Source organism: Parus major, chromosome 2 (genome assembly GCF_001522545.3).
Source record: "Parus major isolate Abel chromosome 2, Parus_major1.1, whole genome shotgun sequence".
NCBI classification, from domain to species: Eukaryota; Metazoa; Chordata; class Aves; order Passeriformes; family Paridae; genus Parus; species Parus major.
The window spans coordinates 28,729,165-28,856,962 of record NC_031769.1 but is presented as its reverse complement, the minus strand read 5'-3'; the positions used below and the strand labels follow the sequence as shown (position 1 = coordinate 28,856,962).

The 127,798-nt window shown below is 36.6% G+C and overlaps 1 protein-coding gene across 3 annotated transcripts; it reads left to right on the top strand.

Moving 5' to 3' along the window:
• Positions 1-9,773: 9,773 nt before the first annotated feature.
• On the top strand, positions 9,774-116,524 carry CRPPA (CDP-L-ribitol pyrophosphorylase A). 3 transcript variants are annotated; one of them, XM_015617278.3, is made up of 10 exons: positions 9,774-10,214; positions 17,048-17,327; positions 34,797-34,946; positions 48,769-48,873; positions 53,944-53,989; positions 62,962-63,059; positions 67,022-67,111; positions 67,856-67,948; positions 71,957-72,085; positions 92,984-95,629. In XM_015617278.3, exons 1-10 carry the CDS (start codon positions 10,054-10,056, stop codon positions 93,035-93,037), a joined length of 1,206 nt encoding a protein of 401 aa, XP_015472764.1. In that variant the 5' UTR covers positions 9,774-10,053; the 3' UTR covers positions 93,038-95,629. The 3 variants fall into 3 exon arrangements, with proteins under 3 accessions (XP_015472764.1, XP_015472762.1, XP_015472760.1); XM_015617276.3 differs by lacking the exon at positions 92,984-95,629 and adding an exon at positions 114,039-116,524 and having other exon boundaries at positions 9,782-10,214; XM_015617274.3 differs by lacking the exon at positions 92,984-95,629 and adding an exon at positions 95,636-96,993 and having other exon boundaries at positions 9,911-10,214.
• The last annotated feature ends 11,274 nt before the right edge of the window (positions 116,525-127,798 follow it).

Sequence of the window (127,798 nt, the reverse complement as noted above, 5' to 3'; positions counted from 1 at the left end):
AGGCCTAAATTGAAATCCCCTGAAATAATATAGATAATATATTATCATTATAGTTTACTAAACTGCAGTGGTAACTCCTGTCAAAAAGTGATTTTTACTGCCATCTGCTTAAGTTAAAAATAGTAAATCACCAAAAAATGTTTTGAACACTGTCTATTCCTTGTCCCCTGCTCTATTTTAGTAGTTGTACAACAGTGTATAATTGTTTTGTTGTTTAAATTCTTAGCTGTTCTCAACTATATTACTACATCACACTTGCTTTTTGATATATAAATATTTAAAATCTCTTTTTAGAATGTCTGGATGCATTACTTTTTAATTTTGACACTAAGAAGAAGAGTAATGCTCTGACTTGGCTTAGGAGTTCCACATTTGATTTGTTTTGTTAGTCCCAGTGAGAAGTGACTTAGTGAAGAAGCTGTAAAGCGACTTAGTAAAAGCATAAACCATTCTGTGAAGTCTGATGTTTGGCTGGCTAAAGGAGAGCTATCCAGGCACAGTCATTAAAGCTCTTTTATATAAAACAGTGGAGAGTTTTAGAAAGAGAGGGCCTAAGGAGAAAAGAACTTGCCTAGCCCTACCACAAGAACATCCACTGAGAAATGCAGTGTCTATTCAAAGCTTTAAAACACTGCAGCACAAACACTTTGTTTTAATTGCAACTGAAGCAAGTTTAAACATCTGTTGCTTGTTAGATTATTATTTTATTTATTTGCTTATTTATTTATTCATTTACTTTGGGATGGGTTGGAGAAAGCCCTTTTAGTTTCCCTATGGCCATTAAGTTGGGATGGAGAACAGAGGTCTGAGTATTTCTAAAATGTAAAGCTGCAAAAACTTTGGTTTTAGCAAGGAACACTTGCTTTTGGTGGCTTTTCTTTTTCTTCATTGAAAAAGCCTGCTGAAACTTTTGCTTTTGTGCATCTTTATTGTAATTTTTAGGACAGTAGCCAGAACAGCTTATAGCACCTGGGAACTGGTTGTATCACGGCACTGCAACTTTTGTTTTCAGATATTGAAATGCCTGAACCTGAGTACGTCTAGAAAAGAAGATGGATCAAAATAAGGGAACAAAATGGCATGTGGAGGACAGCTTGTGCTGTGTGTTCATTTTCTTCTGATCCTCACAACTTTTCATGAGACTTCAAAAGACTTGCTCTGTCTGCAGAGCAGACTTGCTCTGTCCAAGCCCAACAGCCCATGAACATTGCTACCCCTGGGATAGAGCAGACAGTAAGGTCTAAATACAGATGGTAGAAAACCATTTCTGACTGCCTCTGTGCCTTCACTTCCCATGCAAAGGGAAGAATGCACAGCACAGTGTGTCTGTTCCACACTTGAATCAGGTAAGTCAGTGACACTTTAGAACCTGCCATTTTCACAGAAATGCACACTTCACTGCAGGGTTCATATCTTCTGGTGAGTGACCACAGCCTCCTGTTTCTGAGGAGGAGGATGAATACTGCCTAAGCTGACAAGATCAATGTACAGGTTTCTCTAGAAAGCTATCAGTCTGCCACACACCTGGACTTCCTTGTTGAAGAATTTCTCAAAATCCTGCTTACCACCTACATAAAATATATCAAATATCATATATATGTATAAAATTACAGCAATCTGATTTTGTGAACACGACTATCAAGAATACACTACTAAGTTATACATAAAACCTCTTCTAGGTGTTACGCAACTCCTGTCCCCATATTTTCTTTCGATCTTTTTTGTAATCAGTTATGAATCTTGACATCTCTCCCAGAAGAAAATGTTTGCAACATCTTTTGCCAAGAATAAAGTAAATATTAAGTATTTCCATTTTTATTTGCTTAATTTAATACTCCTAGGCATACGTCCTCCATAAAAGCCTGCATTATACAGACCATTCAAGCCACTGTCTGAATCTTAATAACATAGTACTTTGTGGTACTCTTTATCTACTCAGATTCTGTGGTCCCTTGCAAATCTGTTTGTTTCTGCCCTTCCCTTTGAAACTTATAGCTCTAGCAAAATCAAATCCTCTTTCCTATGGTGTTTCAATGACCAGGATCATTTCTTTCCAGTATTTACATTACTTGTCCCACAATTCTTTTCTGTACACCAACCTCCCAGCCCGCCACACACACAGAAGGATACACTTAAGGATTACTTAATCCATTTTCTGAAGCATTCAGTACTGAAGAAAACAACATATGAAAAAAACCAAACAATAGTACTGGAACAGGTAAGTTCCAGGAAGAATTTTTAAAGTAAAATGAGCTGGATTGCAGAAAAATAGTAGCAGGATACAGAGCATTTTTCATCAGGTAGTTGGTTTGCATCCAGCTACATTACTATGTTTAACCTTTGATGCTCATGAGTGTATGCTAAACAAGCCGAGTGTCTGTGTAATTGTTGCATGACAGGTAGCCACATTGCTGCAGTTGGGAAAAATTTTGATCTTTCTAAAAATTGAACAGGATCAAAGGATTGACCCTTTCCAATCTGACATTTTCATGCTAGAACTGTGTAAGTCTAAAGGATGTGTAAGCAAAGGATGAGGCAAAGCATTAGGACAAGACAACCGTTTTTAGGGGCTACCATCCTGCGTGCTTTGCTCACTATAAAGCAACTGTTTGGAAAGAGAAAAAATGTTCACAAACCCTACCACAAGGCAGACTGCATTTTAAGGCACTTCCCATTACCACCTACTAAAAGGGTTAGAAAATAACACTAAAAAATCAAAAGAAGAAGACTAAAATAACTACTTGCACACAATTATTTTGTCTAATGTATACCATATAAATACACAATGAAGACTAAGTCCAGTTTTTGTGTTGGATAGTACCTTGTCTTGCCCACTAGCATTTCAGTCCCCAATGGAATAGTTAGGACCAGTCTTCATTTAATGAGTAAAAACTGATGGAATACTTCCTGTATGAACTCTGGCAAATTGACTTCATCTATATTCCTTAGACATCGGGCCAATGAATAACATTCCTGGTATTCTTAAAGTAAGGACCATTATTAACATGACAAACGATGCAGAAACAAAGCTTTCAGTGCAGCAATAAATAGTATAACCTATATACCTGTACATATCAAATCCGCCAATTTTCATTTGTTATTTGATTTTCTCTATAACTTGAAGTTTGGTGAAATGTTTCATATTCCTTCACAAACATTCCATGAAAATAACACAGAAGATGGTAAAGAATAAGCATGATAATATGCACACACTAAAATGAAAAGAAATTTTCAGAGCCATGAAAATCCTAACTTTATTCCAAATCTAACTTCAACTCTTATATATTTTCTAATGTTTCATGACATCATCCTTTATCACTGGCATCTTGACATCTGTGGCTCAACACCACTTACTTAACCAGTTCATAGACTATTTCTGCTTTGAATCATCTTGGGAAAAGGAAACTACCATTAGTCTTTTCTCAGAGGTAACTTTTTCTTCAGTCATAACTGGACATCTGTCAAAATCAAACATTTCTCTTTTTACTAACATGATAGGGCACTATCCTAATGGCTAATGCTGGCTCTTATGTCACAGTGACAGTGGAAAACAGCCATAGGAATTTCCATCCTTCAACTTGCACGTCTTCATTAGTGTCACCATCCAGTGCACTCCAACAGCCAAAGACCCTAAACCACAGTTCCTATACACAGCACTAACCATAGTGATGTTAAAGCTGAGCAGATAGGCCTACCCAAACCTGGCATTACTGAACATCTGAACAACACACCTAGAATCTACAAAGACCCTTCCAGAGCCAAGTGTTTAAGACTAGTCAAACATTTCTAATGAAAAATTATGAGGTCTCCATCTCATTGCCTACTTGCCAAAGCACTCCCCAAAGCATTAGCAGTCTTTTTATAAGTCTTTAACATTTCTGGATTTCACAAATTCTCCTGGAGTCAGGGATTTTCACTCTCATGAATTATTGGATTACATACTATAGGGTAATTATCTTATCTTTAAATTCTTTTACTTTGTGTACACAAAATACTAATTAGTTCCTGAAATAACCTTCGATATCCCAGAAGCCTAGAGGATTATCAGGTAGAGAGTGGATAAAGCTTCAGGGGAAATATAACATTTTAGGGTGAAGCTTTAAAGTGTGTGCCAAACACCAAAATCAATGTTTGTCGATTTTTTCTAGCACTTGCATACTCACTTGTGAGCATACATAGCTCACAAGCAAGATGCTTCCTCTATGTATCAAGTATTCATAGAAGAAATTTGTCTACAAAAGCCATGTAAAACAATGTCAAAGGGGTTTGCACATGTAAAGCACACAGGATACAACAGGTGAAATACAATGCATATTTTTCAACCTATCTACAGTAACATGCAAGCATGAAAACACTCCTGTGTGTTCAAAGACCACATTCCCTTTACATTTCTAGCATTAATAGTCTCCATTTACACTTCAACTATTAAAAAAATTATATAATTTGCAGAATTGCCTGTGAAGGAAACAGCATTTAGAATTCCCCTTAGGGATCTGATCTATAGGTGGATCTATGCACACTGTATATAAGGCACGTAAGCAGTCTTTGATATTTGATAGTCAACATTCATATCATTTAGGTTATGCATGTGTATAACTCCCTTGCTGTACATGCTGTTTTGATCTCAGTTCCACATACCAATAGGAGCAAATCAATAGCACAACACTTTATCTAAGTATTCCACACATCTATAGCATCTTTCATCAAAGAATCTCAGACCAAGAAATAAACCTTTGCAGTCATATTTGTAGAAATACAAATATAAATAAATACTAATGTGAAATAAGATTTATCTGAAGGTGCTAAATATGCTTTGGAGGGAAAATATTTTTGCTTTTTTCAACACTGCCCCATCTATTATACTGCCTCAAGCTCTGTGTTTCCTATGACAATATATTGACTTGGAAACCACTGTCACCACAGAGCAAATACTTCAAGGCAGCTAGTGTGCAACAAAAATTGAAATAGTGAAGATATAAGTCAGTCTAAAGGGACCATGTGGATGGCTGATCAGCCCTCAGACTCAGGCAACAGCTAGAAAATTGTGAAGAGCATAAAATAAAGTTGGCACATGATTATTTTTTCTAATGATCATTCAGAACTGAAATAAAATATCTGGAAAAAAATAAGCATGCTTTCCATGAAGCCTAAGGCTTCGAGATCTTGTGCAAAGTGCTACAAATAGCAACAGACATATCAGATAAAAAGTGAAATTCTATCTTTTGGGGGACTTCCTAATCTCTTTAGATAGGCAAGGAACTTGTGTCTATTTCTGTAAACCGTGACTCCTATGATTTGAGACAGTTATTGGCGACTTCAGGAGAGGGAGAGCCAAGATTGCTATCCTACTTGAACACAAAAAACTGTCTGAAGAGAACTGAAATTCCACTTCCTTCCTTACAGCTCTGGATGTTCATTTTATGGCTTGCCACCACTGGAGTAAAAATTTATATATCTGGATAAAATTAGTGAAATACAATCCTGCAAACACAAGGTTCTGGTTAAAAGCCCGCACAACTGCTCAGAATGCTACAGATACCATGTTAGCTTCAAGAAGGGCTCTCAGATTTGTAATACTTTTATCTTTATGTTGGCTTTCAGACATCTTGCATCTCCACAGTATATTGTGGGGTTTTTGTAATTTTGCTTTTACAATTTACTTTAACTTGCAAAAAAGTCCCCATTACATCTCTTTAAAACATGCATTAGTGAACCTTGCTGCTGGTCAGGAAAAGTCAAATTCATCACATTTTGCCTGCATTAAAACTAAAATGCTTCAAGAGTTTTGAAAAAAGGACAACTTCTCAGCTATACCACATCTACAGAAGACTCAACTGCAATTTTAAATTAAGAAATTTTATTATTTTCTAATTTTTGCACAAAAACCTTTCAGAATGTTATCTACCACTCCCATAACTTAATGTTCTCTGAAAACCCTATTGTGAGTTTCAGTCATAGAAACAGATGATTTTTAACCCCAGCAGTCAAATTGTCAGGTGAATTTCACTACTGTAATTTGATTCCAATTTGAACATATCTTCTTTCTTCAATTAAAAAAAAGGAAAAAAACTCCCACTTTTCAAACATATGATTGGCATATTTACTGCATAATTGCAAACTGCAACTGTGGTTTCAGATGTTATACCCATGCACAGAAATGAGAGATTTGCCTGCTCTTTACTTGCTTTGAGTAAATGCTGCCTGTCCCTTTTTATCTAGCCAAAAACTGTGCAAAATTGTTCTTCCAATATGTGTGAATTTACATTTTACCCACTTCTAATATATGAGCATGCATATATATGCACAGCAACTAAAATATTAGATTGATTCAATACAAAATGTATAATGGAAAGGGACTGAAGACAAATTATGTATTCACAAAGCATCACTGCATTCACAAAGTGCTTCACTGCATGTTACTAACAAATGAGTATTAAAAAAATGTAAACCCCCAAATCCCAGTTTTCTTAACTCATGGTAAAACATAATATAAATAGATTAAAATGTTAAATATGCTCTTCCTTCCATATAATTGTCTAAGAAAACAAGGAAAAAAAAAAAAAGAGAAATAGCAGTAACAAGTTCAAAAAACCCAAAAATCTGATGGGCTTCTGGAAAAATTACCAGGTGCTATCAACACAAGACAAGAATCTTTTGACTCCATAGGGACTGTGGAAAGCACAAAAACTGCTGAAACATTTGATGTTCAAGTGTAGCTAAAAGCAGCTTCAAAGTGTTTTTTGGCTGGATTGTAAAATCTCACCATAATATACAACAGATTTGATGACGCTGAAGTCTGCATCCACCAAAGTCCATCCATCAAACATCATTTATTCTGGATTGATCAAGTGTAATATCCCTAGCATAGTAAGAAAAATGAACTTTGGAGCAAGAACAGAACCAAATTGGCACATGTTCCTTCACAGAAGTTAATCCTGATGAATGAAATGAAGTGAGATAACACTGGACAAGAAAGAAGGTACTGGGCACAACATGTTGTGGGTGTAGGTGAAGACATGTAAAACTACAACGCCAAGAAGGAAGAGGAAAATAGTTCTGAAGGCTGTTTTGGTGTTGGGAATGTCTTACTTACCTACTCCTCAGAACTCATGTACAGTGTGAGAAGCCATGGAACTAAAAGGAACTTATTTTGTTCCTTAAAGAAAGGCAAACAAGAGGTGTGTTTTTTATGAATGAATGGATGAAGACCTGAGACAGGAATTCAGAATATGTTACACTGAAAAAAACCGAAAAATGGGAATGCTGCAGAGTAAGTTGCCATGAACTCATTTGTATAGAATTGCAGGAGAAAAATCAGAATCCAAGATGATTGTGGATACTGGAGGTGCCTAGCATAAGAAGAAAAACTACTTTTGGGCATCTAATAATAATGAAGTGATGCTGAGTCACAGTACAAAGTTGGAAGTCCCTAAAAAAGACAACAGAGAAATATATTACATCAGTCAGGAATTAGGTAGTGAAATACTTTTCAAGAAAAGAAAATACAAGATCTGCTAAAAAAAGAACATAAACAGTTTAATATAGTTGCTGAGGCAATGGATTTTTTAAAAAAATCCCACATGCTAAACTGTCCTGAAGACAATAAGACCTGTTGGGAGGAAGGCAGTTCAATTTCTAGATAATTCCTTATTGGTGAAAAATCTCCATTTCAAAAGTTTGACACCTCTACGTGTAAAGTACTTGTGCTGTGCATGACTTTCCTGCTACTGCAGGTATCAAGAATACCTGTGAAGTCTTGCCTTTGCTAGGAGGGATCACTTCCCTCTTATTGTATGACTCCTACTTATGATACTTCTGCAAGCCTATGTGATCATTTTACTCCAGCCCACAGCTGGCACCGGCAAAGCAGCCCAGCTGGCTCATAAACTTTCATGCTTATTCCTCAGAAAGGTCTCTGTATGTGCTTTTCTTAGCTTCTTCTTAACAGAACTGAGAGAAACCTGAATATCTGTAAATAAGCTATCTTCATAGAGATATAAAGAAATTTTGCAGATTCTAAACACTTTGATCATTTTATGTGGTAACTGACAATGGTCAAATAAGAGATTTTTAAGCTTCAAGCATTAGCTTGAGCCTGTGTGAAACTAAGTCGCACAACTTTCTCACTCTGGCCTGAGAAATCATGAGGAATCCAAACAGTCCTCAGAAAAGAAAAACAACCTTCACAGGGTGTTGTTTGTCACCTTGTTGTTTACTTGCAAGAAATGGTCAAGAGGTAGTATTCCTAACTGTCCAATGACGGTGATGTGTTAGTGTCATAACCAATGAGAGTTTTACCTTTTTGGACCTTCTTGGAACTGTCTATAAAAGAAAATCTGAAAAAATAAAACTTGCTCTCTTTTGAAACCAAAGCTAGAAAGTCTGTGTTGTCACTTCACAGTTCCTAATACAGTGTGACAATTTTAGGATAGCCTGCATATGATACTGAATTTTTCCTAAAAATAATGTCAAAGAGGCAAGGGCCAGGGCCCTGAGTACACCCACCTTCAAGCTTGGATGACTGAGTTAAGGAGTCTAACTTGTCAAGTACAAATACAGCTCTTCCACTGGTAAGAGTTGTTATGAAAAAGCTAGAATCTCTTCTAGGGCTCTTCTCAGCCCTCCTTTCCTTGTTTTGCTTTGGGAGCTAATTTTAAGCATTCTTTACTGTTGGCCTCCTATGTCTGTACCTGGTCTGATTCCTCCCTGATCTTGACCCGCACCCACTGGCTCAACTTCCTGGCTTGCCCTGGCACCTGCCACCTCACTAAGGTCTTGACAGGTGATCACCAGACTGTGCCTCCAGACCCTCACAGTGAGTCGACTACCATTGAGTTTTACCTGTGGGTGCTGGTTCATAGTGAACATGAGCCAGGTGCCCAAGAAGGCAAATGGCATGTTGGCTCATACCAGAAATAGGGTAGCCAGCAGGACCAGAAGAGTGGTAGTCTTGCTACACTTGGCACTGGTGAGGCCACATCTAGAATGCTGTGCCTTGTTTTGGACCCCTAACTTCAAAAAAGACATTGAGGTGCTGGAGAGAGAAGCAACAGACTGAGGAAGGGTTTGAAGTCCTGTGAGGAGCGGCTGAGGGAGCTGAGGCTGCTTAGCCTGGAGAAAAGGAGGCTCAGGGGAGACATCACTCTACACTGCCCAAAGGAGGCTGGAGTCAGGTGGGAGTCGGCCTCTTCTCCCAGGCGACAAGGAACAGAAAAGAAAACAGCCTCAAGTTGCACTAGGGGAGGTTTATGTCGGATATTAGGAAAAATTTCTTCACTGAAAGGGCTGACATTAAAGAGGATGCCCAGGTAAGTAGTAGAGTCGTGATCCCTGGAAGTGTTCCAAAGGTGTATGGATGTAGCATTTAGGAAATGTAGTTTAACAGTGAATACGGCCTTGCTGGGTTAACGATTGGACTCAATTACTTAAGAAGTCTTCCAAACTTAACAATTCCAGTACGATCCTATTCCAATCTCCCCCTCCAAGGATGAAGAGAAACAATCACCACATTTCAGCAGGTGTCCCCAGCCAGACTCTTGGGCTCTCACGAAGACGCAGGGCCCACGGTTCGAGCTGCTCTTCCCCCGGCGCCACTCAAGCTGTGCTTATTTTCTCACGGGGACAGAACCCCCGGTCCCGTTCCGCGGCTCCCCCGCTCCCGGCGGGGCAGGGCAGGACGCGCCTCGCCCGCCCTTCAGCGCGGCCCCGCCCCGAGCCACCCGCGTGCCGGGCATTTAAAGGGCCCATGGCCGCCGTGCCCGGGTGGTGCTGCTGCGTGCCCGCTTCCGCCATGCTACGCTGCCCCGGGCGCTCCCTGCCGCGGTCCGGGCATTCCCGCAGGGCCGCCGGGGTCCGGGGAAGCTTCTGCGGGGGCTCGCGTAGCGCGGGGTGGGGAGAGCGGTAGGGCCCGGTGCGCGCCGGGGGCAGGCGAGCGGGCGGGCGCTGGATTCTTTGGATCGCGGACGTCGTGGGCGAATAAAACAGGCGGGCGGGCGGTTGCGCTGTTCCTGCCGCGGGGGGCGCGGAGCGGAGCCGCCGCCGGGCCTGGCGCAGATGGAGCCCCGCAGCAGCGGCGTCGCGCCCGGCGGAGTGTCGGTGTCGGCCGTGCTGCCGGCGGGCGGGAGCGGGGAGCGCCTGGGCGGTGCCACCCCCAAGCAGTTCTGCGCCGTGCAGGGGAGGCCTCTCGTCAGCTACGCGGTGCGGGCCATGGAGAGGTAACGAGCCCGGCGCCGTTCGGCTCCCGACCGCGCCCCACGGGCTCCTGCCGGGCCCTGGAGAGCCGCAGGCAGCCCCCTTTGCCCTCGCCTCAGGCCCTGGGCACTAGGGCGGGTCTAGTTTGCATTGCAGTGTCTCTCCGTCCCTCCCCGCCCGGTCAAACCGGGAAGGGAATGAGGTGTGTCTCATGGGTCCCCTCACCTGGGAAGAAGTTCCGGGCGGGAGTTGGGCACTTCCCCCAGCCCTGCCTGGCTCTAGCACCGCCATCTCGGCTGGCTCTCCGCCCTCCTTCTCTAGCCCCGTCCATGCTTCGAGGCTGTGCCGTATTCTTTGGGTACTGGAGAGCATCTGTTCGGGGCCCCTCAGCCTCGAAGCTCGAGGGTTTGTGTAGCTACAGTGGCCGCTTTGGTGAGCTATGAGCCCACCGCAGCTACTGGAGACAGTCACAGGACTACCCATCAGCCCTGAAAAGAGATGTTCTGCCATTGCCATTGGAGATGGTCTTTATAATGTTCAAAGGCTTTGAAAAGTGATCCACTCCTCGTAATAGGATGAGTGAACTCACTGATGTACAGCATTGCATTATGCTCCACTCTTGCTCATGGTAAAACACCTTGCATCAGCAGGAAATTTGAAGGAAAAATGTTTAAGTTATAGTTGCTGGACTAGAAGCTGATGGCTTATGTAGTGTAAAGGTGCACATGTCACTTTCCCACGTTTATGTTGTAGTGATACCACAACGAGGAATGGGTACAAATTGAAAATTGTGACATTTAGGTTAGGTATTAGGAAGAAATTCTTTACTGGTGGTGAGGAACTGGAACAGATTTCCCAGGGAGGTTGTGGATGCCCCAGCCCAAGGGCCCAGGTAGCATTCAAGGCCAGGTTGGATAAGGCCTTGAACAATCTGGTCTTGTGGGAAGTGTCCCTGCCCATGGCAGGAGGTTGGGGCTAAATGATCTTTAGGGTGCCTTCTAACCCTTAACATTCTATGATTCTATGTTGGAGCAAAGGATTAAAGTAATGGGATTTCTTAGCAGCCAGGCTTTTCTTTCCCATAAGGCTGGTGAGTTCTAGGCATGTGACTGAGAGTTAATATATTACTGACAAATGTTAACATAATGTAAGTCTTGCTTCTAGTGTCACTTGAAGCACCCCAGGAAGGAACAGAGTGTCAAGGGAATTCTGGATGTGTTTCAGTAACCTTTAGATTTTTAGAGAGAATAAATGGGGAGGAGTGGAGATTGGTGAAAGAAATAAAATTGCCAGAATCTCCTGAAGTTCTTAACACATGGAAATCTGTACAACTTCAAAATTGTGACTCTTTTTCAATTCCCACCCAGAGAGGCTTCCCTCAGGTCACTTGTTACTTTATGAAAGAAATACGGCTTGTTTTCTTTATTTAATTTTCATTAATTCAGCCATTTCATTAAAGCAGCCAGTTGCAAAGCTAAGCACATCAGTAAGCAAAGCATCCAATCCAAAGCTTGCCACAGCTGTAATTTCTGCCAAAATGTCATGGGAATCTACAGAGAATAATTATATCCTCACTCAGACCTGGAAAATATTGGAGACCTGGAAAAGAGAACAGTGAGGTTTGGGAAGGAAATGTTATGCATCTAAAAAAAAAAATAAAATTAATCTTTATTTTTACTGCCAGTAAGCATTGAAAAAATATCCATACTTTAAGCAACAGTATTATATTTGTCCTAAAGCTGCAGAAAATTAGGTTGATTTCAAGTTGTACAGTTCAACCAAGTTGATTGTGAGAGTAACAACTTGGTGCATTCGCTTTGGAGTGCAATAACCCCTGCCAGTGCTCTGTCAAGCAGAACTTCCTGCCACCTCTGCTGAATTGAAGTGTTGATTGGTATAGATGTGTATGAGGAGCTGGGAACAGACTCCAAAGCTTGGGATGGCTTTCATTTTCATCTCAACACGTTTACATCTGGCTCTGAAACTGCGAAGTATGTACCTTGTTCTTACTTTGTGCGTATGCAGGCACAAGCATGTAATATTGAGGAACTGCAGTTTATCATGCTATCTACCCATAAATGGCCGATTTTGTGTGTAGCTTGATACTATCCGCTCACATTGTTTAGCTGATGTAATTGAATGGGTCATTGAATCATTAGCCTGTAATAACTTCTGTTGAACTGGACATCTTGACTGGCATGGCTGTTTTGGAACTTTTCTAACTCTAGAAAAGAGGTAGCAGTTTACAGACAGATACATGAGCAATTCAAGGATGTGCAGCTGCTCTGCATGTGCTTTTCAAAGATCAGTAGCAAAAGATTTTTATGCTGTTCAGCTGAAAGTAGTGAGACTCTTAAATATCAATGTGGAAATACCAGCAGATGAGACAAGAACAGACTTGAATGAATAAGCATTGCATCCTGTTGTATAGGATAATAGCATGTAGAACACTGGCCTGCCAGCAATAATCAGATGATACCCCGAGGAAGAAGAGATGAACAAAACTAGGGTAAGGAGAAATCGTTGGTTTTAATTGCCAATGCAGTGGCACTGATAGGAAGGTCAGGCCCTACCTTCAGGCTAAAATTAAAGTGTGTTAGAAAACTTAAATGTCTCTTTTTCCCATTGGATTTGTTCCTGCTTTTGTTGAACTATGTAAGGCTTTTGCAACAAGTTCAACTGACTTAGAATGACATTCCTTGTTTTTGCTTCTGTAACAACTAGCAGAGTTTTCCTGTCATTTTTTTTTTTTTTTCTGTGCATGCATGTTTGTTAGAATAGAACCTTTTCAATTCTTTTTCTGAGATAGGGAAGAATCTTAGTTCTGTATGCACATGTGCATGCATATTTTACTAAATCTGTAGAGAGGAGAACAAACTAAGGTAAAGATTGATTTTAAAATCGTTGTGGAACAAATATGCTGCTGGTATTCTTGCTGTGCTCATATTTCACCAGTTGTTGCAAGTACCATGAGTAGTTATTAAAGAGGAAAGCAGAGTTTATATCTTCACTGGCAGGATTAAAATTTTCCATAATGGCTTCAGACAGCTTTGTTTTCTTTATTGTAGTATCTCTAAACAGGGGGAGGTCTCTTAAAATTCCCTGGGGAAGCTCCCAAAGGAGCACCTCTTTGGAAGTGTCTTGCACAGTTATTTGCCAAATATTTTTCTCCATTGACTGATGCATATTCACTGGCTTTATAAGTCACAAAGTTACAGTTTTGTTAAATGGATCAACTCTGATACTTCTTTTTGTCCAGTGGTCATTAGCTTTTTTAATTTTTTTTTAATTTTCTTTAATAGTTTATGAGCAAAAAAATAGTTACAGCAAATTTTATGGAGGTATCTTTTTTATCATGTCTGACTCATAAGGAGCATTTTATTTCTGGAAAACATTGAATGGTTTCTGTAAATGAGATCCTCCAAACTTTCTTAATATACCATAAAAGCTTCCTTTTTCCATTTTTGTACTGTATGAGATAATTTGTATTAATATATTTTTACGTATATCAGTAAATTGATAACAATGCTTTTATGGAGCAAAAAGTTATGCTTGCATTCTGCAACTGGATTTTGTCCTTGTTGCCTCTTTTTCTCATTTGGTTTTTCATAATGTTAGCAAAAGTAATATAATGATTTATCTTACACCTCTGAAGGTTTCTGTGACAGTGAAAGATCCTGTCTAAAACTGCTAAAGCCATCTCAGCAGTGACTGCCTGGTTCTGGCCTTGTTTTGCTGGTCTCAGTAGGTTATATTGAATAGGGTTTACTGGCAGAGTGAGAGTTGCAAGAGATTGATTAAGCCTTATATCATATTTCAGCCCTGGTTTCTATGTGAGTGAACTGGTAGAGGGTTAAATCTGGGTCACATTTGTACCTCAGCATGCCATTTAGGTGATACAGTTTCAAAGTGGGTTTGTTTCATTTCCTCTGCAGCCTGTGTTTTGAAGAAATAGCTTAATCTGTTGCTGAGTTAATGAGCTCCCCTACTTTCAGTTCTTGCTCAGCTAGCCAAAGTGTTTGTACTTCTGAAATTTACTGGAACAATACTATTTTTACTAGGCAGTAAGTCTATATGTAGGTGATGACGAGAAGTATAGTTACAGGAAACAAACATATAGTCCTTTTCTGCCTCATTGTTTGCTTTCTGCTAGTATTGGGCTCCTCCCAAGGCAGTTGTAAAGTGATTGTAACTGGGCTTGTCTTTTTATTTCATTGAGTCAGACTTGATTTTCCACTTTAGAACCTCAGCCTGTGTTGTATGGAAGCACTAGTTTTGTGCTGTTAAAGCACATTGGGGTTCAGCACTGTGATCTTTTTCATGCATCGTGCTGATTCTTTCTGAAGGTTGATCCAATATTACAGTTACAAAATTGAAATGGTGTTTGAAATGGTGTTTTAAAACTGGATTTGAGCATGTCCTGAGTAGATTATTTTATTATTTTATTTCATTATTTTAGTATGACATCTTACTGAAGGAAAGGATGTGGCAAATCCTTTCTGAAGGAAAGGAAGTTGAAGGAGGGGAAAAAAGATTAATTTACTACCAGATTGGGTGTATACTGCTATCCTTCTACTTCTTTAAAACACTTTGCAACATTTCCATAATCAGATCTTCAGAAGAGCTAGCGAATTTTCGTGGTGCACAGCTTTCATTCATTAAAATTTGTAGCACACTTTACTGGATTAGTACTTTTCATGAGTTTTAGTGGGACAAAACCTAAGCTGTTCTGTATGTAATCTAGACAATACCTTTATGCTCTTACATGGATATGTTACATCCCTAAATCCCAGCTCTAATTATAGAATGTGGGTCCAGAATGAGTTTAAGGAGGACACACTCAAGTTCACAAATGTGTTTATGCAGACACAGGGTGGAGCTGTGACCGCATCCTGTCACTTTTTGGTGTATTGTACCACTGGAGGCCTTGAGCCATTCCACCCCCTCTGTGCAGAGATTTATCACAGGCTGGCCAGTACTTGTGTTCTCTTCCCTGCTTCTCAGAAGATGCTGTGTACTACCCAGTTGCCTCATAATCTGTTTCATTTGACTCCAGAAATGGCAATGTCAGTGCTCGTCTTACACAGTCACAGTGACTGTGCAGACTGTCCAGTTTCTGGGTACTGTGTAAGGCTACAGTCTTTCTGCAAATTGAAATGCAGAGCTCTTGTTATCATTTAGTGTGAAATAGCTCTTCCTGAATTTTGCTTTCTTAAATGACTGGTTCTCAGTATTTAGTGAGTGACAAGTTGAAATGAAACTTGAAACCACATGACTTCAGATTTTACATTTGAGCAACTTCAATATTAAAAGAATGCTGAGGATATGTTGGTTTGGCTGTGTTTTCCTCCTTTGCTAATAGTAAAATGAGCATAAGGACAAGTATTTTTCTTTTGAAGAATGCTAATAGCACTTCGTTTTATTTTAAATAGTTGTTTTCCAATTCTTTGAAATAGTTTTCCATAGATTATTATTAATTACAACCCCCACCATGACCCCCATACATAAAGTGGAAGATGCTCTGTTATTTCACTTAGTTCTAGTTTGTAACACAGATTAATTTGCTTTTGAAGTAAGAATAGTTTCCAGGGAATACCTTCTAATGTGTCATTGCAGAAAATCAGTATCTTGAGCCTGTGTATTTCTGAACTGTGAATTTTGTACTTTTATTTTCAAACTGGATATATTTAGTTCTTAGTACCTTTGCTCTTATTCTGTCTGAGATATTAGTTTCAGCAGCTTTACTAGTTTTAGTTGAGACAGTGTATCATACTTGTCTCTCTTTCTCCCTAGTTGGATGTATAAGCTACACATGGGTAATTTTAACATAATAGTTTTTTTTTTTTTAATCATTGCTCATCTGATGAGTTCCTTGTCTGGCATGCTAAAACGCTCTTCTGACATCTGTGGAGACACAGAAAGGGAACACAATTATTTTTTTAATGTTCTCTACATAGGCATGTAGAAAATAGCACACTACAATGGATTTGAATTATGGTGTTTCTGTTGTTTTGAAGTACAGTATGCCACATATGACTAGAATTCGTATTCTTAGATACTTTGACAGAAGTATGATTTCAACCTAGCTTCAGTTGTGACTGGTTTTAGTTCTTGTGGTCTGTGGGTCATTCACTTTCCCCCCCACAGCCCATCAGTTCTAGAGCTAGACTGATACCAACAGTAAAATCTTGGAGATCTCTAAAAGTGTATTTTTGATATGGTATTCTTTACTAGCACAGCTATGTTTTTACATTTTTTAGCTTCCTACAGCAGAAACCTTTGTGTTTGTAAATATGTATATATTTTTTTAATTACAGGTATAATGTTTCCTGTCAATATTAAAGTGTTACAGTTTTCATTCATTACCATTCTGTCAATTACTGCTCATGCCTGTCTTGATAGTGATCTTTGTTTCAGACTTTTTCTTGATTGTCTTATTCCCTTGTACACTGTGTGCTTCACTGGAACATGGAGTATTCCAGGCCACAGGATTTACCAATTTATTAGAAACTGATTAGCAAACTGTCACTGTTTGATTTAGAAGTTCTGTTTGAAGTTAGGAATAATGTTGGAGTAAGAATGTTTTCAAGGCTTTTGAAGAGTTATCAGAATGTGGCCCTCTGCAAAGTGGTTGTTGGAAGCAAGTCCCTTCCAAGAACTCCAGTGTTACTGGTCTAAATATTCTGTTATAGCTCTCCCTTAAGGAGCAGAGTACAAAAACACAGACTTGGGTTTATTGAAAGGTGCTTTAGTTAGCCATCTTGAATTTTTGTTATGGATTTCTCTTTTTCATGTATCTCCACTTCTATTTAGTCATTCATGTCTACTTTCTTTGGTTTTCTACTGATTTTTCTAGGATAAATTGGATATCTGACATTATTGTGGTGGTCTCTCCTGAAAATATCGAAACAATGAAGACTATCATTGAAAAATATGGCCATAAAAGAGTTACAGTAGTAAAAGGTGGAATAACTCGTCACCGGTCAATATTCAATGGACTCAAAGCATTTGCAGAGGATGAATTTTCCTGCCATTTGCTCCAGAAGCCAGAAGTAGTGATTATCCATGATGCTGTGAGGCCTTTTGTTGAAGAAGATATTGTTTCAAAAGTGGTTATGGCTGCTAAAGAACATGGGGTATGTACTATACAGCAATGTAACTCTTTATACTGTACAGCTTAAAATAGTGATTGATAAACTGGAATTTTCTAGCAATTTTATTAATGTGTGATGAGGTTTTTTTTAAGTAGAACAGATCCAGATTCCCTATTATGCAGAGACATCAGGTGGGGGAGGTTGACATTTTTTAAATGCTGCAGGTATTATTTTCTAAGAGAATAATTGTTTCCATAGAGACTGTCAGTAAGAGATTGAAGCAATCAGCAATTTGTTAGTTGAAAGGTAGGTTATGTAATGATAGTTTACCTTTTATTTCCATGCAGAATTATCACTTAATGCTAGAGCAGTTCTGTTAGTGATTACTAATAATAGCCAAAGAGTGTGTACTGCATTGGTTGACTTGCAGACTTTGTGCTTTCATCTCAAACTTATATGCAAATCCTGAATAAGCAGCAAAGGAGCTGTATCTGTATTAATACTAAATTGTTCTAGAAACTGCAAGCATTGCAAACTGCTGGGAAACAGGGTAGGGGGAAAGCCTCCAGCTGTAGGTTGGATAGTCTCCTGTTTTAACACTGCATCTGATGACTGATCACAGAAACCAAAAGGATTTCTGAGAAAGTAAGTGGTATATGAAGGGGAAGAGTTGGTGGAAGTTGTGTTATGCAAGTAGAAGGATAGAAGAGGCATGCACTGTCAATAAGAGGAACTGATAGATGAACTGCATAAGTCAGAGATATATGAAATCATGACTTAGCCACAGTCTTGTTTGCAAAATGTGTTATCTTTAATTTGTTCTTGAATTCTCCATGAATAATATTCATAATGCTTCCCTGCTTCAAGAACATGGTTTGTTTCCTATCATTAGTGATAGAAGATTGTTTGGGTACTAGAAAACTAGGAAAATGTACCACTATTTTTCTTTTCCAAAAAAAGTGGTAGAAGATAATTGACAGGTGGTTCACAACTTTGACAGTGGAACAATGAGTCTGAAGAATGAACCGTGGTGTTTCCCTAGTGCTCCTACATCTTCATAGTGTAGAAGGGGAATAAATAACCTGTTAAAATATTTATTATGAAAATCAAATTATGTCAAGTTTCTCAGAACATTATGTTGCAAATCTTAATATTTTGTACCTCTTCTTAGTAGGCCTGTAGTTTTGTAGATAGGCATAGTAAGAAATGGCAATAAAATAGAAACTCTGCACAATAGTTTTCAGTGATCTAGAACATAGGTTTCCAGGTATTGAAACTTAAGTTCTGTAAGGTCAAAAACTTGTTAAAATTATTTCTCATATAACACAAAATAACACTTCAGAATTGATTCTCTGCCAAAGACTTTAAAATAAATCCTCTTTGTAAATCAGTTTCAAATGTGCTTCTTTGAGAGTGGTAGGAAAATAGAGTTAATTGTACTGGTTTTGGGTTGAAATGGGAATAACTTTTCTGAATGTGCTTGTGTTGTCTTTGCACATTAAGGTATATCATATCTCGTTTGAATTTAACTTATTCATTTTTTCTTGTAAGTTTTGTGATTTTAGTATAATATTTTCTCCTGAATTTCTTTTTAATTGGGTGTAAGGTACTTAAAGTAAAAAATTAGGGGGAACCAAGGCAATCTCCATGGACCTTCTCAAGTCAGTGTATTTTAGTTCACCTGAACTTCTGACTGGTAAATATTTCCTAACCTGGATCACTGAAGTGTCATTTGATCTCAAAAAGTTGATTGTATACATGTATAATAGTCTATTCCATTGCATAACATTTGTCTGAAATCTGTGTAGTGATCATTTACTCTGTGGTGGCTTTCTTCATTGGCTGAGATGCACTGACTTCATCAAGTCTGGGCCATCAGAGAGATGTGTGCTCTAAGTCTTTAAGAGCTTGGTGTTATTGATATTACCTGACAAAGTAATTGAATTAAGGAACATGAGAATAATTTTGTTTTATGTAATAAATTGGAAAACTACCAAGAGACAGGTGGCTGTTTCCAGAGAACTACAGAATTCTGAAGAACTAAATGGAAATCTATGAGTTTCTCAAAACTGGTATGCATGGTTTTGAATATCAGAAAAAAATTGATTGAGAGCAGCTATGATGTTTAGTTCTTCCTATGGTCAAATTATTTGCATATCTAAAAGGATGTCAGTTCTTCAGTCTTTCAGTACAAAAGGTATTTACTTCCTCTTGCATTATGTAGGAAGGTACAAAACCTAGCAGAAGCATTATATTAAATGACTTGTGATAGTAGGGGTAATGCTGTATTGTTATATGTCTGCATACCATATAGGTAACATAATTATGAGATGCTTTAATGTTCTTTAAAATGGCAATTGATCAAATAAGTTATTTCACTTCTAGCTGCCAATTGTCAGACAAATAAACTGCTTTATTACACTTACTAATCAGTTTGTTATTTGCCTGTGGGAATAAAAATGTGTACCTTTACCAGAACTAATAAATTATGCCTTAAACCCCCAAACAACTCCTTGATTATGTCAAAATATTACTTTGTAACCAATTAAATTCCATTTATGTTTTTGGGGTAATTTTGCAATTAAAATTATATTTTTCTAGAAACAAATTCTTTACAGCTAGTAAAAACTGGGAAATGTGGAAGCTTCAAGAGGCATCAGTCCAAAGCCTCTAGCAATATATCATTGCCAACATTGCATTTTAAACAACATAACTAAAATGAAAAATGCTTACATGAAAAAGAAATCAGGAAGGTGGGAGGGAACATGTCAGTTCTGCTATTGAAAGTTTACAAAAAAAGACACATCCAAAGACTTTTTTTTTCTCTAGTTAACATAAACTAGATTTGAAAGTACAGTATGTTATGTTGAAAGGACTAAGTCAAAATGGCATTCTTAAAAGTTGGTTTCTGAAAACTGTCTAACATCATTACTTTATTCTAAGCTTTAGCAAGGACCTGAACAAAGCTTACATGCCAATACAGCTGTACAGTGCTACACAGTCTCTTGGACTCCTAGTCACAGAGGCAGTCGGTCAAAATAATAACCCCAGATGGAAAACACTATGTGTTGTGCTCAGTCTGTTCCTCTCATGCTGCCATTATTGCTTGTACTGTAGTGGTAGGCTGGTGCAGAAGGCATGGACCCCTGTGGATCCTGTTCTTTCACCCACTTATTTTGCTATCTATGCTTGCTGAGTTACATTAGCAAAACTTGGTGGGTGGCAAACCACAAACCACCTCTTTTTCTTCACTGACAGTAAAGGCAGACTTGAGTGGATAAATAAGATGATCTGGTGTGGTGTACTTGAGTGAGGACAGAATGCTGGAGTGGTTCTGCCCCCTCTGACCTTTCTTTGCATTTTCTCTCTTGGAACAATTATCTTTTTGTTTTCTTATCTCCTATGGTTTTGCCATATATAGAATATTTTACACATGGTCTTTGTCCTCTTTGTTATATTCAAAGACTGATTTTAGCCATCTGCAAAGGCTGCATCAGTGACAAGACTGTTTTTGATTCATATTTATACACTGGGTCATCTGAAGTTATCCTCTGCCTGTATTCTCAGAAGTTTTGCTTTCATTGTATGCTTGGTGCTTTGTAGGGCTCTCACTGTCCTGTCAGACCCCTGTGCAGAAACAGAATTGAGAACTGATTGCATATTACTATTACCATCTTAACATGAATGGAATAAGTTTTGTACTTTAGGAGAGTAATTAATGTAAACGTAAAAATTATTAATGAATTGTAAGGGTGTTATTCATCAATTTGAGAACAAAATAACATTTTATGACCTACATGCTCTTAGCCTATTAAGTCACATAGAGGATAGGGAGGGGATTAGAGAGCACTATTATGGCTTTACCGAGGGCAAGTCCTGCTCAACCAACCTAGTGACCTTCTATGATGGAGTCACTTCATCAGTGGCACAAGGAAGAGCTATTAATGTTGCCTTTGTGGTCTTCTCTAAGGCCTTTGACACAGTCATCCACAATCTCCTTCTCTCTAAACTGGAGAAAGATGGATGTGGTGGGTGGACTTGTCAGTGGGGTAGGAATTGGTTGGGATGGCTGCATTGAGAGGGTAATGGTTAAAACTTTAATACCCAGCTGGAGATTGGTGACAAGTGGTGTCCCTCAGGAGTTCATACTGGGACCAATACTCTTTAATTCCTCACTGATGCAGACACATAGGGATCAGGTGCACCCTGAGCAAATATATAGATGGCACCAAGGTGAGTGGTGTGGTTGATATGCCCGAGGGGTGGGTGCCATGCACAGGGACCTGGATGAGCTCAAGCTGTGGTCTTGTGTGAACACAGGTTCAACATGGCCAAGTGCAAGCTCCTGTATCAATTAAGGCTAGGGGATGAAAGGATTGAGAGGATACTTCAGAAAAGGACTTGGGGTACTTGTGTATGAAAAGCTGGTAATGAGCTGACCGTATGCACTTACTGCCAGAAAACCAGCTGTGTTCTGGGCCAGGAGAGCTGTGGCCAGCAGTCCAGAGAGATGTTTATGCCCCTCTACTCCGCTTTTGTGAGAACCCATCTGGAGTACTGCATCTGGCACTGGGGCCCTCAGCCCAGAGAGGATGAAAGAAAGATGTGGACCTATTGGAGCAGGTCCAGCGGAGGGCCACAGAAATGATCAGTTGTATTGAACATCTGTGATGAAAGGCTGAGAGAGTTAGGGTTGATTAGCCTGGACAAGAGAGCTCCAGAGGGACCTTGTTGTGACCTCTCAGTAATTGAAGGGGTCTTACATGAAAGATAGGGATAAACTTTCTAGCAGGGTCTGTTGAAATAGGACAAGTGGCAATGATTTTAAACTAAAAAAGAGTAGATTCAGACTAGATAGAGATAAATATTTTTTTTACAGTGGGGGTGGTGAAGCACAGGAAGAGTTTTCCCATAGAGATGATGGATGCCCCATCCCCTCAAACAGTCAAGGTCCGATTGAGCAAGGCTGAGCAACCTGATTTTACTCAGAATTTAAGATATCCGTGTTCATTGCAGCAGGGTTGGACTACATGACCCTTAAAGGTTCCATGCAACCCAAACTATTTCATGATTCTACGTTATTGTAAAGATCAGGGGTGCCTCAGAAACCCTGAATGTGAGAAGAAGTAAAGTGTGGTTTTGCTGTTGTACAAAAAACAGTTATACAATGCATTTTTCCTTTTTAATGGATAACTATCGAAAGCATAGTAATGTTTCCATAGCTTATGGCATTTTTGGTCCCATAGAAATTAAAATCTTCTTAGCCAAGTTGTTAATTGTTTTCTGTGTTGAATGGAGAACTAATGCATTGTTAGTAAATACTTGTAGTCCAAGTCCTAACAAGATGTAATGTTTGATGGTGGGAGGGCATGGTAAGTGGAAAAACAGCTCTGTCATTTCCCAGTCTCAGTTTAAGTACTTTAGATGATTCACCACATTTATTATGAAGGATGCTACTCACCCAACTGAAATACATAAATCATAGACAGAAACATAATCTCCCTGTTTTCTTGGCAGCATTTGTGTGTTGTACTAACAGACCCAGCCTAGTACTAATACAACTAGTATTTTTAAAAGGTGGCTTAATCTACCACTTTTTAGTTTCTGGAAGTCTACACACATTATTTTTTACCTTCCTTTTATTTTTTAATCAATAGGGTTAATTTATGCTGAAAATAAATTCTGAACAAAATTTCCTGTACTTAAGTAGTTGTTGGGGTCATTTTTATGTAATGTCTATAAAATGTTCTCCTTTAAATTTAGAGAAACTACATATATGGTTCTGCTGTTTGCTTGAGGCTGGTTAAAATCTCTATGCCTTATCTGAGAAAACAATATTACATTTGGGAAATGAAGCAGCCTTTAGCAAAGACAAGTCTATTTAGCACTCAGATTTCTTCTTCCTGTAGCAGATAAAAGGTTTAAAGTGTAGTTCCTTAAAATAAGGGAAATCTTGTCCAGGATGTGTGAGAAGCTGAATAAAGGCCTTGGATCATTCTAGCAACTTCTACATGGCAAGATCTGGAAGAGGTTCTTGGCCATACCTCTCTGACCAAGCATTAGGCATGTAAGTTTTACTCCTTTTCACCAAATGTTGCATTGAAAAGGAAGATAGAGTTTTCAAGCAGAAATGTTCCCAGCTGTATTTTGACTGAGTTTGTAATCTGTGTGGTTGTGGCACAGATAACACCAGCCCTGCAGGTTAGGTGAAGCTTCTGAAAGCCAATTTGGCCTGCTTCATATGCTGTAATTGTTTGCTGGACTGGTTCTGTGCTTATCCTCCTATTTCCAAGAAGTAAGTGGCCTATAGTACAGAAAGAACTAAAACAGCTTTGAGGAGCCCTGGAGTATGTAGGAGAGAATTTGTGAGGTATCAAATCCACACATACATGTATTAATGTCACTATTTGAGCCAAACTGACATGGTAAGGTGAAACGATCCATTTTACAAGGCCCTTGATAACAGAAAGTGTTAGATGAAGCCTGTATCAAGAGGTGACTTGAAATTTTGAATTCAATGGACTGTAAGGGAAAGAAACTTGAGACCAAGTAAGGAGAGGCATAGGCAGTTCTGAGAGGAGCAGCTGAGTAAGTTCATGAGGCAAAGACATTTGATAAGCAAGTGCAGAGTTGCTTAGGGCACTGTGTGACCACAAACTGTAGTGCCTGTGGGGTTTGGTTGCTCAGGACTGTATGCGTGGGAAAGGAGTTATTAATTAAACATTTCAGTTTTGCATTTGGTTGATTAAATTGTGCAAGAGTCTCCCTACAAAACATTGTGATTTTTTTTCTTCTTCATAAAATGATGCAAATCATGTGTTAAATGGTATGCAGTGGATCAGTAGCCTTCATATCATGATATTGATTTTGTAATAATCTGTTGCTGTATGCTGTCTAGAGGCAAAATATTCTTCTTGAAGTATAAACCCCTAAAAACAATTTTAACTCCTATGGTAGTTGCATCAAGATTTCTGCTCCACTGAATTCAAGTGCTAACTCATCCTTATATTGGTTTACTATAATATGCAAAATCTGTTATGGCAGAGTGCATGCTCACTGATAGCTTTTTGCAATGGAAAATTTTTGGGGGTATGAAAGATGTCTTGCTGACTGTAAATTTGGCTTCATTACTTGTTAATTCAATGTAATACTATGCAGTCAAAGTAAAATAAACAGTCTTGTTAATTTTAGTGGCAGAATTTATTTTGTTTTTGTGTTTCATTAATTTCTTAGGGCAGATGTTTTGTTTAAATTTTGCCACCTAGGTTTGCAGTATAGCACGAGTTAGAGCAAGAAACTGCTGGTAGCTCATCTTATTGTCAGTTTTTTTGAATGAATTCCAGAATGTAAAGCTGTAAGTATGAGTTAAAATGCTTCAAAAAATATTGAAAACTGATGGTAGGTTACTGGCCATATGATTTACTTTGAAATATTTGAATTGCTTAGACCAAATTCTACATGTTATAGAATCCACTGTAATTGTGTATAATGTGCAGTTATTGCTGACAACTGAAAAGAATAAGAAGGTAGTAAAAAAGTCTTGAAACTCTGCACCAGCAAGCGCTGCTCTTTAGGTGAGGGATGCCAAGTGTGGTATGTATCATATACTTAATATAGATCTTTAGTAGCATTATACAGACTCTATGCCAAACTTTAAAATATTTTTTTAAAATGTATCTAGAAGGAAAAGAAACCAAAAAACCTTGGTAGATGAGAGCATGTTGTTAAACATTTCCAGTTATTGCATTGTGACAAAAAAAAATGTTTAATATGTTGACTAAGGTGGTAAGAACTTTTTTGGCTAATAATATGATTAATATAATATATTTTATATAAATATATATGAATAATATATTTTATGTAATGTACTGTGCTATGGTGTCTATGGAAAACACTAACTTTCTTGACCATTTTTGAGTTCTCACAAGGAATGCACAGATAAAGAATGCACTAGAAGAAATTGTATATAATTTGTATGACACATTAAAATGTATATATTGGTTTAATCCTTTGAACTTTTGCAATTTTATGCTTTATTGTTTTAAAAATTTAAGTCAGTAATTCATGATACAAGAACAACATAAATGGCATCCTCATGACTTACTTTGCTTTTTTTAAAAAATAGAATTTTAATATGAAATCAAATGTTCACATAAATGTTGTGTCATTGTTTTCACTCTTCTGTTTCCCTTAGTGCATTTGTATTTGGTTTTGCTTCTTGTGGTGCATTTTGAGCTTGTTCTCAGTGCTGTGTGTTGAAAAATTGCAACCTGTGATACATCTCATTCAGCTTCTTTCCTCTACTTTAAAAGCAAACATCTATATATCTATATATATATATGTATATTTCATTTATGTATTCCTATTGTTCTGTCTTTTTGAGGGGAATATTTTCTATTTTCTCTGAGAAATCTTATTTGTTCCACAGAATAACATTTAGAATTTAGCATGTGGTTGATAAGACTGAAACAGTATTTACAGATACTAGAAGTAAATGCTTGAAATACAAAAGAACAGAAATTATGTAAACTAAAAAAGAACATGTGCCATCTTAATTTTTGAGCAACAGTTGCTGTTATCTTTCTTAGTTTGTTCTTGCTAATTGGGGCTCTGACATGTCTTGATGTACATGTGCTATCCCCAGTTACTCAGATAGTATATTCTGATAAAGGTGACCTCATTAGAAGAAATGTTTTCTTTTTCTTAAACAGTGTCATAAATATACATTGCATTTGTTTAAGGCATCCTATGTCTTTGAAGTCATTTCAATGTACAACACAGTGTCAGCTCATTAACATTGGATCAAAGAGTATATTAAATTTCTGATTAAACATCCCCTCTCTTTCAGCTAGGAATAAACACAATTATAACTTCTTCCTTCCTGGTGTTGGTTTAAGATTAACATGTGCCCAATTTTAGTGAGTTTGACTGTTGCTTCCAGCCAGCTGGGTAAACAGACTTTTAAGGAAATTAGGTGAAGTTTAGCATACAAGCCTTTTTTCCTGGTGTTCAAAACTCCTTACATGTGTTCTAATTAACCTTCTTTTTGTCTAGCTGTTGATTAGGTTTAATATCTGTGTAAGAATAGGCCTGTTTAACATTTTAACCAGTTCTGTCCTTGGGCAATTAAAAGCTGCCAGTGAAATGTGTCAAGATAGCTGAAATTGCATTGTCTGGTGATACTGCCTATGTAAAAGAAATTGAAGTGCTCATTAATGAGAATCAAACATGCCGTAGCCATAAGGATTATGAATTTTGGGGTTTTTTTCCCCCAAAAAAATTCAGAATAAGGGAATTTAGGGTTTATTCTTTTTGTTAAAGAATATTCGGGCAGAAGATGCCCTTGCAGAAAGAAGGTAATCCTTTTTCTTCAGACTTAGTTTCTAATGGATGCACAGCCCAGGTTGTAGATTGTGCTTGTTTGTCAGTAGAAGGAATGGGTAGAAGGAATCCTGGCCCCACCACAGCACAGTCATGTAAGTTATGTCTGTGCTACATGGGAGAGTCTGGGTGTGAGTGTGGGTGAAAGTATGTGATGCCCTGCACTCAAATTTATGTTTCTGCATGCTAATGAGAGTATCTCTACCTTTATTGTGGTGTGCTGCTCTTCACTGAGTCATCTTGCTTGTCCTGTAGTCCTGACTGACTCCATGCTGTATCTGGTCCTTCAAGAGAAGTGTGCAGCTGGTCTGGGGAGTCTTTTGGACACAGCATTTACAGAATGAGTTACGGGGGCAGAGGGTGACAGGTCTGAGTTGAAACCATGTAACCAAGCTGCTACCTTGCCATGCTACCCAGAAAGCAGGTGGTTTCTGGGTGAAGAATGAGGTTATGAACTCTGAGGACTATGTGCAGGCTTGTATTAGTTCAGTTTGGAAGCTTGGCTAGTTTGGGCTTGAACAAGTGTTCACACCTAAGTTTAGAAAACTTTGCTTGCATAGCTGAATAGTTGTTTTCAACTGCACTTCTGTATAGGCATGATGGTTTATGGTTTGTGTCATGACTTTGTTTCTGCCTCCATCTTGTCCATTGAAATAGAGTTGTTTTGCTAGGATTTCTGTAGATTGAAGAAGGAAATACCCTAAATCTTCCACCTCTGCACTGGAATCATAAAACTTCTCATAGATTAAGACTTTTGGTTATAGTAGTCCTAGATAAAGAGTTGGATACAAAATACAGAACATTAAAAGCAAAAAAAAAAAAAAGAAACATAAGAAGATAAAGTTAAGATATGGTATTTTAACACTATACCTTAAATGTGCATTAGAAGTAATTCTCTAATTGCGTTATTTTTCAAAAATGGTTATATGCCTTTCTTTTATTAGATATAGAAGAAATCTGAAAAGAACATCCTCTTAAATATATGAAATATTTTAATCCTCTAATTAAGTTTTTGAATTTTGCTTTGAAGGTTCTGTTTGATAAATTTGAAATAAGAGATCTTTCAGTAGAGACAGTTCTTCTAACTTAATGGTAATTATTGAGTGTGGCTGAAGTATGTTGATTACTGTAGATACAATTAGTTTGAATGCAAATGTCTGAACAGAAATATAGGTTTTTACCTGTTTCATGCATCAGAGATACTGTGTTTATTTCTGTTTGTTTTTTTTTTTTTGTACTATAGATGTAGATGTGAATGCCCTTCCTGGAAAGTAGTTTGATCCGTATAAAAGAGTTCTTTCCCTGTAGTAACATGTGGAAACAGTTTGATGGAATAAAATGAGAAGAAATTAATCATAGTTATTCTGAGCTTCTTCTGCTGGTTCATAGCCAGACCTAATTTAGACTGAAATCCTTATGAGATGGTAGTGTTTGGAAACATATAAATAGTCTTTCACCCAAGAAAAAACATTCCAGGACATATTTGTAAACTGTTAGATACCTAGCTTGTCTAAATTAACATTCATTGTTATTGTTATGTAGTTCACCAGTGTCCTAATGCAATCCTTGCCTTCATGGAAAAGCAAGATAAAATTGCTTGTAGGTTTTCCAAGTTCACAATTATAAAACTGACTTTAATGGTGTTCCAGGATGGATATAGTTGTCCTACTAAGTGTGACAAGCTCCACCATCTCCAGCATACAGTTTCAAAGAAGTTACCTACTTTGAAATTATGAAAATGTATTTCTAATGTACTTCTGTTTACAGTGTATATATGCAAGCCAAATATATTTTTTCTAAGGCAAGGTGGCTAAATTATTTGTGAGTCTTGCTTTAGTTATATTTTACCTGTCAGAGTTGAAAAGAAGTCTGAATAAAGAATTAAAATTTATAAATACGAATATTGAGAAAACAGGTAAAAGCTTAAGAATAGAAACGTTCTTTTAAACTTAGCATTCAAAGGCTTGCTTTGCTATGTCAGGCTTATTCCTAAGTAATATTCAAACATTGAATTGTTAGTTGGGATGATCAAAATATTAAATAAATAAAATACAAAATATACACTTAATGTTATTAGACAGCTGAGAAGATGGCATAGGGAAAATGAATTTCAGGGGAGACAGAGGCTATGAATGGAGAAGAAAAGTATTGTTGGTGTAATTGAAATGTGAAAAGAGGTCATGTTAGAGAGATGGAAGGCTTTGCTCATTTATGACTAGATTCTGTAAAGTTTTAGGCTGTCATTCCCACTGACTTGATTTTGAGGGTTCCAGGCTGGCTGTGTGAGTGGACTTTGTGGGTCTGCATTAGTACTTGGGGCTTACTGGGGACAAGGTAAGTATGGCAAAGATATAGCATACTTTTATTTTAGTATGCCAGCCTGGAGGATCTGTGGTGGTCTGAGCTTGTTACCACACTGTTCTAAAACAAAAGGTATTGTAGCTCTGACATTTTTTGTAAGGATTTTGTGGCACTACAACTTCTTTTTCTTCCTAGTCCATGTCATTCAACTTGTTGAGACTTGCAGCTATTTAGCATTGTTCTGTTTCAATATTGGCTACCTAAAATGACCAAATCAGTGATGTGTGCTGGTTTTTCATGCTCTTTTGGAGGTTTTGGCTCTTGGATAAGTTGTTCTTTGTGTGTTGTGCTGTAGGTGGGGAGTGTTGGTCTTGGCTGAATGCTGCACTGTGTTTTGGATATCTCTAAGCTGGATAATTTGTTGCTTGTGATAAAAGCTTCATCTCCCTCCCTAATCCTTATAAAAAAATTAATGGTTCTGTTTGGATTTTACTACCTAATATTACCTTGTTATAAATAATAGTTTTAATTAGTTATGAATATTCAGAAAAAGTAAGTTATGTTATGTTAGCCAAGTTGTTATGTTGTGTGTTAGCTTCTGTGATCTAAAAATTCATATTTCATTTTGTAATAAAAGATGTCATTAACACTGCTTGAATTCAGCAGTCCTTGAACTGATTGTGTTGTCTGATAGTAAAGCTCACCCTGGTTAAGGATTCACTGAATACACATTTAAACTTCTTGTTAGAGTGGAAGTATGATAAACTGAGAAGAATATGTTACTATTTAGTGAAAAGGTGGGTTAGTATACCTTAGATCCACTGAAAACACTTGTGATGCCTTGTCATACTGACCTTCCTCATGCACTTAATTCTCTACCTTTTTTTCAGTCACCATTGAATCTTTAATTCTTGAATTCATGTTGTGGTCTAGTCACTTATGCAAAAAAATGAACACAAGACTTAGAATACTTTGTAAATATTTTTGATTTGTGCAGTTTAAAATGGGTCATAAAAGACACCTGTTGTTTCTAAAAGCATCTGGAAGTGGATTCAGTTTCACCATATCAATAGATGAGCTTGCTTCTGAGTGACAGGAGTCTCTCACTTGCCCTAAAGTTGATAGAATTCTGCATTCTAAGGACATTTTTGGCATTGTTTTAAGGAAGTCATAGATTAGAAGGTTGTTTTTTCTTCCAGTATTTTGTCTGCCAAAGAAAACTAACCAGTTAGTGGTATTTGTTTCAATGTCTGTTATGCTATGAAGCAGTATTTTAAGAGCTTGATCACTCATATTTGGATGCTTAAACTGATTTATTTAACAAAATATGCAAAAATGGGGGAAAGAAATGCATGTTCTGGACATGCCAAGGTTAGTGCTTGACTGTATTTGAAGGAGAGCAGCTTGAAGGCTGTAAAGTGGACATTTAAAGAAATTAAATTTAATTATCTGTTGAGTATCCACTTCACATTCAGGAAGGGTGTATGGTACATTTTCTGTATGACTTTGAAGGCAAACCTACTTGAGGTCTGGCTCAAAATTATTAGAAATTGGAAGACAAATGCTCTTGAGTAGGGAAATGTCAGTATAAGACCCATGGACTTGCTGTAGACTCACAGGATTTGTATTTTGTTCATGGTAATTCAAAGTGCAAAAAAGATTTTCAGAACTACAGTGACATTAGCAGGTACTTGTAATTTTAAATGAGGATAGGTTTTCTTTGTTTTATTAATTTTTAAGTTCATGTCTGAACCTCGCCTGAGAGCTGGGCCAGATACTTGTGCATTCCTGACATAAAGAGCAAGTCAATGCTTCTCAAATTAGAACAAATAAAATTCAAATACCTGAAACTCAGTAGATACTCTCTTTTCCTAATATGGAAATATTTTTTTTGTTACTTATTTTTAATCACAAAAACCAACATGGAAATCCCTTGCAAAGATTAAAATGCATGCTGTTGTAACTGAATAGATGTGGTCTAGCTAAATGATTGTGTTCTTCACCTACACCCCAGAATTACCAGGGAAAAAAGTCCCTTTAGCTATAATACCTCCTTATTGTATTATTGTCCCAACTGTGCCCTAATATTTAAGTTTCTGAATAAAAAAATATAGTCTATAGTCCTGTCTTAAATTCCTAAATTCCCCATTCAGTTAATTGCAAGGCTGCTAGGTGGAATTCAGAAAGCCTTTGTTTGCTCTTCAGAATGGAGGTTTGTGCTAACCAGAAAGAAGTACTGCAGAATGAGCCATACATCTTAAAACTGTGCCCCTCTTTGGTCTGTATATAAGTCAAAACTCACAGTGCAATTATTTTGATTTTACATGCCAGATGTTATGCCTAGACCATGAATGAAGATACAATGAGCCAGTTTTGGAAGCAGAATCACTTGTGGTGGGGTCTGTGTAAGCCAGCATGGGTTTGGCAGCTCTCTTGGCTTATACCAGCTCAGGGATGTTGCCAGCAGTACTGCAGATGCAAAGTTTCCTGTGTTTGGGATTGAGCTCTCTTTTGCCATATGAAAACAGTGCAGGGCCACAGGCCAGTGTTTTCCCTTGCTTGGTCCCAATTTCACACAGTCTGAAAGTGACCTTAGGAATTAATGTAGTTGATGCGTCACTGAGGTGGTAAACGCAGCCCTGTGTTGGATCACATCATCTGGTTGAGAGAGCCCATGTGTGTTTGTGAGATAGAGAAAGGTCCTGTTGAAAGTGAGCCGAACAGACAATCAGTTTCTCTATCTTGTCTCAGGATTTTAAGGTATTTACTCAGTGCTGCACCTTAGCAAGCATGCTCAAGTTCAGCTTTTGAGGCTTTTGGACTGCAACTCTTTATCATATGAAGGTCTTCTGAGCAGTTGAAACTTCTTGGCTTTGCTAAGTACCAGAGCTCTCCATTCTGCTTTCAGTCACAGACTGAGTTGTCCATTTCTGGAGTAAAAGCTGGGGCTTTCTTTTGAAACGAAATGACTTATTATCCTGTTTCTGCACACACAGAATTTGTCTCCCTTGCATGATTGGAAGTCAGCCATGACTCTTATTCTTTGTATTAAGTTTCATATTTTCAGTCAGTGTCAGGTATCGTTTGAGTGGACCTGCTGCAGAAAAAAATCTTATTGTGCCCAACTTGTGATTTCTTATTGAAGTGGCAGGAAGAGAGAGGGAAATCTCAGCCTGCCATGTGGGACTGTTATGGGGTATTGTAAAAGAAAACTGAATTTGTTTCAAAAATGCACTTGTTAAATGTTAAGTGCTGTGAAGCTTTCAATTACATGAGAAGTTAATTGCAGAGTTAAAAAAAAAATGTTGCATTTGGGTTTAGTAGAAATTAGGTCTTTCTGAATTGTTTGGAAGAGCTAGGCCTCGTCAGAGCAGGAGCTGTGGTTCAGTATTGTCACAAAGATACCAATACAGATATTCATAATTTTTTATTGTGCAATAAACCAGATGGCAAGAAAACAATGTGTTTCAGAGTTCTTTTAAGAACATTATTCTGAGTATTCAATTTTATTTAGAATTGCAGTTTGGTTTTTTGTTCCTCAGAGTGCATGTTTCACTTGTGAGATTTGGTTACGCAAGTCACATTGTATTCTTCCAGCCTGTTTTATGCTGAAAATGTAACATGACAGGACCGTTAAAAACTGTAATAAAATAATGGATCAGCCTAAGGAATCCTCTTTTGCTAAATGGCTTTCTGGAATGGTAACTGTTCCAGAAAAAAAAATTCAAATATATAGTTAATTAGAGAAAAACTGTGGGTAGCATGCTGCTCTCTCTCTTTTCCCATGACCTTCTAATTTTACAATTTTGTGTGTGAGTGTGTGTGTGTGACCAATTAAGTCACACTTAAAGACCCAATTAAAATACGATGGCAGAGCAAAGTAACATAGTCCAAATGCCCAGCAGCTGGGATATAGATGTAATAATCCATGTCCTTGAATCACAGGAAATAGAGAGGGGACAAATTGCAGATAATTTAGTCTCTACTTCTGCTATGCACAGCTTTTACTCTAAGTACATCTGTTAAATTTACACCTCATTTAATACACTGACATATTACTAAAATTATAGTGGTGTTTAGTTTTCTCAGTTTATCTTCTATTACAGAAGTAAAATTGATTCTGCCTAGGACAGAAAGGTGGCCTAGATGACTTCTTGAGATTCTTTACAGATAATTCTTATGTGATTACATAAATTTTACTCATCTTTCTGTACCACATTTTGCCTTTGAATGGTAGTGTTTTGCTCCATGTAGTTTTTATATAAGTACCTCTTTCCGTGTATTAGTAAGAAAAAGTGCTTTCCAGATTTTTAGAAGGTAGTTCAGATATTTCTTTTCTCACATGTATCTTTTCAATCTTTTCCTTCACCCTGCCCTAGTTGGTCACGCATATCAGAACTCTTTGGGTGTGAGAAATTGGTTCACATCTCTGTATTCATTCTTTAAAAAAATGAACTGAGAAACCGTAGTTTAGAGCTCATAAAGTGCTCAACACCCTGACAAAGGCATTCACCTTTGTTTTATTGTTTAGTAGTGTAAAAGGGGGAGGGAAGAGAACTTGTTCTTTCTCTAATGAGAGGGAAAAAGTTTTTTCATCTTCTTCTGCCATTTTATGATTATCTGAGGTCAGAAATCTAAGAATGGACAGGACTCGTGTATTAGGGCAGGATTTGCCAACAGAGATAAGTAAAATCGCTCATATGTGGTAAGGGACCTATTTTTTTTGTGTGTCAAAATTCACTAAACCTAAGAAAATCTGTAGCTGCAGTAAAAAGTGTCAGAATTCACCACTGGAAATGATTTTCTAGGAACACTGTTTTAAGATATTGGATAATTCCACATATTTTCAAACAGCATCAATTATTATTTTTTTATTATTCTTAAAAATTCATAATAAGCAGTATAGCGTGAAGATGCTGTTCTCAGTGGTTAGTATTGATGGGGAGCATGCTTTTTTTCTGTGACTTGGTAAGTGTTCTGCCACTATTCTTTTCTTCATTCTTGTATGGACCACTCTTGTCCCAGTTCTCTTAAGCTACATCCAAAGCACATGAGTGTTCGATAAGTTACTGATGAAGTGTGGTATCAAAATGCCTAAAGCCACATGGGAGAGTTCTGTTTCAGAGATGCCACAGATCCTTAATACTATATATTGATTAAAAATCAAAAGTATATGATTAATTGGTTTCAAGTCTAAGCAAAACTAAAACTGAAATATAAGCTTTTAAATATCTGTTCTGCAGCACAGTGCTGCTGGATATTAAGTACTTTTAGATATATGTGCTGTGGTCCCTCTGATTTCATTGGTGTAATTGCGTGGTAGTTTATTGAGTGAATTCAACACAGAGGAACAGGCTCAATTTTATGAAACTTTTCTGGTAGCTTAGTTCTAATGAGTTTAGATCTGTTTAGATCAAGTTGAGATCTGTGAAAGCAATAGGAGATGTGGATTGTCAAGACTTCTCAGGTGTGTCTGCTGCTGTTTGTTCTCTGAATAGGCCTAGAACTGTCCTTATAGAAACTGCTGACTATGTATAGAGAAGAAAGTCTGAAGAATGAACATCTCAGATCTGTGTATGTATTTGCATTAGATGTCTATGAAGGGCTTAAGATTTTTTTTTTTTCCTAATAAATTGTCCCTCCAGGTATTATACAATCTTCCATTGCTACATTGATCTTCAAAACCTCATGCAGACTAAGTAGTATAACTTATGGATTATGAGAAATAGAAAAGAAGGAAAAAAAATAAATTTAAAGCTTTTTCAACTAAAGCTTTGTGATATAAATTAATGTTGCTAACATTTAGGTCTCTCGTGTTTTGTTCCACAGGCAGCAGGAGCAATCCGTCCTTTAGTTTCTACGGTTATTGCCTCTGCTGCTGATGGCTGCTTGGACCACTCACTGGAACGTGCCAGGTACAGAGCGAGTGAAATGCCTCAGGCTTTCTTGTTTGATATAATCTATGAAGCATACCAACAGGTGAGACATTAAGACCTTCTTTCTATTTGCTTCAGTTAAAAAAAGGTAACTTTATTTCTCTTCTTTCAAGAAGAGAGCTTCAACACCTATTTCAGATCACATCAAACTGTATGCATACTACTTCTGAGTCTTTAAAAAAATCTTATCATTCTAATTTTTTCAGATTTTTGATTAGTTAACTTTCAAATACAAGAGGAGGTGATGGGTATAAATGGCTGGAAAGAAAATTTTGCTTTAATTTTTATTGTGCAGTAAATAAATTACTTAAATGAGTGGGTTTATATGTTTGACATTAGGTATCTATATAAACTGTGTATGTTGTTGACTGAGAATATCAAAGGGTTTTGGATGCACAGTGTAATAATGACATTTTGTAGTAATTTCGTGGGATACAGGCTGTTCTAAAATACTGAGATAATTTAACTTGCTGCATCTAGGTAAATGTTTCTTTTGTTTCTTGTTGCATGTGTATTATACATACTTTGACTAGTGACTGAAAATAATATTTACTTGTCTCTATTGTAATTTTTCATTTTTTCCTAATATAGTGCTTTGAAATAAACTTTATTCAAGAAAATTAAAACTGGGGGTAATGTATTAAACCCTGACTCTTTTGCTTTAATTTGCCCTGAAGACTGCTTTCATTTGCCCCACCCTGCATTCACAGTTTGCTGGAAACATTCCAGCCTTTCCTCTTAACACTACTTCCTTTTCATTCATCACCTTGTGGAAATTGCCTGTCCTCCAGGTATCTTCCAGACTGACTGGAAGCAGAGCATTTCTTCATTTGTCACTTGGAAGGAATTATTTTTCATGTTAATGCTGACAGTCATGCTTCCCCATCAGTGTTTCAATTCTAAACAAGCCCAAGTTTTCTGATACTCACTTTCAGAGAGTACAAAGCTTAGAAGTCACTAACAACAGAAAAATGTGAGGACAGGCAATAAAGAAGCTGTTATTTAATTGTTCAGTAATTGTTTTCCTTAGAAATGTTGGCACAAATTCCATGTCATATCCTTTATGCTTGATACTTGAAGATATTAGATGCTGCTGATGAAGAACTATCCAAAATTAAGAGCTACTCAAGTGATTTGACTGGCTTCAACCTTTTTGTTTCTGATAGGAAGCAGGGGATTGTTCTTAGTATATGACACACAGCTGATACTTCTGAGATTCTACCTTGAATGTAGTGGGTATACTCATAAGAAATGCAGCCTCTATGTGCATAAGAACACATCTCAAGAGACAACTGCTACTGTTGGTTATACAATCCTTTTTGATGTGTATCTTGAATCTTTTGGCAAATTGCATGTTTATGTGCTGTTTCTTGCAACCACCATCATCCCCCATCCCCTGAAGAACCCAGTACTTTTCCTACTGTGTTTGCTTATAATTTACAAATACGGTAGAGCTGTCAAATGCATAAAAAGCTTTTGCTTTAAATGCCTCCCTCAAAAGACAACTATATTTACAATTCCTACTCTACTCTGAATAGAGTTTTTTCTCACATATGTGTTCCATCAGTGTTCCTTTTTGTATTCCTGCTCTTTCAAGAACAAGCCACCAAAGTTGTTAGAAGCAACCAAGGCTATGGTTTCTTGTCCCCAGTTTCCTTTGCTTTGGCTAAATTCTGGTCATTTTAATACTCTGTGCCTGGACCCTTGGGAAGTATAACACTTTGCTAAAATCTCTCAACTCATATTGTTTCTTAATTATTTATGTTTCAATGGTGTCTAGCTGTCCAAGTCAAGGATTAAGAGCCTATTGTTCTGGGAACTGTACAAACAAATAAAAAAAGACAGATAATCGTTGTCCTGAAAAACCTAGTCAAGCTACTGTAGGACAGATTTTTGTAGGAATGGATGCAGCTTATGGTACATCCTAAATATTAACATATTCATAATCAATTCCCACAGCCTGGTGAAGGTAAGTATCCTTGTACAAATGAACAAGGAAGAGAAAATAATTTTGTTACTCATGTTGCAAGCCATTCATGAAGCTGGAAATGGAATTCATTTTGGCTGACTCTGCCTGGGATCATGATCCCATGCCTGGGTATTTTATACAGTTGTGACCTTTATGCAACAGTAGTGTGGGGAAAAACAACAGTCAAACATGCATTCCTTGGAAAGAAACTCTCCATTTGAATTAGTGCTTCGAGTAACACAGGCTTTTCAGCTACACTGTGGGTAATGTGGAATAGTGCTTTTAAACTCCATCTCTATTTAAATGCACTGTCTGATGTGAGTAAATAGGTTTAGAGTATTTACTTCCAGATGTGTTTGCGAATGTAAGATCTCTAAATATATTGACCACAAAGTTGCAAAATTCAGTTACCCATACAGGCTGGCTATCTGCAGTCTTTTTTCTCTTCTTGTCTGGTTGCAGTCTGGGCAGAGCTGACTAGAGGTCCTTCTCCTTTTATTGCTACTTTAAATTTATCTAGAATTAGAATGGTGTAAGGTATTAACACTATTAAAATATGAAAAAATATATTAGTATGATCTTTACCAAGTTAAGTAATTTTCCATTTCTTGCTCAAATGAAAAAAGGATATTAATGATTTGGGGAAAAATACATGCCCTGTTGAATGTCCTCTAATTAATTTTATGTACAGATACCAAAGATTGATTTACAATAATATTGTAAAATGTATGTGTACTACAGGGAATCCCCTTTACAAAAATCCAGGACAGATTTTGAGGAATTCAGCCAGATTGTTCACCTGCATTTAATTGTGATGCATTTAATTTAGTTTTCAGTCTTACATCTTCCCTGTTGCCTAAAACATGTATTCCAAACAGATCTTTGCTCAGATATATGTTACTTTCTGATTTAACTGTTATGGTGTCAAGACTTTTGACTTCATAACTATTAACTTTCAAATTTGTACAATTTATATGATTTATAAAATCTTTAAGAGTTACAACTTTTGTTTGTATGGTGTGTATCTGGCTCAGGGTGGATAAGTGACCAGTGCAAACAAGTGCAAGGTGAGATAGAACTGTTCTTGTAGTGTGTGTGTGTGTATCTTGCAGGTGGGAGGCTTTATGTTAGCCAGGGGTTTTCCTTGGGATTTTAGGTAAAAGGATGTATAGATTTGGTAAGGGGATAAATGTGATGTTGCATCACTGCTCTTAGATCTGTTACGTCATAATTTTTTGACTTCTCAGTTCCTGCACAATGTAATGAACAACAGTAAATGGACAAATTAAAAAAAATTAAAATCAAAAATACAACTACCAAAACCTCTGGAAAAGTTGTAAAAAAATAGCAGAATCCATGACTTACTTCAATTTTGAACTACCTGGGACAAAATCAGCCAATGTAATTTTAAAAAAATTATTATTTATGTTGTTATGTAATAACAAATTTCTTATCTTTAAAAATTTATGTTGCTTTTCTGTTTTTATCAATCCCAAGGAAAATCATGACAGTTTAAGTGTTAATTGAAAATCCACCCTTTCCAAAGATAGCAAATAATGGACAGATTCCTTAGACCAGGCTTGTTCATTTTTGCTTAAGGTAGTTTCATGTTTCTGTTCCACTTCTTAATTTAAATAGGAACAAATGTGAAGTATGATCCTGCAAGCCTGGGAGGAGGTGGGTGGGGGAGACTTCACTTACCAGAAGTCAAGTGTTCCCTGGAGCAGTACCTTTTAAAAGAATTAGAGTATCAGGAAGTCAGGTAGACTACAATTTTCCTTTAATCAGAATAGGCTGAGACTGATTTCTGTAATACTTGTTTTTGATATATTGTAAAATGCACAAAGATCTCTAAGATTTTTTTTTTTGTCTTTAACACAAAGCATCTTGTTGTGTCACGTCGTGTTCTGTACAAAGTAACACAACCACAGTATATAAAGGCTGAAATACTCAAAACATTGGACACTTGAAATATATCTGCTAAAGCAAGAAAGGTAGCAGGAACATTTAAAAAGCTTTACCTTTTCATGATCAGGAAGAGAAACAACCAGAAATGGAAGCAGAAGAGGAGTGGTAGGTAGAGGATACTGACCAGCTTCTATGTCAAATATGCAAACAGACAGCCCTGGTAAGATGATGCAGTGGTTAAGGAGTTGTCAGCCTGAATGTGGGGAATACCAGAGAGTTGCTCACAAGTGCCACCAGGCCAGGGAAGCTGAGAACCTTGAGAGAGGGAATAGCTATAAACACCTGAAAAAAGAGCAGGACATGTTAGGATGCTATTCTGCAGGAATTATTCATACTTGGGAAGTATGGCAAAGTCTGGTCACTAATTCAAAATTAAGGGATAGTTTTTTAAGAATCTTATTAAAAAAATACACTTTTTTTCTGATGATCATTTATACATTATCTTACAATTATCTTCAAGATTTGTACCTGTGGAAATTTGCTGCAAGAACTGCACACTTTTTGGGGAGGGTAGGGTGTTTGTATTACTTATATAGTTACTTCAATCATCTGTTGATAGTAGACCTTTTGCAGAGTATAGAAGTTTATATTTAGCTAACGAGAACAATGAAGCTGAAGTAAAAAAAAAATAGGAACAGGAAGCAGGAATACTCATTGAAGGAGAATGAGCTTCAACATGTTTAGAGACATTTCTCTGATTCATGTCTATAACCTCCTTACAGATAGCCACACAGATCAGACTGATCTTAGGGATTCTGTCTAATCTGTGTAGAAAATATGTAGAAATTAGTACATTTTAGGACTACACTATATTAGTGTATCTGTTCATAGCCAACATTAACCACTCCTTGAGTATAACATTTATTTATGGGCCATTACAGCATCTGCCTGCATAGGAGGGAATGGCTATATATAAACTTAGTAATGACAAGATACAAAACAATAGTGTGTCAAAGAGAATCATGCAAATACTTTGATGCTGAATTCTGGGAGGCAGATGTTCTTCCACTCCCCAAAAAAATCATTGCAAGATGTCCACAGATTGGGTGGAGATGGGGAGAAGAGATAGTCTGTGAACTGTCCAACCTGGTCATTAGTAGAAGAAAAGGAAATCCCAAAATGGTTCTCCTCTAATAAACCTCTGGAAATGTCCAGGGAAGATTTTTCCAGAGTGAGAAAGGAAGTTGGCTATTGTTAGGGCCATTGTAAAAGTATTTGCTCAAAGTATTGTCTTTTCTGTATGTAAATAATAGGGACTGTATTCCATGTGGATTTTGTAAACTTCTAAAGTACTTTTTGAAAGGGCACAACATTACTGGGATTCTTTTTCAAACATGTGTGAAGCATTTTAATATCCTCTGTAGCAGAGAAGTGGAGTCAGCTGTAGGAATTTAGCAATATGTTGGCATAGGTCAGGCAGAGTCCTTCGAGGCAAAATGTCTAGACTGATTTGGGGATTTTCCTGTGGCTTCATTCTTTGTTAAAAACATCAATGTCTGTCAAATGATTATTACCAGGAGCAACAAGTGATTAGATGAACGGTAGTAGACAAATTGTTGACTAAAACCTTGGCAACTTTGGGAGAAAGGGTCAGATTCTGAAAAAGGACTGAAGGATCAAGATATAAGTGATTTAATTCTAGTGCTGGAATCCTGAAAAAAACATTGCTCATGCCCTTGCCAAGACTTAAGGTATCTGAATCTTCAAGGCACCTCAACCTTTATTTTTAACATTCATCAGACATGAAACTTTGTGTATTTCAAGGCATGTAAGTTGTCACTAAGGCTGACCAACTTAATATTTTATCTCCTGTAAGCATTCACTTGGGGGTAATTTTTTTTTTCTGATTCTATTCTGTCATGAGTTAGTGATGTAGGTCAGAGTTGTTCATTTTTGTAGTGTAAAAGCACTGAAAAAGAGATCACCATTGTTTTAAACATATGGCAAATAGCATATAAAATATATGGGTTTTATCATAAGTTGTACTGGGTTGTTTCTTGACCTTTGTCTTCTTAAAAAAGCATCAGGAGTCTTATTATTAAGTGTATTGTTGTGAGGATGATCATTTAACCTCATTCTTATTCAAGTGGATTTTGCAGTATGCTCTGTGTGTGCATGTGTAGGTCCTCTTCCTTTTCCAGACCCTCAGGCTCTGGTCGCCCACTTTACTTTTGTAGTTTCTAGTTATATATTCTGGTCTTATAAATATATACCATGTAACATCATTATTGTATTTGTCCTAATTCTGCATTCCAGTTTGTGTCTATAACTTTTCTTCCTTCTCATTAAAGGTATTCTGAAATACTGAATCAAGAAGTGATTAATGAATTAGGCAAGAGCTGGCTAGACTAATATTAATCTTGTAATATGATTTGTATGAAGATAGTACTACAAACCAATGTTCTTTGTATGGAGTCCTAAAGGCAGCATTCTTCCATCTGCCTATGTAACAGTTAATTAGTGTAACCACCTACTTGGTTGGTCCAAGTAAGCTGGATACTCAGCTGAATAGTTTTTTGAAATTCCTAGCCCTAATTTTAGTTATCTGTGTAGTACTTGTATGAACATGGCAAATATCTGTGACTTTTTCCGTGTACAACCTAAGCACATGAAATAACAAAAGGAAACCTTTCTGATTTGTTCCTAGGTCATTAGGATTTTAGATATGATGATTTGACAAAGAAAACTGTGTACTCCTAAATGTCAGAAGAAAATCTATTTCTTCTTAAATGAGAAATTTCACATTATTAATAATAACCCTTTCATTGTTGTGGTCCATTTCAGCTATAATTTTATGACTTGTTTTAGTCACATTTAAAAGACTTGGAACTTCAATAGAACCTGAATTCTGTTACATTTAATGCACGTTGAAAGCTGGTAATTTTTTCTTGTTTTGATGCAAAATTGCTATGGCGCTTATTTTTTAATAATGTAGTTTTGCAGAGGTTCTGCCCTTCTCCATTCATTGTCAGGCTGATGCATGCAGACTGTTGTTTAACTACAGGGTTGTCAGCCTCACCTAAATGAATATCTTAATTTGTGTAGTCTGCAGGTTGTAGCTCTGAGACATTTTCCAAAGAGCTCTTATTTCATTGGCATCTTTTTACCCTGACAACTTTGCCATGAGGAGCAGAGAGGAATAAATAATTTTTCCTATCCTTAAAGCCTACCTAGTTCTAAAGAATACTTTTCAGGGTACATATGCTAAAAGAAATTTAGTCAGTAGTGCTTTCTTTTATTCAAAAAGTGAAGCTAGATTGGTGGTCTGGAGAAAACTGCGCTAGTTTAGATAGCTCTGTACTTGATTAGTTCTTTGGCACAATGGTAGAGCCAGGATATTGTCTGAATCTCCACCTTGCCCTAATTAAATTCTGCCACAAGAATGTTTGGAGAAATTCAAATGCCTTGCACAAGAAAAAAAGGGGTTTTGCTAATGGGATAATTACTTCCATTTTATGTCACTCCTCATCATGTAGCATCTCAAAGAACTTTGCAAATTCACATATTAGCTCTTGGAACTGTTTGCTGCAGTGGTGCAAAGCTTCCACTCCATGGATGAAGTTTGGCATCTCTATGGCAGTGAAAAGGTATTTTGTCATCAGATATAATTTGGAAGGTGTATGTTAAGGAGACACAGTGCAAATATTCAAGTTGGAAGTTAGATTGGATTATGAGAATACTGTTGTGTTACTGGATTTACCCTGGTAAGTGTCCTGTATCCATGAGAATCACCTGTTCAGCACAGGCTCAGATAATGCTGAATACCAAGTGAGGGTCCTGGTATCCTGCATATGGGAGACCACCCACCTAAATTGTCATCTGTTGCTTGTTCTGAGATGGTAACAAAGAAGACAAGGTAGTGAAGCTAGAATCTTGTTATTGGCAGTTTGGTTTATTGAAAGGCAAGGAAAAGGACAATTTATATTCTTGCATAATCAAGAGGTGATTTTTCTGAAGTAAATTGTTCCAAGGGTGAATAATCTTATGTGTTAAAAAAAAAAAAAAATTAAAAATGCATTTTAGCTTGGCCTGAATTTGGCTCACCTCTTCTTCCAACCTTGATTAAATTATCTGTTGGTTTCTTAATTTTATGACGCAATGTATTTAGAAATCTCTTTATTGGGAGAATGTGAACAATTACTTCTTCAGATTTTCTTGGAATAACCTAAATAATCTTTATTTTCTACATTAGGGCAAAATTTTTCTACATTAAGGCAAAATGTCTCTGTCTTGTCCAAATAACTTTCCCAAGTATTTTTCCAATTTGCAAGGTAATTTAAAAAGTGCAAACAATGAGTCCTAACACAGTGTTTTGACTACTACTCTTGTCACATAGAATATTATAATTTTCTTATTTCTTCATGTTGTAACTAAAATATGAGTATTTAGTTACTTGGAAGCAACATGAACCAAAATATTCAAATGACAAATCAGGAAGTGTTCAGGGGTCTAATGGTAAATTGCCAGGAGATCATGGCATATAAGGAAGAGGCACTTGCAGTTACTGCATTCAAAGGTGTTGGCATATGGATACAGATCTGTATAAAAACAGGCTTGCTTAATTCTGTTAGGGATTAAAATGTTCTTCTCTTCACTACTGCTGCATCTGGATATATGTCACAGCAGTCTTAATAATTAACTACAGTAAAAATAGTTTCAGAGATGAGATAAGCTGGTTTTACGTTGATCTCAGTGTTTCCTCATTCACATTTCCTCCTTCTGTTTGCTGCTTCTGCTGTCTCTCATTTAGTTGTGGCATATTGATGTAGGCTGAGTGCTTGCTGCAAATTCACTGTTGGATTCAGCATTTTTTTGTTTCAGTGTTAACGAGTGTGTCAAAAAATCTTTATAAAATATGATAAAAATAGGCCAATTCAGGTTCAGTGAGAGCTTGTGTCTACTTCTTAACTCAATAAAATGTTCCTGATGATGCATGTTCATGATATACTCTGGCACTTCAGCAGTGGAAACTTGGTTTTCCAGGATCTGGAAAAGCCCTAAAGCTCTGCTATTGTTGATTAGTTATGCATTTTAAGTGCAAGTGTTCTGATATTGTTACTGAGTGGATTTACATGGGAGAACAAAATGGAGACACAGCTGACACTGGAAAAAGTGCTGAAGATTACCCATTCAAGGGTTACAGAAGTGTAAATGCTGGCTCTCCACACAGGCTTTAAAGGTACCTCTGTAAAGGAGCATCTCTGAAAAATTTCTTTCAGTTAATGCATAAAAGAATATTATTTTGTATCATTATAAACTGAGGAATGATGAAAAAATAAGAAAATAACAGTATTGAACCTTTTTTTATCTGTGCTGGTTCTGTTGTATGGTTACCAATTCCCATATAAAGGTACAGTAAATTAGTGTTCAAAGTATTGTATTGGAAATAAGTAAACATATGGACTATTAGTAAATACCAGGGAGACACAGGCTGCATAGGTGCTCTTTTCTCTAACCTCTTATTCTATGTTTACATACAAGGAATCTTACATTTTAGGAAGTAGTACTATATTTCAATATGTTTTCAGACTAATTTGGGGAAAGAGGAGGAAGACTTTGTGTAATGCTAAAATCTGTACCTCATTCCACTCGTAGCACTTTATTCAAACATCCACTCTTGGAGAACAAGCAAAAAAAAACACCCACAGAAAAAAGTAGTTTTGGTAGTCCCCAAAACTACCTATTAGAATGCCTTTGAATATTCAACAGGACAGAAGCATTTTTAAGTAACATATTCACTTCTGTGTCATTTAAAGAGCTAAACTATTATGTTTTCCTTCTTTTGTGGATATGTTTTGTGCCAGTATTTCCAGCTGTTTCCATCATTTCAAATCTGTGGTCTGAAACTTAAACTATGTCTATTGTTTCACAAAGCTATGTGTGTATGTCAAGTTCAGTTAACTGTACACTGTCAAACTTATTTTAAAAAGGCTTTCAGTAATAAAGGGGCTTTAGAAAGAGTAGGAATTTTAAACATATTTTTGTATTGTAAATTTAATCTAGATGTACACTGAATGACGTACAGAAGACTTAGGATGAGAATGGTTGTATACCTGGGTCAGTAGGAATTTTCTTCACAAATATTCTGGAATTTTTGTAGACTCATAGAATATCCTGAGTTGGAAGGGACCATAAGGATCACCGGATCCAGCTCCTTGTCCTGCAGAGGACATCCCCAGTAGTCCCACCACCTAAGAGCATTGTCCAAATGTTTCTTGAGCTCTGCGAGGCTTGGTGCTGGATCACTTCCTTGGGGAGCCTGCTCCTTCCCTCTGGATGGAGAACTGCTTCCTAATATCCAAGCTAAACCTCCACTGATACAATATCAGGCCATTCCCTCAGGTCCTGGCATGGACCACCAAAGAGAAGAGATCAGTCTGCCCCTCTGCTTCCTCATGTAAGGAGGTTGTAATTGCAATGAGATCTCCCTTCAGTCTCCTCCAGGCTGAACAGACAAAGTGACCTCAGACATTGTGTATATGGCTTCCCCTCAAGGCCCTTCAGCATCTTTGTTGCCCTCCTTTGGACACTCTAATAGTTTAGTGTCTTTTTTATATTGAGGCTCCCTAACACTGCCCCCAGAACTCGAGGTGAGGCCACCCCAGTGCAGAGCAGAGAGGGACAATCCCTGCCCTTGACCTGGGCTGGCCATGCTGTGCCTGATGCAGGACCTTTTTTTATACGTGCTCTCTAATAATGCTTGATTTGTTAACTGAATTTCTTAGGGCAATATAAATAGAAGCTGTTGAATTCTGTACTTTAAATACAGATTTAAAATTTCACATGTGAAGATGTTTAGCATGAGATGGTATATAAACAGCTGGCCTTGTGCTGCTACTTCATTTCATTGTTCTCCTCTGACATCAGTGTATCAGACTTGGAGAACAGTACACTCTGACAATATGTTTAGGTTGAAACAATTACAGATAATTAGAGTGGTAAATGTCATGATATACAAGTGTTAGTGAAATATGGTTTTAATTATTACTTTGCTTTGTGTCATATTTCATCCCTTGCAACAAGCAATATGCTCAAGATGCCTTAGCTCGTTTATGGAACTTCTCCACTCCCTACTGATTATCTGTGATTAATACCTTGCTAAAAATTTGGAATTGCTTAGTTTTGTCCTAGTTGTATTAATTATCCTCTATTTTAAAATGTTACCTAATTTTATTTCAAAGTAAATTCTTTCATAGCTAAATTTATTTCTGAAATTTCTCTTCCATTCTGAAGCAAAAAAACCAACAAAACCCAACCAACAACAACAACACCACCACTTTTTTTTTTTTTAATCTGTATATTATTCACATTAGTGGAAAATAATTTGTGTTCTACCAGAAAATTTTCCTGAAAAACAAAGTGAAAGAAGGAAACATTTTGGTAATAAATATTGGGAATTGAAAATTACTAGGCCATTTCTGGTTTTACTGGCATTTTATCTCTGTACTTCTTTACTTCTGAGACTGCTGCATTTTTATGTATTTTGGAGATAAGAGTTCTCTATTCCTTTATCTTTTTTATTGAACCTTTTTTGTATCCTGTTTGTTTAAATTTCTGCCTAATTTGAAAATGTTCCAAAGTGTTTTTTTGAAACCCCTTTATTTTAAAGTTATTCTGTGTTCTTGTATCCATTTTGTTTTGTAACACAAGCTAAAAAACTGTAAAAGACAATAACATTTAAACTACTTTTCTAAGTTGGCTGACAAACTATTATGGCAGAATTTACTGATTTAAATAATATAAAAGTGACAGCTATGGTTTTTTCTAGGATGTATGTGGTTATGAGCATTGCAATTCAGGTGTGTAATGCCAATGGGTTCCTTGAATTTCAGTGATATAAAACAAGAATAGAAGCTAAAAAATTTTCTTTATCTGTTTTAATCAACTTCCTCAGGAACTTTATAAAAAGAAAGGCAGGTTGTATTGCAGTACTCTCTTTTGGTTCTTTAATCCACTAAAATTTTTACACACTCGACAATTTCGATTTCTCAATTTGGAGGGGACTGGAAATTACTGAGCTAATATAATTATCTTTGAAACATGAATTTGTAGACACATGGTTAAATTTGACACCAAATAGTAGAGTTGTTTGTAAAGGAAAGCTTATGTATTGCAGAGCTAATTGTCATTCTTTAAGGATTTCATTGGCATCTTGTTTGAGGTTGATTGAGGTGATAACAACCTAAGTGCATTAATAAGATGTTCTACAAAAGCTTTTGCTGAAGACCCTTGAAGGAAACTTAAAGATTTGGGAAAAGAGAAAGGACTTACCAGAGTAGATTATTTGTTAGAAGATAAACAAGGTCAAGTGCATGACCAATTTTCATTGCAGTAAATTACCACTGGAGTTTCATGATAGTTTGTACTGAGACCTGTGCAGTTATTTTGTTCATAAAAAGTTTGGAACAGAAAGTGGAGGTACCCATTTTTTTTTCTGTGTAGTAAAGATGAGTGCTAACAGAGAAGGTTTGTAGAAAGAGATGATAAAATTCCTAGGTAAGTGTAGATAAATGGAGGGCAAAAGGGTTGATCAAAGTTTTTAAGTAGTTTCCACACATGAAATGACTGAATAGATATTGATCTCTTTATCTGTGGAAAGATGTAAGAGGAGATGTGGTGGAGCAATTTTGAAGGATTGAGAAGGTGTTTTTTGTGTCAGAATAACAGAGCATGCGATGAAAAGAGTGATGGATGAGATACTCCCTGCTGCAGTTGTTAAAAAAATACTGCTAGTCAAAAAAATAATTGGGTGAATTTAGGATTCCTGTAATTCACTGAGTGCTGTTAAGGCAGTCACTTCTGGTTGAGTATGTCCCTCAGGGACTTTTTATTATAGGGATTTCTGAAGCCAGAATAATAGCTTTATATGAGGCAAAGGGAGCATTCTGGAAAAGTAAGAACATACCATTGCCTTGTTCTTTCTTACTTATTGTTGATAATTCACTCTGAAATAGAGACTGGATAGTGTAGTAGCCAGCCTGTAATCTTCTCAAATGCCTCTTTTTTAAATAAAAGATGCTATCTTAAGTTATCCTTGTTACATGGAATTTATGTTTCTGGATGGACTGGTAATTTAACAATATGAAAATAGAACAGAGCTTTCTTATCTTAGGTAGGCTAATTCTTCTTGAGGATGTCCTGACTGATAAGCTCCCAGTTACTGCTTTGCTAACTATGTTTTGGCTCAGAAGATTCTTCTCCTTACTCAGTTTTTCATTAATGAGGTTCTTACAATCAGTACCAATAGGAAGTCAAACTGCTTGGAAAGGGTGTGTCAAGAGGATAATATCTTTTCTAGATGACTAAAAGGTAGATAAACCTTTGTTTGTTGTGTGGTTTTTTTGGTTTTGTTATTTTTTAAAATCTGTAAGGATTGTGGAACAGCATGAGACTGCTACTTTCTGTGCAGATAAGTGGAGAAAAAGATGGAGGGAACCAAGAGGGATACAGAGGTTCCTAGTTACTACCATCCGCTTTTTGACTCTGCAATAACCAAAACAGCATTTGAAAAGTCATGTTTCCACATCTGTTAAATTGTTCTGGTACTCTGAAGGTTGGTCACTGGAAAGTCAGTGGTGTCTATTGGTGAGGCATGTCAACTCCATCAAGAATTTTTTTATACATGTAACTTCTCTTTAATGCATTTAACAATGTAAAGGTTTAGCAAGATACTTGCAGCATCTAACTTAATTAATCTGTGCTTATGAAGTTTTTATTTACTTCTATAGGACTTTGCTGAATAGCCACAATTTGGCATAAGCTGCTTGGAACTGTTTTATTTCTGATCCGTGCTGAACCTATGTGCATAATACAGATGTATTAGTGTGGATAGGACTGTTGAGATGTAAGGTTTAATTAATGAAAGAAAATGTGTTATTGCTTAGAAGTACCTAATTTAGGATATTTTTTTCTTTTTTAATTACTGCAGTGTACTGACTATGACCTAGATTATGGAACAGAATGTTTGCATCTGGCTCTGAAATACTGTAAAACAAATGCCAAACTTGTTGAAGGAACAGCTGATCTTTGGAAGGTAAAGACAATAATAATATCTAGGTACATATATATATATATATATAAAAATTAATAAAATTTGTGTATTACCATAAAAATTCAGTTGTATTTTCAATTGTAATTTATGCTTTTCTTTTTCATTTTTCAGAATTGGTTTTGTCTGAGCTCTTTCTAGAGCTCATTGTTGTAGAGAGACTTGGGCAGATAATACTTGAGGTAATCAATAAAGACAAAATTTTCCTGTAAATAGGAAAAACATGTAGGTATTTGAATGACCTCAGAATCTGGAAAACTATAAATGTGTAATCTGCAAAATGAAGAATTCTCTTTTTTGATATGACCTTTCTCCTGCTATTTCTATCTCGTTTGTCTGTTTTCCTCCACTTTTCCTATAAGGACATCACTTATTTTTTCTGATGCCAAATACCTGGCTATCAATAAGTTGATTTTTAGAGTAGTTCATTACATTCAGTAACACTGTAATATTTAAGACCTCTTAAAATAATATTTTAATTTTTTTTAACCATAATTTATCTTGTCTGGTAATTTGGGAGGTTCCTGATGTCTTGCAAAGCAGCTGTGTGTACAGGGGCCAAAGTATATGTCCCTTCTACTTCAAAGTACCACATATCACTGTTTTGGATAGTGAGACATGATTTGTTTTTAGTAGCTGTTGTGTCAAGCACTTAAATTTTTTTTTTATATTTTATTTTATTTACCATATTGAAGGATCTGGAAGCAGCTCAAATCACTGCATCTGTCTTTGACAGTAAATTTCCTGCAATGAGACATCATTTCTATTGGTATAAACATAAATATCACAAAGAAAGGCAATTTCCTTAACTTGTGGCAATTTAACAGCAAAATTTACTTGTGCATTGGTTGCATACAGAACTTCTTTTGATATCTTGTTGGGAACATACAGTTTTTCTGAAACAGTATACAGTCTGTTTTCCTATTTAGTCTTCTGGGGGACAGATAATGTCATACATATTTCATATCGTATACCAAGAACTGATGTTCTCTCAGTGGCTCCAGTCTTATTTTTCAGCATAAAGCAAAAAGATATTCCATCCAGATAAATAAGAACTGAAATAAATAATTGTTGTTCAGTTGAGGTTTCAGAGGATGTGTAAAAGAAGGACTGCAGTAAATTTACGTTTTCTAAAGTTCGAGTATTAAAAACCAGTTTCATCCTATGTGGACCTTGAATCTTTAAAGAACAGATAAGATACTCGTAAGAATTCAATTTATGCATGAGGTGCACAACCTACATAACATTAAATGACTCAAAGCTGTGGGAAAAAATTGTGTGTGTTTATATATTTTGTTCTTGAATTAACACTAATTATTATACCTGAGCACTTGAACATTAGGAAAACTAACATTTCAAAGTTGTTGTTGGAGCTAAAGCAGGAGATATTTTGTATATTTTCTGGAAACAATAGAAAAAATTAAAATCATTATCTGTAGTGAAAACAACCAAGTAATTCAAATTACTTCAGTGTTACAAATACTTATAAGTTCTGTTTTAAAGATAGTTCTTATATAGCTATTTGTAGGATATTTGGGATCAGGATGACACTAAAAAGAAACAAATTCGCTGTCAACACCAGATCTTCAGTTTCTCTGTATTTGATACCGTGGTAGTAAAATTTTCTTAAATATTCTGGGGCAATATTCTCTTGAAATGTAAAATCAACTAACAGAATGTATTTGTTGTACTCTGATATATGTGTGTGTATTGTAGTTAAAAAATTCAGTATAATAACACTTTTTAAAAATCAAGACAGATTTATAGACAATGTTGAAAGAGTGCAAAATCCTCACTTTTTCTAAAAGCAACAGATTATTTTCTAATACTACAAAAGTATCCCATACAAAGGAGATCTGTACAATGTCTTAGTGTAAGGGAGAAAATCTTAATTAAACTGAAATGCAGTACATTTGTGTATGTGTGTGATCATAACTTAGTTGTATTTGTTTTGTAAAAAGTTGTATTTTTGAATTTAATGTACATTTTTATAAGTCTGAACCATTCATCAAGCTAAATCAGTTTCTAAACATCACATAGAAGTAATTTTGGGGAATAATTTCTAAAACAATATCTTCCTAGGTACTGAAAACTTTTAGTCTGACAATTAACAAAAAAGGCACACAGGAAAACAAACTCATCTGATGATTTTTGGGGCTTTATTAAGAAGTACAATAGATTGTTTATTATGCAGAAAAGTAGAGATGTTTAATAAGTAAGACTGTTCTGCCTCTGCTATAAGCAGGTCATGTTTTCATGTTCTGTGACTGTGAGGTATTTATGTTGAGTTTTAGTATTTGGTCTAGTGATATTCTGGATTGCAGCAATAACATTCTGAAAATCTTGGACCATCAGATGTTCAAGAGAACAAAATGGAAATTAGTATTGTTACATGAAAAATGAGAATTTGAGTAATTGGGAGCCTGTGAGTTTGATATTGATCAACAAAACAAAAGGGTGTGCTGCTACAGGCAAAACTTGATCAATAAAGAGTCATATGATTAAAGCAATTAATGTCAACCAACATGGAATTTACTTATTTTGTGAAATTGTCTTCAAGACTTTATTACAACACTATAATTTCGGCTGATAAAGATGGTAGTGCTGACACAACTTAGAACTGGAAAAAGTTTGACTTGTTGCTACATGACATCTTAATTAAAAATAGGATGACTGTAATTGTACTAGTTCTTATTAAATAGATGAAAAATTAGATAATTGATATATTTCAAAAGATGATTTTCCCCATGTCTCACCAGTTTCTGCAGAAACTCTTACTGTCTCTAAGGTATTTAACAGTTGTCTGATAAACTTTGCAGACAAAGATAATATTTTTTTTATTAAAAAAATATAATTGATCAGAAGCAACGTATAAATAAGGATTACTTAGAAAATACTTTAAACTAAGCATATGCTTTTCATTGAAGCCAAATATGTAATAATAAGCACACTGATTTTAGAAACAAATGAAGTATAGGTTATATTTAATGAATTGTTCCTGGGAGTCAGTGACTTTGAATGTGGTGTAGGAATCACAGAGGTTAGGAAGTTTCCACTGTGTGGGCAAAATACCTTTGTCAGCATAGGCAGATAAACAAGCATATGAAATTAGGAAAGAGATGTTCTAGTATTACAAGTGCATCTAGAATGCTATGGAGAACTCTGAGCTTGAGATCTGTGCAACTCTTATAAATAAATTCCCTATAAATAGGGAACATCCAGGGAATCGAATTTTACATCTTAGTGAAATTGAAAGAGGTGTAGAGAAACTCTCCCTCCTTAACTGGTAAGGGGTGGTCACAGATGGTATCTGGAAAGGTTTTTCAGTGAGCTCTGCAATTTTCATGACACTTACAGGAGCTTGTATGTGAAATTAGGTTATAGGAACAAAGATGAAGAAGCACATATGAAGCATGTGATATGGTCTTCAATGATTTATTTCTCTAGGAAACAAAACATTTGCTGATGTCTGTCTCAGAATTTCAGAAGAGATGTTTTTAAAGGTTCATTCTTAACTTTTTATTCTCCTGTGCTGTTTTCTTAAAGACTGCACCTACCATATTTTAGATCAGGCTGTTTAAAAATATTTCTGTGCCTCAGATACTGTAAATGTTAGAGTGTGAGACCATTTCTGACAGACTCTAGTCTTGTTTCTTGAAAGGTTTTGGGATTATAATCTGTTACACTTTACTGAAAGTTCAGTATAAAGGCCCTCTAGAATCTGGTGAATAGAAAGAAACTTTGCAGCAAAGTCAGTCACTCAACTGGTCACTCTATCCTTAAATCTAATTTCAGGACAATGGTTCTTCCCAAGAGTAAGTAGAAATGTAAAAGTATGTAAACACAGTCTGTATGTAAACTCAGTCTGTATGTAAACTCAGACTCCTAAGATTTATCAGGATAGATTCATTCTCTGGCTATATCTCCTCTGGGACAAACTGTAGGGAAGTTAGTTTTTATTTGTAAAATAATATAATGCATTGGGGAAATCACACAATGTTATTCATCTGTGTCTGCTATAATACAGAGTTTAGTTTATGACATTTAAAGGAAAGTGTTTACAAGAATCCTTCTGTTAAAATCAAATAATCACTTACTTGGAGACTAAGATGTTGATACTGTTAGTGGTGTCCTGCTGGAAGATTTACCTTGTAGCACTAAAGCTTTTGAAATCCTGTTCAGTTCATTTAAAAAAAAAAAAAAATAAAAAATTATTCAGGCTCTAGAAAAAAAATTCAGAAAGTCCAGTAAAATTTTATTTGGCATAAAATGAATTTACAGTAAAAGCAAATATAAATATTTAAGAATCATGTCAGTTCAAGTCACTGCTGATCATTGTGAAGATATTGCAACCAAAGACTGTTAATGTCTTGCGTAGATGCTGTTATTTGCAAAGCCTATTATTGTGAATGTCAGCCACTATGAGGGTACAAAGACAGATATGAAGGGTGTTTTTGCAAGTACCAAGTAAGTATTCAGCATCTTATTGTTCATCTAACTTGATCTGATTAATGTCTTCAAGAAGAATTTGATGTTAATTAATTTTCTGAAAGCTCGCACAGTCTACTTGTAGTCTCACTGACTCTCACTGGTTAATTGGGCTCTCATTAACAGTAATAGTCTTGCACTACTGAAAAATTGCACCTGTATTAATAAAAGCAAGAACAAGGTTTCTCCCTGGCTGTCATTTTTATGATCCCAAGTTCTGTTAAAAATTAATCTGTTAGCAATAAGATTAGAGTAAAATGATTGTGTAAAAAAATAGATGCATTATCATGTTTTCATGATTTTTCAAAGGATTTAAAATACTTTTAGGTTTCAAATAAGTTCTAGGCAGATCTAAGTGTATGGAAAAGGGGTTTTCTCAAGTCTCCAGTAGTTTCTGCAACCTCTGTTCTCATAAATTGCCAGTGATATTTTACCAAAATTAAGAAATTGACAATATCACTTGTTTATGGTGTTTAAAATGTAAAGAATTGCCTTTAGGGCATTGTTTTATTGGTTTTACATTCCTTCCTGCTGTGTTAAATCTAATGAGGCTTGTCTGTCCTTTAGGTGACCTACAAGCGGGATCTGTATGCAGCTGAATCAATCATTAAGGGTACGTGTTTGTCCTTGTGACTTCAGTTTGCATATTCCCCATTGTAATTAAGTATTTTGTGTGTGATTGTTCAAAATGTCTTTAAGAAAAGTTATATGATGGATAAAATGTGCTTCGGCAAGTTGTTTTAGCTTGTTTACAAGAATCTTTATATGAGACATATTTATTTACTTCTCTCAGAATACAGAACCTTATAAAAAGCTGTGTATATTACAGACAAATAGAGATTAATTTTGAGGGACCTTATAATGAATAAAAAATTAATTTTTTTCTTTAATTTGCAGGTCAGTTCTGAATATGTTCCGTCTTTCTATTCTATGTAGTAGAGTGAAAATTAAATATTAACTCTTGAGGGCTCTTCACTGTTTTACATATAGGCAGTTGTTGCCTAAATTGATATAGCAGTTATGTGATATTAAGGTATTTCATTAATTTATAAATATTTTCTTGAACAGTTGGTTAACCTCTTTTTTCTGGTAGCAGTGGTTTCATACCAGTTTAAGACTGGATTTAGCCTTTATCTAGGTGGACTCACTCTAAAAACAATGTAGGAAAGGAAGAATTCTCAAATACTATATAATGAGATGTTTACTGTAAAGTGATAGGCAGTGATTCAGGGGACCCTTGCCCAACTCCTTGTTGAGAACTGAGGGATAAAACCCCAGAAACAGATAAAGAGAAAGGGACTTCCCTTTGGATTAAAAACTCCTTTCTAGAGAAAAGAATGCAGTTTCTATGTAAGAAAATCAGAGCAAAATCTGTGTGCTATTGTGGCATGGTGGGTGACTGGCTAGTTGCTCACTCTCATTATTACAGTGAGCAAATATTTAATATTGGATGCATTGTTAGAACTACCTAACTGAATTCTTCAGGCACAAATCAAAAAGATAGATCTGGGAAGCCTGGAAATTTCTGGTTCTGACAGGTGATGGGCTCTCATTTTCTTAGCTAGAAGCCTGGGATTTTTGAAAATCCTACATTTTGTAGGATTCTTAGAAGTTTCACATTCATAGCTTTCAAACTTAGGATTTCCAAACATTTTGAAGGAAAGAAGGTGGCAGGGAGTAGTTGACATGAATTTACAAACCAGAAATTATGCTTGACCAACACAATAGCCTTCTAAAATGATATGTGTAGTTTGGTGGATGAGAGGAGGGCAATGGATATGGTTGACTTGATTTCAGCATGGCTTTTTTCACTAACTCCCATGACATTCTCATTGACAGTCTGATGAAGCAGAGACTAGAAAAGTGGATGTGGATTGAAACTGGCTGAACTGTCAGGCTCAAAAGAGTAAAGTCCAGTTGGAGCCCAGTCATTAGTGGTCTACCCTCAGGGTCTATGACAAAAATCTTCACTAATGGTCTGAATGAGAGGACAGAGCACCCTCAGCAAGACAACAGATAATGTAGTATTAGGAGGAGTAGTTGATAGTCTGGGTGGTTGTGCTGCCATTCAGAAGGCCTTGACAGGCTGCCGAAATGGGTATACAGGAGTCTCATGGATTCAGCAAGGGGAAATGCAGCTCCTGCCCTTGGGGAGCATCAATACAGGCTGGGGACTGACCAGCTGGAAGGCAGGTCTGCAGAAAAGGCCCTGGGAGGTCTTGGTGGACAAGAAATTGAACAGGAGCTGGCAACACACCCCTAAATTGAACAGGGTCTGTCAACATGCCCTTTATGGCAAAGAAGGCCATCAGCTCCCAGGGCTACAGTAGGCAGAGCATTTACCAGCAGCAGGCTGAGGACAGTGATCCTTCCTCTATGTTCAGCACTGGTGAGCTCACATCTGGAGTGTTCGGTCCACCTCTGGGTTTCCACATCAGGGGACAGATGGTCATACTGAAGAGAATCATGCAAAGAGCCATGACAATGATTAAGTAGTGGAACTTAATCAGTGGAATCAAATCTTTCAATTGAGGATTTGCTGTGAGAGCACGGACTGTTGTGTTTGGAGAAGAGAAGGCTCACAGGGATCTTAGCAGTGTGTATAAATGCCAGATGGGGCACAGTGAAGAAGATGGAGCCGGACTCTTCCTCAGTGGTCAAAAAATTACAAACTTGAAACAAAACTAACCTTGATCCAAATGAATTTCCATGCTTCTGTGTATAAAAGGCTTCTAATCTCCCATGTCTTTAAAGAAGATTACTTGTTATATTAGTTTTATGTATATATATGTGTGTGTGTAATGTTACCACTTTTTTTTTTTCCTTAAAGTCAGTACAAGATTTTTCAGCTGTTGCTTATTAAAAAAAGTAGTTTTTTTAATGTCATTTAAAATAAAAATGAAGACCATCATGATGGTCAATCAGGTTAATCCCTTTTCTTATCTAATGTCCTCTTGCTGTGGTAGCATGCAGTATATCTGCTTCAGTAGCAGGAGTAGACTTGTTATGGTGGTCTCTATGAAATCTGTACTTTAAGATTGTTGAAGTTTAGATTTGCTTCTTGCTGCATTGCATGAGTTCAGGGAGCAGAAGCTGTATGTGTTCTTTGCTCATTATGGAAGTAGCATAATGAATCCTTCATAGCAAATTAGGACACTGCATAACAGAGTTATCTTACATAATTAATTATCTTTAATGGGGTTTTGAATTGGCACTGTTAGTCCTCCAAGATAGCAGTTTGAAAGTTGTGCCTTATCTATTTTGTGCCCTTCAAAAAGCTGAAAATCTCAGATCTTCAAGTGGCTATAGCATGAATTATTTTGGTAGTGGACAGTTGAACCATGTAAATTAATATTAGGCAGATGATTTATGCACAGTTCATTCCACACTTAAGGCATATTTGAGGGGAGAATATATTTTTGTCCTTTGGAGCATCATTTTGATGTACCCCTGTATGGCATCATTTTGTCTTATGGTTGTTAGTTTTACAGAATAAATCTTATTAGCTGTGTTCTGCTGTGCTGTGCTGCACCTATGGGAAACCTTCAAGGACAGGTCACCTTAGAGAATATCAACCATCCTGCAAGCCAAGGCATGCTCAGTTAGGCCTTTCCTACAAGCTGGGTAATTGACTGTATCACAGTGTCTGCTTTTCTGAGTTCAGAACCCACTACGTGGTGCTATATTGTAGAATCATGGAATCATAGAATGGCCTGGGTCGGAAAGAACCTTAAAGACCAGCTAGTTCCAAGCCCATGGCTACCAGCAGGGGCACCTTTCACTAGATCGGGTTGCTCAGGGCCCCATCCAACCTGGCCTTGAACACTTCCAGGGATGGGGCATCCACAGCTTCTCTGAGCAATCTGTTCCAGTGCCTCACCACCCTCACAGTAAAGAATTTCTTCCTAATATCTAATCTGAATCTAATCTACTCTCAGTTTGAAGCCATTGCCACTTGTCCTATCACTACTTGCTCTTGTAAGTGATGTGCTCCTGCTTATCACTTTTTGTGCCATATAGAGTGCCTGAGGGGGAAGTCCTACATGGCTGTCAAGTTGAGTTGCAAGATACCAGCTCTCTAAATGCCACCTTGCATGCTGTCAAGATCCTCTGGAGATATCCCAGAAGCTGAAAGTATGGGCTAGGAGGGTGCTGGGTACTAAGGTCTCAGGCCTCACAGTACTCCCCACCGCTCTTTCAGTCTTCACTGCTGATTTGTTTATTATCAAGTTACCCATTTACTGTGCTGGATGCACATTTTATCTCTGGATGAATTCAGTAGTGATGAAGAACTATTGAGTGTACATGTTTAATTTTGTGACTACAATTCCAAATTTTATGTCATCTGCAGTTTATATTTATTAGTGATCAAAATTTTTGCTTTTCTTCAGGAATTCAACAGATTTCAGCTTGCTAAACTTGACTCAGGTGGAAGTAAGAAAAACACATATCCCTACATGCATTTGTTTTACCTTAGATATTTATATGCTTGCTTATCATTCTTATTCAAGGCAACACAAAGAAACATTTCACTGATGTAAATAGACTAATGAGTTACTTTTCTTTTGAGACTCTTTTCTTAAAACATTTCTTTTTAGTTTCCTAACTTCCTCAATTCTCTTTTATAAAAAGCAAATTTAATGTTTTTCTTTAGTTAAGCAGGTATAAACTTGTAGAGTATGCAGACAAGGTGGCACACGCCTATTTTTAATAGTCTTGAAGTAAGAAAACATTGTCTTACAATAAGGGTGACTCATCTAGAAATGTAGTTAAGATCAGGCTAATACAAAACATCCTAAAAAAATTCCATTAGGATTACTGCCCTCGAGGTAGATAACTTTGAACTCCAGTTGCAACATGTAAACTTTAAATGGTGCTTCTCAGAAGAAGTTTGTAACTTACAGTTTGACTCTCTGTCCTCCTCCTCCTCCTTCTTGTTTTTCTTTTCTCAAGAGCCTTACTTTATAAATTACTTTTTCACAAGAGCATGCATTTTCAGATTGGATAATTTGCCTTCACATTTGGGTAAAGAAGTATCTGTTGATGTAGATAAAATGATGATTTTTGCGAGTGCCAAGAAAAATACTGTAATGCCTTCAAACTGTTTATAGCTTTTGGGAGCTATGTATTGTGAGTTGTGTTCTGTGGAAAAACCATGTAACTTTTTATAAAAATAAAAATAGAGATAAGCCTTGTTTAGCTAAGGATGAAGATCTTATGCGAGGTAGGCTGGGCATGCTTATGAACCAATGGCTGTTCTCAGCTCTGAGCCAAAGAAATAGACTGCCAGGTGGGGAACACTCCTTGGAATAGCTACTGCCAGGTGAAAACAACCCTCTTTTCTTGTCTTCTGCTACAAAATGTTCCTTTCTTTCCTGTGTACTAATATTGGTAGAGTGAGTGTCAAGTTTGATTTTTAGTTTTTGTGGCTATAGAGACATGAGGAATGGGTAAACAACAACAAAAATTGTTAGACATTTTTGGTTACCTATATTATTAAAATAACAGTTTCAGCTCATTCTGTTGAGCATGAATGAGTGCTTGGCAGTAGTTACTTAATTTTTCTTCTATTTACAGTAGTAGCATCTCATAACAAAGATATTTCTAAAGATGCCAGAGGAAACCATACTGAATTTCTAGACCAGTCAAACCATTGCTGTGTAGAAAGCGCTAATAGAATTCTGATAAATTAATTTACTACTTGGAATTAATTGCAAACTTCAAAAGCATTTTTATGATTAGGATGTGCTTCCAAAATAATAGGAAATGTAATAGCAGACTAAGAATGGTGTGGTATGAGCATGTTTTCAAAAACAAGTGTATGTACACACATATATGTGCAATTAAGAGAGAAAATTCATGTCTGTAGGCTAAAACTTATTTGCCATTCAGATGCATTTTTTTTTCTTATGGTATTAGTTCTCTAGGATATGATATTTATTATCTTTAGACAAACAAAGTATTACTTTAATTGCTGCTTGTTTGTGGCATGCTCTTCAAGGTAAACTTCTAAGTCTTCCATTAGAGTACACTTAATACATCATCTAACTATAGTAGTTCCATAAACATGCACATGTTTTAATTTATAATTGGGTATGATCCTAGGATAAAGACTGTGGCAGGTGTTGCTGAATAATAATGTGATCTAAAGCTTTCAGGATATCAAAGGAGGGTGTGGAAAAATTTAAAATTAAGTTTTCTGATGTAGAAAAAAATAGGTTTAAGGGAATAAATTCTGAAATCTTGTAACAAATTTAGATTTAATGAAAAAAACACCTGATAGGGAAATTTAATGTTTAAATTTGACAGTGTAAAGTTGTAACTATTTTTTATTTCATGCAAAAAATATGTTCTGAGTGTATGTTAAAAGTATTGGAAGGGATCAAATGTGATGCATGTGAATAAGGAACACTACATTATCAAGTACAGCTGAAATGAAGCTGGTAGGAAATGGGTGATAGGTGTTGGGGAGAGGAAATTTGCAGGGAAATAATATATTTAAATAAGAGGAAGCCAAAGCAAGGTACAGAGTTTGATATGTAATGTAATAGTGAGAAAACAACTTAAAAAAGCATTGGGCAGATGAAAAGGAAATTCTAGCAGAAAGAAGTTAAGTAGAACTTAAGTAGTTAAGTAATAGTGGTTCATTGTGGGAGGACTGGAGGAAACATGAAAACCCAGCCAAGGGAAGTTCCAACTCACAGACAACCAAGAAGTGAATAGGTTGGCTGGATTGATTGTATGCCAAAGCAATAACGGGTTGAGTGACCAGGCCTGAGCTTGTGGGTGATCCTGCTTTGGGGAGTTTGAACAAGAGACCTCCTGAGGTCCCTTCCAGCCTCAATTATCCAGCGGTCCAATGGAAAAGAAAATGTTTTTAGCTGAATATTAAAATTCTTTGTGACGTGGCCATGCTGTGGCTTTCCAGAATGACTATTTTGTTCACCCAAACAGAATTCTGAAAGCCAGAAATGAAATGCTGCACACAGTTTTACTGTCAGGCAGCAAAGCTCATGAAATCTGTGGAGTTATGAGCCAGCACTCCAGCTGTGCTCACTGGGTTCAGCGTGACTATGCTGAATGACAGCTCCATCAGCTTAGCAGAAATGGGACATGGGCAGTCTTGAGGAGGAAGGCTCCACTCAGTCTTCCTTCCCACAATGCAGAAAAGGTGCAGTCTAAATTAACATATGGATGTTTTTTTGACCACTTGAAATAGTTTGGATTTAAATGGAAGTTGAGTTTCAACTCAACTAGAACAGAACTGTTGCTTTACTATGATGATTTTATAAATTATAGTTTCCTAGACTTCCTTTACTCATTCTCTTGATCATTTAAAAGCATGCAGCATGTTTTCAATGTGTGTATTATCATTACTTTAAGGTTCTCCTACTTTTTAAACATACTTTCCCCTTAAAAAATTATGTTTATTCTCCAGATAAAAAATACAGGTTTTCACACTTCATTGGTTTTACTCTCTTCTTTATTAAACTCGGCCTGCAAATCTTAGTTGCTTTTTTTGTAATTGCCTCTCCTTTCTCATTTATATTACAGGAAATTAGAGATCTAAGAGGGCTGGAGAGAGTAGTGAGATGGGTTTTTATAGCTGCAGCCTTTGAACGATCTTTTGTGAGAATATTTCTGACACTTGCTGTTTATTACAGTTTTCTTTTTAAAAATAACTGTTTGAGCCTAAGTTATGGTGCCTTTTTGGATTCCACAGCCTTCTTCCACATGTGAATTTTCGTAATAGCTCCAATCTGACCTTCTTCATTAAATTACGTAGTTCAATAGAGTCTGAGTTCTTGAAATCTGATATGCTAGTCTGGTTTATTATGTATATCTATCTTGTATCTGCACTTTGTGTACAGGACTAAATTCAAGTGGCTCTTGCTCTGATTTCAATCTACCCATTAGTTTCTTTCTGCTGATAAGAAATGAATTCAATATGGTTTTCCATTTTTTCAGACTGCAAAGTTATTCTCTATTAAGTAGAAGCCAACTGTGATGCATGTTCAGTATACTTCTTTGACCAGTGAATCTATGGGAAGATAATTTCTCCCACAATTGTGATATCCTCTGATTTCTAGTCCTGTGAGAACTGGCCATGCATTTTTTTAATTCTCACTTCCATCTGGTTGAGATGGTTTATAAGCAGATGTTTATTGTTCTGTCCCTTTCTTCCTCCCTCCCCATACTTGCTAACTTAATACAAAGTCAGTTGCTACCACTATTTTTGTTGTCACATTATAAAAATTGGACATGATAAATATCCATGATTCAAAAAATCATTCTAATTATCTTTTGGAATTCTCAGTGGTTAATTCACTTCTCCTGCTCACAGAAAATTGCCTAAAAATCACAAGTCACTTTCAATAATTTTAACTCAGCAAGTTTAAAATTAATTTTCAGGTCTTTATGTCTATTTTTATAAAGAAGTCTGTGAGTTTACAATAGAAAGTGAGATGTTTCTGCACTACTGAAGTTATGCATCTGATTAACTTATTGTATGGTATGTAATTATAGAAATAATTTTCCACATGCAACAAATACATATTGTTTATATCCAGATTTGTTTGAAGACCAGTTAGCCCATATTTTTATAATTTTTCTTGTCTTTCACTCCTAATTTATTTTGTGGAGGTGTTCGGTGTATTTCTGTCTCTGGAGTTTCATTGAGTTTGCATTAAAAATAATTAGACTTTACATGTGTGAAATTCCTAGTTGCTTATGGAACGGCTACCCCAAAAACATTGGAAACCTTATGTTTTGTTCTGCATGTTAATTCAGCATCCAAAGGATAAAGTCCTGAGTTAGACTTGAGAGTTTCAAACTTGAATTTCAATTTGTTGGCTTAAAGATAGGAAAAAGTTCACTAAATCTAAAACCTGAAGTCAGCAACAAGAGAAATTACTAATTTTCTGAAATACTGGCTTTGTGGAACAGATCAGGCAGTAACTTTAAACTGTTTTTCCTGGTAGCAGCAAAATACTGTATTTTGCCCCACCAGTAAAGGATCTTGGAAGTTGCCCAGGCCAAGATCTTTGTCATGACTTTGCAACTTCTTTGCTATTGAGGGGAATAGTTACATCTTCTGTCTCCTTAAATGGTATCACAAATAACTTTTTTTGGCAATTTTTTAGTTTGTATTGTTGGGAATAGGATTTATGTTACCTCCTGTTTTTTTTTTCTTTTTTCCCCTTTATTTACTCAATATTACTTACATTGCATTTAGCTGTCTGTTGAAGTGAAAAGAGGGATGAAATTTTCAAAAAGTTTTCTTAATTGTCATCTAGAGGACCTGTACAAATATATTTTAATAGATTTAAATGGGCTTTGGGGACAGGCCTTATGTAATGATTTCAAATTGTACAAAATAATATAAAATATAATTAGAATTTTTAGATGTATATTATATAAATTACGTAGTTGCATTAACTGTACATTGCAGCCTTTAAATTTACAGCTGTTGAAAATGTTCTGTCAAGAAACAACAATATGTGGATTGAAGACAATGTTTAGCAGATTAGTAATTTGGATTTATTTATTTTTGCATGAAATACTAAGTTTTTTTCTTGATCACAGACAACCTATCACAACAAGTTTGTGTTATCACCAGCATGAAGGAAACTCTTGGACAAGTAGGTTTTCTCCTTCCTGAATCTCTGAAAAGCCAAATAAAAGTAAGTACGGCTCTATGGCTCTTAACTGACTGATTAATTTAATGTTTCTGGTTGCTACTACTCCTAAGAAATGGTCTAAATAATGTGAAAACAGAAGCTGAGACTTCCTGTGTCATTGTAGTATTTATTACAAGGGATTAACACCAGGTGTGGAAGTTACCAAGAAGGAAGCATCTTTTGCCCAGTTGTGCCGTAGAGGGAGATCTTACAGACCTACTTAAAATATCCGTATTAGATTAGAGGAGAAATTGATTCCAGACAACAGAGAGGCAATTTTCCTTAGATTTTGTGGATTCAGTAAGCCCAAATTGTTAGAAATATGATTTAGAGGAAATGCTTTTGTTACTTTGAAGTCTGACTTGGAGTTTGAACCAATTAAAGAGTAGGCTGTTTTTTCTTCAGAGCTGTGAATGCAAAATTGAATGAATCAGCCTTTTTGTAGAGCGATAGGGGTAAATTTCCTTCACAGTGAGTGCTCATAGGAGCCTGTGCTTTAGGATATTGATGGAATGTTCTACTGGCATTTAACTACCTTTTCCTTTTTCATTATTCCTTCTCATAGAGCTATTATATTTCCATTTTCCCAAAGATGATTAACATTTGGCAATTGCTTAAATTTAGACTGGTATTGGGGTGATTCTTAATTATATCTTACATGATGATATCGCAAGTTCCTTTTACCTAAAGAGACAGGGAATAACTGTTAAAAAATACAGATTTTCTGATTTGCATCATGTTACTTCTGCAATGGTTTTATTCATGTCTGTTGATCTTCTGCATGGTGTGTTAATTATTAGAAGGATATGTTTCTCTACCAACCTGTATTGCTGTTTTATATCTGGAAATGTCATTTGACATTGCACTGAAAGTTTTTGTTCTTAAAGAATTGTATTTAGCATAGAATCATATTTTATATCGATTAAGTGTCTACATCTAAAAGTGAAAAAAATTATCAGACTTGAATAAGATCTTTCCTTGTCTGAATTGCTGTATGATGGGGCAGAAGTATATTTCCATTTCACTGACACCAGATGCATTATTATTTCTCTTTTTCATCTCTGTGTAAACTATTCTGCTATTAGTAGGAGGACATAACTTATCCATTTATGTTTAAACAGTAAAATCTCTGACTTGATTCTAAGCTTAGAAAGAATATATGTGCGAGCCTATTCTCAAATGAAGCACAGTACCTTGTTGAGAGCGATTTGGTTTTGTGCAAAATAACTATTTTAAGCAATATAGATGTACCACACTGAAAGCTGGGCCTTTTCAAAGGGGAAAATTAGAAGGTAATTGATCTAAATAAGAGACCAACTGGGAATAATTCAGGACATATTATCTGGGACCAGTATTTTAGCATTTTAGGTACTTTTGACACTCCAGTTCTTAGTAGCAGCCATATTTATTTGCAGGGTATTTGTTGGCTTCTACATAATGTCCTTAAAGAAGAATTTAGAAGAAATTTTCTTAGAAGGATTTCTGAAAGAGGCTCTAGTTACATGGTAATATCAATAACAGGGGGAAAAAGACCTAGAAAATGAAAAGAAAATATTTTCTAAAAAATTTTGAAGGCTACAGCTGTTGCTTGTGAAGTATTTTAACAGTACTTTAGTCAGTGTTACTTTAAACAGTATGACTAATGAATGAATGTTTTCATAAAGATATCATACTGTGAAAGACAAAGCTTGAGTTTTTCCTTAAATCTGTTACTTAGCCATTTATTGTGAAGCAAAAAAACCTGAATGGGAGCTGAGAGTGTTTTCTTCTGTGTCTGGAAATTATGTACTCCTGTTTCTTTAGTGACAAAGTGCTGCTGTCACATGAAATGGAATCAACTGGATGACATTCTGTGTCATTTTTGTGACTGGATAACTATCCACGAGCAGGATATAAAAGTATTTGGTTGTTTTCAAATAGAAAAAGAACTAGCAGTTCACTAGTAGAAAATCACCAGTTTTTCAGATTGTATTGTCCGTCTGCTGCATTGCTGTTAATTGAAATTTTAAATTCTGATATTATATATATATATATATATATATAATATCAGAATTTAAATATATATATTATATATATATATATGATATAATTTAAATAAATTTTCAGGTTCCAAATGTCCTGGTATTAGTTTCTCTTTTTATGGAAGTGGATGTTGAATAAGCTTAAAAATTCAGTACAGGGCAACTGATAACTATAAAACATTAAAGAGTATCAGTTATTACAAGGACCAGAGGTTAATTAAGCAAATTCATATACTCCTTTTTATTTAAACACTGAAACATTATGTGAGAATCACTTTCTACCAAGGTGATATTTGTAGGTAATTTTTTGCTCGCTAAAGTATTTGATAACATTGATTAATATTAATTTTAATTTTAAAGAAAGTACTATTGCATAGGATATTAAATGGGAAATAGAATAAGTATTAATTTAGTTAATTGATGATTTGTTGAGGCTTCTAGTTAGGCAGTTGTGCTTACTTTTTCCAATAGAAATTTTGATTTCATCTTTGCTGGGTAACATGGTGGCCAAAAAATGCTAGTGTGCTACTTAATAAAATGGTTGAAGTTAAATCAAAATTCTCATACACTAAAGGAATTTTTAAATGTTCAGCAATGCTTAAGCCTCAAGTATTGTAATACCTCAAAGGAAAAAATAGAGGTGGTCCTTCTGCCTTGGATCATGTTCCAAATACCTTCTGGGGTGTCAGTGTCAAAAGACACTGGCTTGCAATAGGCTAGTGTTCACTGAAGTACATGCAAGGTTGTAAAGGTACCAGGGATTTCTGATTTTACATCTTCAGAGGTTCAAGCTAGGTGAGCCCTGGAGTATTGCGTTTTCCAAGTATTTTTAAGTAATTCATCTCTTCTGTGATTTTTTATTTTTAATCTTAAAATATTAAATGTCAGCTATTTGTGCTTATGCTATCAAATTTTAAGCCCAAAATGTTTCTAAAATCTTTAGAACATAACTATCAACTTCTTGGTTTCAAACCACCTTCCTTTGCAAACCAATTAGCTTCTGATTATTAAAAAAATTAACAAAGACAGCTTTACATAGCACTGCAAAGCCTTTTTAAATGTTGTATTTGGTACTTTTGTTGGATTGTGGATTAAGTGGCATTTTGGGGGAGCACAGCAGTTTGTTACTTCTGTTGCTTGCTATGATACTTAATATGTGTTTTGGGGAGAAATAAAGCTCAGTTGTACTGTGAAACAGTGGGATTTGCTAATTTAATGAAAGTAAAGATTTTTTTTCTCCTGAATTTCAAGATTTTTTTATTTGTTTCAAAGTGTTATCTTCTCTTAGGGAACATGCTAGTCACTCTCTGCTACTGTTTTATTTAAGGCAATCTTGAAGTTGATAATGTAGTAGAATCTACTTTTTATTTTAACTGGGTTTAGATAGTTACTTAGCTTGTGTTAATGGTTGGAAAATAATGTCTATACCTAAGAAAATATTTTGAAGTGTTCATTGAGGAAGTTATTTAAAGGAGAAACTCTAGATGAGTCTTGTACTCCTGTTCTGGGCAGAATCCTGGAATACCAGGTCCTGGTCTTTCATGTATGCTTATTTTATTTTATTTTTAACTTCATGAAGACAAAATATATATATTTGTATTGTAGAGGTTTTCTCAGAATTAAAGGTCTAAAATCATTAGATTGTTTCATGGGCAGTGTTTTCATCTCTTGAAACAGTTGAGCATCCTAAGCCAGTGCTCATGTCTGATGCTTCCAGGGCTGTTTCTGGACAAGCTGCCCTGAGTAGTATATTTCCACATATGTTGGGCTCCATGCTTCACTGTGGAGTGCCCCAAAATTTTGAGCAATTTTCAATTTTTGTAATGAAAATAATAGTTTCCTGGTTAAAATAATTTAAAATCACTCAGCCACAGTGGTGGAAGATTTAGCAGATAATTAAGGCTGAATTACAATTTTTGACTTTTTTCTTTTTTGTCTAATCAGGTTGAAGCTATTTCAATATCTTTGAGCAAAAATGATAGCCGTCTACAAAACATCATTTCAGAACAGTGCTACAATTTTGTTTGTATAAATGTAAGTAGTGAGGATGCATGCTATTTATTTTACACTTAAACTTACTAGTAATGGTAAATAATAATTAAATATTTGAGTAATAAGTTGTTTGTTATTTTTGTCCTCATGTACTGTGTCCATTTCAATGTTTAGTGTTTCTCATGTCCACTAAACTAGACCTTTGAGAAACTGGTCTGTTCATTCTCCTCTGGTTTCACACTTCTTTCTCTGTAGTGCTAACCAGCTGTGAATTCTTGAACAAGAGCGATAAAATCTGAAGTAGCTTAAAATTTCCTTTTGTAACAGTTGTATTGAAGTGAATTATTTTAAGGAGCGGCCTGTCACACATGAAGTTGTCTAACTGTGCATTCAGTGCTACCGTGGTCTAAATTAGTGCTTCCCATGGAACATGTGCATGTCATGTGATCTGTATTTGGGTCAATGTATGGGAACAGGTTGGTTTTAGATGAATATATATATATAATATGGATATATATATATATAAATATATTTATATATATAGGGTTATATATAAAGGGTTATTAATATTATTAATGTCATTCTTTTTCAATCATCTATAACTTTACCACACAATACCATAAAAGTATATTCAACACAATCAGCTAATCAACCAAACCCCACACCCCCCAAAAAACAAAAAAAGTTATGTATGATCTTTTTTTTTAATAAATATCAGATCTTCAAATTCCATTTTTATGGCATAATTGTTGTTTCCAGTAATTCTAAACATTTATTTTAATTTAGGATAAAAGATGTGCCATTCAAGAAACCCAGGAACTAGTGGATATGTTGGAAAAATCAAATATTCCTGTCTTATATCCAGTGGTCCTTATTTCGGTAGGTAATTTCTGTAAGTTACCATAGAAAGCATTTTATTTTAAATTAATATTTAATATAAATATAAGTAATATTTAATATAAATATTTTAAAGATAGACTAGATTTAAACTTCTGCTAACTTAGACTAAAATTGCAGTTTAAACTGTAAATTGGCCTCTAAAGCAGCTCATTTTCACTTCAAAAAATGTACTGCATCCTGACAGGAAACAAACTGGCACCAGCAAATGACAGTTTATTAGTTATATATATCTGTGAAGGGCTCATTGTGGCTGACTGATTGTACTGAACTGTTAACTGCTGCCTTGCTGTTGTGCCCTATCTCTGCTGGAGGTGCTGCAAAGGATGTGCTGTGCTTGAATGCTCAGAAACAGAAATTAGAGTGGCTTTATTTTTTTCTGTGCATGTGTGATCCTGATGGCTGCACTGTTTTTAATGCAGGCCAGGATGCCATTGGCCTTCTTGGCCACCTGGCCACACGCCATCTCATGCTCAGCCACTGTCAACCAGCACCCCCACATCCTTTTCCATTGGGCACCTTTCCAGCTGCTCTGCCCCAGCCTGTGGTGCTGGGTGTGGTTGTTGTGACCCAAGTTCAGGACCTGGCACTTTGCCCTCTCAAACCTTACACTCTTGGCCTCAGCTCCTGTGTCCAGCCTGTCCAGATCCTTCTGTAGAGCCTAACCCATCATATCAATTATATCCCCACCTATTATATGCTGTTCTCTTGGAGTGAGTTACTGTGATTCTATGAACATCAATATTTAGCTCTTTGTTTCTAGACCATCTTTTTTTTCCTTGACCCTATTTCTGGGGAACTTCAGGGTAAAACTTTATTTTACTGAATTTTCAAAGATAAATTACTTTTGCCTTTCATAATCAGATCAATTACATGTCTCCAATTCTGTTGTTCAGGACACAAGGCCACTGGGTGTGCAAAATGCTGTTTTCTGGACTGAAAATGAGTCCTTTATCAAGAAAGAAAAAAAAATTCTGTCTGTGTTGAATGTTGAGTATGAAGATAAAGTTGGAATTGTTTATCAACTAGTTAATGCTAAGGTGTCAAAAGCATGCTTATTTTTTCCTGATTGATAGCATTTTCTAGTCTTGACTATCAATGAAATACTTTTTTTAGTGTGATCCTAGGAATGTGAAAACTTGGATTTAGTGGTTGTAGCTATAAATGTTCTGGTCTGAGTATCTCCTAAGAAGTAGGAGTACAAATAATTTTCACACAATCTCCCCATGAAACTTCGCTTTTGCCCCCAAGATACTAGGCCTTGAAGTCATTGTAGAACCCAGAACCATTTTTAATGAAAGTTTTGAGCAGCCCTGAAGCATTCACAAATTATTAGGGTGGACTCCTTTTAAAATAGCCTTAGGAGAAAATAATACATTTAATCCCTTTACTATACTCCAGATCCATCAGTTGTTTCTGACAACTACTTGAAATTTCTGAGAACTAGACAGTGGAAGAAAATATCACAGCTAGGTGTAAACAGTTGCTAATATGTAAAACACTGATAGAAATACATTTGTTAAAAGTATGTTGCCTATTTGCACTTGGGCATCTGGTGGAAGTATCACACTATCTTTTAGAAATATGAGATGGGAAGAAAAGGAGATGAGGAAGGTATGTTTTAAGTGACAAGAATTAGCTTAACAAATCATCATATTGTATTAATCACTGGGAAGTATCGAAGCCCTTTAAACTTCTGATCTCCAAAACTCATTACAGATGGTATGGGGGACAGAAACTTCCTTCAGCAGTCTTTAATTAAATTCAATGTTAGGTGTCCTCTTCACTGAAGCACACAAGTGGGATTTTCCTCAAATTTATTCTTTCCTATATACTTTTTTGTCATATTACCTGAATTAATTATTCATGAAAAATCCTATAATTCACACTTTGTTTCAATGTAAAAAGACATATTAATATTTCTCAGACAAATGTGAATCAGAATTTTAAGCAGTATGATGACATTTAAATGTATAGGTCTTAGGTACCAGCTCTAAGGGGAACATTGTTTTTCTACCCTCAAAAGTAAAACTCTTGAAAGAATAAATAGGGAGAGCAGCTGCTTCCATTCTAAACTCATAACTAGGAACAGTCTAATGTAACTGGATTTGAGTAATTGGAAAGTTTTTGTCTATTCTTTGATTTCATGATAAAAACAATTTTTCATAATAATCTGATAATTTAGGAAAAAAAAGGGCCTTTTTTCCTTTTCCAGTAGTCATCTTTAGTTGTAAAAAGGACAGGTGGTATTATTGTGCCAGATTCTTTGTTTAACCAGTCCTGTGAGTATTGATCCAATAAAAGGATGAGCTTTCACTGGACACAATGATTTCTGTCCATATTCCCACCTATCAGTTGTCACAGATTCAAAGTCTATCCATAATCCTGGTGCCTGATTGAATTGTTTCATGGCATCTGTAAACTAAAGCAGCAATTGGATTACTGTATCTGAACAAAAGGGAAGATTAATGTTACAGGAGAAATAGGCATAACAGATGTAAACAGGCAATTATTTGTTTGCATCAAGCCAGTATCTCCTCTAATTATGCTGTAACCTGACAAATTGTATTCTTAAACGGACATTACTTTTATGAGCAATACATTTTCATGTTTGTTAATGGTATGAATGGATTTGATTTTTATGTTGTTGCTCTGCTTAGGGTTAGAAAGAAAGGAATGCTAGTACTTCAGCTCTGTAGTTGCAATTATTTGCATTTCAGTACTAAAGTTAGTTTGAGAAAAATCTCTGTTCAAAGCTGTTAAAGAGGTTAAAGAGGAGCTAGGTTAAGTTCTCTCAAAGTAATAGGTTTTATAATTTCTTGTAAATAGCTGTAAATGAGTAGTACTTAGCCCTGTAAAATGGAACATAAAGTACAAAGAGAACTTGAAATAATTTTCCTAAGCACTGATCTATGGAGTGATCTCTATACACCTACCTTTGTGTAGTAGTCACAGATAAGTTTTATATGATGGAATCATTCAGCCAGGAAAATGCTTTTTCTTTCTTTTAAGAATAAAGGTGTTTCTGCTATTAACAGGCACTGAAACCTTATATGTACAAATCATTCTTAATTTTAGTTTCTAAAGCTGATAACTTTTTAAGGAAAATTGATTAAGATGTGGAATGCATAAGACTTGGGAAAGCATTGAGCTAGTTGATATGTCCCTTCATATAACTGAAATACCAGTTATAGAAGCACAGAATATTCTGAGTTGGAAGTGGCCCACAATGATCATTGAGTCCCACTCTTGACCCTGCACAGGATACCAAGGAGAGAATTCATAGAATCATAGAATGTGCCAGGTTGGAAGGCACCCATCAGAATCATCAAAAGTCCAACTCCTGGCCCTGCACAGGGCACCTCAAGAATCACACTATGTGCCTGAAAGTTTTGTCCAAACACTTCTTGAACTCAGTTCAGGTCCTTTAAGACCTGCAATGTTTGTGCAGCATTCCTGATGGAAATGAGACTTGCCTTTCCTTGACCAACAGTTCAGGATAGTCATAGCCCTACCTTCTTTTGAGGTAGTTCCTGCTTTTTATAATTAAAGTATTATCTTGAAATTAATCCAATTTAGGCAACTAATATGCTATACTGAAAGGATAGTAAATTTCTAATGAAACTTTAAAGAATTCAGTTATGTCTTGAAAACCTTCAAGCTTGAAAACCTTCAAGATACTTACGAAAGACACATGTATTCTATAGTCCTCTGATAGTAAAAAAACCAAACAAACCAAAAAACCTCCTCTGAAAGTTAGTCCACAGCTTATAAAAGAATATTGTTTGTTTTCAAATTTAATTATTTTTAAGATGCATGACATGTTCGTAGTAGAATTCAGTAAATAGAAGCTATCTAAGAAAAGCCTTTTATAGTTTGTATTTTTATGTGTGCTTAACACATAAAAATGAGCTACTAAAAACCATCAGTATAAAATGGCACGCTATGGAAAACGTGGATTTTGGTTTTTTGTCATCTTTTCTTTTGCAGGTGCACTTGGATAGTTCAGAAAATAATTCTTTCAGCATTGGGATGGAAGACCTAACTACAATCAAGAAATTTGCAAGAGAAACTAAAAAGAAAAATATTTTGGTTTATGGTCTCCTTATCCAACATAAGGTATGTAATTATCATTCTGTGTGCAAATTATCTTCTTTTGCAATTTATATGATTAATGATAGAACCTTCATTTAAACCAAAGTCAAAGGGAAATAAATATGACATGAAAAGGATTTTTTGGAAAGATTCTTGCCTGTTCTTGTTCAAAATTCAGACAAGCCTGTAGTTATAGACAAAAATGTAAGCTTTTGATTAGAGAGGAATAAATGGTAAACATTTTTTAGAAATGCATGAAAACATCAGGACCCTCTTTTGATTTTCTGCTTGGGAACTTGCTTTTTCCAGCATTGGAAAAAGAGAAAAAGAGTGAAAGTACATTCAGTCAGTGGTTCTGCACTATTTTATGTCCCTCATCAAAACAGGGTTTGGTATTCAGGTGACAGGAAGGGCATGGTGTATAGGTGTTGAAACAGTGTCTGTAATAGCAGCAAATTGCCTCAGCTGGAGGCAAAAAGAGTTAGCACTCCAACATACTTTGTACTCACAAAAGCTATTTAAAAATAAACCACTTGCCTGGGAAACATATTCTGTCAACCAGAAGAATGGGCTGCCTTGCCTCCAGTGCAGATATAGTTTTGCAGCTTCTTAACTCAGTAAACAGTGAAGGAAGAAGTAAGCTAGAAAATTTAATAATGAGGAATAAATGTAATCTTAACTGCTTTTTTTTTTTAGATTTAATTATGTGTTTGGGTTTATATAGAATTAATTAAACGTGGCTTTAGTTTTATATCACTTTCTGGTATACCAAACACTTGATTTTTCCCATCAAATTATATTGCTTTATTAAGAGCTGTGTCAATACCTATCAGTTTATGCTTTTATAGACTTAATGCCAACACAATATGAATATTGCTATTATATGACATTAGTTCATCTCGTTTGTCAAACACTGAAGGATATGCAACTGTTCAGTTTTCTTTCTGCTGCTATCAAAACCCATTTTTTAAGGGTGAATTTTGGCTTCTTTTGGTAAAAAATAATTTGAATAACTATTGAAATATAGGTCTAAGAGTCACCTTATCATGGTAAAAAATAACATTTCAAATATTGCTTTAGTCTCACTGCAGTTTTTGCCTTTTAGACTTTAGATTGTGTGTGTATGATTTTGTATGCAAGAGAATCAAATAGACATATGTGGATAGTAACAAATAGTAACTGGAAGAAAGAAAAATATTCTATAATCATCAGTGGATTTTGATGTGCATGGCACCAAGACATTTTAATATTAACAGGCACATATAAAAGCAGTTGAGATCTGAGTGGGAATTCTTGATCTGTGGTGATAAGAGGAGTGCAGCAGACTGCTGCCTCCATTCTTTGAAAATAAAAAGCTAGAATCATTATGTAAGATCACTGCAGGCAGAATCATCACTTATTAGCATGGAGAAAGTCATATAGACTAAAACACTTCACAAAGTAAGTAAACTGCTTCTAGCTGTCTTGTTTTAAAATGGTTTTAAAACATGTCCCTGCTCACAATGACAGGTATATAGTCTTGAGTTCCTGCTGTCTACTTTGATTGATAGCAAAAGAATATGTAGTACACATCATTTGTATATATGTGATATATGGATCAAGTTTACTTTTGGCTGCAGATCTATATAGAACATAATTGTTTCTAGGTAAAGACCTATGTAAAGGCTTGACATATGGATCTAGAAATTACATAGCCCCAAATTTAATGCTGGTCTGAGTGGGACTCAGAGAGTATGAACAAAAGCAATTTTCTACATGAAAAAACATCTCTAAAACAGTTTTTATTTATTTATTTATTTTAAATTTTAAGTCCAGAGCATGATTTGAGAATCACCACAGTATTAGCCACTAATAGATATGTGAGTTCCACAGGTGAGTTCCATGTTTGAGGATGGAATTTCATGTAGGCATGATGTGGAGTCCAGAAGAAGTAGAAACATATAAAGCATCTGTGCTAGTGCAGGATATTAGCACCTATTATTGCAATAATGTCTGTCACTAGATGCTTTCTAGAACTCCCAGAAAGCTATAGTTTATTTCAGGAAAAGAGTGATGACAGGTTACTTCATGGAGCTTTACTCTACCTGACAGGTTTATATCATCACTACCAGACATATACAGTTGATAGATACACATTTCTTAATTTAAAAAAAAAAGGGAATTTATTGAGACATGGCCATGGTAATATTCAGGTGAAATTATGTTTTGAAGGAATATATGATTAGGTTTGTGTAAGGATATGTTGATATAAAAGAAAATGGGGGCAGTCTTTAAGATTTTGCATTAGAAAAACAAGTTTGATGTAATAAATATATTTTGAAAATATAGATTTTTTTCTTTTTTATATTTTGGAAGTGGAAATTATGCTTTTAGAACCAAGGAGTTCAGCTTGATAGTATTGAAGGAGCTGTGAAACCCTAAGAAAAAGTATGAGCCTTTTTTTTTCACTGCTTAAATACAGTGTTTGTTTGGTATTTAGAAAAAGATATGAAGTATTTTTATGACTATTTGATACACCAAGAAGCTAATCCGGAGAATTAAAGGAAACAATTTTATTGTGCTGTATAAATGACCTGCTTTTTACCTTTCATTTGCCTATAACAAGCGCATGGTTGCAGCTGGTACACAAATAGTTATTTCTCTTATAAACATCATGCATGGGATACCACATTATGTCTATTGATATGCAGATTGGATTCACTTCATAAAACCTCTCATTTGCATCCTGAAAGTACTGTTAATTTAAATTGCTTGTTTTTTGGTTTTTTTTTAAATAAAACAGTTCTGCAATGTTAGAAATAGTTTACACCTTCTAAATATGAAGGGCCAAAGAGTATTCAGCATCCAGAGTCTGAACTTATAGAATTAGTTTTGGATCATTTTTCAGATAATTTGAAGGAAATAGCTGATAAGCAAGGTGAATTAAAAATAAGGAGAAAGGTCTGTTTTTTATGGATGCTATTACTGGCAAGTGTTGATGAAAATGTTAGTAAAATTCCAACTTCTTAATTTAATGACAAGTTCACCTTGAAAATAACAATGACTGCCATAGTATTATTAAGTATTAGAATAAGAATCTTTGTTTTAATAATGGTCAAGTAGGATGTAATGGAGAAAGCAAATTCTGAATATTAGGAGGAAAACCTATATGAAGAAGCCAAGGTATTCTTAAATAAAGTTGTACTTAGAAGGAACCTTAAGAACTGCTAAAAACTCAAAGAATATGAAAGCTAGTGTCAAATCATTGCATCCATGCCTGCATGGATATATATTAAAAGTATTGATTTATATAATTTGAGCCACAAGATTTGGGAGGATACCTCAGCTACATGTTGTTGTTCTATGTTTTCAACAATGAAATAATACTGAAAGTGGGCCTTGATCACACAAACACACACACACACACACACACACACATTATCTTTAAACTTATTATAAAAAAAATAATCTATAAAATAATCAAAAGAGAATATAAGAAGTATTCCCTAGCATGGGATTTCAAATTCAACAGCTTTTGAAAAAGTTACAGGAATAAGATCTTGGTCTGTAGGTTTCAGTAATGACTTCGTTACTGTTCACAGGGAATAAAAAGGAACTGTAATTGTCCAAAATAAAGCACATTTGGATGGACATAAGAAAGCTTTAAACTAAGAAAGTAATGTTAATATATCTTGGTTATGGAACTGCATTAATTCAAAATAATTCTTCTTTAGAGGAGCACTGACAGAATGTTTTGTAAGAGCAGCAAATATGTGCTAAGGCTTGCCTAGGGTAAGGTGAGCCCAAATACTTTGCCTCCAAAACGCCTGTTTGGTTAAGATAAAGGAACAACTGACAGCCAGAAAAATCACAGTACCTACACTAAAAAGAGACAAATGACGCAATAGAATAATTCTTATAAAGCTGCTCGAAACTAAAAGAAACCTGAACTCTGAGTGATTTCTTATGCAAACATACTGGACACTTACTGTAGCCTTAAATACTTTTTGAAGACAAGAGGCCCATCTGCAGTGTGGTTGATGGCCCAAGAAATACTTAGTGTGCTAGAAGTGTTTTATGTCTGTCTTGGTAAACCCCAAAGGTAAACATTTATGATTTCTTTTTCATCAAAGATCCCTTAAAATAGTATTATGGGCAAACATTAAGGCAGTGTTTCTCAAAAGAGGCATACACACCCCTCAATGGGATAATCCACAAAGTAGAAGGTGGTTTGGCAACCAGTAGTGAGATAATGAGCCTCGAGGGAAAATGAAGTAAAATCACAAAATAAAACTTTGGAAACTCATTAAAAACAAATAGGTTCTGCCCTACATGACCCCTGCATGCTTCTAAATTCTCTAATAATCAGCATAGAATTGATCAAATTATTTCAATTTAATTAAAATGGTTGGGATGCTGCATGGAGACCTCACTTTTCACAAAATGATTTTTTTTTTATTTCAGCTACAATGACATAATAGATTATAATGAATATGGAAACTTACATTTACTCCTAGAAATCATTAAGGCCAAGTAACTGCTTTTTAGTATTTTCAAGAGGCAGATGCTGAACTTTTAAATATTGTGGTCCTATGGACTATTAACTCTTTCATCGAGGAAATTGTGCATATTATGTGATGAGCCAGAGTGGTCTTGTTTCCACAGAGTTTGGGACAAAGAGGAAAACCAAATCAGTCTAAAACTTTCTATATGGATTGGCTCATAGAAATCAGAATCTCTAAGTTTCTTAATACAAACTCATAGCTAGTCATTCACCAGTAAAACCAGAAACTGATATTTATGGAGGGTTGACACGTATTTATCCTTAATTATTAGTATTATCTGCAATCAGTCATGAATGCATATTTTGCAACAAGTGGAACTGACATGATGAGAAAGATTTACAAACATGGCTTTGTATTTTTAACTGAAATCTATTTGATCAAACTGGACTTTTGCATCTGCTTTGTACAATTCAAAGAATGTCAAGAAATTAAAAAAGAGCATGTCTCTGGCACATTAGTCAATTAAGAAATGTATGAGTTCAAATTTTTCCAAAATGTTATGGGAGTTTTGAGTCAGGAAAGGTCATAAACACAGAACTTTGCAACTTCACTTCTGCTTGCAACACTCTGGTGTGTGACATTGTGGGAAGCACAGCTGCTTGGCTGTGCTGCTACTCATTTAAGTAGATATCCTGAAGCTTAATACTGAATAATATTGATCAAAAACTTGGAATTGCTATTCTTTTATTTCAGAGTTTTAGTGTATCTACCTCGAATGCATGCATACATGCTCTTTCATTTTCTTGCTCTTTTTCTCTTGATACCTTTCTCTGTTCTCTTGTTTCCCCTCAAGCTGTTTTCCTCTTCTCCTTCTCCTCTTCTAGCCAAAACAGGTAACAAACCAGTGGATATTCTAAAGATTTGCAAGTCTTCTAAAAGCACTCAAATGAAGATTTTCACAAACTAATTTCTCATTCCCAGTCTGAGGAAGATGGGCTTTTAAGGATAATAATTGGTAATCTTCAGGGCTTTCATTAAATAACTGTGTAGGTTTTTATCAGAGAAAGGTCAGAAAGTTGCTCAATTTGTCTCTGCTATGACAAGTTCTGGGAGTTTAACAAGCTGCACAGAAAACTATGAGGTTAATATTTTATGCCTTTTACACATGACCTCTTTAGACTTGTTTCAGCTATTGATCTTATAATTGGAGAAACCAGAGTTCTTCCATGAACTTGTCAGCGAAAGTGATTAAGGGATGTATCCTAAAAATATGTGTATACTATATCCTTTTAGGATGTATATCCTAAAAGTCATGGCTTCATGAAATGGCCTTTAAATGTTCTTGCTCTTATATCTCAGTTCAGCCATTCTGACAGTGTTAGTCAATAAAGGTTTCCAGTTGTTTCCTTTGTGGATATTTTAACTGTATAAAAGATATTCCTCTAAAATAGCTTCTTAGTATGAAAAATTTAGGGAACAAGTGGATTTGAGGTGAACTACTGATCTCTCTAATGGAAAGGAAAATACGTGATATACAATATAGGAACTTAGAAAAGTATGTTGGTATCAATTATTCTGGCTACTTTATTGTGATAGGAAATAAACACTGAATTGGAACCATTTGCAAAAACAAATACTATGAGCATCAAATCTGAGTTTCATCTCAAATCTGATAGTATGAGTTATTCTGATTTTTATTTCTTTGATGTTGACCTCTTATCTCTTAATGGAAACATAAACATTTATGATGAAAGGTCTTTGACACAAAATTTTGTTTGCAAACAAATGGCTTTTAACTTTTTTTTCCATTGCTAGCCTGCCTGACAGAAACCTCTGAAGTCCATTGCATCTGTTTAAGGACAGTTGCACTTTTGAATTGTTAGTACTGCAATTCTCCACTTAAAGTGATGTTTGTACTGTCTAAGTTGGGCATCAAAAATTAATCTTCTCACTTGGCTTCCATGCTGTCCCCTGGAGGCATCATTTAGCAGGTAACTAAAATACCTATAGTACAGAATACTTCTGTTTTTTCCTGGCTTAGCTCTGATTACATAAAACAACAGTAATAAAGAAGTTTGCTGAAATTGTACCATGTCCTTAAGAGGCATTTAAAAAATGTTAACAGGTTGTGTTAGTTTTCTAATGAGCTTTTGTATTTTGAGTGCACATTTTCAATTAAAAATATGGCTGAAATTCTTCAGATAACTTTCCAGCTTCAGTGCAGAGGTTAGCTTTTTAGTGAAAGTATGCAAAGGTTGTAGCACATTTTCATCACTATGTTGGGCCAGGAAAACTTAGGAAACTCTTCAGCCTTCAAGCTGAAATCATTGTAGTGATTGTAACTATTCTGCAGGCTTTTGCTGAAATCCTTTCAGTGTGGTAATTCCTAAAATTTGTGCAATAGAGGCAGTAACCATCAAAACTATATCGTGAGTATTAATTTCCTCTTTCATCCTCTCCTGCTATATACTAGCAGGAGTCAAGTAATCCAGACTCAGGCTAACTTTGGGGTATTTCTTTAGAAGGGCTGGAAGACCTATGTATGGTTGGTGTTTCTGGATGTGTTTGAGACACTAAGCCCTAAATCTTATTTGTCTGATTGTTCAGCGAGAGTCATTCATTATGGATCATATCCAGTGCTGAAGTATTTAAAAATAATACATGATATTACACATGGCAAATAATGTCAAGAATGAAAAATATCCCACCCTGTGCACAGCCATGAGATCCCAGTGATACCCTGTCTATCCTAGTAGCTGCTTTGTGCACTTGAACCTTTTTTAGATTTGTCACCCATCTCCTCTGGAAGTATCTGTCCTGATGCATCCCAGGTTTGGGTTTCACTGTAGTGGGATTTATTATGCTGCAATATCTCACCATCAAAGATGGCCATAAAGGACTAGATCAGTTTATCTAGGTCATGGTCTTGCATCCAACAGTAGCTGTAAGGAAATCCCTAGGAAAGAAACAGGTCAGGGGAAGCATATATGGCACAATTTTCTTCTTACACTAAATAATAGCTAATTAAGTATTTCCTGAGCCAGAAAGGTTTTCTGTGGAAGTATTAGCCCTGATGGGTTTCTGTTCCATGCTCATCTTCTGAGATCTGTGCAAACTTTTAGCCTCCTTTGTGCCCCCTAATGTACAACTACATAGACTGGAAAATAAAGAAAGAGAGGTGGTTCTTGACAAAGTAGTGTCCTAAGCACAGGGGATTGCTTCTGGTCTGCTGAGATCTGATAACTTAAAATTTGAAATATGGATTAATTGTTTTACATTCACTTATATTCAGCTTCATTTATCATTTTATTATCTAGTAACTCAGTTTATAATGAACTTCCTGCTTTCCATGCCAGTCAGCCACTACCCTAATGGACTTCTTATCATAAGCAAACTTGTATTATTACTTACTATTTTTTACAGTTTGTTTATGAATGTTGAACAACATAGATCCTTTAACAAATCCTACCTGAACTATGTGGGTTCTCTTCTGAGGACTAAGCATTTTCTCCTACCCACTCTACCCAGTCTTTTGAGCAGGGATTTATCCCTGGCAGATCTTCTGTCTTATGTCCTGGAATGCTGGTTTTCTTAAAAGACTTTGGGGAGGAATTTTGCTGAAAGTCTTGAAAATCACAGTAATTTCAATTAATAGTCACACACTCCTTTGAAGAAATACAGTAAGAATGCATATTCAAACTTAAAAACAAAGACATGTTGACTTTATCATCATCTTAACTTGCTCTCTGCTATTACTGATGATTATTTAATTGTTTAATTTTCTGGTACAGAGTTACAGCTTTCTATTCTGTAGTTCTCTGTATCTTTTCAGAATTTTCTTGTTTTAAATTGGGAATTAATACCACACTGTTGTGCCTATTAAGGCAATTTTTAAACTAGAGATGATGCACAGCACTGGGAACCTGTTGCTTCTGTTCATTAATGATAAGGCCAGAACAATCACAGTGCATTCTGGTGCTGGCTTGTGGTTGCTGAAGGCTATTTATTTTTTAACATTCAGAGATAACAGGAGCAAATCTCGAGGCAGCTTCATCTCACTAATGTTAAGTTTCTAAACATTTCATCTGGCTTTCATCTAAATATGTTTTGCAACATCTGAATATGAAAATATGTTCATATCTCAAGACTATGAGATGCAAAGCGTTTGAAGTTAGATTAAACTGTTCTCTTAAGACATGGAAAGGCATGGATTGAGGCTTAACAGAAGTTAGAGGAAGATCATAGGAAACCTCCACTGGGTAGTGATTTTCATCTGGATTTTGTTGTAAAGTATTTCCTGGAAGTTATTTTCCAGTTGAATACTTGGATTGAATAAAAATGGAAAATGTCACCATTACAGATTTTCCAGCATTTTCAATCTGAACTCATTAAATTTGGTTTTAAAACATTATTTGAGGAGTTGCTTTCCTAAGCCAATTTTTATTCATTCTCCTAACTAATATTTTAACCATATTCCAAGCCTTACAGTGTACTTTCTCACCAGGTCAGAGGTCATATTTTCTATTGAGCATCACGGCCCATTACTTCGCAATGTACTTATATAAATCTTCTTGATTTACAACTGTTTTCCCCTTTGAAGTTTCTACCAAGCAGAATATTTTTAAAAATGGGATTGTTTACACTTGAGTTTTATTCAACCTGTGTGGTACTGGCAGCAGCATGGAATGCACATTTTTGGCAGAACCTCTGCCTTCAACTTTTTCCTTGACTTAGTCTTTCCATTCTTATGCAGCTATGAGCTCAAGTGTCTTTCCCTTGATTATTTAATTCCAGTGTTCTGTGCTTAAATTTAGCAGACCAGGTGTTGATTTTGTAGGAAAATTTTAGCAAATGATACGAAAGATGGAGATCATGTGTGATTTCTACTTAAACAACAGGAGTATAATGAGATATACTTTGTTCACACCAACTTTTATGGTTACTTGCTCCCAGAACTGTGCAATTTTAGATGTTTTTCCCTGTCTTGTGAGGGCTTTCATTATTCAAAATGAGGTAAAATGGGTTCAGAACTTTTCTTCTACTAGGGCAGATACCAGTTCCATAGTTCAGCTTTTGATTTTTGTCCTCAAAGTGTGCTCTATGCTTGCCATGTTCAAGGCACAAAGACTCTTCTGTGGAATTATGGCATAACTATGTTTACGAGCTCATGGAGTTCATAAACCAAAATAAATTATGGTGTCAAAAGGGACAGCATGTGCCTTTTCCTCTGAAGAAGAGAGTGGACTTTGTCTCTCTTTTTGCTCTGCCTTTGGAAACGTTGGGCGTATTAGCTCCTTCTGTAAAAGTCAAATTTCTTCTTTCAAGGACTTGAAAGGGTCAGGGTGAAGCTCAGTTTCTTGTGCAGACTCCTGTTCTTGTGCAGCTTTCACTCATTCTGTAGATAATAAATTTCAATCTGAACATTCTCCCTCTTTCTGTACTAGATGTATATAAATTTATCTATATCTATCTATCTAGCTATCTATCTATCTCAACATAACTTTTAAGTCCTTGTTATATATACTATGGGGAAACTGGGTGAAACATGATGCAGTTACCCAGAGTAGAGATAAAACAGCCTGAATTCTGCTTCTTAAAAGCAGTGGCAGTAACTGAGCCGGAGTCTGCCTCTTTCAATATTAAAACTGAAGCAAAGGTATTCATGTTTCAGAATTTGCATTTATTTTGTGTATTTTTAAAATCTTCCATAAAATGCTGCAGATGTTTGTGTTAGTCAGGATTGTAGCTTTTGTTTTGCTTCCTGATGAATAATTAACACAGTGACATGAATGTTGCCTAAAAATAATTATATTTCTGCAAAGATACTGAAATATTGAGGTTCTGCAATTTGTGATTTTTTAGAACCTGTTCAGCAGTAGTTGGTGTGAAGGATCTAGTTATTCAAAAACTTGTATGGAAAAGGCTTCCGGAGACAAGTTTGTATTTAGAGTATTCTCAAACTATGTAAGCAGAGATGATGACTTTGTTATAGATAAAATATTTTAAGTTGAAAACATTCTTTAAGCATTGTGTTATCCATCAGGAAAGAAAGAAAAAAAGTAATGTTATTAGAATCCCTTCTGAACAACAAAATCTGCTTAATATTAGTGGTGTGTCAAAATTAAAGGAGAATTTTGTCATTGCCTTAGGCATTGGCTCAAGTGTTTTAAAGGTAGTTTTCCCTGATGTGTCTTGCAATACAGTGTAGCTCAAGAGTAAATTCAAGCCTATTCTCATAAAGCCATATCAAATCATTATTATATTGAAATTGACAGTTATGCTTCTACACCCTCTACACTCTTCTTATGAAGACAATTTGAACTAGGATTTCTCTAGAAGAAATAGCATGAAGAGTTATTTTTTTATGGAAATATATGTTCTCTGCATGTACTGTTTCAAAATCTTTTGGAGGGAAGATGAGTCTGCTTTGTTTATAAAGCTTCAAAATGTTTTGGAGTGATTTACTACACTCTGAAGTTCCATTAAGCATGTTTTTTGTTTGTATGTAAAAATTCCACTTTGTAAAGGTTACTCCAAACCAAATTTTAAGTAGTTAGCTGTTCCTAGATAAGGGCTAACCATGCATCTGCATCTAGTTGATGTAAGATTTTGTTGATTAACATCCACTTGATATCAGATTTTGCTGATTAACTTACTAGTAACTCTTACTGGCATGTCACTTTTTCAGATTTTACATAAAATTCACAATAAATAGAAATTTTGGACAAGATAACAGTTATCTGTATGTGCAGCCTTTTGGTTTTTAACATTCTACTAAAGCTTGTTTGATATTTATTGATGTTTTTTTTCCCTCATGATAGAGAAAAGTGCATTTTACTGCCTAGAATCATCCAACAAATGTTAATTATGATCTTTCTAGAGCTTATTGAATAACTGGCTTAGTCAACTCAGATGATTTCCTCATTTTCCTTTATTCCTTATCTGACTGATCCAAGTTTTGCTACAAGGTACCTTACTACCCCACTTTGTTCAGACATGAATTGGAAAAACCTCTCTTTCTATCCCAAACAATGTAATCTCTTTGCTGAAATAGTTCATCCCAAGAGTGAGAGTGGGAATGAAATTTAGTGGTGTAAGAAAATAGCTGCTGAAAGTTTTCATAGACAGGTTGTGTGTCAGTCACAGCAGTAGCAAAGGTGAGTTGGCAGTTCTGTCAGCTGTACTGCTGCTTCTGTTAACAGGGTTTGCATTTCTAGTGGAAGAGCCAGTGTGGTTTCATGTGCCAGCAACTCCTTGTAGCCATGTCTGTAAGAGCTTGAAACTGGTATGTTTCTAAAAGAGATGGATTTCAACGTCAGTGTGGAACAAAATGCGCGGCTAATAATGTTGCTTCTTCTTCATGCATCGAAAAATAGGAATTAAGTGACAGAAAAAACGATCATCCAACTCCTTCATCCTAAATGCAAGATTATTCCTTTAAGCAAACATTTTTTTCTTCTGTAGTAACTTTTTCCATCTTGCCTATGTGACTTGATAAAGCTCATCTGCAACACGTATTTATGTTGTATATGGATCTATTTCAGCTATTTACTGCTTGGCAAACATTGTTATGTAATTAACTCTATATTTTTCCTTTTCTAATACTTTATGGTATGAATGAAGCCATTCTTGTCTTCTATTTGACAAAGGCATATTTTATACTAATTGATATAACAGCATTAAGAGAAACTGCTTGGAGACTCACTGGCTCCATGCCTAATTACCACCTACATCTTCTTGGTTAAGTAGGACATGAGTAATATCTTTTTGAACACAGAGACATATAGAAATGTTCAGGGTTATTATTGAAAAGCAACGGCCCAAATCATAGTAGCATGCTTCTCTTTATTTGTAAGTCAGGATATTTCTTCATGTTGCCTTTTGAAAATAATGCTCACTCTTGTCTCAAATTAAAGACCACCACAAAGTAAAATGCTACAACAGGGCAGAGCTAAGCTCTTTTTCTTTACAGAAAAAGAGAGTGGGAAGCTTATTTTAAGATAAGAAAATTTTCTTAAAAACTGTGAAGCATTGGTGAAACCATCAAGGGTTGGTTTTGATTCATTTTCCCCGAAAGTTTCTGTTTTAATATTCCGTTTTTCTAGAAGCAGTACAGCTGTGTTGAAGAGAGTACTTGCTGATATAATTAAGGATTTGAAGGATCAGATTCACTTGGGATGAGAACATTGGTTAGAGGACCTCAGAGTGCTAATTTACAGCATAAGCTTGCACCAAATTGTGTCAATATGGGAATCATATTCAGTGTCCACCCTAAAACTTTGTTAAATAATTTGAGGCAGCATTAGTTTGGTATGAAAAGGAATGTTTGTGAATGGCTGTTGCCATTGTTTCCATACTGAAGTGCAGCAACAACTTTAATTTTAATCCTAGGGCAGGTGTTTTGCAGAAAAAAACCTCTGTATCCTGATTATGTAGCAACTGTGTCTCCTTGATGCTGTTTTTCAGCCAAAGAACACAGGCATTCAAGTGTACAGGCAAATGTAATGTTATTGCAGAGGAGCACTAGAAACTTTAATGGTTTTTAACTGAAGGAGAGTTTTTAGATTAAATAAAAAGTTTTTTTACAATGAGGGTGATGAAACACACAGGTTGGCCAGAACCCAGAATCATTCACAGTCAGGTTGCACAGGGCTCTGAGCAATCTGATCTAGTTCAAGACATCCTGACTCATTGCAGAGGGGTTGGATTAGATGACCTTTAGAGGTGCCTCCCACCCAAACCATGCTGTGATCCTATGATTGTGTACTTTGGTATTGGGCTAAGCTGGTACACATCAATGGTATTGGTCCAATGGCTCTTTTTGTTTCTGTGATTTTTATCATCAGTAGCAGCATGGTTATTATTTCTACAAGCTTTAGTAAGCACTGTAACTTGATATCCTTACCAATTGTGTTTTCTCTAAATTCATTTTATCTGAAGGATTTGACTTTATTTGGTAATCAAGGTAAATAGAAGATGAATGTAAAACTGAACAAAAACTTTCCATTTAAAAATAGGATGCTTTTTTGGGTAACATTAGGAAAAACTCTCTGGCTATGCATAGAGGTGGTTCTCCTATTAAGAAAGGAATATTCTTATTTGTATAGTTTTCTTAGCAGATGAAAGTCGATTTACTCTATGCAATGTTTTTTGAGCTTTGTGATTTGCTTACTTATATAAAAATACTTGTAGTCTGTCCTAACATTGTGCTTTGTGAAAAGTGAGCAATATCTTGGTTGTATATGCATTAGGCATACTTCTTTTGTATCTGATGAACTTCTCCTTCTGTGCAGCCACTGTAGTGTCCTAGCTTCTGTCCATTCACAGTGATCCTTGATAGAGTTGCTGCTAGTGGAGACTTGGTCCAGTCTGAACAATGAGCCAAGGTGGGATTCAAAGCTACAGAAAAGGAATTAAATTTAATTTTAAATTCCTCTTTCCCACTTTCTTTGCTGAGGAACGTAAACTGCATCCTGGTAGGGAGAGCCAATATAATATTAGGAATATTTTTTACTCTTTTCTTGTGAGACAATGCTTTCAGGCACATGATGTAATTTTGGGGTTTGTCCTGTGAGTTGGACTCAGTGAACCTAGTGTGTCCCTTCCAACTGAGGAGATACAATTTGATGATTAATCCAGATTTAGCCAAGTGATTCAGCTCTATAAAATGTTCTCTCTTGTACATACACTGTTGATGCTGGTGAAAACTACAGCTGTGAAATTTGCAGACATTCCTCTGTATTCATCATAGATTGTTGTCCATGGGTTTCAACTTTCTTTATGGCTGCCCTTTCCACAAAGACTTTGAACAGACCCCACACAGGTTTTGACATTTTTTCCCCATTATTTTTTCACAGGGAACGTACTCCAGCTCATTGCTTCTATTTGGTGGAAGTGTACAATGTGTTTTAGTTGCAGTAGGGTTTTCATGTGTTCATAACCACCCCCAGCTTGGACACCTGGGAAGAGGAGAGAATAAGGGGTAAAGAGACATTTCAATGGGAAGGGGAGGAAAAAAGGCAAGACAGGAGGGAAGATTGAAGGAGAGAGAAATAAAAAAAGACTGGGAGCAGGGCAGCTGCAATGAACTTGGCTTTCTATGGCGTGGGTGGAGTAGACAGTGGAGTCATGATTATTTTACCAGTCTTGGTAGTTTGCCACACTTGTTAGTGCTGTCCCCAATGGGTCTTGTGGGGCAAAAAGTAAATAATCATATGCTAATATAATGCTTTCTACAAAAATATCCTAAAAATAGTCTGCAGAGAAACTCCTTAAATATTTGAGTTCTGACACTTGAGTTAACCTTTGTATTTTAAAATAGAAAACTGATACACTGAACAGTTTATTTCCTCTCTATCTTCTCAAAAAGGCATCTAATGTAAAATTATTTATAAGCTGGCTGAACTGAATGTAGACAACTCTTGCACTGAGAGCAGGAAAAACATTGCAATAACCACATCATCTCTGAATGAGGGAAAGCTCTTCTACTGACAGAATCTGGAAACTCTATCAATACGTACTTCATAAATATAGATGAAAGTACCACTCACATTTTTAATCTTTCTAGAAGATCTAAAGCATTTAAATTTAAATTTGCAGTTCAGATGATGTATCCCCACTTGGCAACTGTAAAATAGGTCTTCTTTTTAATATTCACTCCAGGGATATAGTGAGCAAAATAAGATTAAAGATATGATATTAAAATAAGATAAGAGGTTTCTGAGGGTTGTGCTTTGTAGGCATGTTTGGAAATATTTGCTCTAATCTACTGAGACAATGTTTTACTACATATGAAAGATATCTTGAAGATGTGATTTAGGACAATGAGCATGTATTTTGCATAAACATGTTTTATCCAGTAAAGACCAAGTATTGTCTTGAATTGATGAGTTTATCATCATGGCAATAATATAGATCATAGTAAAAAGATAATATAGCAGGAGAAAGCCAGCAGGATTAATCACGGTAGTCCAGAGAGGAGTTATTTTATGTACCAATGAGTAATTATTTTATATACCAATGAAGTTTTATAATGCAGACTGGAATTTTAACTGAGTATAAAAAAGTGTTAATTTTCAATCCCTGCAGCATAAATAGTACATTTCCTCATCAGTCAGCAATACTTTCATTTCTAAAATTATAGTCAGAGGCAATAGGATTTTAGGCATCTTTAGCCAGATTATGATTATATATTTATTACTAAAGTTTCTACTGTTTATTTTAAAACAAGACATTTCTAAACATGCTCATCCATGCAGGAACACTCAAGGCCTATCAGGACTTACAAATGCACCCTATATTGAAACATGGTATGCTATTGTATTAATGAACTTTTCATCATGGCATAGAGAAGGCTAAGGTGTTAAAGTGGGAGCAACTACAAAACTGTTCTTTTGCTTGACCAGTAAAATTTAAATAAAAGTACCAGTGATACAGTTCATTTTCTTGGTATTTCATCTTTCCCACTTGTTAGAGATTATCAGCCTCTTCCAGTAGAGAAGGAAGTAGGATGCAATGGTTTTAGTATAAGCGAGGAGGAAGAATGAAGTATAGTGAAAATTCAAGTAAGAGAAAGGAGTTGTAAAAGTCAGAAAATAGCGTTCTCTGCAAAATTCCTGTGAAATTGGCCTACCATGATCCTTAATTTCAGTGCTTTTCTCCACCCTAGAATTGACATCAGTATCAAGTTAGCAAATACTTAGTGGCTTCAGCTGAAGCATTTTAGCTCCACTGCCCTTGTTGAAAACACCATGTGATGATGAATAGCAGTTTTTGAAAATGAAGTGCAGTTAATTCGTAAATCTCCACACAGACACCCTCTTTCAGACATATAGTAGCCCCAGGCCAGTATCTGCAGAGGAGTGGAATGCATACGGATTCACAGCTTTACTTCACAAGTTTTTTGTGTGATTCCACATTTTCCTCCCCACAGCATTTAGTGTCTTTTAAGTCTATTGTGCCTCAAAGTTTTTGAGCTGTTCATGCTATTAGTTTTTTTCTTTCCACACCCTGTGATAGGTGAATAGCCTTCTGCGTAGATCTTTATGCATACTATTGCAATTATTAATGCTTTCATTGTAAGTGAACATTATTTATGAGATACTTGTAGAGTGATTTATCTCTTTTCAAGTATCAACAAGATATCAGGTTTAGAAATAATCACATTTATATTAATTTCTCTGCATCTGTGATTGATGACACAACCATTGATGCTATGCTCTGTGTGGGGGAACACATTCTAGGGAATGCGATGTCTGGCCAGATCTGGAGATACAGATCTTAGTCCCTGTCATCTTTTGTAAGAAGGTCTGGGAGGAATGAACATACAGAATCTGATTTGAGAGAAAGAATAAGTGGTGAGCCATTCTCCAACATAAGCTTGGAATAGAGGAAAGATTCTATCTCACTCTGAGCTTTTAGGCTGAATAGTGGGGGTTTGGTACGTTTTTTGTTTTGTTTTGCCTGCTTTTTTTACCTTGTAAGATTTTAATTTATTCCATTGCTTTGATATTCCACAATTATGGTGTTTAAGAAAAACACTTATTTTAATATAGATTCTGTTTGTGGCATGCAAATTAATTATGCAGTATTTCAGAATTTATTTTGTATTTATATATGTTTATAAACAATATGGGGTTTGGTTAATTATATTCAAGGAAGCTGAATTTAAAGTAGGCTGGGTGGAAGCCTGGAACCTGTGAGTCCTAGGAGAATGGAGAGTTTGTCTGCAGGTCTAGTTGTGAGAAGCAGGGTTTAGTTAGTGTTACAGTCCATGTTGGCATTGTAATGGTACTTCAGTTTTTCAATATCTTGATTGTGGATAGCTCAGGAGCAAGAGTTTGCACAGGAAAGTTGTGGAGATTTCCTCCAGGTTTCTATTCCTCCAAGCTTCTATTTACAAAAATGGAATTCGTAACAGCTACTCAATTATGAAAATGATTGTGCCAAACTACTCTTCATATTTCCCTGCATATGCATATTAAAAAGCTTTCCTCAATGACTGATTAAGACATTCAGTAGAGACCCAATTATCATCTGAGATGCTGAGGGAAAAATAATTTCAGTGTCAATTAACTGAGTTCTGCAGTGATTCTGGTATATCCTATTGAAAAAAACCCAAAACCCCACTGTTCTTGCAGATTGGTTGATAATGCTATAAAAATTAACATTAGCACAGTAAAACTTACACTTTGAAAGACAATGGAAAGTTTATTATTAATGATGATAGCATTTTAAAGTAAGATTATAAAAGTGACATAAAGCAATGGTAGGACCATTTATTCCTCTGGAATTGCAAAGTAAAATTTAACCCCCAAAATAAATACACAGATTTGCTAAGACTTGCAAGAATAAGAAATTACTCCCATAAGACTTGTAGATATTTTCTGGACATTTTAACTGTAAAATTCTAGTTTTATACTGTGATTCACCAGAACAAACTTTGAGAAGCTTTGGAGAAGCTTTTTAGTTATTCATTGCTGCTTTAGGCTGTCAAATTAGAAATGTTTTCAGGCTGCATCAATACTTGAGCAGTAGGGAAGGAAGAGCCCCAGGTGGATCTTCCCGAAGTGATCCTCTGGTATTAGTGTTTTAGTATCGTGGCATAGCTGACAAATGTTAAGTATTTTAATGGTGTTTTGCCTCATTTTTTTGTTTGTTTTTTGTTAAGTTGTAACACTAGTATAACAGAGGGAACCTCTGTGGAATCATATTATATTGTAGTGCTCCATGTGGAATATACTACTGAAATATTCTGCTCATACCACAGACTAATGAAACTCATAGTCTTTGCCATTGACCATTACTGTCAGTGGTCATTGTCCCTCCAGTATCAGTTCCACTGGAGTTTTCATGAGTCATGTGAGCATCTCTAGGTTCAAGATTTGTTCATATCATACTGCTTCATGTGAGGAGAGACATTCTCCTTATAGAGCTATGTATACACTTTCAAAAAATATGCTTTGAAAAATGCCCCCAGCAGTCTTGATTTTATCTTTGCCTACTGAAACTGAAAAAATATATAGGCACCTGTAATTTATTATGAGCATGGTGAAATCACAGTGCCAACTGTGCAGAAGGCTTTGTCTGTAAACCTTTGCATCCTGAAGTTCTGCACATGCTGTATGCTTTCTCCCCTATCCCTGGATGATGCAGTCTCATCCAGAGATTCTGATGCCTCCAGCTGGTACGAGACTAGAGACAAAGCAGCAGTGGTGCTAGAGACTCCTGAAAAACATTCTCTCCTCAGACTCAAGTGGCTCCATGAAGTCAGTTCATTTGGGGTATTCTCACAGAGTATCTACTACAGATGGAGTAGGAGAGAGAGGGAACTTCTGATAGCTTTATGGTGGCACTTGGTGTAAGGAAATGGTGTAAGGAAAGGCAGGAAGACTCAAAGCAGAAACAAAGACGAACAGAAAGGGCTGACTACATGTAAAAGAGGCTTATAAAGGAGATGCATGTCACTGTCTCTGCCACCTGGTGTTACCATGTCTGACAGACAAAAGGATGATGAAGTATGGTGAAGCGCTTCACCAAATAGCCACCTGATATATCTGCTCTTTGGAAACCAAAGATTTGTGGGATAACTATCCTTGGAACTGCTGGAGTGAAAACACTTGATCTGGGCCTCAGATTTGAATTAGACTGAAGTAAAAATCCACAAAATGTGTACTGTGTAATTAATTACAAGGTCATCAGCAGCATCATTGCATTTCTCTGCCCTTACTGTGCTGCTCCACCTGGTGAAGATAGCTGTATTTAGGAAACCCCAGGACATACTCTTTTCCTGGGTTCTCTGGGTTAAAATATCAACCTGGACTTCAGTTTCCTGTCCCTCCTGCATTGGAGAGCAGCATCAGTTCTCCTCTCCCTACAACAGCTGCTTGCCTTTCTGTCTTGCTGGGCAATCTTCCCTTCTCCTTTCATATTTTTGGTACAAGAAATTCTCTTTTCCTTTCACCCAAAGCAGCATCATCCTTTTTATAATCAAATATTCCCTTTCCTTTCTCCCTTCAGCAACAGAATGACCTGTTACTTTTATTTACTCGAAATTGTTTTCATTTCCCTTATTTTCTAACTCCTGTCCAGAAATTTCCACTCATCTCCTTTGTTTTTGACTACTGGTATGGAGCAGAAGTGGTCTGGAATGGGTGTTTGGCTCAAGTCAAACCCAAAGCCTGGATGCAGCTAGTATAGAGGCTGTGCTTGAGAGGAGACCTCTCCCAGCCCAGCGAGACACCCATCTGACTGACCTTTTATTCTCTGTGCCCCTCACACAAGTAGTCTGTCTGCCTTGAGAGCATCTGGTGCTTAGACAGATGTTCTGTGACTATTCCAAGGGATCCTGTGCCAGATGGCAGGATTCACAAAATGGATCCCTGTCTCTCTCACTCACTATTATTGGACTTGAACACAAGTACAATCTAAATGAAAACAGCATTAAACACTTTAGCTAAAAGGTACACTATGCAATTTATTCTTTTACTAATTGGATGAACTCTTGGAATCAAGATTTTTATAATGTAAGTAATAACTGCCAACTCTTATTTTTATTGTTTTTTATTGCCTCAGGCAAATGTATTATTTTGATATTTAAATAATTGGCAACAGAAAGCTGACAGTTACTAGAAAAATTATAACCATGAATCATCAAGTCAGACAATAGCTTTTTTTTTTTTTTTTTTTCTTTAACAATGTTGGGTGATATAAAAGAGTTCCAGATGTTATTTTGTTCATGTCCCTCATCAAAAGAGAATATTCTGAGCAGGCTGGCCTGAGCAGGTAGTATTTCTCAAATACTGATAATTAGAAATTCTTCCTGATGTAACCCAAAGTTCACTAAGCACTCTCCGCTGGCTGTGTGTGGTAATCATTCTGCCATCTACTCAAGAGCAGCATGATCCTAAGTGGAGCTGGTGATTCCATTTCAGTGCTGTTCATATGTTTTTACAGTGAGATGAGCATCCTACACAGACCTGAGTTGCTTTGGGTGATGGATATTCAGGATTGTGCTTGGTACTATAGTTATGAGGAAGGCAATGCAGATGGGGAAGGTAATGTGTGCCTACAATTGAATGCAAACTGTGATGGGAAATTCTTCATGAAGCTCAATTCATAATTAAAAAAAAAATTATGTACTTAAGGATCTTGTCTCAGTAGGAAGAGACTTCATCATCTGCTTTATTCACAGCAATTTATTTTGATAGACTGAAGATGAAAAAAGTGTGAAAACAATAAGTATTGTTATTGCTCAGTAGTATTTTGGTCATTAACTAGAGAATGTTTTAAAATTTGAAGTGGTGGGAATGCAGTTACCAAAAAAGTGTTTTGTCACAGTATTCAGGGACATTTAAAGCCAGCTGGTATTAACATAGCAACTTTGTACAATTTTACACAGCCTGCTTGTCCACTCTAATGCTTAGTGTTTTTCTTTTAGTGTAAACATCTATCTCACAACATATACAAGGCAGCTGGTGACTTGCTGGTTTGATGAACAATTATAAGGCTTGTCTGTGAATAATCACAGAACCATTCAGGTTGGAAAAGACCTCCAAGTTCATTGTTTCGAACCTGTTATCCAACACCACTTTGTCAACTAGACCCTGGCACTAGGTGCCACAACCAACAGTTTCTTGAAGACCTTCAGTGATTGTGACTCCACCACCTCCCTGGGCAACTTTGTCCAATGCCTGACAACCATTCCTGAAAATAAATTCTTCCTGGTCCAACCTGAACCTCCCTTGGCACAGTTTGAGGCCATTTACTGTTTTCTTGTCACTGGTTGCCTGAGAGAAGAGGCTGACCTCCACGTGGCTACAACCTCTTTCAGGTAGTAGAGAGTGATAAGCCCCACCTGAGCCTCCTTTTTTCCAGGCTGAACATCCCCAGCTGCCTCAGCTTCTCCTCACAGGACTTATGCTCCAGACCCTTCACCAGCTCTGTTCTCTGGACATGCTTCAGCGCCTCCATCTTTCTTGTAGTGAGGGGCCCAGAAGCAAACACAGGATTTAAGGTGTGGCCTCACTTTTGAGGCCACCTCACCACTGGCCTCACCAGTGCCTCACCAACACAGGCAGAGGAATGCTGCCCTGGTCCTGCTGACCACACTCCTGTGTACAGGCCAGCATCAATAATAACCTAGTAACAAACAGATAATGTGTTCTGTCAGGTGTTTGTTAAACACATGCTGCATAAATGCCATTTCAACTTTGTTGCTATTGATAGAAAGTTTTGCTGAAACATACGCTCCAATTTAAGCAAGCAGGACTGTGTTTGATATGACATATAAAAGTAAACACCTCTATGCAAAATAATATTCTAAAAATTTTAAGAGAAGTAGGTAATTCCAAGAGGTGTGTTAAGAAGGCAGTGAAGATATATGTGTGCAGTGATTTCACTGGTGCACTGAAATCTGTTATATAGCTGAGAACAGTGTTTCTTAGAAAGTATAATAATAAAGTACATTGTGCTTTTGTATTGGTATTTTGCCCGCAGTTTTGTTTTATATGGTGGTAAATGTTGAGTTATACCTACAGGTTGATGCCTGTTACAGCACTGTCAGGATTTTTTTTTTCAGGTTAGAAGGGATATCTTGAGCTCTGAGCAAGGATTTTAAACTGAGGAGTAGGAGAGAAATCACTAGCCAGTGAAAGCAAGGACAAGTAACCTTGGCAGTGTACAAGGATGCAGCTTGGATGTTTAAGGATGGGATCAGGAAAGCTAAAGCACAGATGGAACTGGACTTGACAAGGGATGTAAAAAATACTTCCTGAGAAATGATTCAGACTTTGAAGTTTGAGGAAACAAGGCATGCCACAGGAAGACTCAAGTTTCTTTCCTCCAGCATGTTTGCTTCCTATTTGAAAACTTCAGACAACTTGGAAGTGCTCTGTTGAATATAGATTGGTAGCAGAGGTTGAGCAGATTGAACTAGAAAATATATTTTCTTTAAGAATTGTCTTTGCCTGAGTGGGTATGATAGGTACAGCTTGGGAATAGACTCAATGAACTCATACAGTTATAGATAATGCAGCTGGAATTTTTAGAGCTCCCTTGTTTCCTTGTTAAAATGAGCTTTTAGGTGGACAGGCAGTATCTGTGAGTTACATATTGTATGTGTCATTTATCTGTTGCTTCACTCTATACCTTCCATGAATTAAGCAACAGTATCTGGCAGGTGCGTTTCATTTTCTTATATACCCTGTCATTCATTTAATAAATCTAGGCATTTAGCAAATGCAAATAAGATTAATACTAGGTTGACCCTCTCTGAAGCTTATGGAGCTTCTCATCGCAATTATGCTCAGTTAGGTGTTAGGACTCTTAAATATTCATATTTAATTGCTTTACTTTACCTTGGGGGATAGGTGTAGTAAATACTGCAAATGGAGACTTCTAATGTGCAGAGCCACTCTTTCATTTACCACAAGGAAGAATGGAAATATTTTCCAATTTAAAGATTTTTAATTTCTTTTATCTCCATCCTGTTATTGGAATATTTCAAGTTCTGCTGAATTCTTACTAGATATATGTATCTAGATCTGGGTTTTCAGTTAATATTTTTTCTACATGCGGGTTACAAAAGTTGTAAAAATAACACAACAGAATATAATTGTAAAAATACATTTCCTCTAAGAACTCTCATTTTTTAATGTACACTAAACCACTGTATATTTGAACTTAATGCTTTGCACTGTAGAACCTTCTTTGCTACACTGAACTATCTTTGGAATCAAGTAGCCTGAAATTTGAGTTTCCTTATGTTTGCGTAATATACAAAGACTCTGAACAAGTTAATTAAATTGAAGACAGAGAATCACAGGTCTTTAAGAATATATCTGTTACTTAGCCTATAGAACTTTTACTCAGACACTCAGTAAATGGAAAATTGGAAATAAACCTGCAAGAGAAAGACAAGCAGAAAATATAAGGCTGTTTTAATGAGGAGCTATAGCAACTGCTCTGAAGTACAATTCAATCCAGCCTTCTCTTAGGTATCATTTATAAGATTTTAAGTCTGTCAGGTTCTATTGTAATTTTCAGTTCATGAGTGACAGCTAGTCAAACATGTCAACTACTTGACTTGCAGGTATCCTTGGATTTTGAAAGTTATACTTCTGAACTCACACACCCTTTTTCTGTCCAAGATCAATTGAAAATCATGAAGTTTTTCTATGAACCCGTGTTTAATTTTGATATATTTTTGGATTCTGTCATCTGATGTAGCACTGAATTTTGCTAACTATGTTAAGAGCTGTACTACCATTGCCTAGTTTTGTAATTCTTTCTTGTGGATTGCATCAATTTGGTTTTTGAATTTTAAAGGAAGTTTTTGTAGCTACATCTCTCTTCCATCCCTATAAGTACTCAGAGCTGTTTATGTTGTACAGAAGGATATTTTAAAAGCACTTTATTTTAAAGAATTTTCCATATATGTTTGATCAAATTATTATGTACTGTTTGTTAGGGATTATCTGCGAGTTGTATCAGCTCTGTGTTAATCCTTTAACTGTTTAGTTGTTTGCCTTCTTCCTAAGCTATTGCTAACTATTCTGGTTTTGGGCCTGGAATAAAAATTAAGAAAAGACTTCCTATGAAATAAAGTTCATCTGTATTCCAGAGTTGACTTTATTCTTCTTATTCTTCTCGATTCATTATATATTAACCTATAACACATTATATTATCCTTACTGGTAAATTTTGCTGTCATTCAGTCAGTTAATAGATGTACCCCAGAATTCTGTAGTTCACTGTTACTTTCAGATCCTTTCACATTAAATAAAACATGGAAAAGTACCTCTGACTCATATACAAACCATATTTTTCACTTTTTTATATTTCCTTTGGAATCTGATTCCTACTTTTATTTATGCAATCGAATTCTATAGTTTTCTCATTTAAATTTCACAATAGTATTTCTCCTTCTGGTTTTCATTCTTTACTTTCCATGTGATATCTGAAGCCACAGCTGAAAAGCAGAATTGCCAAAGAGAGAAAACAATAGACAGGTAGCGGAAGTGGTGAGCAAAAGGTACTTTGGGTGAACATGTTGTTCATGCTCATTTCTCCTTCTGACAGCTGGCATTTGAAGGTGGAGTTGAAATTTTTTATAGTAAAAACAAAGGTATGAATTTTACATGTTTTATCAAGACTAATTTAAACTATATCTGAGGTACAGATACTTGCCAATAATGATTTGTATTAAAACCAGTAAGATTTAGAATCCTAGATTAAGTACACTGTGGATATATTTGTGACAAATGAACAATTCGTATCAGAAATAGTCACGTCTTTCTGAGAAAGCTACTGTTCTTGGGAAGCCACCAGAACATCACAACACGCTGGCCAGAAGCCATCCTCAGTTATTTCACCTGAAGTACATGGTGTTTGTTGTGTGTGGTATCAGAAAGTACATATCTACCCACTGTAAGGCCGAATGAGTTTGTTATTGCCAACAGCCTCTGCTGGAACTTTCATCCAATAAAATAAATGAAATCTAGTCTTGATGATCTGTTGATTTGGGTCTTGGGTGTGTCTCTCTACATAAGATGGGACTGGAAACCTGGGCAGTGGCTATTGTAACTAACCTGTTCTGATGATTTGTGGTGCTTTTTATGTTTTTGCAATTCTTTCAAGAGGAGGAACTGATTCCAAAATAAACTTCAGAAGATTCCCCAAGTTACAAACCTTAAGTACAATTGCAAGTGACACAGCAGTTTGAATTACACGACTTAAATACAAGGATTCATGGACTGTCTTTTGAATACAAGAAGCTAAGCTTCTTGAATTTTGACTGTTTAACTTAACTTGATTTCATAACTTAGAATCTGAAAAAAAGATTTTTTAAAATTCAGATATATATATAGAATAGCACTATTATATATATATATATGAACTTTAAAAAAACCTTTTTTTAGGATTATAAGTTATCAAATAACATCATATTAGTGCATGACCTGTAAACAGTGGGTGCAGGCAGAGTCTCACAATTGTGCTATAGTTCTGCTTTGTAATGCTGCTTATGAGACTTTTCTAGTTCTTTTCATTTGAGCTGTATTTCTCTGCCAAACACTGTAAGAAATTGCAGAGTAACTGATAGCATTTGCTGTTATAAATAGCTTCAGTCTTCTTGATAAAATTAATGTCCTGGAGCTGGTGTGCAATGACATCATTCACAAATCAGTCTATTGCTTGTTTTCCTTATTTTGAAGTTTATTTTCCATTTTATATCAGTAATATAATCCAGGCATTTCAGTCCAAAACAGTACTTCTTGGGTGGTAAAACTCAATAGGTATTTAGTCCCATGCCTTATAAATCTACTAGAGGCAAATTATAATTGTTTTGAAATACAATGCTTGTCATAACTTATTACAGTTTATGTATTATCTATTGTGTAAATACAGTATTGGTTCCTTTAAGCACATACCAAAGTCAAAGCAGAATATAACATCACAGTGGCCAACACAGGGACCCATAGAATTGTCTTGGGTCCATGGCTGCTTTCTCAGAACATTATTGATTAAGCACAGTAAAGGACTGCTTCTACTGACTGATTTGGCTTTAGAGCTCCTGGTGTTTACTGACTGCAGGATATGAATGTGGTTGCCACATATTTAGATATTAGAAAAGAAAATGTTTCACTGAAAGAGTGGTCAGACACTGGAATAAGTTGCCCAGAGAGATGGTGGAGTCACTGTTGCAGAAACAAGGATTCATATACAATGCCTTTACAATCTACTTCCCTGAGTGCATCCTAATAAGGTGGAATGAATCAAGAAATGTTTTGGAAAAGATGATTTTTAGCATAATTACAGTTTATTTTATAAATAGCTCTGAATTTTAAAGTATGTTCTTTCTGATATTTAGGTTGATGCTTAGAGATGTCCTGATTAATTATTTTAAATGTCATTGCAAAATTGTAATCCCCCTAATTGATATTTATTATCATTTTGTACAACACTATTTTTTTATTTGTGAGTTTGCTTGAACAAATTAATTCTAGTGTATCTTCATTAATCTTTCAGATTGGTCATAAAGAAATATGCAAAAATTAAAATTGACACTTCAAATTTCCATCCTAGTATTAGAATCCTGTAAAAATACATTGAAAATATTAAAAGGAAGAATATGTCAGACAGTTTACTCTCAATAAGAATAATACTCTTGGCATATTTATGCATTGCAACTATAAAATATTTCAGTAGTGATTTTTTGACTTAATGACTCTCTCTATAAAAGCAAAACCTGTGTCTTGGAAGTGTAGATTTTTGAATTCATTGCTTATATTGTCCAGGATATTGGTAAGAATGCAAATATTTGAAAAAAAATCGAAAATTTCAGGGAAATGGAAGACAGGAAGTTTTCTTCTACTGCATGTTTCTATAATACTGTCTAGTTTATATACTGTAAAAATATGTGCTGAACCATCAGTGCTACAAGAAGAGTGAATCACTGAGGCATGGACACAAGAATATTTTTTCAGGTGAAGATTAGGCTAAACAATTCAGGAAATCCTTTCTGCTAGTGTCTGATCTGGTTATAGGAAAGGGTATGCAGAAACCAGTGGGAAATAATCAAAATGCAATAACTTAGAAAGGATTTTTAAGTCCCATCTTTGAACTGGAACAAATTCACAGACAACCTCAAGCACAAGACAGCCTGTGTTTTCCTAAGGACCTTAAAAGGAAAGTATTGCTGTTATATTTGTTTGACTGGGAGAATGGAATCTCATTTTAAGCATATAAAAGGGTGTTAAGCAGCAAAAGTTAATGCAAAAGTTTTTAGCAGGTAAGGTCTAGTAAGTAATGGAAAGATAATCTCAGTAGTTATTGTGAGGGGGACATTGTGACTGAGAACTGGGAGAGTCAAGAGAAGAGGCTGTGGCATGTCTGTTCTGCTGCAGACATAATTCTGCTGACTGAATAGGCAGCAGATTTATGGAAGCAGAACATGCAGGGTAAAAGCTGAGGCCAAGAGCAGGCACAAGGGAATACATTTTGTTGAAGACAAAAGAGATATTGTATCAAGAGAGGATTTAGTGGAAATGGAGTCAGAGATTACTTCTTTTGTCCAGGGGAAACTTTCAAAGCATGTCCATGAAAAGCCAAACCACACATTTGTCTAATCAATACAGGCTGAGGAGATGAACAATGTGAAATCAGTGCCCATGTAAAAAGATACATGCACTTCTAAATGCAGCTGTGAATTTGGAAGCAAATACTTAAGCTGGAAGGAAAAAAAATAAAAGTGAGTCAAAGTCAGAGAAAAAGTAAAAGTTGTGCTTTCTAGTTAAAGCTAACACCTAAATTATTTGAATAGCAGAACATAGGTTTTTAATTCTGGATAAGTCTTAAGCAGAGCTACATTGCTTTCCTTTTTTACCAAACAAATCTATGACATAAATAGCTTTGCAAGCTCTCAAAACTGAGCTCACATGGTGAGTGCTGGGATTCATATCTGTGCCATCCAGTGCTCTCACTTGGCTAAAAGACCTTTTAGTGAGTATTATTTCCTTGATAGCTGTGAATACCAAGACCAGAACTCCACAAAATTAAGCTACTACATTTCCCTTAAACATAAATGTTGTTATTATTATACCGTTTCTATTTAAAAAAAAAAAAGAAAATTGACTTTTGAAAATCAATTTAAAATTCCTCAGCATCTCTAATCGTTAGATGCTGTCAATTTTTTTGCTGTGAGAGTGGAGGCAACTTAGTGTTCTGTTTGCTTTCACTTTTGACTGTTATATTCAGAGAATAATCCAACAATTTTGTTAAACCCTCTAAATTACTCTTCAGTTTGTTTTAAATATTGTTCAAAATTAGCATATTTTAAAATACTTTAGACATGTTGCAAATTAATTATACAAACCTCATGATTATCATGATTCTTACATCACTTCTAAATATTTGCAACAGTAATTTAGATGAATATTCCATTTTTATAGGGAAAGGTGAAAATCAAAACCACTTCCATGCAGGCAGTCTACAAGAGAGTCTACAGTATCACCTCTTCTACCTTACTGTTTTGGAAAAATGGCAGTCCATTTGCTTATGAAAAATACTAATGTCATCCATCACTGTGAAAATAACATTGATCACTTGTTCAGTCCATGGATTTCAATTAGCTTTGGATGACCCAAATTTTAAAGTGAGGACTGTGTGATGTGATAAACTTTTACACATCATGTTTCATCATGCCCTTGGAAACTTCCATATATAGTTTCCTAAATGCCTAGTACAGAAGGTACTAGGGAGAACCAAACTTAGCTGTGCAACCAGTCACAGAAATATTTTAAGTTGCAAGTAGGCGCAAGATGATATTAGAATTTTTGAAAGGAAACTTTTGGTATAACAGTTTAATTTTAAGTGTTAAAAGCTGTAAAACATAGTCTCTTCTGTTATGCAACTCAAGATACAACATACCTGAAGAACAGGCTTAACACTGAACGCTAATCTCATAAAAACCAGATGTGTTCATAGCTAACAAAATATTTCATATGCCTTATTTCTAATAAAATATCTTAACTATAGAGTAAAATTAATCCATCTGCTAAAGCAGGACTCACACTTTTTTATTATTTTTTAAAATTCTATTTAATTCTGTTTCTTTTTAAAGCTTTAAAATAGCCTTTCTTCTAAATGCACAATTTTTGGTTATTTTACAAGAATTTTATCACTTGGATATATTTTCATTTTGAGTGCTTTTGTTTGTATATAGTCAGGCTATTGTGTTACATGATTTGGACTGATACTTGTTGGCAGAAAGAGAGAGAAGTCTGTCTTGGCAAACCCTGATTTTTATGTAAAAGAACATCTGTGAGTTCTATCTTTGTGGTGTATCTGGACCCTCATAGCCTAAGAGAAAACTAGAATCTAAAAGCAAACACATCTGTCCCCTTACAACTATAAGGATTATACAATTTGAGTTTAAGGATAAGGATTTATTGGTGAACCCTGAGGAATGCTACTAACTGCTTTATCTGTTTGCAGTGTTTTGCTGCAAGGAAGGTTATGTGCTCTTTTCTGCCTTCCTATCACTGGGCTTCAGTCAAGGGGTTTTTTTTGGAAACTGGCTATTTACCGTCCAGCTATGCCATGGTTTAATCAGTAGCTAGTGGCAGGAGAGATTCCTCTATTTGATTTAACAGATGATCAGGTGGGGGTGAGACTCAGAGCAGCCATCACTTGGAAAAGCTTGGAAAAGACCTCCAAAATCATCAAGTCCAACCTTTGGTAGAATGCCACCATGCCCCCCTTAATCATATTGCAAAGTGCCACATCTACTAAATTTTTGAACACTTCTAGGGATGGTAGCTCTACCACTAGGGTAGAGTTCCACTTGGGTAGCCTGTTCCAATGTTTAACCATTTTTCAGTGAAAAAAATGTTTCCTAATATTCAACCTGAACTTTCCCAGATGCAACTTGAGGCCATTTCCTCTTTGTCCTCTCACTGGTTGTCTGGAAGAAGAGTGTGATCCCTGCTTGGCTACAACCTCCTCTCAGGGAGCTGTAGAAGCAAACGGCCTTACTTGCATCCACACTTCCATGGGAAGATACAGTGTCGGGTGTTTGCCATTCCTCTTGGCTACTCAGTGAAAACAGAGCACTTTACCACAGTGGTTCCCTAGTGTCTTTTTCTATTTTCCTGCCCCATCTGTTGTATTAAATGCAGAGTGTTCACTGCTGCTTTCTGAACCTCTGTTCACACCAGATTTTAAGACTCATCCTTCCTTTGTGATTAATTATTCAAAATTCATATGCTCTCACAATTGCTTAGCTGAAAACTTTAAGGACAGACACTCTATTTGCACTGGCTTTAGACTACGGACAAAGGATGAAAAAGGAATAAAGAATAGAGAAACTGAGAGTTTGGATCAACATTTTCAGGAATTATTATTTCCTTGTGCCTTTTGAGTTCATGAATGTGCCTTCATGAACTTAATTCAGTTCGTGTCCTAGAGAGCTGGTCAGATAAGCTGTTCAGTCTTAAGTGAGTAGGTAAACATAATGTAGGCAAAATACTTGAAGGAAAACAATAGAGTGCAAATGCACTTTCTCCATTTGCAGCAGTTTTGAGTGTATTTGAGCATACCTGTGCTTAGAGGTACTTTGGCTCATGGTGTTACTCATGCTTGCAAGAAATTTAAATTCCTTTTGTGCTTTTTAAATTCACTGTGTGAAGGCTGCTTTGGAGCTGGAACAAGTTTGTGTTTTGTGCAAAAGAATGTTGAGAACAATCAGAATTACTGCAAAATTGATGTGTTAAAACCTAATATTGATGTGAGAGACAAAGGGAATAAATCTTATTACTAAATTCTGTTGTAACTTGTTTTACCCCTGCTGACTCCTCTCCTCTTACTCTCCAAGGAGAGATGTCACCTCATGTCCTTGTAACCTTTTGTCTCATTTCTTGATGCTTTTTTATCAGTCTGTGTTGGTTTTTTTTCATTTTTGGGGTTTTTTTGTTTGAGGTTTTTTTTTTTTTTTTTTTCTTTGGTTTGCATTTTGTTAAATGTAAACTAGCTTGCATAAAAGTATTGAATTGCAAGTAATTTATATGTTTGCATTCCAGTAGGGTGTAGAGCCTCAGTTATAGAAAGGAAAAACAGAGATGGACATAAACTGTGCCTTAACATCACAGACATGCAGTCAGAGAAGTAGAATCTGAGTGATAAGATGAAAGCTGTAGGATGGACATTCAGGTGTGATTCAAAGATGTTTTCATATTTCAGTGTGTAACTTACAGTTTTTATGATTTATTCTGCAATCAGTCCCTCCTCACAGGATGGATGAAATGATGCAACTTGAGAGCCACTTTGCATGCAACTCACTAGATTCAATTAAAAGTATCAAATTAGGGAAATCTGTGATATCAAATGACTAACAATGAGCTTCTGAACAGCCACTCCCTCTCACTGTCTCACTGCCCAAAACACTGACATTTGAGTCACTTTAAAGCTGCTTTTGAAATTTTGAGAGAACAGTTTAAAACCAATTGCGTATTAGATCTCCTGTAGCAAAATACAGTTTAAAGTTGAAATTCAGTCTCTGCAACTGCAGAGTAACCAGGCTCATAATACTGTCATTACTTTGGTTTGTATTTCTGTAACCAAGATTGGAATGCAGCCTTTACCCCACTGAACTGATTTTATCATCCTGAAAGTTTGGAAGCCACAAGGCTCGATGTGAACAATAGCCCAGCACATGTCTATGCATACTTTGTCCCTCAGTATCTCTTGGGTTCCATTTACTTCTTTCTCCAAAGGAGATTTTTATTTTTATTTTTTTTGGTTTTTTTTTTGTTTGTTTTTTAGAAGACCAAATTTTTTTTTTCCTCTGAACCATCTCAAATAGATTATCTGTAATCAAAAGGAATATTTCCAATCAATTCATTACTATAGCTGTGTGCCTGTATTTCAGATTATTCACAGTCTGTAGGAGTAGTATAATGAAGATTTTAATGACTGAATATTGGCATGTGTCCATTTTAACAAATGAACACATGCCTATTCTTATTTTGGAGATCTGGATGTCTATTATGCCTAATACTACATATAAAGTTAGCACTTATAGAAGGGAAGAAAAATATGCTTTAGACTTGAAGAAAGGAACAAAAATTGCTCACATTTCCTCTGCACTGATTTTTAGCTTCCCCCAGGAGATTCAAATGCATCACTCATTCTTTCCAAAAACCTTACAATTTTGTTAGTCACTAATTAAAAGTTGTCCAGTCTTTTTATACAACACTGATAGTCACAATCACAAATTGTATGTCACAAAGTATATGAAACTGTTGCAGCACATTTGTATGCAAAGTTCTGTAACTTGTGATAGTGAAAGCATTTCATGTCTTGTACTACATATTATCAACTTATATGTTTGTGAACTACTGTGCTTGTTTTTTCTTGAAAAGTGACACAACCAGTCTATGTTGTCAATGCAATATAGTATAGAAAGGGAAAACCTCTAATATTGAAATATACGGTGTTATATAGACCATAATTATGAACTTTTAGCTTGTGCTATAAGTTTATTGAAGAAGCCCTGTGTTGTTTCCTCTGTCCCCATTAGGTAGGTTTTGGAAATTTAGGAATTTATTTTTTTTCTTTTGTAATACAGTTACACAGATGAACCCAGATCTTACTGGGTAGAAATGTCCTCTGTGCTTTCTTGAAGATTTTTTAAAATTATTTATTTCACCTGCAGTATATGACACAGTTTACCTATCAGACAGAGCCTCTGACATTAATATAATCTCGCCTGACCTGTAGCAGTGGCTTTTTTTTTTTTTTTTAATTTCGGGGTTGAGATGTGTATTTAAACTCTGTTTTTTCTTTTTCCCCCTTCTGACTTGCTCCCCTATCACTTCTCTCTGTCTTCTCTACAAACTCATTTTTGCTTTCCTTCTTATTGCCAGCTAGGGCTAGAACAACAGTCATCAAGTGAAACAGGGCTTGAAAGTGCTGCATTTCTCTGTTTATAATAGGAGAAAATCAGCTGAACTGTGCAGAATTGCTTTTTCTCTGCTACTAGCCCCACGTGTCAAATGCAGTCATACAGAGCCATAGCTACTTGTCTTTGCTTGGTGCCTGGAGAAGTGCAGCAGTTTGTAAATGCTTTACATTATCAGGGTGTTATGTTTTGCAGGAGGCCAGTACCTCTTAACCCATTTTTTCTCTCTGTGTGTTTGGTGAGTCTGCTCTGTATTTGCAACCTGGCTAGTTGCAAAACTTAATGCTGCAGCCCATTGAAGTATTGATAGACTCTCACAGTGGAAGAGACACCAGAGCACCCACCACACAAACACACTGAGATGAATGCTGTTGAAACTTCTTCCTGAGGGGAAGTGCAGAGGCAGGCACTGATCTCTTCTTTCTGGTGACTGGTGACAGGACCCAAGGAAATGGCATGAAGATGTGTCAGGGGATATCAGGAAAAGGTTCTTCACCCTTAGGGTGGTTGGGCACTTGGAACAGGCTCCTCAGGGAAGTGGTCATAGCACCAAGTCTGGCAGAGTTGAAGAAGTGTTTGGAAAATATTCTCAGGCACATGGGGTGATTTTTGGGGCTGTTCTGTGCAGATCCAGGAGTTGGGACTTCAATGATCCCTGTCGGTCCCTTTCAGCTGAGGTTATTCTGTGATTCTATATGCTGTTGCTGTGTGGAAGGCTTAAATCCCACTTCCACTTGAATTTGTTAGTGCTAGATTGATCCCCAGCTTTCTAAAAGCAGACAAATGACTTGCTACAGCTTCAGTCAACTTCAGAAAAATCTTAGATTTTCAGCAGGTTGCAGAGTGCAGGTTTGTCAGAACAGAAAACAAGGTTCCTGTGCCTCTGAAGAATTTCAGCTTTCCTGTACTGATGACAAGAAACATTTTTTCCTTCCCCTTAAAAAACCCTGATGGTGTTTTGTACCAGAGTGGCACCTCATATATGTGTAGGTAGCACAGTAACATATATTATCATGAATATATTTAATACTATAGAATTATTTGGTAATATGCTGTATTAAGAGACAACCTCTAAGAAACCTCAAACGTGTAATAAAGTTTTGCAGGCAACAACATCTGTTAAATGACCTATTTCTGCCAGTACTTTTGTACCAGTCCCATACAGGTGGCAGAACTGGCTTTTAGCTCAAGCATTAGGTAGCTTTTGGGGCAACTTAGAGGGCAAGATGATTCACAGGCATTGTGCTGTCACTGCTGGCACACTCACTGTTGCAAAGAGCTTCAATCAGATAGTGGTTAAGTGCTGAATGAAAACTCTTGCCTAAGCTGCAGTGATTGAATGCACTTGAAAGTGTTCTTCATAACAAACTCTTCAGAGAATTTTTTTTGGTCCAGGAATTTTTATTGATCATTCAGCATGGTCACGCAAACAGTGTTTTTTACAGGGGAAAAAAAAGATTTGGAGAATGAACCGTGGTTACCTACATGCTGTAGAACAAGTAGATAGTGGAGCTGTTTTAAACCTGCTGATTTAGGGTGAATCTGTCTATTCTTATCATACTAGAGAAAGAAATTCTATATGAGTTTTTGTTTGTTTGTGCTGTTTTGTTGGACTTTTTGTAACAAAAGAACGAAGTTTACCTTCAGGTTCAAATCTGTGAATCTTACATGAAAAGATAAGAGCAAAACCACTAGAGACTTAATCCTCACAGACTCCAGAAGATTTAAAATATTTGTTTGTTCTCAATAGATTAACATTTTAAATGTTGGTGGCTCTCCATTTTCTTTGTATAAGCTATAAGAAGCATGGCTGATCAAAAGTACGAGAGACAGTTATAGTACATGTAGTACTGTATATAGTATACACTATACTATAGTTATATACTATAACTCTAAAGTGTAGAGTTTCATGTATTTATGCACAATTTATCCGGGTTTGGCTTGATTAGCGTGAATGCATGACCATTTAACTGCAGGGAATTAACTCAGATCTATGAGAGTTCACTAAGTGGTCTGCTAAACTACATTAGCACAGAGACAACTTAGTTCTTCCAATGCCACGTCACTTTTTTTGAATCCTCATTGCATCCTCAGTATCTAGATTTCAAAATTATTTATATTTTGAGGAGTACCCACTAATGAAAAATTGATTGCACTTTCTTAGTTCAGAAAGGAAGGTTGTGTGTACAGAGGTTCAATTATGAACCTGCTCTAGTAATTTTGAACCCAGCTACCTATCTGAACTGAAGTGCTACTTTAATTACTTATGTATTATTTAAAAGAAAACCTAAAAATATTCAGAGAAATACTTTTCTTATCTTTTAGGATGATCTGCATAGCTATCTTCTTATTAAGATAAATTGTTACATTGAAATCGTGTATGAGATGACACTTATCAATAGATCCTTTGGCACATGGATTAAAAATTTGATATGGAAGAATTTTAAGAAGAAAGGATACCTCAGATTATTTTTTACTGTTACAGAAATTGATGTTGCTTTAATATGTAGATGCATGCCAGTACATATCTTGAGAGGGAAAAAATGTTTCTTTGTGAATCTACTGATGAATTCCTCATGGTGTGATTAAACAACAAACCGTGTTAGATCATTGATTTCTCGTAGTGGAAGAACCTCAGTCCCTCTTCAGAACAACTGTTTCAATTAAAAGTATTAATTGAAGAAGAAAATGTCAAGTCTTGAGGTTTTTGAGGCTAGATTCTCCACTCAGTTTCTCTGAGAGAGAGCAAATAAAACACTCAGCATGTGATGTCAGGCAAGTTTTGGAGGGATCTGGTATAGCCTTAGTATAAGTTGCAGCATTCCGTGAAGTTTTAAATTAGCGGCAGCTCCTCTTGTACTGCCAACAGTCTTTTGCAAGATGCTTCCCAGAGCAAAGACTGTTTCAGCACTTTTTATTTCTGCCCATGTCTCCTGGTGTACCTGGTGCACACCCATATCCCCAGTGTGAAAGGGAGCAGTGGGCATGGGTTCCTTCTGTTGGCACCAATCCCTAAGCTGGCAAGAATGTGCAGTACAGCACAGTTACTGTCTTCTAGTGTGGTTCATCACTCTCTTCTTCTCTGTTTTAGTGGGAAAGGTGTCTACAGAGTAGTTAGTTTTTTTTTTTTTAATGACTGTTGTGCTTATGTGGTAGCAAGATGGAATTTATGTCTCAGTCTGGGGGGCACTATTTAATTGTGGTTGTATGTATTCTTGATGTATCTGGTAGGGACAAAAAGGCTCAAGTGTCACTTCCCAGTGGTATGTAGGCTGTATCCATACTGGTAAGTAAAAAAGGCCAGCGATGGTTCTCTTGTCCTAGGGCTAAAAGGCACAGCATGCCTCATCTCCATATGGCTACATTCTTGCTTCCCAAAAGAGGGTGGCCTCATTCAGCCTGTCTCTTGGGAGCATTCCTTGGCCTGTGCTGTCCCCTGAACTGTGCCCAGCCATTGTCTGGAAACATGTTAGCTGTCAGGAGCCAGAACTGTGCCAGGGAGCAGGCTTACAATGGAACAGCAAGGGCAGGAGCATGCCCGCGTGCCAGCACATGCTCCGGCCCTCTTTTTGTCCCTGGAACAAACAACTGTGTTAATACTGATATTGCCTAAGTTTAGCAGTGTCTTTAAATCCCGTTTTCAGGCTTTCTGTCAGCCATATTATCAGGACTATACAATTCTATTAATTTTAAAAAACTTTATTTAATGGAATGTCAAATAATGTTACAGCAAAACAGAGTGCAAATAATGGAACGCAGCAGTTTTATTCTTTTGGCAGTACAAGACAGAGGTAATACCTGCAGAGGCTTTCTTTTTTTTTGAGCTGAAAAGGGTAGGTGTGTTTTTCAAAGTATTCTTAAACTGTACTGCTACATATGTAAATTGAAATGCATATATGTGAAATTCCAGTTGGGGAAAAAAATAAATCCTAAACAGATTGAAGCAAGGAAATGAATCTTAAGGGAAATGTTACTAAATATTCAGATATCCTCACAGTTTCTTAAATAAATGCACATTTGTAAAATATCAGATTACATATTCCAAACACAACATTAACCCTGTCCCTGTAGCCATTCCCAGTCTTAGTCCGCTGACCAGAGAACCCCTACAGTCAGAAAGTCTACATCAAATAAATTCCAAGTATGAGTTATAGCCATCACACAATATGGTTGCGTTGGAATATTTTTACTATTTAATAATAGAGAAAGTAGATATTTTATTTTGGAATCAAAGTGCTGTTATGTGGATTTATGGTTTATAACATTGGCAGTGTTTCTGAATACTTTTTTTTCCAAAGTAATATAAAGTGGTAAAACTTTTTGTTTTAGTTTATAAATGTAGTTAATAATCTGTTCAAATAATAAAAAATTCTATTTATTAATAGCCAGGAAATGTTTGGGGGGGTTGGTTTTTCTTTTTACAGGAGAATCATTTAAATCAACTGGGTGAAATGAATAGACAGTGAATATCACAATGGTTTGGGGGGAGTTCATGGCACACCAGTTGATCATGTGGAACTTCAGTTATTAATCCATTAAAGTCATTGCTGCCTCCAAGACTTCTCTAAAGGTCACAGTCTTTTTTAAGAATTTTGTTAATGAGGAAAATAACTATTCCTGTTTGATCAGTCCAGTGTGTGCAGGGCTGTGCACTCACCGACTGGCGTGCCAAAGGATGTTCTGTGCCTGGAATTTGCAGTGCTGAGCAGTGGGTGGGCAGTAACGTGTGAGAGCTCTTGTGGCTGCATGAGGATTTGTATTGATCCTGCTATTCTGACATCCTGGGTTTTATCATGGTTACAATATAGGCAAACACGTTGGGCAATTAAACAAGTGAAGACATGGTTCTGCTTGATTATTTGACTTCCTGCAACTAATAATGAGATTTTTGAAAGATTTAGTGCTATGCTATTCAATAGAAAAGAAGTTTGGAGGCCTGTATGTGCAATGGAGTTAGGTGTGGTAGATTAAGTTTTTCCTGGCATCCTTATTGAAGCTTCCCTGTAGGCACTATCAGCTGTAATCAGCATTGTTGCCAGAAATAACACTGCAGTGTCAAAACCATTGGTGTTTTAAGGGTATAGTCAGAGGACTTGAAGTGTTCACTTGCTTGTTTAAATTAATAAAGACACACAGGATTTTTTTCCTTTCCTGGGTTGTTGCTGAATCCTGTAACTTTATTTCTTTTTAATATTCTTTAGAAAAACTTCTGGTGTTCAAATCACATTGAAAGTATCTGTTTGCAGGCAGAGTAATGGCCTACAATAAAGTCCTGGCAGGATTTGGAAGAGTGAAAGAGTACCTAAGATATAATTTTGCTGTTGGATCAGTCATTGTTACGCCTACACTTTGAGCAATGTGTTGCCTTTCAGTTGCTGAATTTTTTTCTGTTTTTGTTTGCTTGTGTTAGTTTTTTGGGATGGGGAGTGGTTGTGATAATGACCAGAAATTATGAGCAAAAGTTTTAAATTATGCCCAGGCAGTCACCATCAGATACTACAATAATGATTCCTATCATAAGAGTGAGTCTTGATTCTCAGAAAGGTACAGGATAGACAAATTGAAATTCCTGGAGGAGTCCAGTATTCCAGTAAGACTGTGGCTCTGAGAGTAAAGCAAGTTAAAGTCAGCAGATACTTGACCTTTGTGGCAATGATTTCTCCTGCACTCAGAGTCTGGCTCCTGGGCCCAGGTGCTGGACACCCTTCAGTGAATGGGTGACCCTGAGATTAGAATGGAATAATGTTACTGGGAAGGACCATCAGCACAAATCTATAATTAGTAAACCCCTATGACAAATGCTTTAAAGGACTGCCTTATTGAAATCCTCAGTGTATATACTTCATGCAGTAGTTAAACCATCAACTGGAACTGTACTTAGAATAAGAAAATATTTTCTATTACATTTGCTGTCCTAAATGAGATGATATATGTTCCCTTAAAGAAAAACACTTCTGTTTATTTCCAAAAAACAGACTTACAATGACCAATCCTACACAGGGGGCAATAGGTTTCCTGAAGAGTTACAAAGATAGTATTAATAATTGGACTATTAGAAGTGAAGTAACTGTAAAGCTTGCAGTTCTGATTTGTGCTGCTTACTTACTATGTTTCTGTTTTTGAACCAATATCAATTCACCAGTCAGTTTCAGTGATTTTCAGACCACTTCTGCATGCAGGTTTCTGTACACATTACTTTGCTACATTGCCTGCCTGACAAATATTACTCATAATTCTTTGCCTGTCTTTCCTTCAGAACATGGAAATTAGAACTAAAGCCTTAGATTTTGCTTTAGAAAATACTTTTTTCAGTCTAAAGGAATCTCATGGTGTCACTTTCAATCTCTCCTGTGAAAGTTAAATTTCTTTCTCTTGCTTCCTTTTATGTTCAGAAACTTGAATAATTTATTGCTGCAAAGGAATGTGTACCGAATCCAGTAACCAACAGAGGATGTGGAAAGATTTATTGGGAGAAACATTAAGAGCATTCCTGGCCAGGTGTATTTTATTTCTTTCTGTGAAATGGAAAAAAAAAAATACTATACACCTCCAGCCAACTTCAGATATGGCTGGAAGCCCATTTGGAAGACAGTGTCTGTAATTGCGAAGTGCTTCTTGAGATAAACTGAACAAAAAGTGATGAAGGGCAGAAGGAGATTTGGCATTGCTGAATAGCAAGAACTGTTGCTCGATTTTGAAAGCAACTGCAGTGTTTGCCATCTGAGTGGGTGTGTGCATGACTTCCGCTCTCCTTGTACTTTATCCAGCAGTTAATACCCATGGGAAATGAGGAAGCTAACACCCTGCTGAACCAGAGAAGTGAATTCTGAGTTTGCCTTTGCACCCTTCATCCATGACAAAAGGTTCTGAAGGAGCAGGACCTCAGTAGACTTCCACACTACTTGCTTAACTGAGAAGGTATTACTCAGTGAGCAGCAAGGCATACATCATGAACATTTTTATTCTACCACAGGTTTTTAGAACTCAAACAAATAATTTTACTGCATACTGGCATATATAACATGAATTTGTGAGGAGTGTAATCTTTTGCAAGAGTACAAATTCTAATTTATTTATTTGATGATAGTTAGGACAAAATTCTAGGCAAATAGAAAAAACATTTTTTCCAGAATGATTGATCAATTATACACTAGATATTTCTAATTCGATCCAGTTACCTCTCTGGTATGTTTAATTTCATTTACATAAGTAACAAAGTTAGTAAGAGCATTATCATAGAATCATAGAATAGTTTGGTTTGGAAGGTCCTTTAAAGGTTATTTGCTTACTCCAGCCCCCCTGCAGTAAACAGGAACATCCTCAACTAGGTCAGGTTGCTCAGAGCCCTGTGCAACCTGACCTTGAATGTTTCAAGGGATGGGGCATCCACCACCTCTCTGGGCAACCTGTTCTATTGTTTTACCTGCCTACTATAAAAACTTTCTTCTCTGTATCTAGTCTGAACTGACTCTATTTTAGTTTAAACCATACCCCTTGTCCTGTCACTACAGACCATACTAAAAGGTCTGACCCCATCTTTTTGTAGGCCCTTTTTAAGTGCTGAAAGGCTGCAATAAGGTCCTTCCAGCGCCTTCCCTTCTCCAAGCAGAACAACTCCAACTCTTTTAGCCTTTCTTTATAGGACAAGTGCTTCAGCCCTGTCATCGATTTTTGTGACTCTCCTCTGGACCTGTTTCCACATTGAGAATATTACAGGGACACCTTTTCACCTTTTCCCTTTCAGTTTGTCCTTCAACTGAAACTTTGTAATCTCCAGCTCCCCTCTGTGCTGGTTGAGTTGGCAGGTCCCTTCAGCATTTGCCTTATTTATTAAAGAGCAAGTTTTGATATTCTGTTTTTGTATAAATTGTGGAAATGGTTTCTTCTTTGTCCATTCGTCCAATTTCTTAAGTGTTCTCTACAAATTCTTCCTTCTTTCAGAATCTTAGAAAAAGAGGCAAAAAGATGTGGAATCAAACTACTCCATCATCCTACCCCAGGCAGGAAGCTCTTTCTGTATCACATTTTACATGGATGTGAGTCACATGTTATAGGACCCTCACAATGAGTTTCCTTGATCTGTTCTCTAATCTCTTCCATTGTATACTAGTCCTTACCCATTGCTTCCATCATGGAATAAATGGAATAAATGGATAGATAAAACCTATTGTTTTATCCATCATGGCTATGGAGAACAGCTCTTGATTTCTCTTTGTAGATTTTCCCTACTCTAGAGTTTTGTAGACCTTTCTTTTTCTCTGTTGCTTTTCAGAAATTGTTCTCTCCTATTTCTAGCTCCAGGGATATCTCTGTGCCTGACTACACCTTTTGCTATTTTCCCAGTGCACAAATGGGAATCTTACTGGTAGCAAGAGGCCAACCTTTTGTAGTCCATACAATTTAGAAAACTTGGTAATTAGACAAAAGAATCTTTCAAATGTGAGCTGGTGTGCTCAATTAGAAGCACAGAATCAACATCTCATTTTATTGCTGTTTCCTGTGCTGGTTTCTATACTTGCCTATTAAAACCAGACTACTTTTTGAAGTTATTTGATACAAAAGTCAGCCAAATCCATTGAAATCTTAGTGCTTAAATGCCTTTGTGAATTTAAGTAGTTGGTAGACTACAGATGGGATTCAGTAGGTGCTTAAAGTTGCAAGTCTTTAACTCTGCTACTCAATTAAATCCTGTATTTTGTTCCATGTTTTCAACCCCAAAAATTTTTACTGCCTTTTCGATTTTAAAATTCAGTTAGGAGCCAGTGACAGAATCAAGTTTTTTGGTGGCCTCTGAGTGGATAGAATTCTAGTAGTTTTGCATCAAGGAGGTTGGAGAAAATGGTTATTACTATGAAATTACACTTTCTTAAAATAAAAGTTTTAGAAGTTCTTCTTCTAATAAATAGCTTTGTTTCTTCAGCAATCATATGGCAATTTTCCACAACAGAAAATTTATTTTAAATATTTACTTTTTTCCACTTTTATAAATATGTTGTTTACTCTACTCCCTCTTTTTTTCCTTTTCTTTTTGTTCCAGGACCCTTTGCTGCTTCAGGAGACAGTAAATTCTGCTGCTGCTCTTATCATGGCGTTAATAAAGGACAGAAACCCGGAGCTGATTGGCCAGCTGTTGGTAGCATAAGACCATAAATCATATGTAGCTTTTGGAAATGTTAGTTTTTCATCATCTGTTCACCAAAGGTCTTAAGCCATTTTATTCTTTGTTGAAAACTCTGGATTTATGCCATTTATTAAGATATTTTAACAGCATATTTTTGATATTTAAAATACAAGTCTAATATTATGTGTGAAGTAAAAGGAAATAAAAATAATTCTGAGATACACTGGGTATATACTGTGAGAAATGATGCTGAAATGTTTTTTTAAGGTACTGATCATTTAAAAAGGTGCGCAAAGGACACCAAAAGCATTCATGCAGGATTGTCTTTAACCATGGCTGTGTGTAGTACTCTGTGACTATATGACTTATGTTTTATTTCAGATAAATTAATCCTAAAGCACAGCTCATCTACTTTATGTGAAATTATTTAAAAATTGCTGCTGTAATACCTATTAGTGGATGTAGACTTCCTTACAGAGCGTAGCTTTCCTGACATAAAGAGAAACGCGTATTGCAGGAAGTGTTGGAAATGTCAGGTACCCATTCTCTATGGAATGAAGGTAACCTCCAATCAAAGAAAAGATACACATGGGTGCAACAAGGTGCTAACCCCCAGTTTTCCAGATGCAGTATGCTCTGGCTGTAGCCTCCTTGGTGCTACACTTCTTCCAGTGCCCATGTGCCATCATTCAGAGCTCCTGTAGCTCCACTGAAATAGGAAGAGTCTGTTAATTCATGTATAAAAATACAATTCTCATCTCTTGCAGGTTAGCAGATGTATGTAGTAAATAGCAGTAAGGAGAGCAAACATTATGAATTCAAAGATATGCTGCATTGACGGTCAAGAGGGGGTGGACTGTTGGGACAGGAAGATGAAATGGTGAATGATTATTATGTGGAGTATCTCCAGGTATCACAACCACTAAGAGCAATACAAGCAGTGTCCCTGAAAACATGTCTTTCCCTATGCATCAGACACAGGAATTTTATCTCTCCTGCCATTTGTGAAGGGACTAGGTTAGTGTCTTACATACTTGATATGGCTGAAATGAGGTCTTGGAGAAGTATCCCCACCAGAAGTGTCCAGTGAGTCCCTGATTCAGTCTGTCACTGCCAGTTCTGCAAATTTCCCTCTAAAAACAGCATCCCTCCCCTTACTCTCACCATGTTCCACTCCCTCTGGTGCTCAGACAAAACTTAGGATAACAAACTCCCTGCTTAGTCCCTTTCCTCTTTCCCTTCACATGACTATTTATTATCTCTGGTTTAAATCCCTTTTAGAAGCTGATCTTGGTCCCAAACTTCCTGCATTGCACAATAAAATAAAGAGTTGTTAGCTGACGGTTCTCTATCCAAAGCAGACATTTTTTTCCACATCCAAGTCATGCAAACATAACTAAGTTCTTGTGCATCATCTGCTTTCTTCTTTGCTTCTTTCATCTCTACTTTGATTAATAATTTGTCCTTTTCTGACATTGTACAACATAAGTATTCACATTAGCTCTGTGCATGGCTATACAATAGGCATATTTTATTCATACATATATTCATGTCTGTTCATATGCAGAGCACACAAATAAATGAAGAACTAAAGAATTTATTACTGGTATTCATAATTTAACAGGACAGCTCTCACAAATAAGTTTTCTGAATATGCTTTTACATTAATAAAATTGATGAAGGAATTTGTCCCACAGGCTTTTAAAAGACATGATGAAAGATGTCTCTTTGACAATATTTTGTTATTCTTGTTTGCTTGAAGACTAAAATGCAATCTGTGATATGTTTTCCCCAAATAATAAGGTGAATTTAGAAAATCCTTTCTGCTTTCTATCCACTCTAATTTATATATTGTGATACCGCATTAACATTAGTTTGTGTGCAACATCTTTTGTATAAACAGTGCTTTTATTTTTTAGGGTTGTTTTACTTACCTCGTTCTCCTAAGAGGATTTCAATCAAATTAAAAATGATACCACAAGAACTGCTATAATTAAAAAAAATTAAATTATAGTTGTTTATGGATTTATTTTGAAAAGCGAACAGACAATGCACATGAAAAAGTAAGTTTTGGGTCAACCAATATACTTAGTACTAATCCTAAATGGAAGATAATAAGTTTTATTAATGTACTGTTAATCATTGCATTATGGGTTTTTAATCTTTAGCAATCTTTTCAAATAATCTACAAACACTGAAAAGTCCATTTTGCTGGAAGCAAATACACAAACAACAGAACTACTAAAACAGATCACAAAATACTAAAACTGCAGTAAAAAAAACCAAAAAGAAACTGGACTGTGATTAATGCTATTGTGTATCCAAACCAAATTTAAATGGGTTTTTGGGTGATTGTTAGTACTTACAATGGGAATAAAGATATAAAATAAAATTAAGAAACTGGCTGATTGTTTTTTGTCTGTGCATAGCTTCTCACAAATAGCAGTATACATGAGAAACTTGGCAGCTTTTGTACACACATGCTGTTTTGAATTTAACTAGTGAATCAGTCACCACCCATATTGCTTTGAACATTTGGACAGAGATAACAGAAAGTAAATAGAAGCTCAGACTCTGCCAGCCTTGCTTACCTTACTCGTCAAGCACTCTAATTAGTATTCCTTGGGTAGTGTTCATCAGAAAAGGGAATGCAGAATGTGGCCCTAGAAATGCTTTTCAAAACTGCAAAGTTGAGTGAATTAGATTTGTATACTGAAATTAACCCACTTAATGCAAAATCTGAAATCTGTATTACTTTGTCGTCAGTCAGTTAGGTAGAAGATTTTCTATTTAGTCTTTTTATTCTTTAGCTTTTCAGACAACTTAGCTTAAAAAAAAAATTACCTGATGGTCCTCTGACGAAGAAGAACGAAATGAAAAGGATGTAAGATGGTGGCATTATAAACAAGAAGCCTCAACACCCCAAAACAATACCAGAAAGCAGAGAAAGAAGGTGAGCTGTTACTTATTGTAATCAGTGGCGTAATAGAGTCAACTTTGGTTGAGTTTATCTTCATAACTAATGTAGGCTGCAGAACAAAAATTTTCTGGATGCCATGGAGCCTTTGGTGTATTCAAATTTGTATTTCTGTGTGACACCAAAGTCTCATCATCTCCACAGTGCTGTTCTAGATGCCATCCAATGAGAAGCTTCCAAATGCATAAAGTTTCCAATTAATGCTTGGCAATTTCTGAAGATACAGGAACTTTTCTTGTCTCTAGGTCATTCCACCAGAGAAGGGTTGTACTTGGGTTGCTTTATTCTCCCTGCCTCGGACACTTGTCATTTCTCAGTGCTTTTTGTTTGGCTTTTATTTCTGAAGAACACATTCACTTTAAGACATGAAAAGGTTTTGGTTTTTTCATTTTGTATCTCCTTCCTCTTAATCTGTAAATTGAATCTGAAAAATTCTACTTTATTTTATCAAGCGTCCACCACTGTGGAAGACAATCCCTTCACTGCTGTTGAGGAAGGTTTGGGGGTTCAGGGAAAGGCTTATGTTAGCAGTGTTCCTGTAGGCTGGAGTCTGGGGCAAGATTATTCCTGCCTAATTCAGTCCAGTTTTGCACCTGATTTTGAATAATTTGTAAAGGCACACAGTTCAATGACTAATGCCCTGTTCTGGATGCCTACAGTGATATACCAAAGGCAAAATGTGAAAATGGGTTCAGATCTTTGTGCCCCAGTCCTGCACTTTCAACTTGAGACTGGTAATTTTTTATGACATCTGTCTCCCTCAGCCCATTTCCCAGCCCAGTTGTTTACCAGAATTCAGTTTTTCTTCAGCTTCTGGCAAGCACCAAGGAAAAGAAGCAGTCACTGACACTGCATTTTTTCCCAGTGTAGGTTGATTTTGATTGACAGGTCTGTAAAGCACTTGTTAAATATACATTTTCCTTCGTTATTTCTTCCAGGAATATTCAATTAGTTTAGCGATCTAAAAAACACAAATTTCAGCACCTGTACTGAGGAAACAGTCCCAACTGTGAAAATACTTTTTGTGACAGAATAAAGTCACTTCTCTTGCATACACCAACCTGGGGAGCATAGTAGCATTTCTTAATATATTTATTCCAAGGTTAATTTAAATATACTTTCAATATTTAGATTGAAATGGCTCTTGTCCTTCATCCTGCACCTATTCCTGTCTCAGAAACTAAAATTATAATTCAGTGAAAATGCCACAACACTGAATTATAACACAGTTACAAAGATAAATGAGAGAGCAAGAGACTTGGACAAGAAAAAAGTGATGTGAATTTAAATAATGTAGAGAAGCAAGGAGGCAAGAGAGAATATACCAGCGCTCCACCAGATGGCAAAACCTGCAGGGGAGACCTGGGCAGTTCAGAATGGCACCATAGGCTAAGGGCTGCAAGCAGGAATGCTTTCCATGTTCAGTAGCACTTCAGATGGCTGCTCAATAAGGCATTTCTCTCTTCAGCAGCCATTTTAGATAATTGTCTCCTTTTGTAAGTGGTTTGTTACTTCCACATCTCTTTCATTACCTGCCTCCTTCTTTTTGATTTTGTGCCTCAGACTGGTCGCTTCAAATTTTGTATTTCCTTTTCATTTCAGCTGTTCCTGTTTTCTCCTGTGCTTGTTCCCCATCCTTTCCCCTACTTCTGTTGCTTATTCTTCCTCTCCATATTTGTCATTCTTTTTCCATTCCTCCTAGCCCACCATCGTAGAAAGAGACGATCCTCCCCTCCCTTCTCTTGCAAACCAGGCCGTGGTCTGGCATCAGAAACCCTTCCTCGCTCCTGGATCGAGAACTGAGGCGTTTGGGCTTTGGCACCTCCGTGCTGCTCACAGCTGGGACTGAAAACAGATGTCACTTCCGCTGCCAGCTGCTGGCAGATGAGCAGCAGCTGCCCGAAGGGACAGACCTCCTGCATGGCAGCTGCTGGGCTGACACTGAGTGCCGCCTATTAGCTGGAGTCAAGCTGTAAGCAGAGCCATCCCACTGAGAGGGAATAATCTGCCCCAAGGCCAGACCCCCTGCTTCAGTAGCCAAACCAGGGTTTGTAAAGTCAGCACCTAGTAAAGGAGCTAGATTTGCAAATCTATCAGAATGGCAGAAACAACAAAAAGTGACAGAAAAAAAAAGCCTAATGCAGGTATGGCTTACAGTCCTGGTGGCTGGAAAAAGTATGTTTTCACTTAGTAACCAGTGGTTTTGCCAGGAGTTGCTCAGAGACAAAAAGCAAGGAACCCCACAATGCTGTGTTAAGCAGTTCCTTTCCACAGCAGAGATATGGTCTCACTGAAGCCCCACTGAAATCAGTGGGACTGAAATTTCCTTGCAGTGCACTCAAGAATGCACAGCATCTCCTCCCTCCGGCCATCTTCAGCTAACTCACACAACCATGCTGGTTATGCTAGGGGCTTATTACTATTATCATCATCATCATTTTTATTGTGCTGCAATTCTAAGTGTGTATTTATGCTGTGCTCAACTCCCTTGCCATTTGGTAGGGAACATTATGGTCTTGATTAATGCCCACTATGTTTTGGAATTTAGTTGTGACTCCAGCTTAAGCACCCACAGGCCTGTAGTACGTGGGGTTATAGGGACACTTTTGAAGGGCAGTTCAGAATTTAAAATCTCTCTTTGAGTGCTCACTCTGAATCCAATGACAGCACAATGAGCCTAAAAGGATGATTTTGTGCAGAACTAGAAAAAGACTTGGCCTCTTTTGGACACTGTATTTTGTCCCTCTTTCCAGTATGCTAGCATTTAGGGTTGTGCTGTTATGTAGAAATTCAGACGAGGAAGCCGAAGAACTGTTACCTGTCTGGAAACTAACCCTGCAAAAAGTGGCTAGCTCTCAGCAGAGTCACCAGGTGGGATGCATTTGGGGAAGAAGGTACATTGTGATTCCTGCTGTAAAGGGATGTGCTGGAGGCATGTAGGGCTGCAATAGAATCACAGATTTGCCTAAACCGTGACTCAACCATGGGGCACTGCTTTCTTAACTTTGCAGTTTCAGATCCTGCCTATGTTGAGTGCAAGATGAGTGTTTGTTGTTGTAACACTGTTGTGCCCCTTTGGCAGACAAGGGCATATATATATGGGTGATGTGCCGCAGGGCCAGACGCTGAATGTGGCTCCTCTCTTTGGCTGTCATGTGAAGTCTTTGTGAGCAGTAAACTAAGCCTGGTTGTGTGTTGGGACATGCAAACCTCTCTGAAAATGATAAATCTGAAAATGCTCAGAGGTGAACTGCATTCCAGACTGGTAGGTCAGGATAAAAAAAGGAAGGAAGGAAGGAAATGAGGTGTCTCTCACCCCTTCTGGGAGTGGCTGCTTACAGCAGATCAAAGAAGTAATTTTATGACAGATATTTCAAGAAAAGCTGCAAAATGCCTTGAGTGCACAGCAGAATTTACACATTACTTCTCCTTAGTTGTTTGCTTTTTCCTTAATCTTTAAAGGAACTGGTTTCATTGACTTCGGTTTTTAATCCTGCTTCCGATTGTGCACCTTTGTGTAGGCGGCTCCACAGCCTTGGAATGTGCAGGATTTGTCCAAAGCTTTGCTGCACCATGGTTGCTTATGGTTACTTACAGTATAAGAGTGGTCATTTCAGTGGCAGCAATGCACCCTCTGCTGGTGTCCATCAATATTTTATTCAAAATCTTCCTCAAGTTAACTACCAACAAATACTGCTGATGGCAAAGGAAGGGCCAATATTTTTCTTTCCATCTTCTCTGATTCTCAGCAGTGATAACCTAAGGTGTTGAGGTGGGTTGAAAAAACTCTGGACATGATGTCAGCTACAAAGTGAAAAACAAAGATGCAGCTACTTTCAAGAGGCAGCTGGAAAACACCCTTAGCATGTGGGCTAATGGAAAAATGGGGATTCATGCTAATCAGGTTGTGTGGGTGGAGGATGGCAAAGCATTTGTTATCGTCTGGGACAGCTCCTGCCAAAATGTATCTGCCTCAGGCTGAATTTTTGGTAGTAGTTTTTTCAGACATTTTTTATTCCTCTCAAAAGACACACTGATTACAAGTTGTTTCAGCTTTCTGGAAAACTCTAAATCATAGACAAAATGAGCATTTGAACAATTCTGTGTTCAAATTATGAATATTCATGTTGGTTTTTTGAGTGCTATTTTGTACTTTAGTGAAAATCTCAAGGTCTTTTTCTTTTTTCTTTTTATTTTTATAAATCTTAATGCAAATTTGATAAAAACCTTAGAAGCATCAGAATAAACTTAGAAAATATTAGCTGTACTGCACTGTGATAGATGTGGTCTGTGACTCAAGTGAGCATGAATGAATGGCTGGGCATAGTGGCAGTAAGCGGGAAACAGGTGAATGTAAGCTCAGCCTGCACTACCAATCTTGTATGCAAATTTTAAAAAGCCCTGCTTTGAGTGTGAAGTAAAATGGGAAGGAAAATCTCAGTAAGAAGAGACATCCAGTAGATTCAGTGAGGATAACAGAATGATTGCTAGTCCATGATTATAATAAATCTAATAGAATGAATCTAATAATTTATGTTCTTTATTGGGTTTGTATTTTTCCACAAGAAAGCATTCAGATGATCCTCGGAGGATCTTTTAGGATAAAAATGCCATATTGTAGATATTCATTGTGGAAAAAAAACTTGTAAAAAATCATGTTGCAGGTAATAATGCCTTGGAAATAAAATACTCTGCTCTTCAGTAGCTCTTTCATGCCCTCTGCAGTTAGAACTGTTTTGTTTCTGTACAGCCAAAGTGTGTTTTTCCTGGTTGCAGGATTCAGTACCTAGGGTTAAGGAAAACTGTAAATACTACTGGAAAAAGCATCTTATTTCAATTGATTGTACCTCAGTTACCTTCAACTAATTTCTAAGAGATGTCTAACTCTAGCACCATAGCCCTTCTACTTACATTTGAAAAGAAATATGCAAGAGTGCATAAAAATTTCATCAGATGAAAGAAGAAATGGTCAGTTTCTACAGTGCCAAAGGTCAGTCCTGAAGTATCTAGAACAGGACTCTTGGGGAGGAAAGAATAAATATGATATAATTAAGCCAAATAATTAGTAGCAAAAATAATCATGATTAAAGGAATTAAAAGATGCAAAAGTCAGAAATGCTGAGAAGGTGATCTGCTATTTAAAACATCAAAGATATCTTATTTTTCATACCAATGACATTTTCAAGAGTGAGTGCTCATTACTGATTCTGGCATGGGCTTCCACTATGTACTAGAACAGGCCCAAACATATATATTTCATATATGTAATTGAAACAAGAATAACTCCTGCAAGCTTTCTGGGCTATGGCTCTCACTATCACTGCTCTCTTCATTATTAGAAAAAAAATTTGAACTCAGACACTTGTCAGACAGCAGTATCTCTGAAAAACATATTGTTATACAGTGAATACATTACCTTGGGTTCCTGATCTTCACTGAGACATTAATGCACCAGCCACTTTTAAAACAGTGACTGTTCTCCAAGGAACTCCACACATTAACTAACCACTCAAGGAGTGAGGCTGGACACAGATGGTATGGGAGGCTGGGGAAGGCCAAGAGCCCAGGCACTGCTTGAGGAAACCAGGATGGTGAGGCTAATGCCAGATCACAGAGACCCCTTAGGCCCCCACTGTGTCTTGCTGCCCTCTTTTCTCCCCATAAAAGAGGAAAGTGAGTATGGTGCACATGGTCCCATGTTTCAATAAAGATCAAGGAATCTGGTTTCCTGGGCAGTAGTCCTGCTCAGGGAAAATGAAAGCTGGCAGGTTGGTAAACTTCACTATGCTTCAGCCTCTCCCTCTATGCAATATGAATAATGGCTACTTCACAGCAGGATTTCTTACAGTGAAGGTATTCATATTTATGAAGTATTTTGTAAATTGAAAACCATAAATGCTTGAAGGAGCTGTCTTGTAAAATTTATTACTGCTGAGATGATACTCAAGTGCTGAAAACAACTCTGTGTATTAGGGAACCCTTGATTAACAGGTTGAACCATAGAAATCTTGTTTTGCCTGCATTCATTTTTCAGTGGCTCTAGAGATAATAGGTGGTATTACTCATGTACCTGAAATATAGGTGAGGACCTTGGACCACAGAATTTATCAGAGTATTAGATTTACTCAGCCATGTTTCTCATTTGACTCATTTGATGGTGTGCAGTAGATTTACAAATGCTCATCCCTGTTTATGTTATTTATCAGCAATGTGAATTTAGCTGAAATCCTTCTTGGACAGACCCATTGACACGATGGTGTTAAGATCTGGGTTTTTTTGAAAGCATTTAATATAGGTCTGGACTTCCAACTTGTGTGTGGAGTGCTAGGGGAGCAGGGCTGGCCCGTGTGTGTGTGTAACCCTGCCAGCCCAGGCTGTGCCACTGCAAACAGAGGTGGGGCTGGCAGGGGGACCTGAGGAGAGGGCTGGGGACAGGCAGCTCTTTGGCATTCATTTCCAGGCAGAGCCTTCTCCTGGATCCCTGCAAAGACTTTGTTGCAGGTACATTGCAACAGCATCAGCCCAACTCAGATGCTGGCTCAGCCCCTTCCCAGCCTAACAGGCCTGGCAGGGATGGTGGCTGAGCTCAGGACCATGCTCCCCTGAGGGACCATCAGCAGGAAACATCCCCTCATCCCTCTTCACTGCTGACTGCTCTCTGCCTGGGGCTGAGGCTGACATTTGGTAGGATGAGGAGGAGAAGACACTTGGAATATTCCACCTGAATGAATTTTTGGGAAAGAAACATGTTGTCTACTAAGTTGAAGTGATCTCAGGAACCTAGTTGGAATAAGTCAGGGTTTTTAGGTCATTTAAAATAATGTAGACTTTAATCAATTCACCAAAGCTATGGCCTAGCATTTCTATATTTATATGCTGGCTTCCGAGGAGAGCAGATCAGGCTCTTGTCCCCAGCTTGCAGCTGTCCTCTGCCAAGTGCCTGAGGGACAACCATCTTCTTCTGAAGCACCGAAGCAAGCTGCAGGTGTAGGGAGGAAGTTGGACAGCTTTGGAGTCTTTGTGAAAGGTATTCAGCCAGGAAGACCACTCCATAGGCAAGATGAAGCATTAAACAGCAGAATATTCCTCCCATGGGGCAGTACACTAATATATGGAAATGCAGTTTAACACAAAAAAACCCAAACAAAGCAAAGCATTTGAAACCAGCTGCACTTGTTTGCCAAACTGTTTTACTTTGATTGAAAATACTCAGATAGAGGTTTCAAAATTTCCCTTTTATCTCACTACTCATATGAAGAAAAAAAAAAAAAAGAAAATGCCATTTTCTGGCTTTGATATAAATTGAAGATAATCAAATGTCAGACTTCATGGAGGGACAAAAAAAAATAATTTGTGCTCCTCAGCTTTGCCACAGTGGCAATGAGAGAGATGCTGCAGAGGTGAGGTGGAGGCAGCTATGCAGATGGAGGGGGCAGTACCAGAAGGGGAGGCACGGGGAAAACAGCATCTCTGGAAGCACCTGAACCGAACCATAAGGAAATGGTCCGAACCCCTAAAATACTGAGCAAGAGGACAGAAAGAGAGCGATGATGAGGTTAAGACTGCTCCTGCCATAGAAGAACAGTGTTAGGTCCTAGCAGCCTTTTGAGCGGGATCCCCTGCTGGACGCGGCGGTGCATGGTGGGTGAGTGCCGGGCTCCGGGAGCAATCGCAGGCGGGGAGCGGAGGGCTGGCCCTGCAGGGGGAGTCGAACACCAGGAATGGGGAGCGGGCGGGAGCGGCGGCGGCTCCCGGGGCTCCCGCGGGCGCTCCGAGCCCGGCGCGGGTAACGCAGCTCCGCACCTCCCGAACCCCTTAGCGGCTTAACCCTACCAGCCATCATTTATGTGCTGCGTGTGTAAAGGTTGGCCGATGGGTTTAGCTAATAGCAAAAGCTATTAGCAAATAGCTATTAGCTATAAGCTATTTAGCAAAGCTGTGTATCATATTATGAGGTGGATGTGCGTGTGCATGTGCATGTGAAAGGGCTCCCTCCTGGCATGTACCTAGGTTCAGGTTGACGACTTCCAGCTAAGGAAAGACAGCCTAAAATTTCTGCTTTCTGATGTAGTCAGCCAGTCCGAGGCTCATGGGTACCTCCATCAAACTTTAAGTGTATTAAGACTTAAAGCTTACAAAAATAAATTATATTGTTCAGCAAATACTACACAAAATTCTTTTAAAATTACATTTGTGATAATTCATTATCTTAAAAATAATGTCAAGCAGTCACATATTAATAGCTACAGATAGAATCAGCAAAGGCTGAAGATAAATATCTGTTCCACACCAAAGTACTTATTCTCTCGTTCTCACTTGCCCTCTTTCTTTAGAACAGTGTGTGCAGGAGCTGTGGGCTCTTCCCAAGTGGGTCCAGAGCAGTTTTTGTGAATGACAATCTAGAGCCAAGGGAGCTACACCTGGTATGTAGTTTGGGGAAACAATTACCAGCTCCTCAACAACTGCCAGAGCCAAGCAGGGCTTGAGGGAGCTGCAATAGCTCCCTGTGATCTTTGTCTGGCAGACGCCGAAAGTACGCGCACATGCACAAAGGCACGTTCAGAACTGCACCTGCACACGTGTTAATTTATAGGTCCAGTGTTTAAGCCAGGGCCAGTCAGTGTTACTCTCAGTTGTCATCAATCTCTTTATTCTTTTGCACTGCTTCTTACATCCACTTATTTTAAGCACTAGTGCTAGAGGTGTAGTTAGTAAGTGCCTCACCCCAGCTCAGAGAAGGTTCATACCTCCAAGTTAATTGGACTCCTTTACTCAGTGTCAAAGTTGTCTAAAGACCACTTACCTGTAAGATGTTTGAATATCCTATTCAAAGATCCTACCAGATCTTTTTACATACTTTATCCAACCTAAGTGCTGACTGTTATCAGTGCAATATACTTAGACAATATTCTGGCTGTATCAACTTGCTGTATTCTTGATCTTTCTCATTAGATTAAATACAAGTGCTAATAAATGACAAATTCCCTTTCTCTGTCTGTGAGCATATCACACTTTTCAGCCCATATTTTTCAGATTTCACATATTTTACCCAGTATTCCAATTATTCTGATCTATTTGAGACAGACATAAAAGTTTTCCACTAGTTTACTGTTAGCATTAGCTTAAACAAGTACACAATAAAAATTAATTTTCAGTTGCTTATATGTTACATTTTGCATGGCAAGATCCCCATGTCCTTTATAAACAGTCATTAGAGGTGACAGCAAGCAATGTGTGATAGCCAGGAAGAGCTGTTCCCATTTTGCTGAGACACAATTTCTGGGTCTTGATTTACCCATAGCCTTGACAGTGAGATAGTGCAATTACACTGCTTGACAGCAGCACACTCTCAAGAATTGCTGCTACCTCTGCCCCCACCTTTCCTTACAATGTGACCCCTCTCCATAATAGCTCATTCCCTATTTTTACAGAAGACTGTGACAATCCAGCTGTTTTAAAGGATTTAGCTAGGTGTTGCATAAGAAAATAACACAACTAATTTTGGTTCACAGGTACTCTAACTGAAATCCATAATGTCCACTTTGAAGATCAGGAGCTTACTCCAGATAGAACTATAAAGCAGCATATGGTTTAATTATCTCTTTCTGTATGCTACTCATAGAAAGAGAAAACAGCTGTTGAAATTGCAACTCTTCCTTGTGCTTTCAGTACAGTCCAGTGAAGCTCTCCTGAAGTTGGCAGTTTTAACCACCTGGAATCAAGTAAACAAATTGTTCATGGAGTGCCACTGGTCTCCACGCTAATACAGGGACATATTGAAAGCAACTGAGGAATCTCAGCTGTCTGTGTGAAAGGCCAAAAAGGATATCATTTAATGTAATGGTTGCATAGATGAGAAAAATAAATGGAAGCAGGAAAAAGGCATGCTTGGATAACCCCCACAGTAACCTAGTGGTCCTGCCATACTTTAAAAGGTGTTGCTTCTGGAAATTGTAAACATTAATTCCCCCCAAAAATGAGCTTCCTGCACGTTGTTCTGGGCTTGCACTTCTAAGCACTGCCTTCTGCAAATCTTACTATCTCACCTGCAACACAGGCCTGGCATGACTGTGTTAATTTGATTCTTCTATTAGTCTGGCTTCTGTTACTTGTGATTCCTCTGCAATATATTCCTTTTCATAGCATAGAAGGAAAAGGTGCAGATACCAACAAATAACTTGTTGTGAAATCCTCAAAAGTCTTAGTCCTTGTGGGGAGGTAACTTAGAAGGACACTGATACAAGAAATAACTGGGGGTTTCTTTCTCAGGAAAAGAGGTTCAATCCATTCCTTATAAATATACAAAACCGTTTGAGTGAGGTATTGATTTCTGAACCAGTTTCTCCTCTTTGAAACAGTCCAAACTCATTGGATGTTGGCTGTTGTAGGGAGGAGGATTACAACAGTTGGCCAGTTTCTCAGGTCCTAAAAGATAACAAGAGCAGAAGTTTTGACAAATTGTCCAAGGTACTTTATCAGATTTCTCCTGAGGAATGGAGACCAAGAAACTATATAGCTCAGTAGTTGCCAGAAAAAACATTGGACTCTTATTTTCTGAAGTGGAACAGGATTTAAGTCACACGTACAACCTGTGGCAATCTCCTCGCAAGTTACTATAAGGACAGCAAATTTCTTAAGATAAAGGCTCATGTGTTGTATTGGTTGTCTTGCCACACTGTAGAGATTTATATCCTTTAGT

Coding starts and splice junctions, on each gene's coding strand:
- CRPPA (XM_015617274.3), top strand. CDS start 10,054: ATGGAGCCCCGCAGCAGCGGCGTCGCGCCCGGCGGAGTGTCGGTGTCG. Junction 48,874..53,943: donor GAACAGCTGATCTTTGGAAG/GTAAAGACAATA, acceptor TCTGTCCTTTAG/GTGACCTACAAGCGGGATCT. Junction 63,060..67,021: donor CTCTGAAAAGCCAAATAAAA/GTAAGTACGGCT, acceptor TTGTCTAATCAG/GTTGAAGCTATTTCAATATC.